The sequence below is a fragment of the Cryptomeria japonica genome, chromosome 4 (genome assembly GCF_030272615.1).
Source record: "Cryptomeria japonica chromosome 4, Sugi_1.0, whole genome shotgun sequence".
NCBI lineage: Eukaryota > Viridiplantae > Streptophyta > Pinopsida > Cupressales > Cupressaceae > Cryptomeria > Cryptomeria japonica.
The window spans coordinates 565,908,842-566,053,020 of NC_081408.1; the positions used below are offsets into that span (position 1 = coordinate 565,908,842).

Below are 144,179 nucleotides of genomic sequence, written 5' to 3' on the forward strand. Positions count from 1 at the left end.
AAATACAACTTCAAAATAACAAATAAAATGTTTTGTGCTTTAAATTAATAAATAATATAAAAAAACAAAACATTTCACCATTTCAATTTAAATTATAATAGGTAGACCTACTACATGATAACTCTATAAAGTAGGTCTTGTATAGAATGTGAGCATGGTTGGCGAGAAATTAGGTGTCCCCTTCATAATAAATTTAGGTCCTTTATGAGTATACATAATATTCCAATGACGAGGATATATAAGGTTCAAAAGATAGATCAATAGGAGCACTAAAGAAATATGACCCATCTTTAAAAATTACAGGGCAATAAAACTATGTTATATTATCACGTGTTAATGCCATAAAGAAATCGTAAATAAGCAAGATGAATAAAATGACCATAGTGGTCTATCTCTAAAAGTGAGTCCAAAATCAATTATCAACAATTGGTTGTGATTTAAATATTTGTAATTAGCAAGCAAGAATGACTTGACATGTAATGAAGCATCATTAGTGCCATTGAAGTCAGCTTGCAATAATTATTCACCTAGAGTAATTATATTATCATGCAATGGAGTGAGAGATAACACATCATCATTATGAATATCTATTTTACAAGGTGCATTAACCTCACCACTTGAAGCATGCAAAGAGAGTGTCTAGAAAGGTAACACATCACCATGCTCATTACCAACAATAATAATATGAAAGTCAAGATCAAAGTAAAGATCGTGAACAAGTGAAAAAAGGGTATCAAAAAGACAAGGACGAGTTATCACCAACTCTATGAAAGATGAAAACCCATTCATATGTTGAACTTTCATAGATAAAATATCTCATCCACAAAATATGAAGACACAAAACTATCAAAGGATGGAAGGATTATATGAGTGCGGTTAGAAACACATTAAATCAATGAGACATGCACAAAACGTAAGGAGTCCATAATGAGTAATTGAGCAAGAATGCATAATCCACGGGTATCTGTTGATAGAAATTGAAACCCCAATCAAAATATATAAATGGAGCACAAGAAAGGGTGAATACAAACCTTAATTAATTTTGAACTAAGTATTATGCAATCATAAACATTAGATTTTAAGCCCAGAGGACAAAAGCTTTGGGGTGTGTACGAATGTTGGGTTTGCAAAATATGTAAATAAATAACATCTTTATAAATGCCTTAGGATTAAGAGTTCAAAAAACAAATCATATAAAACAAATGTCTATAAATTAAATAATAAATAATGTACTCAACTTTTAGATGATGTTGACTTTTACTTTGTTTGATGTTTCTATTTGATTCACCCTTGAGCAAGAAAATTTAAAGATGTTAGACGAGTGCTAAAAAAATAATTAAGTTATTGTGTGATTGTGTGGGTCACTTCTACAATTGTGGATATTAGCTAATTAAGTTCTTGTTTGACAGCGTGGGTTACTTTTATAATTGTGGATGATGTTGAATTTTACTTTGTTTGATGTTTCTATTTGATTCACCCTTGCACAAGAAAATTTAACGATGTTAGGTGAATAGTTAAAAAATAATTAAGTTCTTGTCTAATGTGGGTTACTTCTATATTCGTGGTTCTATTTGATTCACCCTTGCACAAGAAAATTTAACGATGTTAGGTGAATACTTAAAAAATAATTAAGTTCTCGTCTAAATGTGTGGGTTACTTCTATATTCGTGGATATGAGTTATGCAATTATGAGACCAATCTTACAATTGTAGATATGTTCCTTATACACAAATTTGATTGACTACTATAGATATGAATTTTTTGAATCTTAAATATAAAAAATGTCTGTCTTGGTTTCCGAGCATACATAAAAAGATGTGTGAATAAAAGAGTTTATAAATGACTATGAATATTTCTCCCTTTTGTCAAACTCCAAGGATTATAATTCAATGACTTTGTACAAAGATTGAAAACAATAAAAAGTTATACAATATGTTTTAGAATGCTAATATACACGTAGATGTCACATGGCAATACTTTGGTGCTCCTTGTTGTATAAAAAAGATGTTTGTTAATGTGCTTTAGATTCTAAAGTCCAAATAAAAAATAACAAATAAAATATTTTGTGCTTCAAATTGATATACAACTAATACAAATAAATATGTTAACATTTAAATCTAAATTATAAAAAATTTAAAGACATTTTCACAAATTTCAATGGCACGAATTTAAAATTTAACTTGACATAAAATAAAAAATCAAAATTAATTACTCATACCAAGTTCAAATAGAAACATAAGGTTCACTTTGTCAAATTAGTAAAACAATGGATGAAGAAAGCTCAATTTTAGATTGGTAAAGATGATCTATATAAAAAGACATCATAGACTGGATTGCCTTGGAATATTCCTCCCTTGCCCATAACTATATAAAGTCCCGCTCCATTTTTCTGACCGTACGATAAAATTTAAATTCCAGGCGCATCTCCTCCTCCTGTATTCCCTGCCTGTAAGTGAAATGAAATAAGGAGATGAATACTCTGCCTCCCCTCACAGGCTTTGGTGGACATCAATACTCACTCCTCGGCTGTCATGGTCGCTCTGCCAATGCAAATTCGCACATCACAGCCGCTGTTAGACGACACAAAAGGCAACGCCATCGGCAAGGAGAATTCCCCGTTCCGGGTCGACCCCCATCCCAGTCAGATGACAGAATAGAAATTATTACATTTGACATGAAAAGAATGAGGGAGGGAGCAACAGAGGCAGTGAAAAAAGCGGAGAAAACTTCAGGAGCCGCTGTTTCAAGACTCAAGGGGTCAGTATCGGAATTCTGGAAAGATTTGCGAAAAACCGTAATCGTAAGTGATCAAGGTTTTGCAATTGTTGTGCGCTACTCCACTATCCAATTCTTTGCCGGTGCTCTGCTTTGTTCAGTGTTTGCTGCCGTGTTTTACAAATTTATTAGGGCACGGATTTGGGAATGGAGAGCCGACGGGTCTTGGGTATTGCGAAGAGATAGGAGCCTCGCTGGAAAGGAAGTTGTGGTGAGCAGACGCCGCTCGGGGCCTGGGGTAAGCTCTGCTTCTTATGGTAAAGGGTTGAGTCCTTTGGCGACCAGCGATTGGGAGTCACGCAGCGAAAAGGAGCTGCTGAGGCACAGAGAGAAGCGTGGGAGTGTGAGGAAGGAAGCCTCAGTGCCCCGTTTGCCAAGCTGGTGGCCACCTCCAGACATACGGCCAGCCACATCGTCCCAGGACTCTGCGTTTGGTCAACTCCGCGCTAATGCCCTTCGCAAAGGTTTGTTTCCATAGCCTTTATTGTTTTAGAGGGAAGATTCTCACACGAAAGCATGTCGCAAAGCTCTTTTGGGTGTCCTCTTAGGAAGCTGTTTTTAATTTTGCTGTGTTTTTTATTTAATTTTTATATTAGTATTTAATTTATATGTTCTTTGAGTTATTATTTATTTCTATTCGGAAATAAAACTGTTGAAATAAGTGTGTTGATTTTATGGACTATCCTGGCATGGATTCCTACAAGCAACTTTTTATTGTAAACTTTCATGTGTACTTTTATATTTTTTGGATCTATGTGATATAATAAAGCGTTTGCAGTAAAAAACGCTGGCGAAGTAGAATATCAACCAATGCAAGAAGAACACGTTTTCTTGTTGAAATATTAAAATAACATGAATATTATTTTGCATTAATATTGCAAATTAATGTCTATATTCCTTGCTTAACATTTAATTGGAGCTTGATGGAGTGGTTAGTCTAGTGTCTTGCTGCAACAAAACCCAGGCTGAAATCTGACGTGCTGCCCTCGGGTGTGTTTATGTTGTATTGACCAACTTCCGATCGGGCTGTTAGTGTGAGAGACTCTAGTTCCAATGCGTAAGTGTGAATGGTATCTCATCAAGGACACTCTCAAGCTTCAATGGCCGATCTCAATCTAACACCCTTAAGGGAATTCCAAAACAAGAAAAAGAATAAAGAAAACATAATCTCTCTGAATTAGAGATCTAATTTCATTGTTCTTGCTCTGATGATATGGATTAAGGCTAGGTGTGATTGTGTGGAAACACACATGTTTAGAAGTACATAAATACTATCACTTTTTTTTTCTTAATATTAAATGGGATAATTTAAACTGTAGATCATCAGTTAGAACTGTTGAAAAGATTGCAAAATTTGAGACATAAAAAAAGGATGTGAAAGATTATACTGAAGGATTTTGTAGAACTAGAGTTGGGCATAGTGAAGTTGAACAAGAAAATGTGGCAAGATGCATAAATGGACTGAGATGATCCATCCTCAAGAATTGAGCATGACAAGATTGCAGACAGCTAATGAGGTATTCCGATTTGCATTGAAAGCAGACAAAATGTCGAACAAAATATTTGAGATAAGACAAAATAGGCAGGGGAAGAGGTGGTTGACTTTAGAGAAGAAGCCATTAGGACGGTGGTAGAAGACCTAATATGAAGACATTGAGGCAAGAGGAAGTGACAGTTCATACTGCAATAAATGAATTGATGGATACCAGCAAGTAGAGGAAGATATAGCTGAGGTGTTGGAAGATCATTGAGAAGAACTTGTTTCAAATGTGGAACAGGCCATAGGTCATTAAGGTTCCCCAAGTTCAAGGAAATGATAGCAGAAGAGTAGAAGTTAGTGGAAGAGTTGCATGTACAGATGAAGAATCAAGTGGATCACAAAGCCACGTAGATGAACCAGAAAGTTCAAAATAGTATACAAGACTGAAGGAAAGTGTCAAATGAAATGGTTGATAAAAGTTGAAGTTTAAAATGATAGAGCATCCTAGTTTGTATAGAATTACATGGTTATAGAAAGAACACAAGGTGTTGGTGATTGAGCAATATCTAGTTAAGTTCAATCTAAGAGCATGTCAGAATAAAGTGTTGTGTGATGTCAGGCTGATGGATGTATACCATTTTTTGTTAGGAAGACCATGGTAATATGATAGAAAAGCTATACATAGCAGTATAGAGATACTTACATTATGATTAAAGATAGTGAAAAATATATTTTGATTCCATTGGAAGAGAGGGATAGACAAGTATGCAGTAATGCCAAGGTTTGTTCAGTGGTTTGGAAAAAGTTTTTAGATCACCTAAAGCATGAAAAGTTATGTTTTGCATCGATTCTTAGAATATTCAGTAACGTAGATGAGGGTAAGAAGCCACAAACAAAAATTATCAGAATTGTTGATAGAGTATAGTGACATGTTATCATACAATATGTTAGATGGATTGCCACTAAGGGTATTAGTCATCATATGGATTTGATTTAAGGAGCAAGTTTGCCAAATAAAGTTTTACTTAGAATGATGCCAACAAAAATGAAGAATTAGATAAACAAGTGTGATAGATGTTGAAGAAGGATTTGATTAGAGAAAGTTTGAGCCCATATGTGTTACCAACAATACTAGAACTAAAGAAGGGAGGTGAATGGAGAATATTTATGCATTCAAGAGCGATAAATAAAACCACAATTAAGTATAGATTCCTATTGTCAAAGCTGGATGGAATGATGGATTTTTTGAATGGGGAAGATACTTTAGCAAGATAGATTTGAAGAACAGTTATTTATAAATCAGGATAATATTAAGATATGAATGGAAGACAACATTCAAGAGAAAAGAAGGATTTATGCTGTTTGGGTTGCTAAGGCATTGAGCAAATTCATGAGTTTGATAAATGATAAATTGAAACCATTGGTTAGTTTGTGATTACTTGTTTTGATGACATTTTGATTTTCAATAAGAATAATGAGAAACACCTAGAACATATCATTTGAGTATTGTAGAGACTAAGAGTAGAGAAATTGTTGATCATGTTTGGAAGTTTTAGTTTCATGAAGATAGAATTAATATACTTGGGATTTTTTTCTTATTAGATGGTTGAAGATGGACCCAAAAAAGGTAAAAGCAATTGTTGAATGGCCTACATTGGAGAAGGTTGCATGGGTAAGAAATGTCCATGGATTGGCTTGCCTTTATGGAGAGTTCTTTAAAATTTTAGTGGCATTTGTGTGCCAATAACTGAGACCATAAGAGGAAACAAAAGTACATTACTCCATGAGGATTGCAAGGAGTCGCCTCACAAATTTGCCCATGGTAATGGTTGCATTAGAGCGGGGCAGTGGAAGACTTGGTATAAGTGGTAATGCTTCATGGATAATATCATACATTATCGGTTGTCAAATGAGACTCTCTCCAGGGTTTTGGTTTTGTTGTTTTGTCTTTAACAGACTTGGCACTCTTGGTTAGTGGACCTTTTGGAGGTAAGGAGTTGTTGGTACTTGTGGTTGAGAGGTGTGTGTCCTTGTTCCTACAGTTGCACAAGTAGAATCTATGGAAGGGAGCAAAATTTTGGAGTCTAGCAAATGGAGCCGAGTTGAGCTCGATTATGTATGGCTAGTTGTGCCTCTTTGCAGGCCAGCGAAGGTCACTACGCATATCATGCTCTTTGAGAGTTTGCAGTTACAGGTTGAGGAGTAGTGTGATCATAGAGTATTTGATTGGTTGGAGATACTTGCCATTGACAGTATTTTACAAGATACAGGGTGGCAATTGCTTGACGACAAGCAATTTTGGGGAGGGCGGACTATAATGGCCCCTTTTCCTACGTAGTTATCAAGTATAGAGGTTAGTCCTCACTTGGTCCTCGTGGAATAACATGGTGGCTAGGGGACTCTTTTGAAGGTGTTCTATGGGTCTTCAGTCAACCCATCTTGTGCTTAATTCAGTATTCCTTAGCTCAGTATTCCAAAGGGTTTTGCAATGGGCCTTCTAGAGCATTCTTGGACCACTTAATCACTTACTATTTTTAGTAAGTCACTTGGTTGTGTTGCTCATACTTACTATTTATAGTAAGTCATAGGGGATCATTCAGTTGGTGACTTCCATATCGAGAAATGTTGGCAGATTGTCATGATGGTCTATTCTTTGGCATTTATCATGGTATAAATAACAAAATATTTTGAAGTTAAACCAATGTTTTAACTTTATGTCATTTAATGTTATTTGTATTATTTTAAGTGACTTTATGAAATGGAGTTATAAGGGATTAAAAGTGTAACTTTTCATTAAAATTCATAAAGTGACTTTATTATTCCTCATGTGGCCGGCAACTATGAGAAAAGGAATAAATTAAAAGAAAACTTCATTTAAATGATTAAAAAGCCAACTTTGGTGTGGGGTTTTGGCTGGAGTATAAAAAGCATTTGATTTGCTTTTTTAATCATTGAATTGCTTTTGATAATTTGAAGAGAAGAACAAAGAAGGCTTTGTAGGTTGCTGAAGATTAGCTTTTTGGGGACGAAAAACTCTTTAGAAGAACAATATTTGTAGGTGTGGAAGATCACCCAAGAATACTTTGTTGAAGACTCTATTCAGGGTTTTTTTGGTGCATCAATTGATACATTCTGGTGTTGATTTGAGAGAGATTGGCTAAGCATTTCAAGGCAGGTTTTCAGAGTAGATTTATCAGCAGATTTGAGGAGTTTATTGCTGTTTCTTACTAGCTGTACCAGTCTTGCCTGCACGGTGATTGTTCCAAGGAGTGGCGTGCGTTCTTAGGGCAGGTTTAGATCAGATTCCCACAACAAAATCAGGGCGTACTATTCCATTAGCAATAACCCTATTCATCAGCAATTAATCATCCTCCAATGAGGCGTTTGGATTTGGGTTGCTTGGCAACCCTAGGCATTGGAAAAACCAGGGTTATTACTGTATTGCCAGAATTATGAAATATTGATTGCTGCTGTTAAATAATGAAATCAGAACTGCTGTTATCATATGCTGATGTATATTGCCTAGCATGAGGCATTAGAATTAGGGTATGTTCCAAATTTACATTTGTTGCAGTTAAAAACCTTGAGTTTGTTAAGTTGTTCATTAGTTAGCATTCAAAAGTTGTTTCTTGTTATTCTCTTGCATTTTATTTTCAATACATGAAAAAACCACAAAAGATTGGAAATTGCAAAAACTCAAAAATTCAGAAAAGACAAAACCTTCAAAAAAAAGCTAGAACATTGTGGGATATTTCACTAACCCACAATCGCATTCTCTTGCAACACAACACAAGGGAAGGATGAAGGAATCATCAACCTCAATCCACACCAAGACACTCTTACAAATTGAAACAACACCATGAAAACCCACATAGATGGTGGAATGACAAGGAACTAGCACACCTTGACTAGTTGACTCCACCATTTGTTTTCGAAACAACGAGTAGGACAAGGGCACCAACCACCTCTAATCCACTCAACAACCAACTTAACAATACCTAAACACAAGGACAAGCCCTCACAAGGGGTTACCTTACCAGGAGGTACAACCCCTCCTCCAACTGGAACATGAAGTTGCTCTAAGAAACGACACACTTCCCAATACAAATGGGTGCAATAAAGCTTAAGGTATGGCACTTGTCGATGAAGCGACAACATGGGAAGACTCACTAGGCCAAGGGGAACAACTTTCATATACACAACTTCTTCGAAAAACAATCAAAAGTCCTAATTGATTGCGAAACAACAAAAAACAGAGCACCAAAGAACTCTAGTACCCAAGTGGGACATTAGCACAAGGGCACAAGTGTTTAGGAATAGCGTCAATGTCCTATTTTGGCATCAGAGTCCTTGGGATGTGTTGGAGTCTTGATTTTTGCAACTTCAGAGGCCTTGTTCGGGCTCATATATACTCCTTTCCACGTGCAATTTTTTATGAAAATGCATAATTTTTTCTGTATTTCACACTGGTGCTATCAGTTTGTAGTCATTGTGATCAGAAATTTCACTTTCAACACATGGCCTTATTGGGCTTATTTTGGCAAATGTAATGCATAGATCATAGTTTGGTCTTTTGCATATTGATTTGAGTCTAGTATAGTTTGATTGTGGCTATTGTAAACATCAAAATCAGAAGTCCACTTTGCTTTGTTTTGCAGCTGGCCATGTAATCACACTAAGTATAAAGTGCCAAATCATTGCTTTTGGGGGGTTCTTTGATTGAGTGAATTTGCGGGTAACCTTAACCTTATAGTGGTTGATTACATTCTTTTGCATGTTTTTTGTGTTCTAATGATGGGGAAATCTCAAATTGAAATCCTAACATCACATAATTATGCATCATAGAAGAAATCAGTATGGAATTATCTCATGGGAAAGGGTTATCTTGGCTATCTAAAGGGAACAATTTCTCAAACAACTGATCCTAATGCATCAACAAAATGGGTGATTGAAATGGAGAAAACACTTGGATGTATATGCTCATTAGTCTCATTTGATTTGCTGTTTCGTATTGAATCATTTAAAACACCTAAGGAGGCATGGGAGACTCTTGAAAAATTGTATGGTAAAACTGATAAGATTAGGGGATGTTAGAGTGATAATGACTTGATGAATCTTGATCCAAGAAGTTTTGACCACATCCAAGACTATATCTTCAAAATCAAGCAATTATAAAAAAGAGGATTTACAAATTGGTTCTTAATGTGTTATCCAAGCTTGGTCCCAAGTATTCAGTGTTTGTTTTTGGCTTTCATACACATAGGCTTTCAATGGGAGCATCATATGTTGATCCTAAGTTTGATGATTTTGCTAATCTCTCAATCCAAGAGGAAGCAAAGTTAATTCACTTGGGTCTAATCAAGTCTTTTCAACACCAAGCACTGGTGGCAATGGAGCCTAAGGTAAAGAAAGAAACAAGGAATCCTGAGAAGAAGCAATAGAAGAAAAAGAACAATCTAAACAAAGAATCTGAATCCTCTCCCTCTCAAGGGGAATCATCTAAGAAGGAGAAGCCTAAATGTGCATATTGAAAGAAGATTGGACATGAAGAACATTATTGTTATAAAAAGGATATTGATGAATCGAAGCATCTTCTTGAGAATAATAGAATCAATTTGCCTTTAAGAATGTCTACTTCAGCTTCTTCCAAGCAAGTAGAATTTAATAAGGAAAAGAGTCACACTTTTGGGACAAGTAAGAACAAAGTACAAGCTCTTTGTGTTAACTATATATAATGATTCAGGGAGATGACTTATAGATTTAGGAGCTTCTAATCATATTGCATCTTTGCAGTCTATGTTCTCTACACTTGAGCCTTGCGTCATGCCACCAATTTTATATGAATGCAATTGTGAAGGGTTCTATTGATATTGGGGATGACACCTTCAATGATGTGTTTATATTCATATGTTTGGATTCTAGATGCCAAGCGCTCCAAGTTGTATTCCAAGAGTTAGAAACTTATGTTCACAGGGTATAGTGACAACCACAAGGCTTACCGACTGATTGATGTAGAAACTGATCGTCTCATCTTCAGTTGTGATGTTGTCTTTGACGAAGAACGAGGACCTTTTCAACTATCCTTGTCCATGCAGAGTTCTGAGGATCAACCTTTGAAGGCTATTGATTTGGGTGCCCGTCTTCCATTAGGTTCACTTGATGGGAGGGACGATGCAGAATCTGAATTTAATGATGCTCAACCTGAATTTCCTCCGGATGATGTCAATATTTTCACCAAGTCTCTGAGCCTGGATAAGTTTGTAAAATTTAGGGGGCAGCTTGGTGTAGTTGACAAATTGACCATTACGGGAGGGTATTAGAATAATAGCTTTATTATTTATTATTAATGGTCAATATTGTAACATAAAGTACATATTAGTTAGTTTCTATTTTTCTTTTGTTTACGATTGTTTCTTTATAGAAACATTGTCTTTGTAATTCTTTAAATGATCGTTTGAACATTTCATTTAATTCATTCAGTTTTTTACCAAAACATGCATTTCACTCTCCAACTCAGCTTAGTGAGACCTAAGGAACCCTACTCCAGCTATTGTTTGATGGCCAATTTAGAGGCATAAATGAGCAGAGAGGATGAGCAGCCAAAAATGAAGGGTTTCAGCCTGGCATTACATAAGACAATGCTCACACTAGAATTTCATTAACGATAGTATTGCACACAAATAGCAAAAAGGGGCGATTCAAGGTTCTTAGAGGTTGAAATTACAAACCCACACCATCCAACATTCATAATAAGGTGTTTAAATTGAAGTTAGCTGAATTTTTAACCCTTGAACGACGTTTCAAACTAAGTTACCAGTTCAGGTTCGAGATCGGGTTTGGGGACGCAAACTCGGTTGGTGGGTTCGGGAAAATTTGTTTTGCCTTTTGGGTTCGTGGGAGGGTTTGTCCGTACATGTATATATATATATACATATTATATGCAAAAATTTAAATAAATATACAAAATTACAAATCAAAATACATTTAATAGTACGCTACTTTATCATTGATCAATGCCGAATGCCATTTCAATTGATAGTTAAGAATTTCAACAATATCATATTATGTCATATACTCATATGCCATATAATATATATCAATGTATCATAGATTCATATATGTCCAGGTTCACGATTCAAATGAAAATCATTACAATTACAAAATTGACAATCAAAAATAATAATTGTCTTCTACCTTCAATGTTCATCAATCATCAAAAGGATCTAGATCAAGATCATCATCATCATCATTTGCTCCAAGTTCAAATTCAAAATCATTTGAACATTTGGGATTTAACTCCCGATTGTACCAACTTGGATGCAACTGTTGATGATCTGGTTAGAGTCACTTTAAATGATGATGATGAGATACCTACAGCTGATGGAGCTAGTGGGAGTGGCACTTGTTCCAAGTTCAAATTCAAAATCATTTGAACCCAAACAAGTGCCACTCCCACTAGCTCCATCAGCTGTAGGTATCTCATCATCATCATTTAAAGTGACTCTAACCAGATCATCAATAGTTGCATCCAAGTTGGTACAATCGGGAGTTAAATCCCAAAGCTTCATTGCCCCTTCCTTGTATTGTTTTCTCTTATGTCTTAGAAGGCGCAAATTGGAATGAATATAAATAAAGTCTTCAACTCTTTTTGAAGCCAACTGGTTACGCCTCACTGAGTGGATAAAGGAGTATGTACTCCAATTCCGTTTAGCAGCGGAAGAACTTGCAACCTGTTGAAATTAATATTTAAAAGTAAAAAATCTTATTTGTGATAGTATCTTGATTGCAAGAGGTTGGAGGAACATAAAATTTTGACCATGGAGGTACCACCATGTAACTCCATCCATTTTGGATTGGTCATTAATGGCACAAGGACTATGACTTCTTAAGATAAACAAACCAAACTCTTTCCTAACTCTATCCACCACTTCAAGATCACTGTAGAGTCTAGCAAATGCCCGCTTGTACCCACTAGCAACTTCAAAATCTCTATATGGTTTAGTTCTCCCTGGCAAAGAAAGTACTTCACTGCTATAGTACATGGGAGATAAAGCATGTGCAAGGAGATGTAATGGCGTGGTCATCTTGTTCCACCGATGATGAATGATTTGTTCCACCCTTTTGAAAAATGTTTCTTGGGGGTCTTTCTCTCTTTGTGCTATTATGACTTTGATTTTTTCAACCATGGTGTATGGCATCATAGATTTCCCCCAAACATGCTGCATCTGTATCAGTATACCTGAGCATATTCATGATAGGCTCGGTGAAGTTCAATACATATTCCACATTATCCCACCAATTGAGATTCAAGATCAAATCCCTAACCTTATTGGCCCTCTCTGAATTTGATTGCTTCCAAATACTCCATTGGTTACTAATAACCATGGCACTCAATTCCTCTTTCACCTTCAAAAGCGGTCTCAACATTATTGTATGTGATGCAAATTGGGTCTCAGCAACCTAGGTTCATGTAAAAAATATGTCAGTAACACATTTAAAAAAATATAAAATAAAATTAAACATGGCATAAATAAATTTAAATAGATAAATTAAATTTACCTTCAGCAATTCCAACCTCGAGAAGCCCCTGAAAATGGCTTGTGACATATGGTGGTTTGTCACAAACATTTGGATCTCCTCACCCTCTTGGTAGATATCCTTCACCCAGTCTATTTGAGTACCCATTGCTTGCTTCACCAAGTTGAGGGAGTGTACGGTGCATGATGTCCAAAAAATACGTGAATATCTTTGTTCAACCGAAGCACCTGCAACCCTACAAACCTTTGCATTGTCTGTGATGGCTTGGACAATATTTTCATGTCCTCCCATATCTATGCAATCAAAGAGGATCTAAAAATGTATTTTGCATCTTTGAGCTGCCCTTCACAATCAACTGCCCTCAAAAACATTGTCCCTTTGGGGGACACTGCAATAACATTTATCAATGGACAGTTTCTGGCATCCTTCCATCCATCAAAAACAATAGAAACACCCGATTCAATCCAAGAATCTTTAATCGGTTTCAATGATTGCTCTACAAAATTCTTCTCTCTTGCCAATAAGGTGGTGTGCACCTTTTCATACCTAGGACTTGTGAAACCAGTAGGTGCATTATTGATTGCTGTCACCATCTCTCGCCAATATGGTGATCTTACCAAGTTGAAAGGAAGATCATTGGCATAGAGTCAACGTGCAATTTTTTGCTCTGCAACATCTCTTGATTCCATTTTCAATGCTTTCTCCAATGTGCCTCTTTGCGGGAATCGGAATTATCTACTTCAACTTCATGTTGCATAGAGGGTATATTCAAGAAAAGGTGATTTGGGGCCTTTTCTGGTATTGTATGATCATCAAGTAAAGTCATTGGTGTTTTGCTTGCAGATGGATTAGCTCTTAGTTTTTCTCTTGCTATAGCTTGATCAACATCTTCTTGTTCTTTAATGAATGCCGCTATTTGTGTTGCAGACAACCCATTCCCATCTGTCCCTTCACACATTTTAATCCCTTTCCCAGCAGGGCCACAAAAGTGACGTTTCACTCGATAATACGAGCACCTATAATTGGTTTTACAAAAATACAATCCCATTCAAATCCACCACCTCCTGGAAGTTTTTGATGCATTGTAGTATAATTCCATAAAGGAAATCCTCTATTAGCTTTAAATTTTTGGTTTATTGTCTTGTAACCCCGACCCACTGAACTCGAACTTGTTGCCATTTTGTTTTTTTGCTATTATAAGAAATTAAACATTTTTAAATTAGAAAAAAAAATGCAATATTACACAATGTAAAAGCTAATGTAAGCATGAAAAAACATTATAAAAAAGAATAGAACTTGTTTATCTTTTTCTATAAAAAAAAATTTAAAAAAAAAACTTGAAAAAATTCATTAAAAGATTAAAGAATAGGGATAAATGCTTACCTTAAGTGCTTGAATCTCCTTTGTGCAAGCTCTCCACCTTCGTCAAGCACTCCATGAACAATCTCCTTCAAAAATAATCACTTGCCCTTCAAAATGACAAAATGAAACCAAGAGAGAATAGATGAGCAAATGAAGTTGTTTTTGGTCTCAAATGCATTTAGCAAGGGCGGATTAGGGTTTTTGGCTCCAAAAAGGCAAAAAAAAATTAGTTTTTTAATATGAAAAAGTCACGTTTTGGTGACTTGACTGACCCAACTCATGGGTTCGCCCGAGTGCGGCTAGGGTTGACCCTTTTGATTGTGGGTTCTCTCTAGGTTCGCCAAGGCGAATCCAGAGAGAACCCACAGTCAAAAGGGTGAACCTTGGTCGGACCCAGGGCAAACCCAACGTGGACCTGGACCTGTGTGGACCCGGTCTTTGTTTGGAGGCCAAAACCGGCGAACTCGGTAACTTAGGTTACAAACTATAAATTCAACTGGGAAAAGAAATGGAACCTGAATTAATGATGTTTGAGGGTTTCCAAAGCTTGGAACAACAACAACTTCACCTCCTTGCTCCCATGCCCTTTGACCCAACTTCTTGTTTTTTGCTATCTCTCTCCTAGTTGCCCTTATTCTCCACTCAAAATTTCTCCTCCTCTCCCCCCTCCCCCACCCCCCCCCCCCCCCCCCCCCTCTCCCAAAAAAATAAAAAAAATGAATCCCATTTGGTGATTTAAAGAGAATGGGGTTGGGTTTCAAAAAGTAGGTTGTTTTGCAAGTCTAATGCATAGGCTCGACAAGGGCATCGCATACTTGGACTTTTGAGTTCTTGGTGAGTCTCAACACTATGGTTGAGAGCATAATTGGCCTTCATTTTGGTTGCAAGAATGCTCTTAATTTTAGATGAGCAAAAGAAATTACTTGTTCAAATAAGGAATAGAAGCTTCTTCCTCTGGTTTTACAGTTTATTTATAAATAAACCTATTCAGCTCACTCTATTAACTCACTTGACCTAACCACAAATTAATTCAATGTCAAAACACAGTTGATGCATTTGTTCAAATCATAGTTGAACTACTTGCGACTCGGCTCGACTCGCCAAGCCCCTGAGAAAAAAAACTTAGCGAAAAACTTGACAACTTAAAAACATGCTTAAACTTAGTAAAAAATGCATTTTTTTTGCAAAATTTAATGAGAAGATGCATCTAATGAGTCAATAAAGGATAACACAAAAGAAACAAGCTGATTCTAGATATATTTAAATGCAAAGTGTCTACAAAATCGCATCCTCATGAGGAATGCTGATGGCTGCAAGCCTGGAAGCAAAATAGTAAATTACTAAATAGTTTTTGTAAAAACGAAAGTAAATACATCATTACAAATTACAATTACAACTTCCTCTTCCCAACTCTAGCAAAAACTTGGGGAGAGGTAGAACTAGAGGGTCTAGTCGTATAAGTCTGCCGTGGGCGTGACTGTGCCTCCTCGCTCGGTATGGTTGATTGAGACTCATCCTCCATCCTGGATGAAGCTATGTCTCCACCTGCTTCTGGCACTGGCAATGAATATCCTCCTCAATGTCATCCAGCCTGAAACCAAATCCACCCCCCTCCTCCATAGCCCGCCTCTCCAAATCAGTGATGTTAGTGTCGGAAAACAATGGAGGCTGCTCCTGTGATGTCCAATCACTGTAAGGATCTATATCATCCAAGTCAATTGGACCACCTTCTAGTTCCTCTACCTTCCTTACGCGCAATCGAAGATTATATTGCACGTAGACAAGGTCATTGAGCTGTTTTTGCGCTAACTTGCTCCCCTTCTTCGTGTGGATTGCTTCAAACAAGCTCCAATTGCACTCACAATTGGATGAACTAAGACTCTGAGGGCAAATTTTTTGAGATGTAGGGTGTTTCCACCCCAATTTTGCCACCAAGCATCTGCAAAATAAATAAAATGGAAAAGTTAGAAAGCAAAGAGAAAAGAGAAAACATAATTTATCAATCATTTTAGTCTTTAGATCCCAAAATCCAAATGGCAAATGTTATACCTGGGGTTTGAGTGGTTCTTCCTCTCTTAGCCAGCTCTGAAGAGAATAGCTTACCCCTTCCTCCCTCATAATTTTGGAGCTCACTCACAATGAGGTCTCTCTCCTCAACATCAGGTACCATCCTCTTAATGCATGTACTGAGGCCCTCCATGACTTCTCCATTCGAATCTGAGTAAGAATCCCTAAACCTAAAACGAGGGTTGAGGAAGTACCCTGCGCTATGAATGAGTTGGTGGAGTTGATTGTTCCACCTCCTATCAACAATTTCCCAAATGGGATCAAATTTGAGTCTATCCCCCTTGTATTAATTTTTGATAGACTCCTTGGCCCTATCCATGGCCTCATAAAGATATCCCATTGGGGTTTTATCCCCATCCACCAAGCGAAGAACTCGAACCAAGGGCTCTGACACCTACAATTGAAAAATACAAATTACAAAAAGATTAAAATTTAAATAATGAAGTTACAAATTAGTAATGAGAGACTTGAATCAAGAATAACTAAAATTTAAAAATTAAAGTTTTGAAGTAACAACCTTCACAATCTCTGCAGCCCTTTGTGCAAATTGGCTGTCGAAGACTATGCATGCGACAACCTCTCCTTCAGGTTTCTTTGAATAAGGTGAGTTAAGCCATTCTCCACTCACAAACATTTGTTTCAAAGAAGTCAATGCAGCAAGAAGGCTTTGCAACGTCAAGAAAATCGTTGCTAACCTTGTGACACCAACTCTCACCAAATCTTTCCCTTGGGTGTGCTGTCTCATCAAATTTAGGACCCAAGGGTGATTGTAAATATATTTGGTGATCCTCCTTGCATCTTCCACGACTGGAGTCACCCACTCAAGTTTTCCTATGTCCTCCAAAAGAAGGTCAAGGACATGTGCTGCACAAGGTGTCCAAAAAAAAGTGGGTGCCTCTCTTGGAGGATTCTTCCTGCAAAAGAAGAATTTATTCTTAAGAAATATGCAACCAAGTAAAACAAAGCCACAACAAATGAAGATATTGCTAATGCCTAAAGGTGATAATTTAAAAGGATTCTACCTGCTGACACATATGCTGCTGCATTATCTGTGATGATTTGCACCACATTCTCTACCCCCACCTCCATGACGACATGCTCCAACATTCCAGCTAATGTTTCTGCATTTTTCACCTTGCTGGAGGCATCAACAGATTTCAAGACCACTACATTCTCCTTGCAAGCAACCAAAAAATTGATGATGGTGCGGTTCTTGCCATCTGTCCACCCATCAAAAAGAAAGGTGCAGCCATAATTTGCCCATTCAATTTTTTGATCCTCCATCACTTCTCTTGCCCTAGCAACTGCATTTGTGAGCAACCTGTAAGTGCAAAGTGAAATTAGGTCTTAGTACACAATGTTGATTTAATAAACAAGAAATCTAAAAAATAATTAAAAATGAAATCAAGTGGACTATGTAGTAATTTACTAACCTCCCACTCAAATCCCTGCGAGAAGGGGCCTTGTACCCCTTTCCTGAAACTGTCATAGCAGTCACCAAATTCAGCCAATAAGCATTCTCTGCCACATTGAATGCAATGTTGTTGAAGTACCAAAAATCAGCGACTGCAATGTCAGTTTTCTCATGTACCTCCTTATTCCATCCAGTGGCCTCTAATGATGGTTGTGCTCCAGGTGTGTTCCTGGGCACAAAATAATCACCTATGGACCCTGATCGTGGTGATGGAAGTGGAACAGTGCCAAGTACTCTACTAGAGGAAGCAAAAGCAATGGGCGAGGTGATGGTGGGTTTGCGGATACGTGGGCCACGTCGAGAGCCCACTATGCCCTCAAGTGCTTCTTGTTCCTCTTCAAGGTCAACAGAAACACCTTGAGATTCAACTATGGTTGATCTCATGGCTAGCTTTGCCCTCTCCCTTTGCAATTTCTTCTCTTCCCCAGCTGCAAGTAGGGCATTCATTTGTCTTTTTATTTCTTCATTGGTCCCAGGGCATGCTCTAGCATCATGCCTATCTATTCTTGCAAGGTGGTATTTGAGGCGGTTGATGCCTCCATGAAGTATTTTCTCACACTTTATGCATATAACTGACCCAGGATCGGGTCCCTCATAGGCATACCTCCATGCCCCATCTCTAGCACCTCTAGGACGGGTGCCTATATATCCAGATGGGCATGGATCTAGTGGCCATTGCTCCCTTGCCATGATTAATGCTAACTTAACCTACACATACAAAGTGAAAAAAAAAATTAACATTTTAGTTAAACAATTTAGCAAACTATCTACATTAGTTTAAATAAATTTAGACATCATTCAAAGTTTTTTTTTTTTAAAAAGTAGGGTTTGATTTTTTTTTTTGAAAACTAGATTCTTCAAAAAAATTGTGAAAATTCAACAAAACTTGTCAAATCTAGTGTTAAATCTTGTGCAAATAACTTAGAAATGATTTAGAGTACCTAGGAATCAATTCTAATCAATCTAAATGCAACAAAAAATAAACAAATTGTTTTAAAAAAGCATAGAAAAAAAATAAAAAAACTTACCTGGGAATCTGATTTTCCCTTCAAATCCCCTTCAAATCCACTTGGAATCACTCGAAAATCCCTCCAAATCACCTTCCAAGTCACTCCAAGTCAACTTCCCCTAACTCAGCCCAAAACCCAATCAGAAAACAAAAAATGAATTAGTGTTTTGCCGTTTTCGTCTAAGGCAAACAGCGGGTGAGTTTTTTTCACGGATTCGCCGAGTTTTTGCCAAAAACTCGCCAAAAACTCGGCGAGTGTGCCATCTATGGTTCTAATAGTGCATGGCAAGCTTGGACTTGTGATGCCTACAAGTCTAATCCACAAACTTGACAAGGGCATCATGGATTTGGATTTGTGAGTTCTTGGTGAGCCTCATCACTATGGTCAAGAGCATAATAGGCCTTCTTTTTGGTTGCAAGAATGCTTATAATCTTAGATGAGTAAAGGGAATTACTTGTTGAAATGAGGAACAAAAGTTCATTCCTCTGGTTTTACAGTTTATTTATGAGTAAAATTATTCAAATTGTTGTTTGTAATTAGGGTTGGCGGATTCCAACATTGGAATCCGCCTCCATCATATAGGGCTAGGCCCAATACTCCTCGGCTCCCACCTAAAAAGGCTCCCCCACGCTACACTTAAACATATCACGCCTCCTTGATAGGGCCGACCCTATTCAATTCAACTAAAAGGAATTATTAATTAATATAATTAATAATGTTAATACATGAAGGCCGACATGTTAAAAGGAAAGAAGTCTCCTATAAATGTGACTCTTGCTTCTCATTATCATTATTCCAACCAAGGCAGATGAAAAGCGAACTTTATATTAAAGGCATCTGGCAAACAGCGAACTCCATTAGTTAGCAGCAGATCCTCAATAGGAGACAGCGAACTCCATCAGACATCTGCAGATCTCTAGTTAAAGGCAGTGAACTTCAGATCATCAATAGAAGACAGCGAACTCTATTAGACACCTGCAGATCCCAAATTAAGGGCAGCAAACTTCATAAGAAGCTGGAGACCATATAGCGAACTTCATAAGAGGCTGGAGATCATATGTAATGTTCAGTTGAATTCAAAATCATAATCAGATCTGAGGATCCTTTGGCTGGGTTTTTCCTCCTAGGAGGTTTTCCCAAGGTAACTGTGTTTTGTCTTTTGCATTTCATTTCCTTTATTATGCTTAAGTCTGGAAAACAATAAGTTAATTAACCTTATTCTAATTTTTTGAGTTTTTATTCAATCTGAAAGTACTAAAAATAACACAAATCACTCTATTAAGTCACTTGACCTAACCACAAATTGATTCAATTTTATTTCATAGTTGATGCATTTGTTCAAAATGAAAATATCCTGTAAAAATCGTCTATATCGCGATTTATCGGGAGTGAGAAGGGTAAAAGATTTAATTGCCGAAAAAATCGCACTCGATTTTTTTTAAAAATCGTGAACTTTGAAAGCGTTAAAATCCTGGTTGTGCAGAAAAAATCGCGTGTTTAAAAGCGATTTGGTTTTAACTTTAAAATACCCTAAAAAGTGACGTTACTTTCTTTTTGCATCATTCAGTTCATCTAACCTGATAACATTTTTCGTCCGGATTCGCAGCCAGGAGAAATAAAGGTCGATCAAGTTCATGGCTGTAGCAGCTTGTGGAAAATGGTGCACAATCTGTACACAGGGGTCGCAGAAGGGTCGAACCAGCTGCTCCCGTTTAACGATTAATATTTCGGTTTTCTTTTTATTTTATATTTTTCTTTTTTCAACTAAAGTTTACATTCGGTTTTGTATTTATTTTAACCTCTTCTTTATCAAATAAAATTTACACCTTTTATAATTTTAGGTTTTGGTTTTATTTCATTTTGTTTTTAGTTAACATATTAAAATGTAATATATTTATTATTTATATATTAATAATCTTTAAATTAAATATTTAAACATATTTTATTATAATATTTTCAAATTTGTTATAGTATATTCAAATTTATTATTATATTGTTTTATTTTTTTGGATTTATTAAAATATTATAAAAATATCAATACATATAAAACAAATTTTATGGCGATTATTTTTTCTGAATTTTTTCTCTTGTCGAACTTCATCCAAATTTCATTGTTGTCGAATTTGAACTTGACTTCAAACCTTGTGACATAGGTCCTATCCACTTAGCCATTACTTCTTTCCCATTGGGTTTCAATTCCCTAGTGAGCTACCCAATAGAATGTATCCTTGGTGTGCCCAATACATACAAAACTCTCCTAAGACATAGAAGCTATTGCATTTTGTGTATCCATCCACTGTGTTTGCAAGTTATTGTGCCAACCCACTCTTCTGATGTGATGAAGGATCCCAAACATCTAATATGTTATTATGTTCTATAAATTTAATGTATGTGTGTTTTTAGAATATTTTAAGAAATTATATATTTTCAAATGTTCGATAAATTTGCCGATTTATTGCCGATTCCCGATTTATTTTTTATTTTTGGCCAAAAGATTTATCGCCGATTAGGATTTTTTCATCTTTGGTTCAAATAGTATTTACTATATATCTATCCATGTATAGAATAGACGTTGCTGTTAGATTTATTTCAAAACCCTATGCGGGACATTGTTTTGTCAAACAGGGATATTTTCAGCCTGAATTTTGTGATGTGCAACCCAAATTTGCTATTAATTGTGCCGGTCAAATTACAGCTTGTTTTGACATGATATGAGTTATATGGCCAAAAAATTGCTAGCCACTCCTCTTGGCAGCTTTGTTGTTTGTCATCTTTTCTTGTCGTTTCTTGGTTGAAACTGAACCTCTACTGATCCTTTTTGGATTTCTTTCTGTTGCAGTCAAGGAGGAAAATGCATAGTGTTCTTAATAAGAGATTACTGTCTACATTAGTATGAGAAAGCATTAATGAGCCTGATGAATTTCGAATATTATTTTTTCTCTGAATAGTAAAGATGAATTTTGAATTCTAGTATCCATGATGTATGAGTCTATGGTACTAGTTTGTCTGTATTTTTAGGAGGTACATTTTTTGTAAAAATTATATAGAGTGGACCAACAAAAGACATTTTCAAACGTAGATCTTGTTGCTCTGTAATTTTTATTAATTACTACAGTTTTCACTGAATGCCCTTTGATAGTAGAGAACCAAGAAGCAAATGTAACAGTTGCTTTATGGATTTTGGCTCATATTTGACCTGCTCTTTTTATCCAACAATTGCTTTGAAAATTTTCAGTCTTTAATATTCTTTTTCTATATTGTGTGTTTGGTTCAGCGATTGAGAATGGCCGGATGAGTGGAAGAGATTTTTCAGAAGAGGAGTTTTTACAAGTCAGTTCATTTGCCTCTTTTAGCTTTTTGCATTGTTTTATCTATATATGTTATATGCAATTTTATTTTATTTTTAATAGTGGAAAAAGAATAAAAATATGGTTCATACAAGCAGTCTGTATAACAAAACAAACAAACTCAAGCTTCCAAGGAGCATGAGATCAACATCATCATCTATCAAAACCTGCTCACAAGGAGCATGTAAGATAACTTGAGTCTAGCTTGAATGCAGAATTGCAGAACCCAATATAGAAAGCCCAGAACAACCAGGAACAAAATAGTTTCTCTGCTATCTTTGGCAGCTTCTTTCTTGTCCAAAATGGTTAGCATATTCAAAGGAGCTCTTCAGCAATTTTCACCCTAAACTTTATGCACTCCTCAACCCACCGCTCAGAATACAAACATTTATGTGCAAATTTGATATTAGATATTGGAAACATTATTTACAGGAATTCTCTATAATAGGCAGTTGGAAAGGCTAGCTGGTTGTCAATATGTTAGATGCTGGCACACTTGTGATGCATTTAAAACAATTTAGCCTTTATATCGTCAAATCCAAAAATTTCTAGTTTAACCGTTATGTAGGCAGAGACTCAAAACAGTTTTGATTTAATATTTACAGAAAAATCATTTACATATACAATAGAGGCCCATCCCTCCAATGGTAGAGAGTTAATGTTCTGTAATTTTTTTGTTTAAATCAGATGAAGCGGCTTGATCACTAAATTTCTTGAATTCCTTTTATTAGTGAAAATTTCCATGTATGATTAATGTTTTAGACTTTGGTTTTGTTTATTATTGAATATTTATCTACATGAAATTTGTCCTTGCAAATATCGTATGAATTTTTTTAATTTTCTGTATATCATTCAGTTAAGATCATCAACTTCTAATTCCATATAATTGCAAGCAGCTTCGTCAAATATGCAAAACTTCAGGTGTGACAGTGTCCTTTCAAACTGTTAATGTGCGGGATTCCTTGTATCGAGCTGCTATTGACTTTGTTCTTACTACATGTAGCAGGTAAAATATGTCTGGCTCAAGTGCAGGTGACCAATTTCAAAACAATACCATTTGAATCGAAGAAATGAAATTTGAAGTTAATTTCTTTCATACTTTTTACTTTTTACTTAACAATTAGAACTTTGATTTTGTTATATTAGTGGGAACATAATTAATTTTATCTGGAATATGTATACTGGTAAAGTTCACCGCATGGTTCATCATCGCCTCAAATTGGTGGTGAGGAGGCAGCTCGATTTCTATCAGGCCTTGCAGAAAATATAGGCATCAAAGCAGATCGTGCTGCCATTATGGTTAATGCTGCTGTAGCATCACGGACGCGTTCCTCTTTTTTGCAGGCTTGGGTAAGTGGTTGTGCACATTATTTAATATTCCCATTCATAGATCAATAGCCCAGAGGAAAAATAAGTGTGATGTATAAAATGTTAGGAAGTGTTCTTAGTGCTGAAACAATGCACGTCCCTGTAGTTCATCAGTTTCTTTTATTTTAAAGAAGTAATGAACTGTATGGACTTGTTTGGAATTAATCTTTGAAGCTCATGCCCGAGGTATAGAAGCAGAAGATGGGAAAAATTGTGATTAAACGAGACTCAGACTTCCATGTGATTTTTTTGACAGAAAAAAATGTGTTTCATTGAATTTGGTTTTCAACTTTCTTTTGGTGTTGAAATTGTGAAAAGATGAAGAAAAAACTCTTGCCAACTCGGAAAACTTTAAGGAACCCACAAAAATGTTATTTAATCAGATTTTTGCCATAATTTTTAGCATAGAACTGGCAACGCGAGCTTGTCACCGAGACATGGTGAATAATCATCACTCATTGCATTGAATTTCGTCAGTGACTTGTAGGTAGGCGACACGATATTTTTCATTAGCTTTCAGTAGCATGTGAATTCAGCAATATAATGGCTTCTTTGTGGATTAAAAGGGATCAAGTTTTCATTATTATTCATTTAGCTTCTGCCTTTCTTTTTTACTATTCACAAGATGATTCGCAACTGTCCCAAGATTCAATTGATGAAAAGCAGTCCATTTATTTTATGGGCTTAGAGTCTTATAACTCCAGTTATTGTGAGCAAAACAAGGTCATAACTTATGAATTTGGTAATTGTGTGGGTGATTATTATAACATGGTGACTTAAGGAAGAGATAGACACCTTGGCAAGGAGAACTTGATGAAATTCAATCATAATTAGTGTTGATATTAGGTGCTCCTATTACGCAAGTAATTGGTAAAAAATTGAATGTTTATTAACAATGAGCAAACGCTCAATAAATAGGATTACAAAGAATTACAAGAGGGCAAGTCTTTAAAAAGAAACTGCCAATAAGATCGAGCAAGATCTTATTAAGATATTTACACTAAGTTTACAATATTGAGCATTAATAATAAAATAATAAAGTATTATTCTAATACACTCCCTTAATGCTCAATCTATCAACTACACCAATAGACCCCCTGAATTTTACAAACTTATCTGGACTGAGGGGTTTGGTGAAAATATCTACTGACTGCTCCGAGGTAGGAACATACAACAATTGAATGGATCCATCTTCAACCAACTGCCGAATGTAGTGACAATGAAGTTCTATATGTTTGGTTCTTTCATGGAAGACTGGATTCTTGGCAAGTTTGAGAACTCCCTGATTGTCTGAAAACAAGGGAGTTGGACTTGCTTGAGATATTTGCATATCTCCAAGCATCCGGCGAAGCCAAACTGCCTCACAAGCTGCCTTAACAGCTCCTCTATACTCTGTTTCTGTCGAAGAGAGAGCCACTGCCTGCTGCTTCTTACTAGTCCAGGTGACTGCACCATATCCCAAACTGAACACATATCCAGAGGTTGATTTCCTGTCATCAACTGACCCTACCCAATCTGAATTTGTGAACCCACTGAGTCTAGGATCATCACTCCTAGTGTAAAGAAGTCCATAATCCGAGGTGCCTTTCACATAGTGCGGGACATGCTTCGCTGCTACCCAATGATCAGCCCTGGGGGCCGTCATGAAGCGTGAGATGTAGCTCACTGCAAAATTGAGGTCAGGTCTAGTGGTAGTGAGATAGATGAGTCTGCCCACTAGTTGCCTGAATTGTGTTTCATCTACAAGAGGAGAATCAGACTTGGTTGACAATTTCAGACCAGTCTCCATAGGTGTGGAAGCAGGTTTGCAATCCTGCATTCGAAACCTGTCAAGCAAGCTTCTGGCATACTTAGATTGAGAAAGGAAGATGCTGCTATCAGTCTGCCAAACCTCAACACCCAAACAATAATGAAGAAGTCCTAAATCTGTCATATCAAAAGTGTTGCACAAATCCTGTTTGATTTCTAAAATCAAATGTGCTGAATTCCCAGTAATGATCAAGTCATCCACATAGACAACAAGAAAGAGAATATCATTACCAGAGTGTTTGATATACAGATTACTGTCTGAAGGACTACGCTGAAAGCCATGAGCAACCGAGTACTGATCAATTTTTATGTATTATGCTCGAGGAGCCTGTTTAAATCCATAGAGTGCTTTCCGGAGTCTACACACTTGCAGTTCTGAACCGGCAACCTTGAAACCAGGAGGTTGCGTCATGTAGACTTCTTCCTGCAATTCACCATTGAGGAAGGCACTCTTCACGTCCATCTGATGGACTTTCCAACCAAACTGAGCTGCAATGGCGAGAAGAAGACGAATAGTACTCATCTTGGCAGTAGGAGCAAAAGTCTCCTCATAGTCAATGCCTTCTCGCTATGTGAATCCTCGAGCAACTAATCTGGCCTTATATTTATCTAAGGTACCATCTGCATGATACTTGACCTTATATACCCATTTACAGCTAATGGGTTTCTTCCCTGGAGGAAGATCTGAAAGAACCCAGGTGTGATTCTTCTGAAGACTTTGGAACTCAACATCCATTGCCTGTTCCCACTCTGGAATCCCTTTGGCCTCTGCGTATGTTTGAGGCTCATAGATACTGTGGATGTTAGCCATAAGAGCAAAATTAACTGTGTTTTGCTGTTAGCCCTTATTCCTGGAAGTTCTACCCTCAATGAGCTCATCAGGACAAAGAGCACTGATGGTCTTAGGCTCTTAGCCCACCATTTAGGCTGACGAGTAGATGTGCCAACATCAGGAGCAGGAGGAATAACTGGAAGAGGAAGCGGATCAGGATCAGGAGTAGGAGGAAGATTAGCATCTTCCGGAGGAAACTTAGGTAGTGCATTATCAAATACAGAATCTGTATCATCCCTCCCATTAGGTGAACCGAATGGAAGATAGATACCTAAGTCAGAAGCCTTCAAAGGCTAATCCTCAGAATGCTGCTGAGACAAGGAAAGCTGAAATGGTCCTCGTTCTTCATCAAAGACAACATCACGACTGAAGATAAGACGATCAGAGTCTACATCAATCAGTCGGTAAGCCTTATGGTTGTCATTGTACCTTGTAAACAAGAGCTTCTGACTCTTGGAATCCAACTTAGTGCACTTGGCATCAGGAATCCACACATAAGCTAAAGAGCCAAAAACTTTCAAATAGCTGATCCTAGGTTTGTGACTAGACCATGCTTCCTCAGGAGTCTTATTTTTAACAGCATGAGTGGGTGACCTATTAAGAAGATAGACTGCTGTGAATACTGCTTCTGCCCAATATTTCTTAGGAACGTTTTTTATGTTCCATCATAGACCTAGCCATTTCTGTAATGGTGCGGTTACGACGTTCTACAACGCCGTTTTGCTGAGGGGTGTATGGTGTGGTTAACTAACGTTTTATGCCATGTGTATCACAGAAAGTAGAGAAAGCAGAAGAACAAAACTCCCCCCCATTATCAAACCTAAGAGTAATAATAGAAGAACTAGACTCTTTTTCAACTAAGGCCTTAAATTTCTGAAATACAGTAAACACATCTGATTTGTGCTTAAGGAAATACACCCACATTTTACGACTGAAATCATCAACAAAAAGCAAGAAATACCTGCACCCAGTAACAGAAGTAGTATTCATAGGACCACATACATCAGCGTGGACCAATTGCAGTATCTTAGAGGCCCGCCATGAGTCACCATCCTTGAACGGTGTCCGGTGCTGCTTCTCAGCTTGGCAAGCTTCACAAACGCGATGATTTTGAGTCTGAATATCAGGTAGACCATGTACTAAGTCTTCTCGAACAAGTTGTGCAAGATAATGAATGTTCAGGTGACCATATCACTGATGCCAGAGACTGTTGATAGATGAAGATTTAGCTGCGAAGGCATGCTCAAGAGAATCGCCTATATCCACAAGTCTATATAGACAATGATCCTCAATGCCAACAGCTAGAGTAGTGCTAGAAGCACGATCAACAATCGAGCACTTATGTGTATTGAAAACGACATCCAGTTGAGGAGAATGCCGCATAATCTGACTGACAGAAAGGAGGTTAAGTTCCTGTTGTGACCATTTCACACATCGCCCCATCGCAAATGGGGACCCCCTCTTTTTTGCTTGTTTTTGTTCGTTTTCGCTTTCGTTTTTAGGGTTTTGTTAGTCCGTTAGTTGTCTGGATTTAGGGCTAAGCCTTAGGGTTTTAAATTTTGCCTTTTCAAGCCAAAATCCAGTCGCTTTTGAGAGCTTTTTGAGCTTCTTTCCTAGAAGCAAATTTTTGAATGCAATGAATTCGCCAAAATGGTCTAATTTTCAATTGGAATGTTCATGCAGAGCTTAAACTTGTCTAAAGGATGACCGTCAATGTGAATTTTTGTCTGATTGAATATTTTGACCAAATTTTGACTTTTTGAAGTTTGATCCTGGGCATTGGAATTGATTTGTTTTCGCCTCGTGAAGTGTTAAAATGTGAAAAATCTTGTTATTTTGGCCTGTAGGAGCAAAATCGCTCCTGTCCCTCAGTGAAGGACGGGAGCTCAATTTCAAATATCTCATTGTCCTTGCAGAGCCCAGACAAATTTTACGTTTGAAGTGATGAAGAACGACGAGATCTTTTCATTGAATATAAATTGAAGATTTTCATGAGCACAGAAAGGTCTCCAGAAGGAAAATCGCTCCTGTCCCTCAGTGAAGGACCGGAGCTACAATTCAAATTTCGCCATGCCCATGCAAGATTTTGATAGCTCAGCAACTGGAGGACGTCCGAAGGAAGATACTTTGCCAAATGAATATAATTTGAGATGCAAAAAATGAAGGAAAATGACCTATATTGACCAAATCGCTCCTGTCCCTCTCCAAGGGACCAGGGCGAGGTACCTTGTAGCTCTCGTCCCTCTCCCAGGGACCAGAGCGATTCCCTCCATTTTGCAAAAACCAGACAAGGGTCAAGACAAGTTTACGTTCAAAAACGAAGGAGAACATGGGATGAACGCATTGAATATAAATTGAAGATTTTTGAACGTCCATAACAGTGCTAAATGCCTAGTTCGCTCCTGTCCCTCAGGAAGGGACCAGAGCGATTTTTGATATAATTGCTCTTCTTGCAAAGTTACAAATGATGTCAAGGCATGAACGAATGGAGGGAAGAAGGACGAGTCCGTTGAATATAAACTTAGAGCATGGCAAAGTAAGATGAAAGCCACAGGGGAAAAATCGCTCCTGTCCCTCTCCAAGGGACCAGGGCGATACAAGGGTGAAGATACGTCCCTCTCAAGTTCAAGGTCGTCCCTCCAAGGTTCAAGACCGATCCAAGCCAGGACAAAAGGTGGCGAGGACATTTCAAGGCATTTCCACCAGGCGCAAACGTTACAAAGGTCATCACATGGAAGGATTTGTACTCTAAAGACCTAGATCGCTCCTGTCCTTTGGTAAGGGACCAGAGCGATATCTACATAATGGCGTAGATTTCAAAAGGCGAACAAAGTTTCGAGCAACCAAGAAGGTCGAAAGGACGTCATTTCACGCAATGAAGTTGATTGCAAGTTGGTACAAACAAGAACAAGCATATAATGATGAACTTCGCTCCTGTCCCTCAGGAAGGGACCAGGGCGATGTTAGATGCATTGCCCATTTTATGCAAAATTTACGTAAGGACAAAACATTGCAATGTTCTGGAGGGTCCATGGTATGACAACAAGGTGATAAACAAGAGAGTTGAACGTCCAAACATCGCCAAATGGTGTAAAGGCCCCACATCGCTCCTGTCCTTTGGACAAGGACCAGGGCGATCCTATCAAAAGCGCTCATATTCCTCCAAAATCGAAACAAGGCGAGGTTAAGCAAGACAAAGGAAGGCGTTTGGAAAACATCACAATGAAGGATCGAAGGTCAAAATGCATGTTGAACGTGAAAAAATCAAGATCGCTCCTGTCCTTTGGACAAGGACCAAGGCGATGCTATTAAAACATTCCCGTCCCTTCAAAGATCAAAGCGAAGCAAGGTTAGGTAAGGTGAAGGACGACGTTTGAAGGACATTACCATGAAGATCGAAGTACAAAGTTGACAAGGCCAAGGAAAACATGTGGATCGCTCCTGTCCCTCTTCAAGGGACAAGGGCGATGATCCTTATAACATCGAAAGTACCTTGCAAAAGCAAGTGGAAATAAGCGCAAAGGACACAAGCAATGATATTTCGAAGGTCAAAGAACGCAAGGTGAATGCGAGATGGACATGAAAACAAGAAGATCGCTCCAGTCCTTTGGACAAGGACCAGGGCGATATGCACTTAAAGGACACCCATATGCGCACACAAGGCGATCAAATTCGAAGGACCATCAAGGTGATCGATTTTTAACGTGGAGATGAAGGAGTTGGACGTAAGAAATGCAAGAATCATGCCAAAGATAGTGAATCGCTCCTGTCCCTCTCCAAGGGACCAGAGCGATGAGGTACGTCCCTTTGTTTTCCAATTTTGGCGCCAAACAAACAAATTTAAATTTCCTTAAATGCTAAATCGATTAAAAAATTGAAAATCCATTTTTATTTAGCATTTAATATGGCGTTATCTTTTATTAATTATATTTTGCCTTTATTAAAAATCGAAATTCTCATTTAAAAAAAAACGCAAGGCATTTATAATTAATTATTTAATTAATATAAAAATCGGTTTGAAGCGCCCAATTAGGCAAGTCGGCCTTGTTATTTTATTGCAAATCATTTAAAAATGGTTTTATTTGTCAAAGTCGGCCTAAGAGGTGAAAGGGTATGAGCGCTATTTATAAGGGGAGTGAAACGTTCATTTTTACATAATCATTTTTACCTTCCTTCATGCGAATCAAGAAGAGGCGAATATAGTGCAAAGTGTGTTCAAAGGTGGTGCGATTTCAAACCAAAGGTGGCGCTAGTATCATCTTGTGTAGAGTGCGAATTGCGTTGAAGGCCAAAGGTGGTGCGAATTTCATTCATCCAAGGGTGGCGCGCTTAGCTATCAAAGGTGGTGCGATTCCAAACCAAAGGTGGTGCGAATTTGAAGATCACGCCTAAGGCGAATTTGCTAAAGACTTGGAGATTTATTTGTGCGAATTTGAAGATCCATTTGAGACCACGTCCAAGGCGATAAGTGAAGATCACATTCTATCCAGAGGTGGCGAAGTATATTTTGAGGGAACCATATTGAAGATTATCTTATACCTCAAATTTTGCCTAGGCGAATTTTGTTTTTGCATTCTAGAGTTAGCTCTCTATCGAGGTATGGCGATTTAATTATTATTGTTTTATTCATTCATCGTCATATTTCAATTTTTGAAATTTTGATTCTTGAATTTCTCTCAGCTCAATCGTTGTATTTTAGGAAATGATAACTCTAGGGACTTATCATGAGGTTTCCTAAAATCTATCTCTCTTATCTACGTTATTTGTTTCAAAAATCTATTTCTTATAGTGAAATGTTGTGTAGGTATGGCGACCCCAAAGGCGGGAGCATCCACCAGTCGCTCGGCCCTCATGAAAGAAGATCAGAAGACCGAAGAAGTGGAGACTAAGATCGTGTCCAAGTGGAGCAACATTGGAGATACAAGCTTGGGGAACTTTAGCACGAAGAAGTTCCGAGAGGTCCCTTACATCGGCAAGCCATCACCTGTCGCCCGGAGAATAATAGAAAGTGGCATCATTAAGGCGGCCGGTTTTCCTCCAGCTATTCAGTGCCACGAGTTGATGATCGAGTGTGCCCGTCATTACAATCCACAGTCCAGGACAATTGTGTCCAATGAGGGAAACATTTTGGCGTACCTTTCAGAGGAGGCCATAAGTGAAGCCTTTCATCTTCCAGAGCACAGGGACATGATATACAAGAGCATTGAAGGAGCCAGATCAGTGTACGATGATGATCCAGATGCTTGCCTAAGCATAATCAACAAGAACTGGCTACTTAAGAGTCGTCCCCGTCTGAGCAAAGTACCGAACACACCACACAGGATTGATTTCCAAGAGGAGTACAGAGATTTGATCACCATGCTCAACAGAGTTACAGGAGCACCTCATGCCTTCTATTTTGAGAAATGGATGTTTTACTTCATCCAGGTGATTGTTCAAGGAAAGGGTACAATACATTGGGCTAGGATAATTAGCCATTGCTTAGACGTACAGTTGAGAAGACTCAGGGCCACTAAGTCCTTCCACATGAGTTCATATGTCATCTATGCCTTAATCAGGAGCGTTGAGTACGCAGGACTACCTCACAGAGGAGTGATTGGAAGAGGACCCGGCGAGGTCAGAGTTTGTGAATCCTATACCTACTTGCATCATCCACCAGGGAAGAACTACAAGTTAATCAATGATACTTTCACGATGAACATCACCAGGACGTTGCAAGGAGGGATTCACAACAGATTATCTCAGGATGCCCAGGGGTTAATCAAGAGGTACGGTGCTTGGTTCATTCAGTTTCCTAAGTTCACTTACATTAGAGTGTATGGATGTCCTTTACCTCCATACATGTTGCCAAGATACCCGACAGACAGGATTGTGTTACTTGAAGTAACAAGGCAGTTGGCAGCATATGTGAAGGCATTCAGACACAGACATCAGAATGGAGTTCAGGTACCTATTATTTTGGGTAATTCGGTTGAGGTATGTCCCAGTGTCTCAGCCATGGATGATGCAGAGAGGGAGTTAGCCTTGTATCCTTTTTCATCTTTTGCTTGGAGGAATAGTTTTGATCCTCATGGACATTTAGAGGAGACAGTCGGTAGAAGATTTAGACATGAGTACCAGATTGAAGATTTTATGATGAATCTCCTAGATGATCTCGAAGTGAAACGTAAGATACATTCTAGATTGCCTCTGGATTTCATCAGGAAATGTAAGATTTACAGAGTAGCCGACCAAGCTCAGGACAACGGCAGGCACATCCAATCTTCATATGATAGAGAAAGCAAGACAATAAGTTTGAATTGGAATGAGCCCGAGGCCGTGGATTTAGATGGATTGATGGCACCAGTCTTGTCTTGTACTCGCAGATGGGTAGATGTTCAGCACCAGAAGTTGAGAGAACAAGGCATAGCCATGTCTTTTACTTTGGAAGAGAAACCAGCCGAAGGTGGAGCCAGCGTTAGTGAAGGCAATCCTAATCCTAGGAATTCAGGTGAAGGTAACCTTCGATGTGCCAGTGAGGGCAATCTCCATTCGAGAGGTTCAAAGAGAAAGGAAAGATCAGAAAAGAAAGAACCTTCCAAGAAAAAGCAAGGTGCCAACAAAGATCAGACACCAGGTATTTCTTCCAGGCCAGAAGATAAAACAGTTCGAGTGGAAGAATCCATGGAATCGATGGTACAGAATGACAGGCAGGAGGGAGAACAGGCACAGCATGTTTCATCCGATGGATCTCTCCAAGACTATGATTTAGAAGAAGATAATGAAGTAACATCTCCTCCCAGACAAGAAGAAGTAGTGCACAAAGAAATTCAAGTTCAAGAGACAAGATCAAATATCCCAGATTGGTTGAAGGAAAGATTGACTAAGGTGATCGTAATTGAGGACGAAGACAGTGCAATCGATCTAGAGAGCCTTGTTGGACGTTCACATATGACAACAGAGAAGAAGAAGGCTACAAAGATGTCCAAGATGATTCGAGATGAGACTGGATCTAGAAAACTGCAGGTAGCTACACCGGCAGCAGACAAATATGAGGGTGAGATCCTAGCGGAGGACTATGATATACAGACTATTGAGTTAGGACCATCCACAGCAGAGCAGACTTTAGATGATGCCACCGACACATTTGAGGCATTGAAGGACAAGTTCAGAGAAGAAGTAGAAAAGAATAGAAAGCTTGAGAAAGAGGTCGGTGCATGGAGAACATATTTCAGTCTCATCAATGAACCTTTGGGACGTCAGGATCCAGTTAGATCACCATTGCAGGCATTGCCCCTTCAATCAATCAATGAAGCGGAAAGATTCAGGAATATGGTCCAGCGTACATGTAATTGGATGGATAGATCTCACACGGTGGCCATTGAGTTTATTACAAGGATGTCGAAGATCACCCACCAGGCTATCCAAGTCCTTGAGATAATCCACAGACTGATGGCAACAGTAGCTGCATTTGCCCACACCAAGGACGTTGTCATTCCTGTCTTGAAAGTTATAAGACATACATCCAGAAGAATTTTAGCACAAGAGAAGATCTTGGAAGGCGATTCTCACAGTTTGTTTCAGTGGTCAACCTTACTCCATATAAAGAGTGTTCTCTTTGAGGACATCAGTGTTAGATGTGGTCAAGTTGAGGAGGTGATCAATCCGATCCAGGACAGAGTATTTGAGGTACTTCGTACCATTCTTGGCAGAAGGATCGAGGTCGAGACAGATGTGGATTTACAAGAATTTGAAGATAGAATCAAGATCATCTTTCGCAAGGACGCAGATGTTACAGATGAGCAGTATGATCAGATGTATGCCACCATGCTCCTAATTGATAGAACTAAGGAACTTGAACCTACCTGGGACACAGCTCTTCTAGATGCATTTGATCAGGTTATCCACTTAGAAGAGAGTATCAAGAATCTTCCCGAGATTCCAAGCACAGAAATCGAAGGAATTGTGACAAAATTCATTGCATATGCTAAAAAAGAAAATTGGAAGGGGAATAAGATTCTAGATGAAAGGTTGTTACAGATGACATGACATCTTAATTCTCATTGGCTGATACCTCCTAGATTTTTGTGCCAAATTTAATATTTGGCTATGTATTTAATATTGTTCAGTAAAAAGGAGGTCATTTGTAACAAACCCTAATTAGGGTTTAGGTGTCATGATCTTGTCCATTGATTTACTTTCAATCTGGACCTTTCATTGTAACTGGGGATGCTATTTATACCCCCATTTTTCATTTCATTTATATCAGAATAGTCAATAGAGAAATAGAGAATAGAGTTGTAAGCAATTTTTATGTTGTAGCAAGATTGAGTCTTGAAGAGAGAAGTTCAAGCAATTGTTGTATATGATGACTTGGAAATCAATAAAATATTGAAGTTATGGTGTTTTGTTGCAAGTTCCTTGAGTTATCTTCATGGTTGTTGGATGTACTTGAATCACGCTCAATCAAAGTAGTTTGTTAATTAGAAAGACTAAGTGTGAGATTTGATATTTGGTAGGATTCGCAATCCAAACCACTAGCTTCTTGCTGATTGTAAGAACGCCTTGCGTGGTCGACTAGAAAACACCTTGAGTCCTTAACCTTCAAGCATTTTCGTATCTAGGATATGTACCTTCGTAGTAGTGTCCTTGATCTTTGATGCATTGAACATCATTATTACCTTAGAAGATCGCACTAATTTCAGTTGAGTTGTTATCTTATGGCAAAATTGAAATTGGTTGAGTCTTGCCAAATCTCATTCATGCTAAGTCGTTCATAGGGTTAGACTAGATTAGACCTCTCAAACCCTGTCCTTTTTCCTTTTTTTTGAAAGTTCCTTTTAGATTAGTAAAACCTTCGAACTATTGAATCCGTAAGACGCCTTGAAGGAAACAGCAAATCACATCATACCACTAAAAAAGCTTGTCCACACGTGGAGACCCCACTAAAAGAACCTTGGAGTCCACCTAACTGATCCTTTTTGCAGATCTTCAGCAGTTAGAGACTATTTTCTCAAGAGAGGATAAGATGCCTAATGGTATTTTATTCTGTGTATGATTGTGTACAAAATACACGTCAACAGAATTGGCGCTAGAAGGAGGGCTTCTTTAGTTTCAAAGTTCGAAGTCCGAAGATTTTGAAAAGATATTGCAAACATGATCATGAAGTGCGATGGTGTTGCCAGATGAAGGACGGAATCAAGTGGTGCAACCCAATTTGCAAGTAGGCAATACCCAAGAAGACATCATTTCCCAATTGAATCAAGTAGCTTGGAACGCAAGGAGAAGCCAGGTCGAATATAACAGAGTCAGAATCATCTTAGAGCAAGAGGAAGATATAGCCGAAGAACATCAAAGGGTCATAGCTAGGAATCTTCGCAATCAGAGGAATCCACAATAATCCTTGCAAGACTTCACGCTGGATCGCATTGGTTCTTTCTCGCCCGAGAAACATCAAAGATTGTTGAGGTCCACACCAGGCATCAAGGATCTAAGTGAACTTCAGTTTACTTCCAAAGCAAAGCGAGTTAAAAGAGAGGACACTCCCAAAGAGTTCGAACTAAGATTGGAAGGATCTCCTGAGTCATCACGAGTTCTCCAAGAACAAGTCCAAGCGGCGATCCAATTTAGTATCCAAGCAATTTCACAAACAAAGAGCCAAGCTAGTTCATCAAGTTCAGTTTCAAGAAATACAATGGCTCATCGTGCTCCACCACCACCTCCTCCTCCTCATGTACTCAATGGTGCGACATGGCTAGTCAACAATCCATCACCGTTGGAATTTGCAGTTTATCATGATATGCCGAAGAATCCAGAACACTTTTGTTCCAAGTTCAATGTTAGTGATTTCCATCGCACAGCAGAAGATCACATCAAGATGTTCGAGGACCTTCTTCGTAACAGACAAATTGAATATGGAGATGTGGCATGTAGGCTTTTTCCCTACTCATTGGGAGAAGAGGCATACTTTTGGTTTATTCATTTGCCTACAGGGTCCATCAGGACTTGGGACGCGATGAAAGACGCATTCATTGCAAAGTTTGGCATCCCAACTACACCAGCAGAGTTATACAGACAGTTTGTTGAGGTTCGAAGGAGAGAACATGAACCTATTACCTCCTTCAATGACAGATTTCACCGAGCATACACAATGCTACGTCCTCCTTATCTTATTGCAGATCCAAGGGAAATTTACTATGGAGCCTTAGATCATCTCACAGCCATGTTCGTAAGGACACATCCAACTCCGAATGATCTAAATGCGGCATATACAAGAGCCATTGAAGTAAGTAAGCACATGGGACAAAACATCACTGGACCACTACTACACATGGGATCCGTCGCAGCACCTAACCAGATGCAGGCAGTTGGCACGGCTTTGGCCAACCAAACTCCAGTCATGAATCCAATTCCGCAAGCGACATATCCCAACGTACAGCCGGCGAATCAGTTGGTCCTCCACCCAGGAGCTCCAATTTCTCAAGCCCCACCCGCTCAACCTGTGTACCTGCAAAATGCTACAAATTCGTCAAGGACACAAGAAGAGAAAGATGAAATGAAAGAGCTGATTGAGCAAGTCAAGAAGTTATCAACTGAGGTCACCCATTTGAGGAACCAGAATAATCAACTCCAGAGCATGCAGAGGGCCAACCACGGCCAACACGCGAACAACCAGAATTTCCAAGGCAATAATAATCAAGGATTCAGAAACAATTATCAAGGAAATAACAATCAAGGTTTCCAAAGAAGACCATGGAATACAGCTCCAAACAATGGAAATGTGGTGACGCCTTTGGACAATCCACCAAATGCGCAAAGTCAAGAGAACCCCTCTTCGGGCAAAGTGTTTTTAGCCGAAGCAGCCTTGTCTAGTTGGTGCAGACTCCACAACACGAACCAACATTCCGAGTTGCAGTGTCCTGAGTTCAAGATTGCGGCCGACATTTTCCAACAAGAGATGCGTACTACCAATCCGCCTGAAAATCCTCCCACCACAGGGTACGAAATTGTTCCAACCACGCAGTATGGTCAAGCTATGATCGTTGAAACCTGCAGATATTCACAAGAAGAAATTAGTCAAGAACAAAATGGGAGATTTCCTCCAGAATCGGCCAATGGACCGATGTTACCACCAGGATCTCAGTTTCCGCCAGCATCTGCAAATGGACCTGTAGAAGATTCAGAATACTATTTCCCACCATTGAACGACAGTGTTTTAGTAGAAGGAATCAAGGAAGTATTCCACCAAGCGTCAGGAGGTGCAAACCAAAGAGTTTATCACAGGAATCAGAGAAATCCCGAACCATTAACAACATCGATTCCTCCAAACAATTTTTCAACTCCGCCAGATCCTCAAGCCAGCAACGTCCCTGAATATCCACAAAACACTCAAGAATACAGACAAAGAAGAAATATTTCACCTCCTGCGGGAAATGAAATGAAAAGATTGGCCGCCTTGGTGTTAGATGAACTCAAGAAAGTCAAAGTAAGTTTACCACTCTACGAGTTGCTCAAAGTGTCTGAAATTAAAGAGACAGTGATCAGTAGTTTGAATGAACCTAGTGCAACGAGGTCAAATGTTCAAGCCACTATCAATGTGACTCAAGAGGAAGCCGATTCTCAAGAACAACCCGGGCAAAATGAGTGCATGGTTCAAACTATAACCTTCCCAGCTAAAAAGGAAGATATGTTAGAAGGAAAAGTATTACTCAAAAGAGGCGAAACCAAGAAAACTCAGCCTATAGTCAAAGAGAACCTCACTACTAACTTGGTTCTTCCCGAAAAGGAGGTTGCAATCAAGAAAGATGTGGTTAAAAAAGGAAAATCTGCAAACCAAGCCAGTCACTCGAAAGAGGAGAGCCTAGCGAAGGAAGATTACTCGAAGATTAATCAAGTTAAACATCAAGAACCAAGTGAAGAAAATTCAGTGCCTTCTCAAGGAAAGGACGAACCGGCCCCGTTCCTACTATCAGTCAGAATATTTGGAAAATTATTACACAATTGCCTTTATGATTCCGGAGCCTCAAGCAATGTCATGCCCTTAGCCGTTTGTCAAAGACTGGGAATAACTCCCGCACCTACCAAGAGAAAAGTCACTCAGCTTGACAAGACAGAAGTTCCAGTCATGGGAGAATTGAACAACATTCACATGCAATTGGCCGCAGATCCAAGGATCCAGAATTTTATAGATATATCAGTAGTGGATATTCCAGATTCATATGGAATGCTCCTGAGTCGAGATTGGTCCCGAAAATTGAATGGATATGTATCGACCGATTTCGCACACATGTGGCTACCATGGAGAGGAGTCCCGAACCAGATTAAAATTGATAGCACCCCAAGGTTGAGATTGATGATAACTGAATATGGAGAAGACAACGAAGTTCTATTTTTAGAATCCGACCTAGGAACATATAAACCAAAAGTAGAGGAGATCTTGATGATACAAGATATACAAGATGAAAATACCCAACAAGAGGTCATAGAGTCAACTGAGATCGTCATTGAAAGCGATCAAGGATCCGACCAAGAAGACGAAGGGATGTTTGAAAACTTCAGAAGGTTTGTACAAAGAAACATCCAGCAAAGTGTACAACTTGGCAATAGAGCATCTGTTCGAGAGTTGCTCCTTCCGAATTGGTGTAGAATTCACAATGCCGTCCACTCGGAATTATCTTGTGCTTTATGCCAGACCGCACTGGAACAAGTATACAAAAGGGTCCCACAGACACCAACTATAGAAGAAATTCAGGATTCAGAGAATGAGAGCTCTACAGACACCGAGAGTTTGGTGGAAGATGAAGTTTCATCCGATACAACAAATGAAAGTCATGAAAGTCCAGAAGCAAACAATCAAGAAAGTCAAATATGGACATTAAGATTCGACGGATCTAAGTCCAAACAAGGATCCGGAGCCGGATATGAATTAATTGGTCCTAAGGGAGAAACATACTTTGCCGCTCACAGATTGCAGTTCCCTTGCACCAACAACGTAGCGGAATATGAATCTTTGGTTCATGGATTACTGCTAGCCATCCAAAAGGGGGCAAAGATACTGCAAGTATATGGAGACTCAGAAATCGCAGTAAGGCAAATCAGGAAGCAATATGTTTGCCATGACAAAAGGCTAACTAAGTATAGGAATCGAGTCTGGGATTTAACTGAAAGTTTCGAAGCTTTCAATATCAATTCAATTTATAGACATCAGAATCAAGTGGCCAATTCACTTGCACAGGCTGCGAGCTCATTGATTCCATTAGCGATGGAAGGGTTAAAGAAGTTTACCATCGAGTTAATATCAGTTCCTTCAGTCCCAGATAACATCACCAATTTCCAGGTTTTCGAAGACGACAAGCACATTCTAGACTTCCTAACCAGCACAGACGTCTTCTTAACACAGATCATAGATGAAGATGAAGTGGGTGAAGCCGAGTTCGATGCCGAAGGAGTCCTGAACTTAAAAACAAACACTATTCCGAAAGGAATGGTCGAATTAGAAAGGATTTTTGATCCTGACAAGTTGAAAGAAAAGAAGAATCACAGTGTAGAAGGCAATATGTGTGACGTGATCAATCTAGGTGACGAGACACAAGTTAAAAATGTTTTCATTGGAAAGTCCTGCACAGCGACTGAAAAGGATGGAATCCTGAAGAACATGAAGGACTTCCCAGATGTCATCGCATGGAGCTATGAAGATCTCAAGACCTACGACACTGCGGTTATCACTCACACAATCCCGTTGAAACCAGGAAGCAAGCCATTCAGGCAAAGACAAAGACCCGTCAATCCTTTGTTAGAACCGCTGATATACCAAGAAGTGAAAAAGTTACTCACAGCTAAAATCATCTTCCCAGTAAGACATTCGACGTGGGTCGCCAACCTGGTGCCGGTTAGAAAGAAAAATGGAGAGATCAGATTGTGTGTTGATTTCAGAAATCTCAACAGAGCATCAGAGAAAGATAACTATCCGCTTCCATCATTAGATGAAGTACTGCAGATCGTCAATGGATCACAAATGATGTCCTTCCTAGACGGATATTCAGGATACAATCAAGTCCTAGTCGAACCTGAAGATCGAATAAAGACTGCTTTCACCACCAAATGGGGAACATTTGCCTATAAGAGAATGCCTTTTGGACTCATAAACGCCGGGGCCACATTCCAGAGAGCTATGGATATCGCTTTCAGAGATTTAATTGGTAAAAGCATTATTATATATATGGATGATATCACAGTTTTCTCTAGGCAGAGAGGAGATCATGTGGAAGATTTGAGAAGAGTTTTCCAAAGATGTAGAAGATACGGTGTCTCCCTTAATCCGAAGAAATGCATATTTGGAGTCACAGAAGGAAAGCTTTTAGGACATGTCATTTCAGAGAAAGGAATATCTATTGATCCTGAAAGGGTGAAGGCCATATCTACTATCAATTTGCCAGCAAGCAAGAAAGAGCTCAAATCATTTTTCGGCAAAATCAACTTCGTCCGAAAATTCATTACCGGATTTGCCGAGATTGTCAGGCCATTGAATGAAATGTTAAAGAAAGATGCAAAGGTCGAGTGGACTCCACAAGCCAGAAGAGCATTTGAAGAAATAAAGACCGCAATTATGGAGGCGCCAGTCTTGATTAGTCCTGATTATCTCAAACCATTTTATTTATATTCCTTCGCCTCCGAATACACTTGTGCCGCCATTCTCACCCAAAGAAGTGAAGAGAGGGATGAAAATCCCATTGCTTTCATGAGCACCCCGTTGAAAGACGCAGAATTAAGATATCCAAATGTTGAAAAGCAAGCATACGCATTAGTAAAGGCAGTTAAAAAATTCAGACATTACCTCCTGAGAGCCAAGATTTATGCAATAGTGCCTGATGCGGCAGTCAAGACTCTTCTCATGCAAAATGAATTAGGAGAGAGAAGAGGAAAGTGGGTCGCCATTATCCAAGAATTTGATATTGAGATACAACCCATGAAACTTGTCCGAGGACAAGCTTTGGCACAGACATTAGCGATAGATGGGCCAGGATTAGTCCAACAAATTTATGAATTAGAAGATGTCACACCTGATGAATGGTACAAAGACATTGTGACATATTTGCTTAATCACAGATGTCCTGCTCAGATGACACCTACACAAAAGAGAGCATTAAGGTTAAAGTGTCAACATTACGTGCTTCAAGGATCTGTTCTATACCGGAAAAATTATGAAGGAGTATACCTGAGGTGTGTTGGCAAAGACGAAGCAAAGCAGATAATTGAACATTTCCATTCCAAGTTTGGAACCGGACATGGAGCCAACCTCGCCACAGCTCACCAGATCCTAAGAGCAGGATATTACTGGCCTACGCTTTTTAAAGATACGTTCAATCACATTAAGACTTGCCACACATGCCAAGTCGCAGCTATAAGAGAGAGAAATCCTGCCATGCCACTGAATCCCGTGATCGAAGCCAGACCATTTGCGAAATGGGGAATGGACTTTATTGGTGTCATCAACCCCGCATCCTCAGCACAACACAAGTACATCATTACAGCTACTGATTATTGTACCAGATGGTCAGAGGCACAGGCACTTAAGGTTTGTTCTACTGAAGTTGTAATCAAGTTTCTAGAGGAGAACATAATCACAAGGTTTGGATGCCCTTATGCGTTGGTTTGCGACAATGGATCGGCATTCACATCATTGAGATTCTCAAATTGGGCTTTTGAGTACGGGATAACCCTCAAGTTTTCATCAAATTATTATCCTCAGGGTAATGGATTAGCAGAATCTACAAACAAAAATTTGCTCAGCGTAATCAAGAAATTATTAGAGAGAAGTCCAAGAGAATGGCACACCCAGCTGAGATTTGCTTTATGGGCAGACAGAATCAGAACAAAGAACGCATTAGGCATTTCGCCTTATTTCCTAGTCTATGGCCAAGACCCAGTCTTCCCCATGCAACTCAGGATTCCAACCTTGAGATTCATTCAGGAGTACATGGAAGACACTGATGCAGTGCAGGCCAGGTTGACACAGTTGATGAATTTAGAAGAGAAACGAGATCAAGCACTAGAGACCTTTGCTAAACATCAAGGAGTGGTGAAGAGATGGTTTGATCGACAAGCAAGAGTCAAGGCGTTCCGAATTTCGGATCTCGTCCTGTATTGGGACAAAGCTCATGAGAAAAGAGGAGAACATGATAAGTTTGATAAGCTTTGGAAAGGTCCTTATCAAATTTCAGAGATATTGGGAGAAAATGCATTTAGGTTGCAGACTTTAACTGGAGAGGACATTCCGTTGCCTGTCAATGGGAGATATCTCAAACACTATTTCCAATCCTAAAATGCCAAGGCCTTCCCTTGTACATAGCTAGTTTAGTTTGCTTTCGTCGTTTTCCGTTTGTTTGTTTTTCTCGCGTTGGTTTGCCTTTTGTTTTTTTCTTAGTTTAGGTGCTTTTGCTTTTAGGTTAGTTGTTTTGTCCTGAGGGGTATCCATTTGGCATTGGGTGATTTTGTTATATTACGCTCTGACTTCCTGCTAGATTGTTGGATGCATTTGGAAAATCATGAGGTCTTTTGGAATTACTAAGGGAGTTTCTTTTAATGAAGCTTTGAGTCAGGACATATTTGCATTGAAGTAGATTAGCTTATTGAACTCACGTATTTTTGTCCTTCAGTTATTATATTTTCACACACTTATAATCTCCGAGTCATTATGGTTTACAGGCGAAGCTGTGATCAGTGAAAAATCTAAAGTCTAGCTTCAGCGCCACCGCAACCCTCAAACCCTAGTGAGTTTCGTTACTCACAAGCCAAAGAATTGACAGAACTGAAAAGCAGTATCAAAAGAAAAGTTGAAAAGATGAGAAAAAATCAAAATGAGCTAAAAGGAAATATCAAATTGGCTAAAGGGAATATGCGAGTAACTCCATCGGGGCTATAGACGCCTGACTGGCAATGGAGCAATGTTCGTGAGCTTGCGGCGATAACCTCGTCGGGACTATGGACGTCTGACTGGCAGCGAGGCTCTATCCAGGATGCTTTTGGAGTTTAGACGAACCATGTAGCTTATCACAGGGGAACCTGAAGATCATGATTGTCTTGTTGAGGGGAATTAACGCATTTGCACACACATGGGTAACTGTGGATTTGATACTTTGTCTCAATATGATGGTCTCTTCTTGTAAGTGTTTCTTAACTCCTGGTTTTGTTGAGGGAGGTTTTCTGAGTCTTCCTTTAGAAGGATTGATTCCCAAATGTTTTGCAACATTTCTCAGTGGTGTCGCCAGATGTTGTGACCATTTCACACATCGCCCCATCGCAAATGGGGACCCCCTCTTTTTTGCTTGTTTTTGTTCGTTTTCGCTTTCGTTTTTAGGGTTTTGTTAGTCCGTTAGTTGTCTGGATTTAGGGCTAAGCCTTAGGGTTTTAAATTTTGCCTTTTCAAGCCAAAATCCAGTCGCTTTTGAGAGCTTTTTGAGCTTCTTTCCTAGAAGCAAATTTTTGAATGCAATGAATTCGCCAAAATGGTCTAATTTTCAATTGGAATGTTCATGCAGAGCTTAAACTTGTCTAAAGGATGACCGTCAATGTGAATTTTTGTCTGATTGAATATTTTGACCAAATTTTGACTTTTTGAAGTTTGATCCTGGGCATTGGAATTGATTTGTTTTCGCCTCGTGAAGTGTTAAAATGTGAAAAATCTTGTTATTTTGGCCTGTAGGAGCAAAATCGCTCCTGTCCCTCAGTGAAGGACGGGAGCTCAATTTCAAATATCTCATTGTCCTTGCAGAGCCCAGACAAATTTTACGTTTGAAGTGATGAAGAACGACGAGATCTTTTCATTGAATATAAATTGAAGATTTTCATGAGCACAGAAAGGTCTCCAGAAGGAAAATCGCTCCTGTCCCTCAGTGAAGGACCGGAGCTACAATTCAAATTTCGCCATGCCCATGCAAGATTTTGATAGCTCAGCAACTGGAGGACGTCCGAAGGAAGATACTTTGCCAAATGAATATAATTTGAGATGCAAAAAATGAAGGAAAATGACCTATATTGACCAAATCGCTCCTGTCCCTCTCCAAGGGACCAGGGCGAGGTACCTTGTAGCTCTCGTCCCTCTCCCAGGGACCAGAGCGATTCCCTCCATTTTGCAAAAACCAGACAAGGGTCAAGACAAGTTTACGTTCAAAAACGAAGGAGAACATGGGATGAACGCATTGAATATAAATTGAAGATTTTTGAACGTCCATAACAGTGCTAAATGCCTAGTTCGCTCCTGTCCCTCAGGAAGGGACCAGAGCGATTTTTGATATAATTGCTCTTCTTGCAAAGTTACAAATGATGTCAAGGCATGAACGAATGGAGGGAAGAAGGACGAGTCCGTTGAATATAAACTTAGAGCATGGCAAAGTAAGATGAAAGCCACAGGGGAAAAATCGCTCCTGTCCCTCTCCAAGGGACCAGGGCGATACAAGGGTGAAGATACGTCCCTCTCAAGTTCAAGGTCGTCCCTCCAAGGTTCAAGACCGATCCAAGCCAGGACAAAAGGTGGCGAGGACATTTCAAGGCATTTCCACCAGGCGCAAACGTTACAAAGGTCATCACATGGAAGGATTTGTACTCTAAAGACCTAGATCGCTCCTGTCCTTTGGTAAGGGACCAGAGCGATATCTACATAATGGCGTAGATTTCAAAAGGCGAACAAAGTTTCGAGCAACCAAGAAGGTCGAAAGGACGTCATTTCACGCAATGAAGTTGATTGCAAGTTGGTACAAACAAGAACAAGCATATAATGATGAACTTCGCTCCTGTCCCTCAGGAAGGGACCAGGGCGATGTTAGATGCATTGCCCATTTTATGCAAAATTTACGTAAGGACAAAACATTGCAATGTTCTGGAGGGTCCATGGTATGACAACAAGGTGATAAACAAGAGAGTTGAACGTCCAAACATCGCCAAATGGTGTAAAGGCCCCACATCGCTCCTGTCCTTTGGACAAGGACCAGGGCGATCCTATCAAAAGCGCTCATATTCCTCCAAAATCGAAACAAGGCGAGGTTAAGCAAGACAAAGGAAGGCGTTTGGAAAACATCACAATGAAGGATCGAAGGTCAAAATGCATGTTGAACGTGAAAAAATCAAGATCGCTCCTGTCCTTTGGACAAGGACCAAGGCGATGCTATTAAAACATTCCCGTCCCTTCAAAGATCAAAGCGAAGCAAGGTTAGGTAAGGTGAAGGACGACGTTTGAAGGACATTACCATGAAGATCGAAGTACAAAGTTGACAAGGCCAAGGAAAACATGTGGATCGCTCCTGTCCCTCTTCAAGGGACAAGGGCGATGATCCTTATAACATCGAAAGTACCTTGCAAAAGCAAGTGGAAATAAGCGCAAAGGACACAAGCAATGATATTTCGAAGGTCAAAGAACGCAAGGTGAATGCGAGATGGACATGAAAACAAGAAGATCGCTCCAGTCCTTTGGACAAGGACCAGGGCGATATGCACTTAAAGGACACCCATATGCGCACACAAGGCGATCAAATTCGAAGGACCATCAAGGTGATCGATTTTTAACGTGGAGATGAAGGAGTTGGACGTAAGAAATGCAAGAATCATGCCAAAGATAGTGAATCGCTCCTGTCCCTCTCCAAGGGACCAGAGCGATGAGGTACGTCCCTTTGTTTTCCAATTTTGGCGCCAAACAAACAAATTTAAATTTCCTTAAATGCTAAATCGATTAAAAAATTGAAAATCCATTTTTATTTAGCATTTAATATGGCGTTATCTTTTATTAATTATATTTTGCCTTTATTAAAAATCGAAATTCTCATTTAAAAAAAAACGCAAGGCATTTATAATTAATTATTTAATTAATATAAAAATCGGTTTGAAGCGCCCAATTAGGCAAGTCGGCCTTGTTATTTTATTGCAAATCATTTAAAAATGGTTTTATTTGTCAAAGTCGGCCTAAGAGGTGAAAGGGTATGAGCGCTATTTATAAGGGGAGTGAAACGTTCATTTTTACATAATCATTTTTACCTTCCTTCATGCGAATCAAGAAGAGGCGAATATAGTGCAAAGTGTGTTCAAAGGTGGTGCGATTTCAAACCAAAGGTGGCGCTAGTATCATCTTGTGTAGAGTGCGAATTGCGTTGAAGGCCAAAGGTGGTGCGAATTTCATTCATCCAAGGGTGGCGCGCTTAGCTATCAAAGGTGGTGCGATTCCAAACCAAAGGTGGTGCGAATTTGAAGATCACGCCTAAGGCGAATTTGCTAAAGACTTGGAGATTTATTTGTGCGAATTTGAAGATCCATTTGAGACCACGTCCAAGGCGATAAGTGAAGATCACATTCTATCCAGAGGTGGCGAAGTATATTTTGAGGGAACCATATTGAAGATTATCTTATACCTCAAATTTTGCCTAGGCGAATTTTGTTTTTGCATTCTAGAGTTAGCTCTCTATCGAGGTATGGCGATTTAATTATTATTGTTTTATTCATTCATCGTCATATTTCAATTTTTGAAATTTTGATTCTTGAATTTCTCTCAGCTCAATCGTTGTATTTTAGGAAATGATAACTCTAGGGACTTATCATGAGGTTTCCTAAAATCTATCTCTCTTATCTACGTTATTTGTTTCAAAAATCTATTTCTTATAGTGAAATGTTGTGTAGGTATGGCGACCCCAAAGGCGGGAGCATCCACCAGTCGCTCGGCCCTCATGAAAGAAGATCAGAAGACCGAAGAAGTGGAGACTAAGATCGTGTCCAAGTGGAGCAACATTGGAGATACAAGCTTGGGGAACTTTAGCACGAAGAAGTTCCGAGAGGTCCCTTACATCGGCAAGCCATCACCTGTCGCCCGGAGAATAATAGAAAGTGGCATCATTAAGGCGGCCGGTTTTCCTCCAGCTATTCAGTGCCACGAGTTGATGATCGAGTGTGCCCGTCATTACAATCCACAGTCCAGGACAATTGTGTCCAATGAGGGAAACATTTTGGCGTACCTTTCAGAGGAGGCCATAAGTGAAGCCTTTCATCTTCCAGAGCACAGGGACATGATATACAAGAGCATTGAAGGAGCCAGATCAGTGTACGATGATGATCCAGATGCTTGCCTAAGCATAATCAACAAGAACTGGCTACTTAAGAGTCGTCCCCGTCTGAGCAAAGTACCGAACACACCACACAGGATTGATTTCCAAGAGGAGTACAGAGATTTGATCACCATGCTCAACAGAGTTACAGGAGCACCTCATGCCTTCTATTTTGAGAAATGGATGTTTTACTTCATCCAGGTGATTGTTCAAGGAAAGGGTACAATACATTGGGCTAGGATAATTAGCCATTGCTTAGACGTACAGTTGAGAAGACTCAGGGCCACTAAGTCCTTCCACATGAGTTCATATGTCATCTATGCCTTAATCAGGAGCGTTGAGTACGCAGGACTACCTCACAGAGGAGTGATTGGAAGAGGACCCGGCGAGGTCAGAGTTTGTGAATCCTATACCTACTTGCATCATCCACCAGGGAAGAACTACAAGTTAATCAATGATACTTTCACGATGAACATCACCAGGACGTTGCAAGGAGGGATTCACAACAGATTATCTCAGGATGCCCAGGGGTTAATCAAGAGGTACGGTGCTTGGTTCATTCAGTTTCCTAAGTTCACTTACATTAGAGTGTATGGATGTCCTTTACCTCCATACATGTTGCCAAGATACCCGACAGACAGGATTGTGTTACTTGAAGTAACAAGGCAGTTGGCAGCATATGTGAAGGCATTCAGACACAGACATCAGAATGGAGTTCAGGTACCTATTATTTTGGGTAATTCGGTTGAGGTATGTCCCAGTGTCTCAGCCATGGATGATGCAGAGAGGGAGTTAGCCTTGTATCCTTTTTCATCTTTTGCTTGGAGGAATAGTTTTGATCCTCATGGACATTTAGAGGAGACAGTCGGTAGAAGATTTAGACATGAGTACCAGATTGAAGATTTTATGATGAATCTCCTAGATGATCTCGAAGTGAAACGTAAGATACATTCTAGATTGCCTCTGGATTTCATCAGGAAATGTAAGATTTACAGAGTAGCCGACCAAGCTCAGGACAACGGCAGGCACATCCAATCTTCATATGATAGAGAAAGCAAGACAATAAGTTTGAATTGGAATGAGCCCGAGGCCGTGGATTTAGATGGATTGATGGCACCAGTCTTGTCTTGTACTCGCAGATGGGTAGATGTTCAGCACCAGAAGTTGAGAGAACAAGGCATAGCCATGTCTTTTACTTTGGAAGAGAAACCAGCCGAAGGTGGAGCCAGCGTTAGTGAAGGCAATCCTAATCCTAGGAATTCAGGTGAAGGTAACCTTCGATGTGCCAGTGAGGGCAATCTCCATTCGAGAGGTTCAAAGAGAAAGGAAAGATCAGAAAAGAAAGAACCTTCCAAGAAAAAGCAAGGTGCCAACAAAGATCAGACACCAGGTATTTCTTCCAGGCCAGAAGATAAAACAGTTCGAGTGGAAGAATCCATGGAATCGATGGTACAGAATGACAGGCAGGAGGGAGAACAGGCACAGCATGTTTCATCCGATGGATCTCTCCAAGACTATGATTTAGAAGAAGATAATGAAGTAACATCTCCTCCCAGACAAGAAGAAGTAGTGCACAAAGAAATTCAAGTTCAAGAGACAAGATCAAATATCCCAGATTGGTTGAAGGAAAGATTGACTAAGGTGATCGTAATTGAGGACGAAGACAGTGCAATCGATCTAGAGAGCCTTGTTGGACGTTCACATATGACAACAGAGAAGAAGAAGGCTACAAAGATGTCCAAGATGATTCGAGATGAGACTGGATCTAGAAAACTGCAGGTAGCTACACCGGCAGCAGACAAATATGAGGGTGAGATCCTAGCGGAGGACTATGATATACAGACTATTGAGTTAGGACCATCCACAGCAGAGCAGACTTTAGATGATGCCACCGACACATTTGAGGCATTGAAGGACAAGTTCAGAGAAGAAGTAGAAAAGAATAGAAAGCTTGAGAAAGAGGTCGGTGCATGGAGAACATATTTCAGTCTCATCAATGAACCTTTGGGACGTCAGGATCCAGTTAGATCACCATTGCAGGCATTGCCCCTTCAATCAATCAATGAAGCGGAAAGATTCAGGAATATGGTCCAGCGTACATGTAATTGGATGGATAGATCTCACACGGTGGCCATTGAGTTTATTACAAGGATGTCGAAGATCACCCACCAGGCTATCCAAGTCCTTGAGATAATCCACAGACTGATGGCAACAGTAGCTGCATTTGCCCACACCAAGGACGTTGTCATTCCTGTCTTGAAAGTTATAAGACATACATCCAGAAGAATTTTAGCACAAGAGAAGATCTTGGAAGGCGATTCTCACAGTTTGTTTCAGTGGTCAACCTTACTCCATATAAAGAGTGTTCTCTTTGAGGACATCAGTGTTAGATGTGGTCAAGTTGAGGAGGTGATCAATCCGATCCAGGACAGAGTATTTGAGGTACTTCGTACCATTCTTGGCAGAAGGATCGAGGTCGAGACAGATGTGGATTTACAAGAATTTGAAGATAGAATCAAGATCATCTTTCGCAAGGACGCAGATGTTACAGATGAGCAGTATGATCAGATGTATGCCACCATGCTCCTAATTGATAGAACTAAGGAACTTGAACCTACCTGGGACACAGCTCTTCTAGATGCATTTGATCAGGTTATCCACTTAGAAGAGAGTATCAAGAATCTTCCCGAGATTCCAAGCACAGAAATCGAAGGAATTGTGACAAAATTCATTGCATATGCTAAAAAAGAAAATTGGAAGGGGAATAAGATTCTAGATGAAAGGTTGTTACAGATGACATGACATCTTAATTCTCATTGGCTGATACCTCCTAGATTTTTGTGCCAAATTTAATATTTGGCTATGTATTTAATATTGTTCAGTAAAAAGGAGGTCATTTGTAACAAACCCTAATTAGGGTTTAGGTGTCATGATCTTGTCCATTGATTTACTTTCAATCTGGACCTTTCATTGTAACTGGGGATGCTATTTATACCCCCATTTTTCATTTCATTTATATCAGAATAGTCAATAGAGAAATAGAGAATAGAGTTGTAAGCAATTTTTATGTTGTAGCAAGATTGAGTCTTGAAGAGAGAAGTTCAAGCAATTGTTGTATATGATGACTTGGAAATCAATAAAATATTGAAGTTATGGTGTTTTGTTGCAAGTTCCTTGAGTTATCTTCATGGTTGTTGGATGTACTTGAATCACGCTCAATCAAAGTAGTTTGTTAATTAGAAAGACTAAGTGTGAGATTTGATATTTGGTAGGATTCGCAATCCAAACCACTAGCTTCTTGCTGATTGTAAGAACGCCTTGCGTGGTCGACTAGAAAACACCTTGAGTCCTTAACCTTCAAGCATTTTCGTATCTAGGATATGTACCTTCGTAGTAGTGTCCTTGATCTTTGATGCATTGAACATCATTATTACCTTAGAAGATCGCACTAATTTCAGTTGAGTTGTTATCTTATGGCAAAATTGAAATTGGTTGAGTCTTGCCAAATCTCATTCATGCTAAGTCGTTCATAGGGTTAGACTAGATTAGACCTCTCAAACCCTGTCCTTTTTCCTTTTTTTTGAAAGTTCCTTTTAGATTAGTAAAACCTTCGAACTATTGAATCCGTAAGACGCCTTGAAGGAAACAGCAAATCACATCATACCACTAAAAAAGCTTGTCCACACGTGGAGACCCCACTAAAAGAACCTTGGAGTCCACCTAACTGATCCTTTTTGCAGATCTTCAGCAGTTAGAGACTATTTTCTCAAGAGAGGATAAGATGCCTAATGGTATTTTATTCTGTGTATGATTGTGTACAAAATACACGTCAACAGTTCCATACTAGGAACATAGTACACATTGAGGAATATGAGATTCCTCCCTCCAGACTGTATCTGAACGTTGCCCTTGCCGACAACAGTGTACTCTTCACCACCTCCAAAAATAACTGAATCAGTGTAGGGAGAGAATTCAACAAACCAGTCACGCCTGTGAGTGAAATGACGAGAAGCACCAAAATCAATTTACCAGGCAGAAGACTTCACATGATCTGCAGGTCTTTTAGCCATGAAGACATAAAAGGCAGACTCTTTTGACTTTGTGTGCTCAGCAACATTGGCTTTAGGCTGAGACCCTCCCTACTTCCGCTGCTCGGAAGCCAATCTGGTACGGCAATCTTTGATCATATGACCAAATTTGTGACAGTAATTGCATTGCACCTTCTTTTTCTTGGAACCATCCTGAGACTGAGAAGAGCCCTTCTGCTGAAAGGACTGGGATGACTGGGATTTGCCTTTATCCTTGTGAAAGGTTTTGGCAACAAAGGCATGTTCTGAGGAGGCTGAAGTAGCACCGCTACCAAATTGTTGTTTCCAACGATCCTGCTGCAGAAGTTTGGTGAATAACTCTGGAAATTTTAGATCAACATTAGTGGAAGTAATGTTGAGAGTCTCTATAAAGTGCTCATACGGTTTTGGTAGACTTTTCAGAGTGATGACTACCATATCCTCTTCCTCCATTTTCCGACCAATAGCTTCGAGCTGATCTCGAATATCCTTAATCTTTGTAAGATGCTCCTGTAAGGACATGTGTTCATCTATCATAATGGAGAACAACCGATTCTTCAGAAAAAAGGCTCGACTCTTGTCGGATGTCTCATGCAACTCCTCTAGATGCTTCCAGATTTTTGCAGTTGACTTGCCGAAAGGAATCTGAGGTAGCTGGTCATCTGTAACAGAGAGCTTGAGAAGCATGACAACTTTCCTATTGCGGTCATCAAATTTGTCTTGATTGGCTCCGGCTACAGAAGTACGAGATTCTTTTCCCAAGACAAGATCATCTAGGCGGTGATATTCAAAGATTGTCAACATGCGTTGCTTCCAGGTGTTATAATTTTTGCCATTAAATCGCTGACTGCCTTCCAACATCAAGTTGGTCAATGACGCTATCTTGCACGTTTCCCAATGCATGGAAAACGAAAAAAATTGAGAAGAGGTGCTGGCACGAAATTCAAAAAATTCGAATCCCAATGCAGAAACAGAGGCAGATGCAGGTACATACTTAAAAAAAAAATGAAGTATGGATGGCACGGATTTCGAAATTTTTTTCGGCTGACCCAGAAAAATCCAAAGACAACCTAGAAATCCTTGCGAAAAATGCAGAAAGAATCTGTTGTTGGAATTTGGATCCGCTAGCTCGAAAAATCGAGACACGAAAATCGAGGCACCCAAAAAATTCTGACGACCTAGTTGAGATCTCGAAAAACCCACCACGAATCTGTGCACAAATTTTTTTTTCGACTGAATCTGGAGGGTCAAAACCCTAGCCGAAAGTCTAGAAAACGCGGGTTTGACCAAGTTGCAGGTTGCAAAAAAAAAATGGCAGGTCTGTACTGTGCCGAAAAATGCCGAAAACCCTTGCCAGACAGACGCAAACAGGAAGAATCTCGTTACACGGGATGAACACAGTCCTTAACAACCTCAAAAAATAGAAGATTTAAAAAAAACGGACTTTTGAAAACAAATTTTTTTTTTCGAAAATCTGCAGCAAAACCAAGAAGCCCGAAAAATCTCAGAAAAGAATTCACAAATTCTTTATTCAGGCTCTGATACCATATTACACAAGTAATTGGTAAAAAATTGAATGTTTATTAACAATGAGCAAACGCTCAATAAATAGGATGACAAAGAATTACAAGAGGGCAAAGTTTCTAAAAAGAAACTGCCAATAAGATCGAGCAAGATCTTATTAAAATATTTACACTAAGTTTACAATATTGAGCATTAATAATAAAATAATAAAGTATTATTCTAATAGCTCCGCACAAGAATCAATGTTTTATGAATGTTCATTTCTACTGTAAGCGATTTTAAGCTAACTGATGTTTGAGAAAATGATTGAATCCAGCTACTGGAATATTGATCACTGCCATCTTTGAACTTGATATAGATATCTACAACTACTCTGTTAAAGCATCGGTTTGAGCAGCAGATTAGCAGATCTTTGATTTCAGTAGCATCAGTTAAAACGATGCTAATATTACAGAAAGTTCACTTTGTTCTGCTACTGAAACCAAAGGTCTGCTAATCTGCTGCTCAATCTGATGCATCTCTATTAATATCAAATCTACTTTAGCTTTTTGAAAGGTTGTAACTTCTCTATGTAAGCGAAGACAACTACTGAAATAACTGTTGATCTTTGATGTTGGCATTCTGTTGTACTAAAGGAATTTGCTACTGATGAAGTCTGATTTGCTCTTTGGAATTCTGTTGTGTAAATGAAGTTGCGACAGATGATGTCTGATTTTCTCTTTAGAATTCTGTTGTTTGGTGTCCTTTGATACGAATAAAGAATCTTTTGAAGTTACTTCAACAAAACTCACTCCTGAATCAGGTGGCCTTGATTGCTAAATGGATCTTGCTCTTTTTCTTGCTGATTTTGCTATGTTATAACTTGATATAAATTTTGACATTGTATGTAATTTCTAGCAGATTTACTTGAGTTTTAAAGCATGACTAGCTGGTGGGAACATAGCCCCTCTTTAAATAATAAATATCAAACTTAACCTCTTATGATGTAATATACACCCCTAATGGTTTTTCTGAAAATTACTTCAACTGAAATGAGATACGATGCAAAGTCTTCAACATTTCTGATAACCTAGATCCCATAGTGGGCAAGGTGAGAGCATATGGTGCTCCAAACCACACAACTATGTAAAAGGATGCAATTGCATAATACTGGTGGCAAGCTGATCAAAGCATGCAAGCAGCATAGCCGGCCTAATTAACATCTTTTTGGTGAGCTGCGTGAATCATAGCAAGCCACTAGCATAATGTCTAAGCTCGATTCAGATCAAAATTGTTGATATGATAGCATGTTCAATGTCAAAATGGGTTGTATGGACACCAAAATGGTTGATCATGAAATACAATATGAACTGGCATTAAACTATCCAGTTTTAGAATATGACTGTATACCCTTTCTATTAGAAAATTAATTCTTTTAGTCAGTTGCCTTTTTAGTGGTTCTATTAATTGTCATTTAGCTTTTTGCTTTTTAGTTTGTTAAGTGAAACGATTGCTTCTTTTATAAGAATGCATGGTTTGCTTTTTAGATTTTTGCTTCTAGCTTTATTTAGCACTTTAAGTGTTTTAGCTTCATGTTGAAGCTTTGGATTAACAGTTCGTTCTTTTTAGAACACCCTCTTGCAATTCCTTTATATCCGCTTGTATATTCGTTATTAATTAATTCAATATCATTTAATTATTGATTCAATTATTTTTCATGGGGTCGATGGGCTTTTTCAAAGTTTGGCAAATTTTTTAATAAAAATTCGTAGCCTCTTTACCTAGATATTATTTCCAGAAATTTTTTTTAAGAGAATTTTTTCATGAAAAAATCTAAATAGGAGAGAATTGTGAGCTAGGGTTTTGGTTAAATTTTGTAATTTCGTGAAGTTTTTTTACGTGGGATTTCTTCTCTAGTTTTCACACTCCCATTTGTGGGGTTTTTGAAATATTTTTGCAAGTGTTCTTTCTTTGAAAATTTTCAAGGGTTTTCTCTTTCAAAAATCGTAGGTTCAGGTTATTGTTTTTTCCATAGGCGGTGCGACATTCATCAAGGTTCTCTGAGATTTCTTGGTGCCCTTTTCTCATCTTTTCAACCCGCGATTTTCGTTGGGGTTTTCTACGATTTCATGGCGCCATTTTTGGCTTTTCACGGGTTTGTAGCATCGGCATTTTTTGGTGTTTTCTTGAGTTTCTGTCACAATTTTTTTTTGCATTTTTGGTGGCTGCACAATTTTGTGGGTCACGTTTTTTTTGGCGCTGTAAACTATGCGATTTTTGTGACTTTTCTTCAGCATTTTTTGTTGGGTTTTGTGTGGTGACCTGCAGATTTTCTTACGCCTAGGGTCTTCTGCAATTTTTTCACGATTTTTTGGGCTTTCAAACAGTTTCATCTGCACGATTCTATTTTAGGTTTTTTAATTATTTTTTTCTTAAAAAAAATTCTGTCAGTTTTTTGATAATTTTTTTTCTCTCAAAAAAAATATTTTTCATGGAAAAAAAATTCTGTTGGGTTTTAATAATTTTACCTCAAAAATTATTTTGAGTTTTTATGATTTTTTTTCCTAAAAAAAAAATTATCTCTAGGTTTTCTGATTTTTCTCCACAAAAATAATAGGACGGTTTTGCTTGATTTTTTCCTGAGAAATCAGGTTTTCACTGCATGATGTCAGGTGTTTTGCGATGCGAAGTTTTGTGGGTTTTCACGATTTTTTCCTCAAAAATTATCATCTATAATTCACACAGTTTGCGTGGGATTTTGTTATTCTAGGGTTTTACTGTTTTTTTCCACAAAAACGATGATTTGTAACCTTAGATTTATGGGTTTGTCGATTTTGTTGTAAAAAATCGTCAATTCTCTTTTGGAGGGTTTTTGTTTTCAGGGTTTGACGGGTTTTTCCACAAGAATCGTGCTTTGTTGCAATCAGTTTTTGGTCGCACTTGGAGTTGCTAGGGCGAACATTTGCAACTGTGGTATCTTGCAGTCTGTTTTGGACTTACTGGAGCAAACAATGCTCAATACTTTTCTGCAAAAGTTTTTGCAGTTTTTATCAAAATCGTGTTTGCTGCTCTTTGGAGGGTTTGCCGATTTTTCCTTAAAATCATGGTTTCAGGCTCATTATTTCGCGTGTGACAATTCTATAATTTATGTGTGAGGGTTACATCAATTGGACGGTATCAACTATTCATGGTCATTAACACTTTGCAGATCCTAGGAGGACACTTTGCAGATCTTGGGAGGGTCTTTGCAGCAGCAGAGTGTTCTTGCGTTTGTGATCAAAAGACCTGCAATGTCTTCTGTTGGGTACTTAGTTGATACAATGACCATTAAGGGAGGGTATTAGAATAATTAATTCTTTTAGTTAGTTACCTTTTTAGTGGTTCTATTAATGGTCATTTAGCTTTTAGCTTTTTAGTTCATTAAGAGAAACTATTGCTTCTTTTATAAGAATGCATAGTTTGCTTTTTAGATTTTAGGTTTGCTTTTTAGATTTTAGCTTTTAGCTTTATTTAGCGCTTTAAGTGTTTAGCTTCATGTTGAAGCTTTAGATTAACGGTTCGTTCTTTTTAGAACACCATCTTGTAATTCCTTTATATATGGTTGTATATTCGTTATTAATTAATTCAATATCATTCGATTATTGATTCAATTATTTTACACTTTCAAAGTATCAAAAAGTTAGTTCATATGCACAAAATACCATATAAGAAGAATAACTACTGATTTAAAGTGCTGATAATAGATTTGATAGCTGAAAAAACAAATGACAAAATATATCAGTTATTCAAAACCCATCATAAAATATTCCTTTGATGATGAAATAAGGCAGATTTGCAGGTCTGAAATAAACTATAACGTGCTGCAACAACTTTGAACAGCAAAGAAATCATCCAAAAAACTCCAGCTCACAACCAATACACCAATCATGAAAATAAATTGATACTTAACCATAGCACACTAGAAGAAGATTACATCAGATTGTTAATAATTTCAGTCATGTCTAAGTCTGTAAATGGCATTGGCACAACAGGTACAACACCATTAAATGAAGGAAGTGGGAGGAAGAGCAGGAGCGATGGTTTTGGGGGGAAGCAAAGGAGGAGATGGAGATTTAGGCGAAGATGCAGAAGACAGTGATGGGGATGCAGAAGATGGTGATTTGGAGGAAGAGGCTTCCTCTTGCTTGTGCCTGGTGGTGGTTGTGGCCTCTGGTCTGCAGCTTCCTCTTCCTGCTCCCTCTTTATGGTTTGCTTGTTTGAAGATGTCTGCAGTTGATTGGGATTGGAGATCCGATATGGGTCTCACTGTTTCTAGAAAAGTGTTTGGTGGGAGCAGCGTGTGGACTTGTTTGGGGGTGAGAGATGTCTACAACGGGAATGATGGAGTAGTTTGATTGTAGAGGACAGTTTCCTTCATGTTTGCCACAATCTGGTTTTCTTTTTTGGTGGCTTCGTGGGGTCGGTGATTTCTGTCACTAACTAGCATTAACATGTAATTTTCGCTCTTTGTTGATCCATTGCTTTGCTTATGGATAGTGGTGCACCCTTGAACCTACTAGACACATGCTCTATGCACCCATTTGTGTTGTTCAATGTTCTAAAATGGTATCACCATGTATCTCTTGCTTTTCTCTAACACTATGTTTTCAAGCGACCCCTAGCTTTGACACATTAGCACTTTGATTGCTCACACACACTCGTAACCTATTGTGCTTGCAATGCTTGCCTCTTAAGTATGTTGGAAATTTATCATCACATTATAAGATTCCCCACCTTACTTTGACTGAATTGAGTCATCCACATGGGTATTGGACCATTAGATGTTATTTGAGTCTTCCTTGATATCTGGCTGTGTTACAACACTCAGACATGCCTTGGGCTTGAAAGTTGATTTTTCACTCCTCGAACTTGGCACCTAGAATTAACAATTTGAAAAAATCATAAAATAAAGAGATTTTTAAAGATTTAAAACTTGTTTCTTGCATCCTTTAATACATGAAGATTGAAAACACAATCAACCAATGAACCACATGGACATGCCTCCCCCCCAAAAAAATCTCCATGTTTTTGAGATGGGGACATCCTTGAGATAGAGGAACTGTAATGTCTCCTTGTTGAAATAAGATTTATTAATAAATAATAATAAATTAAAATATAAAAGAATAAAAATAAAATTTAATATAATTAAAATTTAGTTAAGTTTTAATGAATGGTCAAAAGGCATGAAATGAAAAGTTGCGACTCCCTCAAACATGAGATATAAAAGGGAGAAAAGGGAACTTCATTTGGGGAGAAAAGGGATGAAGGAAGGAAGAAGGGAGCAAAGGAGTTAAGGAAGCATTTATGGGAAGAAGATAAGGAAGTGACTCTTTCAAAGGGGCAGCAATGATGAAGGGTTGTGACTCTTTCGAAGGATGGTAACTGTGAAAGGTTGTGACTATTATGGAGAGGTGTGACTTTCCCTCACATTGGAGGATATAAAGGGAGAAGTTTTCATTTGAGAAGAAAGGAATCATGGAATAGAACAAAATATCTGAAGCATTAAAAGCAGATTTAGGAGCAAACTAAATCAGAATTATAAGAAAATTTTGGAGGAATGATATGAACATTATCAAAGAGATCAGAACACAAATACAAATCTGCAATCAATAATCAAGTAGGTATCGAAGGAAAAGAAGAGGAAACTTTAAATCAATAACCAGAGAATCAGACCTGATGAAATAGAAAGGATTCTCATACACACATATATCTGAGTATAGGCAGTAGATCAGATTGATATAAACAGCAGACCTGTGCATTTACAAGGTTCTTCGACAAAAATATAGGAATATCCCATTAGGGGACATTACAAGTGGTATGAGAGCATGATCATGCTAGTCTACAGGGTAAGGATAAATTTTTTATGCATTCTAATCAATGAGAGGGGATATATTAACTCAGTCCAAAAATATGGCAATAACTAAATGACAATGGCAAGACAATATGAGAGATTGTTGAACATATGTGTGTGTGTGAAGAAGACAATCGAGTATATAATATATACACTGGATTAAGAGAGAATATTATATGAAGATCTAAGGTGAAGTATATGAAGAGTTTGTAACAAACTTTTGAGAAAAGATTGTGAATACTTTATGGTAGTCTTATGATCAAATTATAGAAGACTCTACAACAGATTTGTGGAAGAGATTTACTATGAATTGTGGAATAATGATTACCCCAAGGGATGGAATTGGTCATAGTTGGACGTTCTTGCCTCTTGTGGGCTAAGTGATGAATTGGTTGCCCCCCGTGGTTGCCCCAATGGATGGAACTGGTCATATTTAGACGATCCTGCCTCTTCTGGGCCAAGTGATGAATTGGTTACCCCAAGGGATGGAACTGTTCATAGTTGGGTGTTCTTGCCTCTTGTGGGCCAAGTGATGAATTGGTTACCCCAAGGGATGGAACTGGTCATAGTTGGACGTTCCTGCCTCTTGTGGGCCAAGTGATGAATTGATTATAGAACTGGACATAGTTGGATATTCCTATTGCTTGTGGGATGTGAGGCAAATGGCCATGATTTGGATGTGACGCGCTCTTGGGCTTAGTTGGGTTGGGAATTTTATTGGTGCCCTTTCGAGTTCCTACTGAACTAAGTAGTGATTGGTTATAGGTTGATTAGCTAGTCATAATGTTTATCGTAATCTGCCTATTCACTATGTCTACATATATTCATGTGTATGCTCCATGCTCAGTTCAGGATTGATGTTCCCAACATGTCTATTCCATGAATGTCTATGATTATTGCCTTGGTTGATCTAGAATATGAGAATGACAAGAGTAAACCAAAAAGATATGAATTTATTTAGGGTAATAGATATGTGCCATGCTTCTAATCCTCATCTTAATATATGCTAAGATCACCTATGCTTTAATGCAAAGAGCTATCCATAGTATGGTGCAATTGTTGGGTCAACCAAATTAAAGAAGAAATACCTATCTCCAAGGGTTGATTTATTCAATTCTTAGAAATCTACATTGTTTGAGGACCAGCAATTTTGGGAAGGGTGGACTGTAATGTCCCCTTGTTGAAATAGGATTTATTAACAAATGATAATAATAAATTAAAATATAAAAGAATAAAAATAAAATTTAATATACTTAAAATTTAGTTAAGTTCAATGAATGGTCAAAAGGCATGAAATTAAAAGTTGTGACTATCTCAATCATGAGATATAAAAGGAAGAGAAGGGAACTTCGTTTGGGGAGAAAAGGGATGAAGGAAGAAAGAAGGGAGCAAAGGAATTAAGGAAGCATTTATGGGAAGAAAATAAGGAAGTGACTCATTCAAAGGGTGGTAACTGTGAAAGTTTGTAACCATTATGAAGATGTGTGACTCTCCCTCACATTGGAGGATATAAAGGGGAGAAGTTTTCATTTGAGAGAACAAATATCTGAAGCATTAAAAACAGCTTTAGGAGCAGACCTAAATCATAACAATAAGAAAATATGGAAGAATGATATGAACATTATCAAAGAGATCAAAACACATATAAATCTACAATCAATAATCAAGTAGGAAACAGTACATCAATAACCGGAGAATCAGACCTGATGGAATAGAAAGGATTCTCATACACACATATATCTGAGTATATGCAGAAGATCAGATTGATATAAACAACAAACCTATGCATTTACAAGGTGCTTGGGCAAAAATATAGGAATATCCCATTAGGGGACATTACAGGAACTTGGGGGAAATGTCCCCCTAACTCCACTAAGATTTCAAGGACGCCGCTAGGATGAGGAGGATGCTTGGACATCCTTGAAACGACCAAGGTATTAGAATATTTCATTATATTTTAGTCACCTATATTTAGTTCCTTGTTTAATGGTCATTTAGCTTTTTAGTTAATTAGCTTTTAAGCTTTATTTAGCATTAAGCTTTTTCTTTTTAGTTAATTATCTTTTAAGCTTTATTTAGCGTTTAGCTTTTTAGTAGTTCACTTTAAATGACTTGTTTTTAATTTAGAATGTCGTCCTTGTAATCTCTTTATATACACTTGTACATTGTTGAATAGATTATCTGATTATTGAATCATTCATTCAATTTATTTTTCAAGGTATCAGAGTGAGTCGATGGGATTCTTTAAAGTTTGGCGAATTTTTTAATAAAAATTCATGGCCTTCTTTCTGGAATATTTTCCAAATTTTTTTTATTGTTTTTTTAATAAAAAAAACGATTTTGCTTTTTTGAAGGCTTTTTGAGGGTTTTGAGGGTTTTTGGTTTGTGGGCGAATTTCTTTGTGCTGGGCAGCAGTTCATGTTTTTTTTAGGGTTTTGGAGATTTTCGAGCCTGCAACCTAGAGGTTTTTTTTTTGCAGATTGAAAATTTTAAACATTGCATAAAAATCCTCGATGCAATTGGATTTTTATGGGTGCATCGTTTTCCGTGCCTCAATTTTTGAGCCATCAGATCTGCATTCTGATTTTAGATTCTTGGTGGGTTTTTCGAGAGATTTTCTAGGTTGGTCTCAAATTTTCCTGGGTGCCTCATTTTCTGTGCCTTGAATTTTGTGTCATCAAATTTGCCTTGGAATTTAAAAACAGTTAGCGATTTCTGCTAATTCTGTGGACGTTGGGAATTTTGGTGTCTTCTGGGCGCCGTTTATGTTGTACATCCGACCTAGGGTTTCTGCCCCTATTTTTTTTGCCTTTTTTTGGAAAAAAAAATCATCAATATTTTTCTGGTTTTTTTACAAAAAAAAATCAGAGGTATTTTTTTGTTTTCTGCAAATTATTATTTTTTTCTGATTATTTTTAGGAAAATTTTGAGGTTTTAAGTTTGCAGAAAATTTTAATTTCTGGGTTTCTTCCAAACCTCGAAATTTGCACGTTGGAATTTGTGCTAGAATTCTCCTCCAAAGGTTTTAGTTTTTTCAGCAGCTGTTTCTATTCTGATTTGTTTTAAAAAAAAATCAGATTCTTTTGTCTCTTGCTTTCACTCAGTTGACCTCGATCAACCTCGGTTTCTATGATGGCATCTTTGATCAACATCACGTTGAAACACAGACAAAAGTTCAACAGCTGCCACAACACCTGGAAACAATGCATGTTCATGATATCTGAATATCGTTGCTTTGATTAGATTGATTTAGGCCAGACCTCGTCTTACAGGTCCCAGGATTTTCACATTTGTTTTTCTCAAAAATTGTTCGCAGGGTTTAGAATTTTTTCCTTAAAACTTATTATTTGTCATCTGCAAAGCTTGTGTGGGTTTTCTGATTTTTCGCCATAAAAAATCATGGGAGGGTTTTGCTTGATTTTTTTTTCAAAAATTAAGGTTTTACCACGTGATGTTGTTTGGTGTTTTCCCGCATGATGTCTGATGTTTTACCGCGTGATGTTTGGTGTCCTACAACGTGGTGTTTTGGGTCTTGCCATGCAAAGTTTTAGGGTTTTGTTCGATTTTTTCCACAAAAATGATGTTTTGTATCTTCAGTTTTGGAGGGTTTGCCGATTTTCCTCAAAATCATGGTTTCAGGTTTTAGTTTGGTTACCCAACGTCAGGTTGGATGGATTCTGGTATTCTTGGTCATTAACACTTTTCAAATCCAGGGAGGGTCTCCACCGCAACACCGCAACAGAGTGTTATTTTCATTTGTGATCAAAAGACCTGCAGTGTCTTCTGTAGGTTAGTTAGTAGATAGAATGACCATTAAGGGAAGGTATTAGAATATTTAATTATATTATAGTCACCTATATTTAGTTCCTTGTTTAATGGTCACTTAGCTTTTAAGCTTTATTTAGCATTTAGCTTTTTCTTTTTAGTTAATTAGCTTTTAAGCTTTATTTAGCGTTTAGCTTTTTAGTAGTTCACTTTAAACGACTTATTCTTAATTTAGAACGTCGTCCTTGTAATCTCTTCATATACGCTTGTATATTGTTGAATAGATTATCCGATTATTGAATCATTCATTCAATTTATTTTTCACAAGGGACACCTAGGAGTCCCTCTACCATCTCGGAGATGCCCAGACGTCTCCCACGGTCGGCAAGACCAAAAAATGAAAAAAAGAAACAAATTTTTTCTTAGAACTAGTGCTTGAGGTCGAGCCATAATGCTCAATGGACCCAACAAATGTCTCCCAAATCCTATAAAACATCCAATAATCTTCTTTTTTACGCACAAATTCATTTCAATTCCAAAAGAGTGAAGGAGTAGAGGCAAAGGAGCTAACATAGATTAAGGAGAATGCTACAATTACACAAACATGGCTGCTTGGTCTTATTATAGTGGAGACTAACCATGTGGAGTCCACTTGTAGCCGTTCTTGTCATTAGGAACTTGGGGATGCTTAGAGGCCTTACTTCACTCCATTTTGTTATTTTGACATCATTGTACTTGAAACTTCAAAGTTTTGTAGTATTTAAGTTTTTCATTCTTACACTTGTACATCTTTCTATTACTATATCTATATCAGTGCTGCCCCCCACCATCTCCCCATTATCCTCAAATCTAGGCCTTTGGTCCCCTTGTACTTGAACTTTGTTCTCACATCCCCTTCTCTGGGAACTCCATGGAACTACACAATAAACTATCAAATATAAGCTACTTTTACCATATACACAAGTATATGTCCATCTCAGGAGTCAAAAACTAATTTTAATTTTTAGCTGAAGGAGACAATATTGTCAAATATATAAATTTATAAATATTTTGAAATTTATACAAATCTCATGGATTATTAAATCCATGGTGTTATGACCTGCATTCTCACCCCTACATTTTTCTCGGCAAAATAAGGTCTCCCTTCTTTTCTTCTTTGTCTTTGGTGTTTGTTTTTCCGCTTTTCTTTATTTCTTTCCCTTTTCTTTTCCTTTGTCTTGTTTGGTTTTGGTGTCTTCGAGACTTTGGGCCCTTTAGGGATTTTAAGAATTTGTGCTAAATTACCATTGGGTTCTGCTTTCCCAGTTTCCCCTTTGCTTCACGGTCCTTTTCGGGTTTTGGTGTGTCTTTGGGACATTGGGTCTCAAAGGAATCTTAGGACTTAGTTCTACGTTCCTCCTCCTTTCCAAAGTCCCCGTTCTCGTTGTTGGTTCTTTCTATGTGTTTCTCTTTGGGACTTCGGGTGCAGTAGGAACTTTGGAATTTTGTCCCTAGATTCTCGTTTGACTCGGTTTCCCACTCCCGATCTCTTTGGCCTATGTTCAAGAACTTCAAGTTTCAAGGAACCAGGAGCACTGGTTTCATCTACCACATTAATGATGGTTTGCTTTTCCTCAAAGATGCTATTTAAGCCCAAATTTGGGTTCATTTCAAATCATTGTGCATTCTAAGAGCTCTCAAATGAACCCTAAGTTGACTAAGCAAACTCAACGACCAAGAGCTCTGGCATTCCATGACGATTCAAAGCGAGATCTCCAATGCCTGCATTCCTGTGTTCTCCTATGCTACCAGTGTGTATTCTTTCTTGTTCTTGTTCTTTGTTTCCCTCTTTGGATTTTCGGAGTTTTGGTTAGTTTTGTTTAGGTTTTTGCTCTATTGCCCTTAGTGTAGGAATAAACTGAACCCATGCGGGTTTCGAAACCCCAACTTGACTTCTTGGAACATTCCCTAATACCTGGTCCAAAAATCTACCAATTCGCAAGCTACCCCACAAGGATCTTCAAGGTTTTCATTTCTTAGTTCTAGTTCGTGCCTTAAATCATTAGCCTATTGGTGCCTTAGCAAAAAGTCATTCTGGAATCAACTTTTGTGATTATAGAACTGATTAAAGAAGTCATAGAATTAGCAAGCTGTAGCAATTCGCTTGAAATGTTCAAATTAGAGTTCCCAAACTCGCTACGAGTCAGGCGAGTTTTCTGAGTTGGCGAGTCGAGCCAAGCTCGGCGAGTTTTGACAACTCGTGACTCGGGCTCAATGACTTTTGCTCATAACTCGCCTTACTAGGGCGGGTCAGGCGAGTTATGGTAAAACTTGCCGAGTCCGAGCTCCAGGTCTCGCACCGCGGCATGTCAGACATGGCAGACAGAGAGGCTGAGGCTGTGGCTATGGTAGAGGAGGATGATAGAGCACGATCCGACACAGGCACAACTGATGTTGATCATTGTGGCAACTCACAGGCAGAGACTATGGCTACTCAGTCATCCATGACCTACCTTAGACGCCTTTGTAGGAGGCAGATAGACTACTTTGAGGCTGAGGCTGAGGATGAGCTAGAGCTTCTATTTGATGATGTTATAGTGTCTTTAAGCTTTATTCAATAATGGGTGCATGAAACATGTTTCAAATCATTAAAAACCTCTAAATTTCAAGGGTTTTTTTATTTTGCTGAGTCATTGCCGAGTCACGAGTCGAGTCGGCCTTGCAGAGTTCGAGCCGAGTCCGAGTCTGGGAACTTTGGTTCAAATTGTACCCCAAATCGACAACATTGAAAACCTTTATAAATGACTTTGAGACAACGAGTCCCAGAGAATAGTTGGATCCCTTGTCCTAGAAACCAAAAATCCCTTGGGATCCTAGACCCCTGAACGCCTCTATGTAATCCTTCACAGTTAGAAAATTTCAAAGTATTGCTCACTTCGTGACTTTGGACCTTGAAGGGATTGAGAGATACTAATGACACGACCTCCAGGTTTAAAGGCTCTCGAAGACTTGTAACCCACAACTCTTACATTTGAAAGCATCTACTTCGAGACTTTGGGTCCCAATGGAATCAATAGACTAAATCATCCTGAATTTGGAGCCACGAAAAGCCAAGTTCTGCAATCCTCAAGAGGGGCTAAGGGTCCACTTCAGGACTTTGGTTCTCAAAGGAACTTTTAGCAGCATCTTCCGAACCTAGGAACTTTCAAGTAATTGTTCGCCAAGCTTATACTTAGCTAGTTTCACAACATTCCTTTAGGACTTTGGAACCTGAAGCCACTTTCAAACTTAATCTTTAAGACAAATGGCAAAACACCATGCTTCAGAGTGCAAAAGATCTGGATGGTAGGAAGAAATAAATGAATGCTACAAGAGGTTATAATAATTTTGTTGTATTAATCAATTTGCAAGGTGTGCATTGTGTGGCAAGTTGAGTGGGTGGTTCGGGCAAGAGAAAGAAATACAACAAAACTATTATAATTTACTTCTCTTGCCCGAACCACCCACACAACTTGCCACACAATGCAAACCTTGCAAACTGATTAATACAACAAAACTATTATAGCCTCTTGTAGCATTCACTTATTTCTTCCTACCATCTAGATCTTTTGGGCTCTGAACCATGCAAACAGGTTAGGGCAAATGGCAAAACACCACGCTTCAATGCTTTACTCATTTGTTCTAACTACTATTACAACAATTTTTGTCGAGCAATTCCTACTCTATTTTAATTATACTTCTAACTACTGCTACTTCTAACCTGCTAACTATATAAAATTCTAAAATTCTCCCCCTTACAATGAGAGAGGCATTGGCCTTTTATAGATTTGACATTTTGAATGAATGGCCAAGATTCAATCCATCCAATGGCTTTGATCTGCCTTCTAGAAACCTTGACAACTTTTGGTTAATGGCCTCAATAACCTCCAACCACCCTTTTCAACAACCTTCAATTGTTTTCAATTAATCCCACTAGAAGGCAAAAATGCACGAGGCTCAATGCACAAGATGACAAGATTGGTAGCTGAGAGAACAACTAACTTTTACCCCCCTCTTGAATTCTATTAAATAGGGCCAAAAGTAGTCATTTTACAATAAAATAATTGTTATTACAATAAATCCAAATTTTCATCATCTCTAGCTGGTTCATTCTTTGTTTTTGCATGCTCCTGTAGCATTTTTTTGTGTCTTGTCAATGTCTTCCAAAATTCTAGAAACAAGCCCAATTGGCCTTGCAACACACTGCTCTGTGATCCTTCCTTCAATCTTATGCCCTAGCTTTCATCTTGTTGCCTTGCTGGTGGTGGTAGTGGTGTTCGCTCATCCAACCCCTCTTACTTTGTCTTTGGCTCTATTCATTGACATCTTCAGGGTGTTGATATAGAATTCTTCCTCTTTTATTATGGGGATACTTTTGGCATTTTCAGGAAATGCCATTTGAGTTGCATGGACCCTTTGTTTCTCTGGAATCTGTATGGTCCCTTCCTCTGTTGATGCTATAGATTTTAGTCTTCTTTCATCTCTCTGGCTTCCCTTTGAGTGTCATCCATCCTACATGGACACATAAGTCAGAGATCAATCCTTATTTCATTTAGTTGTTCATTTATTACTCCTATCTTGACTACATTCATGGGAGACTTGCTCCCTGCAGCATTTAGTCCCATTGAACATCATCATGTCCTATGAACTAGGGTTTAGAAGGTCATTTTTGCCTAGGCATTAGGAAGAACTTTGGGGCTAAGAGAAAAGTTTGCTGTCAAGAAGGGTTTCAAGACTTGATCCCTGATCTAATTTTGATTGCAAAGCATACCTTGTTTTAGTCACCTCATCAGCTAGGGCTAAGAAAACCTTTTGGAGATAGGCCTAATCATTTTTGTAGCACTATCATTGAGTTTTGTGAGGTCTTAGGGTGAAGTGATTAGTTAACTTCGGCACAAGGAAGCCTATTTGGAACAAGCCATAATCTGATTTTCAAGTAAAAATGCTGAACTTTGCTTGTTAGGGATGAACTTCGGTGAAAACTTAGGTACTTGGAAGCCTAAAAGGATTAAGGACTGCTCCAATGTTCACTGAAAATGTTGAGATTGGGAGCCTTACCACTCAAGCTAACCTTTCAAGCCCCTTCTTGAATTGAACTAGCAAAGCTCTGTCCTAATAAGGCTTGCAAAAATAAGCCCTAATCCAATTTTATGCCTCAACACTGAATTTGGAAAGCTAGTGGCAAAGTCTAGCTTGAAACTCGGTGAAAGGAAGCCCTTTAGGAACAAGAGCTAATCTGATTTTTAGTAAAATGTCGAATTTTGGAGTGAAGGATGGAACTTCGGTGTAAACTTAGGCCTTTGGAAGGCCAAAAGGAAGAAACCATAATCCGATTTTCAATGTGCACTTTGAACTTTTGCAAGGAAAGTATAAACTTCGGCCTTTGGAAATCCATTACGAATAAGGTTTATTCCTTATTTCATTGCTAACACTAAAGTTTGTAGGGCATTGATGAAATTCGGCCTTTTCTTCAACCTTTGGAAGAGTCTTTGGAATAGCAATAAATCTGATTTTTTGATGTTTCAACCAAACTTTGTAAGGTGAAGATGGAATTCAATGTCATTCTCGGTGATAGGATAGATTTAAGGAACAATGCTTAATCTGCCTTCAATTGCCATCACCAAGTTTTCGGAGAAAAGCCTTAAAACCAAATTTTCTGCCATCATTTTGGGGCCCTTACAACCGAAGTCACAAGGTTCGAGTTCGAGTTCGAGTTCGGCAGCTATGGAGTTCGGATGAAGTTCGGCAAGGGCACAAAGTTCGGAAAAAAAATTCGGCATCAAATTCGCCTTATATAATTTTTTTTTTAAATTAGTAATATATCCAACAAATTATCAATATACTTAAAGTTAAGATTGCAGAATAGATTCAAAATCATTATAGAAAGATGCAACATTCTTAATATAAACCATAGGAAACATGTGATATCATGATTGTCAAGTTTTTTTTAATCAAAAAGATACAATCAAACGTCGAGACTTTAGAACTTCAAAAAAGCTACAAGCCTACAAGTCATCAAGACTGCGAAGATGTTTTTAGTCAAAAAGGTATAATCAAAATTCAAGACTATAGAGCTTCAAAAAAGCTCCAGGTCGTCAAGAGCACATGGCTGAGTTGCTGTTGTAGCATCATCATCATCAGTATCACTGCCCAATTCATCATCCACAAAGTCATCCTCAGGCTCATCTGCAACTCCAGTTACCATGCCTTCTGAAATTTGTTGTTGTGAAGAAGATGTGGAGTCATTTGCTGATCTATTCATGAACAATTTTAAATTGCTTCGAATGTAGACAAGATCTCCCAACTTTCCGGACAGCAACTTGTTCCTCTTTTTGGAATGGATGTGGTCAAAGCAACTCCAGTTCCTCTCACAAGCTGATGAACTGGCTCCCTGACTCAATATTCGAATGGCAAAGCGTTGTAGTTCAGGATTTTGTGCTCCATAGCTCATCCACCATCTATAGCCAGGTACCTCATCTTGTGTCATATCATCTCGGGCTGCTTCTATTCCAAACAACCCTTCTGCTCTCCTGTATTTCCAACTTTGGTCTCTAATTAGACCTACAATTGTTCTATCTTGTTCAAACCTGCTAATGGCTTCATAAAACCTTGGCATGATTTCAGGATCAGCTTGTCTATCAATATGAAATAACTTAGGCTCCAAATAGCATGCTGCTGCATGCAAAGGTGTGTGCATCATCTTCCATCTGGAATCAACTGTCTCCCAAATCTCCATGTACTCTGCTTCTACATTATTTAGTGCTCGCTGAATAGATTCCTTACAACGGTCCATGCTTTCATAAAGCATGCCAAGGCAAGGAGTGTCACCATCCACCATACGAAGAACATCAACAATTGGTCCACATATATTCAAAACTTTTGCTCCACTCTCCCAAAAGTTGCTGCTCAAAATGATTTGCTCTATGTTCTTCCCCTTAGCACTTTTAGAAAGTGCTGAACTTTCCCACTCGTTGGAACAAACAACCAATCTCAAAGCTGCTTTCTCTTCAATCACTCTTTTCAAAGTGATATAAAATGAAGCAAACCTTGTGTCACAAGGCCTCAACAACTCCCTAGATGCATGTTGCTTGTATAGACTCAATGTGAGACGGTGGTTTCTAATGAAATTTGCCACTGCTCTTCCTCTATGGATTGCTTCATGTATCCATGGGAATTTTGCCAAGTCATGAAGTAGCAAATCTAGACAATGGGCTGCACATGGGCTCCAATATATCTGTGGGTACTTCTCTACAATCAGCTTCCCAGCACCCACACAATTCGCTGCACTATCAGTAACCACCTGAACCACATTTTCCACCCCTACTTCAAGAATGGCTTCATCTAGTATCTGAAAAATATATTCTAAAGTTTTCTTCTGGTTCATGGTGTCAATCACTTTCAAGAAGACAACACCTTCAGGGCAAGCTACTAAAACATTAATCAATGGCCTTTGACATATATCTGACCATCCATCACTCAATATGGTGCAACCTGTTACTTTCCAAGAAGCTTTGACCTCAGCTAACTTTTCTGTCACTCTATCTTTTGACCTCTCTAAAAGAGTTGTTCTGAAAGCCTCTGAAGTTGGAGGTGTGTACCCTTTGCCAAACTCTGCAACTTTCTGAATTGCATTACGGAAATGAGGATTTCTTGCCACGTTGAATGGAATGGCACTTGTATAAAACAAATCAGCCAATGCATCATCCACTTGTTGTTTCTCTACTGGTTTCCAAAAGCTTTTCAGTGTTCCACTTTCTCCTGATGCACCTTTGGCCTTAGGTAAACTGGAAGAGGCATTGGGTAAACTGGAAGAGGAAGAGATAGATGTGAACTTGGACACATCCTCTTGAATTCTTTGTTTTTTTTGTGTCGTCTTGAGCATTCCTACAATCGAAGAGGACTGTTCTCTTTCTAAACCAGCTCTCATTTCTGCAATCACTTTTGGACATGCACTAACACCTCCTCCTTTACCCCCACTGATTCCAAGTAAGTGGTCTCTTGCCCTTGTTAAACTTCCTTTGAAAGGTTTCTTACATTCCTTACAAAAGAGCTCATTACCATCACGTGTCACATATTTCCATACTAGAGAATCTGATTTTTTAGGAGGCATTTTGTTACAATCTGTAATGTTTCAAAAGAAAAACAATATTTAGTATTTAAATTATTTACATTCTATTTAAAAAACATCAAAACTAAATATATGAAATTTTTACTTTTGACTCTAAAAAGGAAAAGTAATATTAAATTATATATCAATAAGCATAAAACAAAAATATATCTTCTAAAACATGTTTTATCTTTTTATGTAAAACATAAAACATAAAATATAAAACATATAAAATATAAAAACATCTATTTAAAATATAAATTAGAAAACATAAAATTTATCTAAAATACAAATATTATTATAAAATATAAAATTTATCTTAATATCTAATAAATATAAAATATAAAAACATTTAAATATAAATATAAAATATCTTAATATAAATATAAAACATCTTAATATCTTAATATAAATATAAAATATAAAAACATTTAAATATAAATAAATAATATTCTATATAAATATAAAATATTAATAATATCTAATAAATTATTATAAAATATAAAAAAAAAGGTGGGAAGAAATAATGGCGTACTTGAAGGCTGAACACGCAGGCCCGAATGGAGATCACGCAGGGTGATGGAGATCACGATGCGAACACACAGGCGCCCGAATGGAGATCACGACACAAACACACAGGTGCCCGAATGGAGATCACGGTGCGAACACACGCAGGGTGCGAATTGCGAACACACAGGCACCAACAGCAGGCGCGAACACGACACGCACATGCACAAACACGCAGGGTCAGGCACGAACACGACACACACAGGCACGAACACGCGACGCACAGGCACGACGCGAGCGGAAAAACAAACAGAAAACCCTATTCCGCGCGGCGCAATAATATTTATTAAAAAAAAATGACATAAACCCTAAAAAGCGCCCACAAAAAAATGCTTCGAAAACCGAGACGAACTTTAGGCGTATTTTTACGATTTTTTGGCAGCGTTTATGGGTTTGCCGAATTTCGAACTCCAAGCCAGAAGTTCGGCGAACTCTGTGACTTAGCTTACAACCTAGTTCTTTCCTATTTTAGGATCAAATTTGGCCTTTGGAAGACCTTCCTTCTCCTTTCTTCATTTGCTTAGCTTCTCACATTGCTCAAACTTCACCTTGTGCTCCATCCTCCAAGCTTCCTTATTTCTAAGGTGCACTATAAGTTTAGGCCTATGGGTTTGTATTCACACTATCTTCCTCATGCTTGGACCTGAGCCTCTCATGGATTTGCATATATCTCTCATGCTAGCAAGGCAAAAAAACAAGAAAAGTGAGGGGGGTCCCTGTCGAAGACGGGGAGTGTGTGCACAACACAACACATGCGTAGGCTTATGGTAATGCCTTTCCCATCTCCATCAACCTTTACATGCAAAGCAGCTTCCAACGCCTATATTTGCTTTTTGTAATTTTGGTGCTTAATAGCAATAAATAGGCCATCAACACACTATTTGTATGCTGCTTCACCTTCACATTGAACAATTACTTTGCAGGGAGATTCCAAAAGCTCATGCAATACTGTTTAATTGTCTACGAGGCCATGTGCCAAGTGTGCTTAAGCATAGTAATTGATTGTTGTGTCATTTCTTGTTATTTGAATTCATCTAGGAACACAACGTTAATCATGATATAATCAATGCAAGTTTCATTGGGTTGAACTTGCAATATAATGAATAAGCGTGTTCTAAAATGTCACCACCACCATGATCTCTTGGCTTTCCATATGATCTCACACTAATTTAGGCATGTTTATGTATGGCTCGTATCCCTTATACTCTTGCTCAAACATTATGATTGCTTGCACTACTTGTACCTATTGCTTTCTCTAAGGGTTCCTTTTCGAATCTTATGTAAACATCCTCTTCCTTGGGTGCCAATGGTGCACTCTCCTTAAATTTGCTTCTGCATCAAATTCCATTTTGAAAAATCACATGCAAAGTAGTTCTACTAACAAGGGTTTTAAGTTCTAATATTGCTTTTAGTTGGGCTTCTATCTCTTTAGGCATTTTATCCTCCTTTAGTAGTGCCTCAAGGGCACCTCAGTTATGTTGACTGTTAAACTTACAATTCTCCACTTCTTGGCATTTAGGTGAAATTTTCATCCCTTGCGTCTCTGATCTTTCATTAGCTCTCTTGGGGACGTCTCGTCTCTAACGACCTAAGATGTGAGGTTCCAATGCTTTCTTTGGCACCTCCATACATCACTCAAGTCTTTTATTACACTCTAAAATATGATCCTTTTCGAGAAGAACATGAAGGACTTAACATGCCAAACAATCTCTTGGTCACAAACCGTGGATCACTTGAATTGGTTGAGGCCCAAAAGGGGTCCTTCAATAGTTTATTAATAATTTAATATCAACATTTTCACCTAGGAGAAGGGCAAGTTGAGGAATAGGATGAGCATGAGGAAAGGAATTGAACAACACAAGTTTCTTGTTCCTATCCTTAATTTTGTGACAACTATTGAAATTTCAAAAAAAGAATTAATGAACCTTCAAGATTTTAAATTACGTCCATGGGTACAAACCCTAGCAAGGAGATTGTGCTATCCAAATCAACCCCATTACCCTCCACATTAATAGATAATTTCCCAATCATAGTTGTATATCCAACTACTTGAGAATGAGCAACCTCACAAGTGGCCACAAGGGTGCTCTCCTTTCTCTTCATCCATTTTCACAAAATGTGATATTCAATATGCACAAAGCGGAATTGCCAAGAAAAAGTCCCCCCCTAGATAAAATTGTCCTTTAAGGTTTGGTAGCTTAGTTCCCCTCATCCAAAATCACCCATGTGAGCTCCATTTAATAGTTTTCTAACATAGTAAAAATCATATGCATCCTCTTTCCAAAGAAGGGTTCTTTAAATTGAGTCTCTCTTTGGCTCTTTTCCTAATGCAAGCTGCTGCCATTTTGCCTTATATGCCATCCGTATACTATTATTTTCTATTAGACTATTTCCACTACGTAGACAATGAAGAGTGGACCCTAAATTTAACCCTTTCAATTCACATGAGACCACACAAACTTAAGGGTGACAAGTTACAACAATATTAAATTATAGTAAAAGAATACAAATTTTTTTGAGGCCATTGGGATCATCAATCACCCCTAAGGAAGGAGAGAAAAGGTTAAAGTGGGGTGGTTCCTTAAAAAGTTGCCTTTTGTAGTCCATTCCAATCATTGCTCAAGGTACTAGAGACTCTTGTAAACAAATTATAATTTGACCGTTTCATTCACTTAAGTGTCAGCTGGTTTAGTTGCTTATCTGAAGTAATGCTGGAAATGAACAGTTTAGAATCTTAAAGTTAAATTTCTGGCTTTGTTAGAAATTTGGTTGAGCTTCCAGTTGGGGGTTGCCCCCTTAATTACAGTTTTGAGAGGTCACCTATGTGCAGAGTTGGCTTCATACAGGACTCATGTTTAAGGGGCAAATGTCAGATATAATAATCAATGCTACATTATTCTTGTTATGGTCAGTCAATGTGTCATTTTACTCAGTAAAATGAATAAGGCTCATTCAGTGTTTTCTTAGAGGAAATGTTATATATTGACACAAATTACAAAATGTTTGGATGTATGACAACATTTGTTAAATCCTTTTGTATTGAAAAGCTTTTTGCTTATCAATAAACAATTACACGAGATGCAAATTATGCTCCCTTTCAAATAGGAATTTTCTTACATTATGTTTGTTGTGGGGCTGACTGCATAATTTTTGGTTGAATCTATTTAAACTGATTCAATTTTTGCTTGTTACCAGAAAAGTGTATGTCCCAAATAAAATACAGATCTCCACTTTGTCTTGATGCATCTGCACTTTTTAACACAGTTATAAAATTAAGTTACTACTAGTTACACTAACTGCAGCTTTTTTTCTATCTTATATGTAGAAGATGATCAATCATAATGCTTAATTTTCCATCCTGTAAAACTCTATCATATGGCAGTGATTTTGTTGTGTGCAGGCTTTGATAATGCAAGGAAATTATTTTGAGGCTCATGTGGTCCTCCGAAAGATCTCCCAAATACATTCGACATTTCCTCCTGAAACAAACTCTGTATGTATTTTTTTGGACTGCTTTTCCTTTTGTTCATAGCCTATTTTTGAGACAGTGGAAAGCTATGTTGGCCTACCTAAATGGAAACAATACTGCATAAAACATGGTAATTTCAGTTTCAAAAATGAAAAATTCTAATATTTGTATTTTGTGATTGTATTTTAACATTTTAGGTCCAACTTTACATCAATTACTGAGTTAAATTGATGGTCGAGCTTGTTAGTTGTATCTAAAAACAATATGTGCTACCTGGCATGGGTACTGTTTAATAAAGCTTAAAACTGTGAATACTAAAACGTTTAGCTAGCATGGTTATGCTAGTCACTCCTAAATTGCTATGTGAATTGTTTGCTTCTAGAATTTGTTCTAAATTATTTTACTTGATCATGGACATAGCCATCTTCATTATCATATGGTTGTCTCGTTGAACTTTTGTGATCTTAGCTTTTAATGATGCATGTAGGGCATAATAAACTATAACTTTCTTTCACAACTCAATATAATCTTAAAGTTGCTTAGATGTAAATTTGCCACCATCATCGGATCTGAAAGATTTCAGTTCCTTTTTTACTACTACTTGAAATGTAGTGAAAATAGAAAAACAGATTTTTAATAGAACAAATGTACTAAACTTTAGAATTAAGATTTTTGGAGGAAGATATTTTGTTTCCTGATGGTGATAGAGGTAGCTCACTTGAAATGTTGGACAAAAACTCCAAAACAGCATTGGCAAATTCAAGTTTTTCTAGTGGGGTTTACCAAGCTCTTGCAGTGTAAATGTTTTTTTTTTACATGTTGGTGGGCTTTTACACACTTTTTCTATAATATCTTTCTTTTAGTGGACAAATATATATCTAAATAGTAATGATTAAAATAAAGAAGGCACATCTCTAAACATTTTCCATTGATTTGATTTTTATAATTTCTAAATTCCACTTTGCACAAGTGAGGGTATCTCTTTGATCTGAATCATGCATGCTTTTTACACTACCTCATCTGTTGGGGCATGCCACACATAGAGCTGGATGAGTATTTTACCTGATTACAACATGTCTACAATTATTTGAACTTGGGGCTCCAATAAGTAAGCCTTGACAATCTAACACTTAAAATCATGTGATTTGACACATCCCTTTGCTTTTTAAATACAAATACAATGGGAGATTGAAGTTTGATGTCTAATTTGGAAAGGAATTAGCAGTCTATAATCGTGATACACATTTATGAAAATATATTTTGGTAATGTGAGATTGGAGATTTAATTGAATAAAGAGCAAATAGAAATGCCAAATAATTATGCAATTTCTAGAATAAACTTATGACAATACATTTTATTGATGCAGCCTGAGATAGAAATGGTGGCTGAAGGCCTTAAGAATCATATAAATCTGGAGGAAAGGAAGCAGTTACTGAACATGTTCACTGAAGTTTGTGGTTCTTCCAATCAGAGGGTTGCAGTTGAAGCCCTTGGTTTGGTTTCAACATGGGAAGGAACTAACAACAAATTCTCAAGATGATTGTGTAGAGTCATTGATGGAGAAAGATTGTATTTCCTTCTTATCAAGATTGTATTCATAGAGAAAGGTTGTATGAGGCCAACCTCATCATCATCTTGGCCAGGTATGTATAAGAGTGGAATCCTATACACACAATTAAGGTTTGTTTATGATGAAATTTCTTTGTAATTTAATTGGCATTTTTGTGTTAGCGCTGCAATTTTCAATTTTCTTGTTATCTTCATGATGTTACAGTAATATTTGCTTTTCTACATCAAAACATTAGTTGCAAGAGCACAAAATTTAGTAATTGGCAACTTAAACATAAAACTTTGGATTTTTGTGAAGTATGGTAGATGCTTGACTATCTAAAGATAAAAAAAAAAAATTAGTATGTTAAGTGCAATTTGTCCAAACTATGCTTTCTTCCACTCAAGAAATGTGTCCACATGTGTGCATCACATTAGTATCTGTAATATCCCTTGGCTAATCTGACCTTGTTTGGCTTATTTGAACCCCAAGGAATATTGTCAAACACTTGGCATACAATGTTTGAAGCCGCTGTAGTGAATTCTTTATTTGTCTTCTTTGGGTTTGTAGGCTGCAAATGAAGTTATGGAAAGCTTCTAACAATGCAAAGTTGTTATAGAAATGATATACTAGCTGTTTTAGACCTTTACACACACATGTAATGACTGAAATTAACTAGTACAGCTAGTTGACATTAAGACAAACACTTGTCATGCATCCCAATGTATACCTACAACCATTAGGCATTTAAGCAAACAATTGGCATGAAAGCTAAGTGGCTGATCAATGTTGAATGTTACCATGAATGTGGAATATGCAACTTATATCTCCATTAAACATATGCAACCTCCAAGTATTTCATGATATAATCATAATAGAAAATGATGCAATGAAGTAATGATTTTCTAATACAATGACCATAGATAGAAAACCTGGAATTTCAATGGCTGCCTTGATATATTGGTTTGATTCTCCTCATATGCAAATCCTTTGTCAAATATATATAGCTGTTCAACCTTTCTAAATCCCCTTCTATAGAACTCAAACTACTGTAGCGCACTGTTCACGGCACTGTAGCGCACTATTCATGCGCACTGTTCACGGCACTGTAGCGCACTGTAGTCTCTTTCAATCTGCAAACAAACTCTGAAATAAACCCTCCAATCAGCTCAATATTGACTTCTGAATGAAGCCAACTCTCACAAGCATAATCAGATGATATTGCACACCCTCTATATGTTGTTACAATGAAGAAGCCATGCTCTCTAATGCCGACAAGCCTTGAATCCTGCAGAAACCCTTGGTATTCTACACTTCAATGCTCCAGAGAAACTTCAATCAAAAACTCCAATCACATAATCAATCCCCCTTCTCTTCTTTTCAAAAGCCTTATATATATTTCCCATGAAGGTTCGATTTTCTCCAATAAGGCATTAAATCAATTAATGATATTAAATGACATTTAATGATATAATATTTTCACTTTGTCATTTAATATTTCACCTTGGTAAAAGAGCCACAATTAATTAATTAAATGTTCCCCTTTAATGATACTTGGACCCTTCCTTAAGTTATAATATAAAATTATATTATAACTTAATAATATAAGCTCAAAACATTAATGTTTATTTAAACTAAATAAACATTAATATCTCCATTAATATTCAACATTTTTGAACGCCGTCTGAACTGGGAGCTGACATGATGAAGCTGCATATGACCATACCCCCTTTACTAAAAATAGCAGGGGTCCATCTCTAACATCCCAAGACTTACTAAAAATAGGAAGTAGAGCAAATGATGTCCGAATGATGCCAAACGAAGACCAAACTGAAGCACTCTGAACACTGGAGATGATACCAATCCTCAAAAGACCCTCTATCCAACACATTAGCCTACGAGGGTCAGGATAATAGGCTAATCTCACAAAATCCAAGTTTGCTAAAATGGGGACATTACAGTATCTCTTGTTAATTACCATCTACATGGATATCATACAAGAAAATATATTTAATGAAAACTAAACTTTCAGCTGTTATTAACAATAGACTTTAGTGTGGCAGAGCTGCATTGCCCCATAATACAACACTTTGAACTCTGGTGCCATTGGTTTCATGTGATCTGCAGCTACCTCTTTGTAAAAGTTGCAACTGATATAAAATTTGTTTGGCTGTCAGCAGAAGAAAACAAAAGAATTATAGTATCATTTGTGGAGAGTTCCATCTCCTGGAATCAAACAGACTGCAGTCCAGTGCTATAAGTTACATAGAAAGATTAGCCTCCCCTTTTTAAAATGATAAATGACAGAAATTTTGTGCAGCTGTCAGCAGAATCAATGCAGAAAGTTTAGTGCCCTTTCTTGATGTTAAGTGATGGAAACAATACACAGCTGTCAGCAGCATAAATAAAGTTTAGTGTTGTCTCTTGATAGTTTTATTGCCGAGGATTCAAGAAACTAATCTCTGGTTACATTGCTGGGTACGGGCCCTTGTGTCCCAGTCCTGTACCAAACTAGTCCAGGTACAAGTCTTGTGATGGGAGCAGCATGGGTTTGGTGGAGGGGACCCTAGGAGCCACCCAGAGAAAAAACAAAAAAATCATTTAAGAAATATTTTTATAAACAAAAAAGGTGCCAAATACTTAATTTTACCCTCAAGTGATAACACTGTGAAAATGGCGATTGCCACAAAGGTTTGTGTGGTTTGTTTTTCCCCTAGACCCCCATGAGGGGTGTTGACCATCAAACCTACTAGGGGTGTTACCCCCACACCCCCACAATGGGCTCTCCAATGGGGTCTCCACTGTCAAACCCCCACTAATTATTGGGATGTCTTGTTGCAAAAGAAACTTGTTTACAATGAAGGGGTGACAAGGAAGTGAGAACTTAACTTGTGAGTGTGCTAACTTAGACATTATTGTTGCATATTGTCTGTAATGTCTTCTTCTCAGGCCCAATCAGCTTAGTGACAGTAAGTCTTTTTCTTGAGTTCTCATAGGCTAATTGGTAAGGAATAGGGGACACCAAAGATCTTGGAGGGCTCAAGTTTGGTATTCCTTGTTTCTATTTGTTGCATTGAGACTTGTTTGCAATAAGGATTGTAATGACAGTTTCAAATGTGTTTTTAGACTCTTGGGGTGTTCTCCAAGCTTCTTGGAGAGCACGTCTATTTTAGTACTGTGTTTTCTAATGATACTTTTTATGTTGTCGTATTGAACCTGCAAATTCTTCCATGACATTTAGGAATCACCATTGGACTTCAAGCATAATTTTCAGTTTTGTATTTTATGATGGAGATATTTGATGTTTTCTAATAGCAAATTTTTTGGAAGTTTTTGTCCAACATCTTGCAGAGTTTTTAAAGGTGATTTGAAGAGTTTTCCTTGGTGTGTCATACCCTTGCTCCTAGTTGGGTCATAGTTGTACCTATGCCTTGCACATGCGATATTTTCTATGCCTTAAAAGGAAGTTGTACCTATGCCTTGCACGTGTGAAGGACTATCATGATTATGATGGGCGCTTTTCCATGGTGTATAAGACTAGTCCTTAAGCGCATATTTGAGATGAGGAAGGACTAATCTAGGCGGATTTCAATGGCGAGGAAGGATAAAATGCTAGGCGCTAATCCATTGTAGGCAAGGACAAAAGTAAAAGTTGTGGGGGGGGGGTGGCATTTCCTTGGGTTGCATGGACGAGTGGGCACTAGGAGAGGGTAGTTTTGGACTATAGCTCCCATGATTAAAGGGTGCCACCAAGATGTGAACAAGAATTTCCTTGAGCGCACCTTACAACCTATCCAAGGAATAATTAGAGAAAACTTGCAAGAGGAAATTCAAGAGACCCAGGCGCACTCTATTATAGTATTTTTTATTTTTTTAATTTAAAACTATGCTTAGTAAACTTTTTAACGTGACTGGTGATGCTGGCATGACACGCCCTCCGGCTCCACGTGAACGATTTTTGACCCGGAGCTATGAACCGGTGAGGTCACAAACAGGGGACCTCATCCCCACACTTCACTTGTTGAAATTCGCGAGCACAATAGCCCAACAGGGATTTGAACCTTGGTGGCCGCTTCACCAACGAAGTGTTTAAACTGCGACACTACATGTCCGAAGACACACTCTATTATAGTATTATTATTATATTTAATGGTCATTTTTTTAGACTGTAGGAATCAGGCATAGCACCCCTTGTAAACTGCACTGCACCAGGTAAACTTTTTAACATGATCGGTGACATTGGCGCGACACATCCTTGGGTACCACATGGGCTGGGGGGAGACTAGACCTCGTGACCTCGTGCTTCACCATTGGAAGCTTTCGCCAATCGAGCTAGGCCCCCAACCCTATTTAATGGTCATTTAAATTTAGTTAGTAACTTTCTATTTTATGTTAGTTTGTCTTTTTGGTAACTTCTGTTTAGGCTTCTTTCGTGTTTCTATTCTCATTGCCTTGTATCCTCTATTTAAGGAGCTTTTTGTCTCCTCTTATAATTATTCAATTTTATCAATAATATTTACATGGTATTTGAGCCAAGTTTTATTTTTGGTGAATTTTAATTTTGAGAATTAATTATCGGGAATATATTTCTAGAATTGTTTAAAATGATTTTTTATGAAAAATCATGCTTCTCAAACTGAGGGTGTTTGAAAGTGTTTTTGGTGGTTTTTTGTAATACAAGTTTGTGGTTTTCTCAGGGGCTTTGTTTGTGGGTCAGGATTTTTTGAATTTTGTGGAGGTTTTTTGGGTTTTTTACGAATCGTGTGAAGATTGTGTTTGTTGTCAGAAAGAAATCACATTAGCAGATTTTTGAAGGTTTTTTTCTGATCAAGGGTGTCTTTTCTCCTCTGCGACTGGTATCTCTGGTTTTTTCCACATCGGCTTTGCAAGTTTCCGCGATGACCCTTAAACTTTGCTTAGCTTGTGCGATAGAGAGGTTTTAGTCTGTCCCGTTTCAAGGTTCTAAGTTCGTGTGTCACAATTTGTTTTGCAAGCCAATTGTGGGTATTTTCACATGAAGTCTACTGTTTTTTTACCTTGCACAATGACATTTTTTTGCAAATCTCCAATCTGATGAAAGGTTTTTCTTTTTCACACCTATTTTTTGCTTAGTTTTGTGGATTTTTTGGGGCTTTGTTTATGATGGTAGGCGTTTCTTTAGATTGCAAGCAAGGGTTTTTGTTTTTTACAATTTTTCTTTCAAAAATCGTTGTTTTTTTCCGTTTGTTTTGCGCATGACGTTTTCTTCTTAGTCTGCATATTGCAATGGGATTTCCTTTTTGTTTTTTGGGTTTCCAAGCCTACAAGTTCTGTGTCTTTGGTTGTAGATGACGTGAGGGCTTTGTAACCCATGTTTTTCGTCGAACATCTTTTCCATTTTTTGCTCTTTGAACTTGCGCAACGAGTCTGCATTCGAAGGTGTTTTTGCTGCATCGAGACATGTGGTCCTGTTCCTCTTCGGCTAAGATTTCAAAGTTTTACCAGTGTTTGGATGAAGTTGAGGTGCTCAAAATTCATGGTTTTATTTTTTTACCTGATTTTTAATATAACTAGAGGTTCTATTGTCTGCAATCAATGCCTCAATATATGTGTGCCAGGAGGTATTTTCTGTCTCGGGTTTTGTGCCAACTTCACATTGAAGAGTTGACCAATTTTGACCAAAAAAATCAGATTTTTTCCGAATTTCGTTTCTTGCCTTTAAATTTTGTGCCATTTGTTCGATGAAGATTTTTGCGTGGTTTTTGACCGAAAAATCAGACCACCAAGTTTTTTTTGTGATGCTGACCTCGTTGGAAAGTGAGAGGGATGGTGTCATTGGCCATTATTATGTTGGAATGCAATCAACGCTTCAACGACAAGAACTACAATACTTGGAAGTATAGGATGCTTTCAATTTTTGAGTACGAGTGCCTAGACGAGATTGTTCTGGGTACACATACTCGTCCTGTAGTGGCAGGCAAAGACCAAGACAAGTTTGATGAGCGTAACCGAGAAGCGGTTATGTTGCTGAAGCTATCAATCACCTACCAAATGCTTCTAGAAGTGTCGTCTGGCAAGATAGGTGCGGAGATTTGGACACATCTGAAGGATCTCCATGAAACGTTAGAGAAGAGCTGAGTATTCTTTTTGAAGAATATGCTATTTTTGATCATGATAGACGACAAAATGTCCTTATAGGAGCATCTTATGAAGATCAAGGACATTCACGATCAACTGGAAGCCATTGGTCGCAATATGGAGGAAGAGGATATGGTGTTGATCACGCTCAGAAGTTTACCACGATCCTATGAACATTTAATAAAAACGCTCAACATTACATCCATGAATGTTGACCTGAAGTTTTTTGACCTATGCAACAAGCTGTTGTAGCAGGATAGGTGGAGACGTTAGTTTGGTAGCAATTGTAGTGACATAGTGTGGAATAGGTGTTTACTGCCATTGACAAAGGCATATGCAAGTCCACTCAACAGAAAGGACAAAGCGAGTTTGAGGAGGGTTTCAAAAAGACTCACATGTCACTATTGTGGTAAGATTGGTCATATCCAGAGGTTTTGCAAAAAGCAGTCGGTTGATCAGAAGTCTAACTAGGGAGAGTCTCAACAACAAGCTCATGTTGTAGATTGTTCTGACGACAAGGAGTCAACCTTCTATGCATTCGTGGCCAAATGACCTACAGATTTTGTCTAGTCTTTTGTAGGGTAGTTTGTGGAATGACCATTAAGGGAGGCTATTAGATATTATTATTATATTTAATGGTCATTTAAGTTTAGTTAGTAACTTTCTATTTTATGTCAATTTGTCTTTTTAGTAACTTTTGTTTAGGCTTCTTTCGTGTTTCTATTCTCATTGTCTTTTATTCTCTATTTAAGGAGCCTTTCATCTCCTCTTGTAATTATTTAGTTTTATCAATAATATTTACACACTCTCATGCTGGACAAGGACTTTTCCCACTTTTCCAAGCGATATAAAGGCATTGATAATGATTTTGATTGAATTCCAAGCGGATTGATGCCTTGAACAAGGATTTTCAAGTTTTCCATGCTAGTAGGAGTCATGAACAAGGATTTTGCAATTATTCCAAGTGAATCCAATGCATAGACAAGGATTTTCATAAAATTTTCTTAATTTCCTATCCTATCAAGGTTGACAAGAAATTTTCCTTGTCAAAACATTGAATTCTCATTATCTTTCACACTTATCATCTCCTAAATCTCAATTCCTTAACAAATAGTCTTGACGATATTGACAACTTTTCCTTAACACTTTGACAACATTTTGCAACATTTTTCACACTTTTGATAACATTGACAACTTTTTGGTAACTTTACAACTTCACTCTTAATTCTCACTTTTGACACTTCAATTAGAGATTTCAGACTCGAAAGTTGAATTCTTGACTTGATCACACACTAAGGACAATATGCTACACTCTAACTCATTTCAAGGACGTATCAACACACTTCTAGACTTGACAAGACAAATCCCATCTCACAAACAAAGGCTAGAAACCTTTCAAGATACGAGTAGAAAATGGATTCTTTGCATACTCCACAAGAATTTGCCTTTTCCAATCAGCAGCTATCTCAATCATGGAATTCAAATGTGTCCTTCCAGACATCGCATCAGCCACAACATTCTTCTTCCCTTTGACATATTCAATGTCAAAATCGTAAGCTTGTAGTTTACTAATCCATTTTTGTTGTCTTCATTGAGATCTTTTTGATTCAAGAAATACTTGAGACTATTATGGTTTGTTTTGACAATGAACTTCCCACTAACCAAATATTGCTTGAACTTTGCCAAGCCATGCATAATAGCAAGCAGCTCCTTGTCATAGATGGAATAACTCTTTTCTCCTCTCAAATTTAAGCTCTCAGTTGCAATTGGATGCTTGTTTTACACCAATGGGTTTGCCATATGCATCACACTCAAGCTTAAAGGACTTGGAAAAATCAAGTAAGGCCAAAATAAGACAAGTACTCAATAGTTGCGTTGTTATAGACCATACAAATGCCCCCTTTTTGATGAGATCTGTAAGTGGGGCAGCCAATCGTGCAAATACTTTCATGAATCCGAAACTCGTCAATTGAATGAGTTTTTGGTGGGGCCAATAAAAAACAACCTAAATCTTCTCTTGGTCAATGGTAACACCTTTTAAATTTATCGCATTGTGATTAGCATTCCATATAAAACTTGTTCTTATTTTATCATTTTTTTTTTGTTTATTGAATTCAAAATTTAAATATAATTTTTATCCTTTTCCATTCCAATCTTTCCTCATTTTCTAGTTTTCTTTTGTTTTTGTAAATTATTTGGGAAGTTGATTTAACTTGATCAATATCTGTACACTCTAGGTTATAACTTCTTCTATATCCATTCTTCTTTAGAATTTGAATATGACGAATAAGTGGAAGTTGCTTCCTCACTATGGCTTGATTCTTTAAATCAATTACATACTTTCAAATCTTGTCTTCAATGGAGATTGTATTCTTTTCCCAATTGTGATCAGCTTTTGCTGCTATCAACCAACCTCAATCGAACAACGCATTGTATGCTTTCTGCTTTAATTAAATGATCACAAAGTTCAACAAAAATGCTTGGGTTTCGATAATTACCTTTGTCCCATTAAAAATCCAAGTACCTTAATACGCTGTTCATAAGCACCCACTAGTTGAAAAGTTGGGGGCCAAATGATTGGCTTGTCTAAACTTCTCAATGTCTTTTGGAAGTACGTTCATACTAGACCTACCATCAACAATTGTATTGGTGAGATTCCTTCCAAGGATTTCCATGTTCACCACCATTGGTTTTTCTATCATATTACCCATTAGTAACATTGGATAGCTCACTTGGTTGCCTAACAACAAAGGTTTGGTTATTGGATGTTCATTCTCACCAGAGTCCAATTGGATTGTAGCATGAACCATCTCATTCTCTCTCGATACAGTATTAGTCATAACATTTCAGATTTCAAGAATACTTTGGAATAAATCTAGTTCTTTAATTGGCACAATAGCTTGAAGTACTTACCGTGCAATATTTTTTTGGATTGTAATTGATTGGTTGTCATACAATAGCTTGAAGTACTTATCGTGCAATTTTGTGATCACTCAACTTCTTACTCAGTGGGAGGATAGAGCAACAAAACTGAATTACATAACAAGTAGGCGGCTAGGCCAGCCTCTTCTACTTATGCAGTGGGCAAGCAACACTCCAGAAATGGTTAGTAGTAGTACTACTTAACCTTACAATATAGAAAGGGAAGATTAAAGACGGTATCCAATGCAGATTACAGCAATAAACAACTATCAAGTTAACTCAAATAAAGCCACTACTGCTGAACCAAAAATCTGAAGTTAACACACACATGACTATTCTCAACCAGCAACACCAAAATGATCATAACTCACTCAAATGAAGTTGGAAATACACCAAATCAAATGTGAATGAAAGATATAATCTGTACGATGATACAAGAACACAAAACCTGCAATCCAGTCGCCTCAAAACAGCAGCATGCATCACAATGCACCTCTGGAATGGTACGACCCAGCTAGATGGTACGATTTGCAACTAAAAATCCAATTCTCCAAATCAGCAGCTATAAAATTGCGAATGATATCGCCTCAATGCCACGATTTGATAGAGCAAATACCCAGAATGAAAGATTCACTTGGCCAAGAGGTATGAGCAAAATATGGTTTCAGCAACTCCGCAACCAGCAGCAAGAAAACACTCCAAACCCACACAAAAACACACCACAATTTGCAAAACACTCTCTAACAGCATTGGAAATACAAGAACACAACTAGGTACTATCTCCCAAGTATGAAACTGAGACTTAGCTAGGAAGCCACACTTCGAAGCTCAGATTTCAATCGCCAAAACGCTAGCATAACGGTGTAAAATTCTCAAGCCCCAAAATGAGAGCCCAAGGCTCTTATTTATAACACTTTCCCTCTCCAAATTCAAATTCAAATGGCACCCACAATCCATTGAAATTCAATTTCATTTCATGTCATATCCTCCACTAGACATGGTGTCCACTTTCCCAAACTACGTAGGCAAAGTTCAAACTTTTCCTAGGTGACAACTTGCAACATAAAAATAATATAAACATGAAATGTTTTATCATCCTCAATGCCACCTTTTAATGCCACTGACTTAGGAAAATAACAATATTGATGGCAGATAAATATTTTTCCCTAAGTCGCCCACAATACAATTAATCAGTAATAAAAATAATTAAATATTAAACCTTAGGATAAGGAAATAATATTTAATTAAATAACTTATAACTCCAATACTGATTATCATCAGAATCAGGTATGAAGCTATGTGATGAAGACCACTAAACAATGTTAGATCAGGACCCTGTCCAAAACTGCCAAAAATAGAAATGCTCAATACTGCCACTTCCTAAAAATAGTAAGTCATGAAATACTGCTTCGAAAAACATGATCTTCGTACCCAGAGAAAGAGCTTGGAAAGCTCAGTAGAAATGCACCATCCAAACAGCTAAACCCTAACTCACTAAAAATAGTAAGTTCTCCCTTCACCAAAGAATCAAATGCATGTTATACCACCCTGGAGTTCATGGAAAACCCAGAAGGAAACCATAAGCAGAACTGAAGCATTCCCTCTTGACAAACCCTAAAAAGCTCATGCAGAACTCCACAGAAGTTGGAAACTCTAATTCTTCTTTTCAAATAGCCTACGGGTCTCCGGAATAGGTGAATGAACCATTGGATGCGCATAACTGAGAAGGGGACATTACAGTCCGCCCTTCCCAAAATTGCTTGTCCTCAAGCAATCGCAAACCGAGGTGCTGTAATATCTCCTCATTCTCCCACGTAGCATCCTCCACCGGTAAGTCTTTCCACTTAACCAAATACTCTCTGATGGTCCTCCTCCTGAAAAACCGTTCCCTGACATGAAGGATTGCTTGAGGAACTAGCACCCACTCTCCCTCTTCATCCAAAGGAGGCAAATCAAAAGAAACTATCACATTGTGCCCAAGCGCCTTTTTGAGGTGTGACACATGGAAGACATTATGTACTTGGCTACTCCCACTCTCTTGATGACCCTAAATGGTCCATAAAAACGTGGCTTAAGCTTTTCCACTCCACTCTTCTTAAGAGTAGACTATCTGAAGGGCTGGAGTCTCAAATAGACCATATCACCAACCTCAAATGAACGCTCAATTTGCTGCTGATCAGCGTACAACTTCTGCTGATTCTGTGCAATTTGGAGGTTGTCCTTCAATGCCTTCAGAATATCCTGAAACTGTTGAACCATATCCCTAGCTTGAGGTGCTCTGCTGTCACCAAACACCAAATTAGCGAAGCTAGGGGCCTCGTAACCGTAGAGTGCCATGAAAGGAGACATCCGGATGGACATGTGATAAGTGGAATTATAGCAGTATTCACCAAGGTGTAGCCATCTTACCCACGCCTTTTGCTATTCTGAAACATAGTTTCTCAAGTAACCTTCCAACAACTTATTTACTATCTCCATTTGTCCATCTGTTCGAAGATGGTAACTCGTGCTTGGGGTGAGCACAGTACCACACAATCTGAAAATCTCTTGCCAGAAAGAGCTTAGGAACTTCTTGTCCCTATCACTCACAATGTTTTTGGGCAGCCCATGTAGCCTAAACACCTCACGGAAAAACAATTCAGCAACCTGAGCTGCTATAAATGAGCTGGTGATAGCGAAAAAATGAGCAAATTTTGTTAATCTATCTACCACCACATAGATACAATCCTTCCCACTAGCACTTGGCAACCCAATGATGAAATCCATAGAGATACTTTCCCATTTTTGACTAGGAATCGACAATGGTTGCAACAATCCGACGAGTGCAGTGTGCTCATCCTTGTTCTTCTGACAAACATGGCATTCCCTGATATACTTCAGAACATCTTTTTTCAACCCTTTCCAAGAGAATCTCTCTTGGATCTGCCTATAAGTTTTGAAAAAACCCTGATGGCCAGCAAGAGGAATGTCATGAAAAGTCTGTAATACCTTCTCCTTCAACTTAGATTCAAGTAGAAGAAGGATCCTACCCTCGTACATAATCAATCCATCAACCAATCTGTACTTTTCATCACCCTCAATGATGCTGGTTGCAAACTAATTTTGGCATAATCAGCAAGCAACAAGTCCCTCTAATCAACTGTAAGCTCATTCATAGAGCTCAAATGGGGTCTCCGGGAAAGAGCATCTGCCACAACATTATTGTTGCCTTTGACATACTCAATGTCAGAATCGTAAGCTTGAAGCTTACTCACCCATTTCTGTTGTCTCTCATTCAAGTCCTTTTGATGCATGAAATGTTTGAGGCTGTTGTGGTCGGTTTTTACCACAAACTTGCTCCCTACCAAGTACTGCCTGAACTTGGCCAAACCGTGCATGATTGCAAGCATCTCCTTATCATAGATGGAATAAACTTTCTTTGCTCCTCTTAGCTTCTTGCTCTCAAATGCAATGGGATGCTTATCCTGCATCAACACAACTCCCACCCCTTCTCCTGATGCATCACATTGAAGCTCAAAGGGCTTCGTAAAGTCGGGTAGAGCCAAAACAAGACATGTGCTCATGAGTTCCTTGAACATGTCAACGATTTCTTGGGCCCTATCGGACCAAGCAAAAGCTCCCTTTTTTCGTGAGATCTGTAAGGGGAGCAGCCATCTGGGAATATCCTTTTACAAATCTCCGATAGAAACCACAAAAACCCAAGAACCCCTTCAAATGTGTTATATTCTCCGGCGGGGGCCAATCAATGATTGCCTTGATTTTTGCAGGATCAACCTTCACCCCTTCGGCACTGATGATATGACCAAGGTACAACAACTCTTTCATACCAAATTCACATTTTGATTCTTTAGCAAACAGAGACTCAGATTCCAAGATACTGAGTACCTCATCCAAATGTTGTAAGTGTTCGGCCCATGACTTGCTGAAGATGAGAATGTCATCAAAAGATATGAGCACGAACTTCCTTAGGTGCTTCTGAAATATCTTGTTCATACAAGATTGGAATGTAGTAGGGGCATTTGTCAAACCGAAAGGCATGACTAGGAATTCAAAATGCCCATAATGGCATTTGAAAGTTGTTTTCTCCACATCTGATGCTCTTATCCTAATCTGATGATACCCCGATCTGAGATCGATATTTGAGAAGAACACTGCACCATGTAGCTCATCGATGAGCTCATCAATTCTCGGGATAGGATACTGATTCTTTATAGTTTTCTGATTCAGGGCCCGGTAGTCCACACACATGCACATGGTCCCGTCCTTTTTCACCAAGAACACAACCGAAGCAAAAGGGCTCTTGCTTGGCCGTATGTAACCCATATCAACCAGCTCCTGGATTGCTTTCTCGATCTCATCCTTTTGCTTCTTGGGGTAGCGGTAAGGAGTAGGCATTATCGGTTTTGCTCCTTCCAACTCAATGATGTGCTCAGCCCCTCTTTCAGGAGGTCTTCCAAGAGGAGGATTTTCAAACACCTTACTCTTGGTAATCAAAGCTTGATTGTCTTCGGGATAGCTCCGTTTCTCTTCTGGTGATTTGGAAGGCATGAACATGATCTCAGGAGGTCTACCAAGAGATGGTTTCCCAAGGACCTTACTTTTGTCTGTGATCAATGCTTGAATGTTTGCAGAGTAGCTGCCCTTGTCTTCCAATGGGTTTGATGGCATTATCAAGCACTCTACTACCCACTTCACTTGGTTATGGCGGATCATCCTCTCCATCCTCTTCAATGAAACAACTCTAAGTCCACCATTTGACATTCCTCTCAATACCACCACCTTCCCATCAGCCATGAATTTCAGCTCCATGGTTTGCAAATTTAATGTGATCTCACCAAGAGTTTTCAGCCACGGAATCCTGAGGACTGCATCATCAGTCCCACCAATGCTAACCACAAAGAAGTCATCTCTAATTTCATGATTTCCCAACTTTAGAGACATGTTGGAAATCATTTGGCTGCAGAATATAGTGGAACCATCAGCTACCATGACTTTGAAGCCTTCTACTTCCTCTGCCACTAACCCCCTCTTTGTAACAATTCTCTCATCAATGAAATTACGAGTCTCTCCAGTGTCAATGAGAGCAATGACACGATGTTCTCCTATCACTCCCCGAACTCTAAAAGACTCATTCTTGTGGATGCTTGAGAGTTGAGCAACCACTCTATCTTCTAGTTCACTTTCAGGCCCTTCAGGAGCCTCTTCATATTCGTTGTTCTCAATTTCAGTCTGCTGTTCTGAAATTTCAGAATTTGATCCATCAGCAGAATAGCACTCCATTTGATGTAAATTGCCCTTCCCACGACATTTATGTCCTGGGGCCCATGGTTCTCTGCAAGAGTAGCAAAGATTCTTCCTCCAAAGCTCTTGACGGAGCTCATCATCCATCCGAGAAGGGAACTTCTTGGTCTAATTTGAAAACTTCTTCTTATCCTTCCGGAAAGGAAAAGGCTTGGACTGAAATTTACTCCTTGGGGCAGCCAACTCCATACTTCTAGATTTTTTGATGGCTTCCACCAAAGTAGGCGGATCGAAAGCTTTAACCCACCCCTTTAAAGGCTCTTCAAGACCTTCTGTGAAAAGAACAACTAGCCTCTTCTTTGAGAAGTTGCTGACCATAACTGAGAAGTTTTGGAATCTAGTTATGTAGTTGTCCAAGGAGCCTTGCTGTTTGAGTTGAGCAAGCTCTCTAAACTTCACCTCCAGGTCCTTAGAATCAAACCTATCAATCAACTTGTTGGTGAACTCGACATAGGTGTTTATCAAGCTATGACCAAGGGTGACCAACCCATGGTACCACCATTCGTGCACAACTCCATTCAAGTGCAAGGTGGCGAACTTGATGGCTTCTTCTTCAGGCATAGGCCTCAAGGACAAATAGTTGTCCAACTTCTGCACCCACGCTCTAGTTGTACTTTTACTACTTCCTTCAAAATGCGCTAGAGTGACCTTCCCAAGAGCTTGTTGATAATCTCTTGGAGTGGAGTAACGATTATCATATCTTCCTTCCCTCTTCTTCTTCTGGTTCGTGTATTGGTCAAGAGACATGGCATTTCGAATCTCTTGGGGAAATGCTGCATACTCCACGAAACTAGCCCGAATCTCCTCAGCTACAACGACTTCAACTTTAGGAGGCAGTGTTTCCCTTGGAAGGAAAACTGGTTGCAATGGCCTTGTCACCGATCCAACATGCATTCCACTACTATTGCTGCCATTTCCATTACCACCGGAGTTGTTGGAAGTGCTGACATTATTTCCACTCATAGTCTGATTCGGATCTTGGCTTTGCCCTCCTCCAACACTTTGTCTAAAAGTGGTTATCATCTGGGACATCATGTCCGTCGTAGTGTCAAACTTCTTTTCCATTTTTTCCAAAGCCACTGTGCCTCATTTTGACCAAACAACCTTTCTCCCATTGAATTTGCTGAATCAATCTCTTTCTCTCTGTTTCTCAAGACCTTTGAAAAGGTCTCTTCCTCTGGCACTGACGGTATTTGATATTGCCTTCTTTGTTCCCGGTTGTAGGATCTGATATCTTTGTCACTCATGGAACCCCTTTGTCACATAGGCTGGCAAGATGTGTGGCTCTGATACCACTGTAATATTCCCACAATTTTTTTTTAAATTTTTAAAGCAAGATCACAATCACACCAATCACCCATTAGGGTTAGAACAATGTAATCCAAACAACTGAAAGGAACCCTACACCTTTTGATCACCGAGAGCCCAAACTGGGAGGGTGAGAGCATACGGTAGCAGGGGATCGTTAGCCACAAACTGCTGAAAGTAATGATTACAATAATGGGCGGCAAGCTAGCCCCTTCCGCTTATCCAGCAGGTAAACAAGATACTTGGCGGTAAACCAGCCAATGCAACAAGAGCACACTCAACACGAATCACTCTATCGCAATGTTTCAGCGGGAGGACCGAACACATCAATTAAGCTCAACTCGATTGTTTATGCAGCGGGAGGATCATTACAAACATAAGATCACTCAACCAGTTACTCAGTGGGAGGACAGAGCAACAAAACTGAATTACATAACAAGTAGGCGGCTAGGCCAGCCTCTTCCACTTATGCAGTGGGCAAGCAACACTCCAGAAATGGTTAGTAGTACTACTACTTAACCTTACAATATAGAAAGGGAAGATTAGAGACGATATCCAATGCAGATTACAACAATAAACAACTATCAAGTTAACTCAAATAAAGCCACTACTGTTGAACCAAAAATTTGAAGTTAACACACGCATGACTATTCTCAACCAACAACACCAAAATGATCATAACTCACTCAAATGAAGTCGGAAACACACCAAATCAAATGCGAATGAAAGATATAATCTGGACGATGATACAAGAACACAAAACCTGCAATCCAGTCGCCTCAAAACAACAGCATGCATCCCAATGCACCTCTTGTAATGCCCCGCCAGGAAACCCTGAAGGGATAAAACTAAAACACAAGAATAGAGTGCAAATTTTTATTTATGAAAAAGTTAAAACAGAATAATGATAGATTGAGTTAACATTAAGTTCAGATTACACAATGGAAGAAATAACTAACACCTAAAGGGTTTCCCAACGTGATTACTTGGTTCAACACTAACTCAACTCACGCTAATTAATCCAATTAAGTTGATTAACTTAATGACATGATTATACTTAAATAAAGGATAAATTTATTCGATAGGTTAAAAATATAGATAACTTGATTAAGTTCATCCATTGCAATTTAACCATACATTACATCCAATCTTACATTAAAACATATGTCATGCATCTAATTTCCATACATACTTTAATTGCATTAAAAGATGATGAATACTTTCAATTATGCTAACCTACATACTTCATGATCCATATTACAACATTCAATAACTTCATGCATACATTTAAGATTAATATCATCTAATCCACGTTATACATTTTAACCATAATGCCATCCATACATGCAAAATAAAAAGGAACCAGATGAACACAAACACCACATAACACCAAATTGATATAAGAGTTCACCCCTAATGGGCTACATCTCCGGGTCTGCTCAACTGCAAGACCCCTCTAATAAATAATAGGGTGAAGAATACATAAGGTTCACATCAATTGCATCCGGCCAATAAGGCGTACATAAACAAATAATACATATGACCACACCGGTCAAAAGATACATGAATGATCCCAGAAGAAGAAAAATGATCCATCTGAAACATGATAAGAAGCAAATAAAAAAGAATAACTGGAGCACCCGTGAAACTAAGTCCTCGCAACCCATCATAAGCAACCCATGGTCTAACATGAATAATAGGTACTCTCAAAGGCATAAACAACCAGATATGACTCAACAACAATGCTCCTAGCAAAGACAACGCAAACTGCACACTAGAGAACATAAGGGACAAGTGTTATCACATAACTTGGTATGGTTACCCTGGCAGGTCTCCATAGGTCCTGACCCCATCCACTGGGTTACTCTGGCAACCTTTCTCGAACCTCCGGCTCATCCAAGTCTCATGTGGACCCAACACATCCTTTCGTGAAGACAAGGTTGTTGGTTTGCCCTTTCAGGCCTTCTCACTACATTCCGAGTCTATACTAGCACTCATCCCTTGCGTGAGGCACAATTATCTTACTTAGTGTTTACATCTACTAAACTCCCTAATAAACTATTAAGTTATCATTTATTTAGACACACTTTCGATGGGTTACCCTGCTACCACTTTGGGCGCGGCCCCCACTCGAAAGCCACTCTCCCGTATGACACAAGACCACAATCAAACAAACTCTTAAACCCAAGGTATACACAAAGACTAGTTTACGGAGTTCAACAAGTCCCCATACGAGGTGCACTGATTGACGATTCTTTGACTAGAGACATGACCAGCTACAGTCAACCACATAACAACATCCAACACTCGCATATAAGGACATGATCATATACAAAACAATCACATGAAAACAGCAATACTTGAGATCAAGGACATATTCAGTTACAAAATAACCATATGACAATATCCAACATTCACAATCAAGGAATTGCCATTTCTTAATCAAATGCGAATATAGAAAATTAAACACGCATTGACATAAATCTGTAAAGACAGTCATTTTTCCATATTGCTTAAAAATTACAAATCGATCTTTTTGTAATTGATCTAAATTTCCAAATACAATATTTGGACAAAATCACCATTACATAATAATTTCAATACTAAAATTGCAATTATATGATCGTGCCTCTATTCCAATACATAAAAACAAAACATTAATAAATGTATTTTCTCATCTAAGATCCATATTTCATTAAAAGAAAATGTCATGAAATTCCTAACTATCTCTATCTGCCTTCAAATTCCCCAATTAACATATTATTTAATTTCAGAAATTTCCAACTAATATATTGTTTTAATTTCCAAGAATTAACAAATAATATAATATTTATTTTTCCAATATTCAAATACTATATTATTTCCTTTATAAAAATTTCCAGATAACAAATATTATTTAATTTCTTAAGATTTTCCAAATAATATATATATATATTATTTCATTTCTCTAAAATTTACTAAATAACATATATATTAATTTCACTTTCTAGGATTCGCCAAAAACATATGTTATTTTACTTTTAACGAGCTATATTTAAAAATATACAAATTTAAACTCAATTTAAATATATTTTAAAATAAAATTAAAATATAATTATTAAAATAATCTTATAACCACGCTGTCTTGGACAGCGAACCAATCCATACAGTGGTCCCAAATTATACCACCAAAAAATAAGGGTTATGGCGGTGGTTGCTACCAAATGGTAGCAGTCCCTACCCTTGGGCAGCGCTGCTACCATATGGTAGCAATCGCTACCCGTCGCTGCCAAATGGTAGCACTGCTACCATATGGTAGCAAACGCTACCAAGCGGTAGTGCTGCTATCCTATGGTAGCAGAAGCTACCCTGCCATGTGGGGGTTAAAATATATATATATATATTTTATATTTTTATTTTATTTTATTTAAAAATAGAAAACCCCCAATTTACTGCACAGCCTCAGACTGAGACAAAAAAAGAAATAAATTTTCAGAAATAACAAGGATTTTCATATATTAATTTTTTTTGAATAACCAGTCCCAAAAAGCTAAAACTGGGAAAATTTCTCCAACACAATTCCATATTTGGGCAAATGGAATCAATTTACACACATTCATCCAACCAATTTTGCCAAACACAAACTAATTCCACAATTTATGAATTAAAATAAGAGATTCAAATTGAAATTTCTTAACAAAACCTACTAAGAACAGCCACACCCATTTTCAATATAAAAATCAATTTGAACAAACAAGAATTGATCTGGAGGTTGGAAATGAAAGCAAGAAGGATTCAAATTCGAGATTTAACTACTACTCTTCCTTATTCCACAAATCTGAAAGATTTTTCCACAAATAAACACAGATTTCTTAAAAAGAAACAAATCAGTAATTTCTTTACAACAAAGGAGGTTAACAATAATCCTACCTCCATATGCAATCTTGGAAGTGATTTGATGAAGAGCCCAACTTGCAAGCTCAAGAATTCCTTCTCCCACAAATGCCCAAAATTTTCCATTCCAAAAACAACTCTCCCAAAATATTTTTCAAAACCGAGGTTAAAAGGGAAATGTTTGACCAAAAATCCATTTTTTTGGTTGAAAATTATTTTTCCCCAAATAAAATCATTTCCAAACAATTTAATATCAAAAAATTGATTTTTTTTTTCAATTGAATTAAAACTAACATATATATTTCAAAATGCCAAAGAGGGTAAGATATTTCTATTTTCCAATACTATTTAACCTTTCCTTTCAAAATGCATATACTTAATTAATTCATCTTTTAAAAATAACTATTTAACCAAACTTGCTACAAACATGAATTTAGCAATCTGATTATTGATTAATCACACTAAGGGGTCCTATTTAATTTAATCCCTTTAATTTACGAATGCGTAAAAACACAATTAATCTAATTAAATACTTAGAATTTAATAATCAATTTTTACAACACACAACCTAAGAAAGCCAAACAAATACACGACCCGCATACCCAACCAAAGGGGAAACTGATGGACAACTGACGATGTTCACTTGAGCACGACTAGGGTAAAACGTAGAGTCTTATGACTACCTAATCCAATACCATTGGACCAATAAGGTACACTCAAACCGGCGAAGCCCGGTGGAGACGAAACCTCGTACCTACGCGGTACTGTACCTGCAATCTCCTGCAACAATGAACCACACATGCATACATATATATATTCAATGAGAGTGTTAGCTCGGGGTTAATAACACGAATCAGAAGAACAACTAATCTTACATAAGAATCGATGCAAAATCAACATTTACAGTTACACACATTAAGCATGATACCCGACTATAACATTACAACATAGTAAATCAACCATCCAAGAAAGGCACTTCAAAGTCAACCAAGGTCAAACTGGTTTTAAAAATCTGATTAGGGCAGGGGTACTACATCCTCCCCCCCAAGGTTCCGACTTACTCCTAGAAGTCGCAAGGCTAGAAGGAAACATGCAACACACATTAGCCCTGAAACTTATTTAACAAATATCAAATTGCACATATGAATCTTTTCACAATAAATGAAACATTATTGCTAAATCCTTTACGAATGCCATTATCCATTGGTAAGATACACCCAAATTCATACATTTTATAACATTCTAGGAACTATCTATAATCATAGCAGTGAAACAAGAATTTTCTTCTTTTCATCACACCAAATTAATGCATTAATTGAGGTAAACAACAATTACAACACTCATCTACCAAATATGACAAGAAAACATGCTGTCGCGATCAATTTATTTTACCATTCCATCCACTTCCTAAACTTATCGCATAGAAATAGCTTCAAATTCCAACTTCTATAACCAAGTTAACTTTCATGAAATAAGAGCAACATATATAACACAATTGCTTACACTTGCCAGGCATATAAAAACCTTTTTAATGACTATGTCCCATAACACAGTGACAAAACAACACATTTTACTCCCTGTTTACACATAATATCCATCCACAAAACTGGAATGTACAACTCATAAGGCCACATGTGAGCATGTCTAATGCTTGGTCATAGATAAATGCACGATCAACATCTCTATGCCTGATCTCAGAACAAAATAACATGATCATAAATATCCAACATCTCACTCAAGGGCTTGATGGTGCTAGGGCACACACATAACGGTGATACCTTCCATACAAGACCCTCGTGACCATCCCTTGTTGAGTAAGGTGGTTAGCTTCCAAGAGATAGTCACCACACATAGGTAGATAGTGGATCCTAGCTGCATCACAACCTCACATACCCCCATCCTCAAGGTTCCCTACATCTACTTCCTCGTATACACTCAACCAAGACCGTCTCATACGTCCTTGGAGAGGAATTCACATTTCAACACAAGACCAGCATATGGAAACAATAAGGATAAACCAGTTTAGCAACCAAACAACCAAACCCTAACCTACTAAAAATAGTAAGTTCTCCCTTCACCAAAGAATCAAATGCATGTTATGCCACCTAGAAGTTCATGGAAAACTCAGAATGAAACCATAAGCAAAACTGAAGAATTCCCTTCTGAAAAACTCTAAAAAGCTCGTGCAAAACTCTACAGAAGTTGGAAACCCTAATTCTCCTTTCCAAATAGCCTACGGGTCTTCGGAATAGGCCAAAGGACCATTGAATGCACATCACTGAGAAAGGGATCTTACACATTAACATGAACCCATAAGTCTGATGCAAGTTTCCAGCCCATAGAAATATAGAAATCAGCTCCAATTAATGTCATAACCCTAAATACACTCTAGGGTTTGAAACACTTCTTCCCAAAATGGAGCGGCTAGCTGAAATAGAGCTGAAAAAAGATGGAAATGACCTCAAAAAGGTCAGTCCTGCAATTGATTGAAGAAAACTACCCTCCAACTGATAGATATGCTCAAAAATTTCCAAAAGAGGCTGCCATATGCACACTGAAGCTGAATTTTGATGGAAACTAACATCCAGAGAGATGGGTTTTCGTCCAAATCCTCCAATTCCACCAAAACTTGGTGTTCCTGAAAGCCCAAGCTGTTGAAACCTTCATACAAGCTGTTGATCTGAAAAATGGAGATGTAAGAATGAGAGCAAGTGTTATGAAAGTTGTTTTTTATAACTCTCCAAGAAGTTCGATCTATGATAGAGTCACTTTTTGGCCTTTAAAAACTTAAAATGAGTTTGAGGGTCTATTTTCTCATTGACAATTTGGCCCCCTTTTAAAAACAACTTGAATTTACTAGGTAGGGGGTTAGTTTTCACTATTCATCCTTATGTTTTTCAGTTACTATTCACTTTTCACTATTCACATAAGGCTAACGTTAGAATTTGAATTTTAACCATAGATATAACTCCGAAAAACCAACTGGAAGACCTGTGAAGCTCCCAAACTGGATCCCACAACGCCGGGTTGGGTCTCAAACTACCCAGCTGACCTACGAAACCCCAATAGTAGGTCAACCTCCACCAAAAATTGTGAGGGCTAAGGAAGGGACATTACAGTCCTCCCTTCTCGGAATTGCTTGCCCTCAAGCAATTGCAAAGCTGGATGTTGAAGTATGCTCTCACTTTCCCAAGTGGCATCTTCCAACGGCAAGTCCTTCCATCGTACTAGATACTCCCTGATGATTTTGTTCCTTAGCCGCCTCTCCCTCATGTCAAGAATCTTTGCAGATATTAGTATCAACCGGCCCTCTTCATCCAAGTGAGGTAAATCTGGTGACGAAGTAACATGTTGTCCCAGGGCCTTCTTCAAACAAGACACATGGAAAACACTATGTATCTCGCTCTTTGAAGGTAGTGTTGGTTGAAAATTTTGTACAGTTGCGGAAATATACAAAATTGTGGTTTCAACCACAGCGTGTGAGTAAAACTCTCCTAATGAAGGGAAGACTCCCCCTATCTAACTACAACTTTAAAAATAAAATAGGATGGGACAACAATTTTTCTTCTTCTTTCAAGAAAGACTATATCCTTTTCTCTTCACAGAAAAATGATAGCGATTTGATATAAAACAACAGTAACAACTTTTGAAATGAAATGAGAGAAAGGAAATGAAGTTTTCTGAAAGCTCAAAGACTTCCGTCACTTCCTTCGAGACAGGACAGCAATATCAAGCTCAAAGACTTGATTATATGAAGTCCTATCTAACCTTTTCTATACTAATTCTATCAAGAACAAATTATAACAGCTCAAAGACTGGAATATTTTATTCTTTTCTACTTAAAACAATGGGAAGTAGTATAAGCTCAAAGACTCACAGCTATTTCTCACAAAATATGCTTCTAAACTCTCTTAAGAATAAGTGCAAGCACAAAGACTTACAACTCCTCTCAAAACAATATTTATTCTAATTTATATTAACCTCAAATACTTGCAGCACAAAGACTGCAAATCAAATTCGATTAAGTTCTTTGAAGAAAAACTTGCAAGAAAAATAATATAGAACACAAACTCAAGTATGTAGCACAAAGACTCAAAGCTTGAGCAATTTCCTTCTATTCCTTTCAATTCTTGAATTCACACATGAAAGCTCAAAGACTTTTTTGCTGTAAATTTGGCAGAGTTTTTACTTGCTTTCCCAAAAGATAAAAATTACAATAGACCCCCTCAAGTATTTATAGAGGAGGAGCTTTGAGAAAAAGGTGGGAGGATCCTAACTAACTCGAAAGATCCTCTCAACCACCAAGACTTATTCAATAACTAACTAAGACTTATTCCAACTACAGTCCTAATTGAACACAACTTGTAGTTGCTTTACATGTAATTACAAAAGTGCAAGTAATGAGTTAACTTGCATTTTACAAAGTTACTTTTACATGTAACTTGTCAAAAGAAAAACTACAACTAAAGATTACAAATGTGGAAAAATACAACTAAGTGTTGAAAAACACTTAAGCTGTAGTACGTGAAGACATGAATCCTTCAAACTTCTGGATGATCATTCGTAGTTCATCAGGATCCGGTTCATGGGTGTTCTTGGCAACAACCATGGTTTTCACAATGGTATCATGGCATCGGAGGAGCGCAGAGCTGTTTTTCTCCAGGATGGACTGGATTTCATGCAAAACGATTTGGTGTTTCATCAACATTTGAATTGAAGCAGTTGAGAATTGTTCGCTCCTTCATTCATTATGAATCCTCTTCTGTAAATCAACAAGAACTTCTTCTTTTGGAATTAACTCTTCACTTGACTTATTATGTTGCAAGAGGCCTTTTTGCAATGAGAGACAATATCTTGGAAAAATTCACCTCGTAATCTCATTGCATCACCAATCTCCTCAATGAGGGATTTAAGAACCAGAGCCTTATTTTCCAGAAGTTCTTCAAATTCCAAGTACATGACCCTGGAAGAGATGATGGCATGCTCCTGTTGAACACTCAACTGTTGTTGGGGCATGGTACGCCAGATTGTCAAAATATCTTCAACACTTTCTAGATTCTTTTTGAAAGTATCAGAAATCTAATCCAGTTTCTCTTCAACGGTTTCCAACTTAGACATCATCTGAAAAATGTCTTTCATCACTTGTGCACATAGATCATGAAGCTGATCAACCCAAGAATCCAATGCTTGTACCTTCTGAGCGACCCTTTCCACTCCACGAATTGATTCTTGGGAACCGAAAGAACCTGTGGGATTACTCCCTTCAGCAGCAGGTTTTGTGATTTTATGAACAACTGCCATAAGTTGTTAGTTTTCCTCTTCTAGCTTGTCTTTCTTTGCTAGAAGTTCATCACACCGCTGTACCAGTGAAGCTACAAAAAACTAAGCATTACGTTTAATCACCTCATGCGTTTGCTTACCCAATTCTATCCTTGTAACTTTGTAATCAGCAACTGACATTTCTTCAAGTGGCTTATCTGTAATGGGTTCAACAATTTCAGCTACCTTCATCTTGTTGCTGTCAACAGTTACTCTGGAGATAGTCTTGGCCTTTTTAGCAACCTTGGATCTAGACTGTTTAAGTTGCTGATAATCAAAGGCATCAGGTGAGATTTCTTGCTTCTTCCTTTTTGGAGTAAAAGAACTAAGCCATGGAGGTAAAGCTATCAACTCTCCTTCAGTAGTAGCTGTAGGCAAAGGAGAAGCAGTTTTTGTTTGAATAACCGTGGTCATCCTGGAAGGAATATTCATTTGGATGGCGACCATGGTTTGCTCAGTAACCAATGGGCATGAAGATTGCCTCATAAATGCTTCAAAACTAGAAGTGGAGGTGTCAATCTCTGACAACTGGATACATGCAGGAGTATCTTCAGGATCTTCCAGCACACTCTCTTGTTGATGATCAGGAGGCGGTTCGTATGCTGAAATAGGAACAACATTCTGAGGAGATTCATCCACAATCAAGTTAGGAGGAGAAAGGGGCGTCTCAATGGAAACTGGGGGAATGATCTCACGAGGTGAGTCCGATGTTGGGGACTTAGGAGCATCATCAGATTGCTGCCCTTCTTCTGGATTGTCCAGATCGATCACCTGAACATGAAATCGTGACTTTTCCTTCCCACAAACTGTCGCTTCCTTAAGAGGAAGCACTACTGCCCGACTAACTCGCAATTTGATCCTTTTGCTCGAAGATGATGCGCCTTCTTTGTTGTCAACCCGAATCTCAGACTTACATCCAAGAGGCCCTGTAGAATCATCTTCTTTTCCAATCTTGATTTTTATGGGTCTAATAGCATTACTTTTCAGCCAAGTGTTGGTGTTAGCCAAGATAGGCTGAAATCTCTCAAGAATGGATATGCACTCCTTGTGTGACCACTGAATTAAAGGAAGTGGAGCTTCTTCAACCCTTCGTGAAATATATTCATGATCAAGTACGTGGCCATTGTCAATCATCCCTTGTGGAATATCCACCAAGTTCAAATCAACAACTTGCTCAATAGTGAGCCTGCAGTAATCCATCTTCAGAACCTCGACCTCTGTACGGAGATCTACCCAGATATGCTCAATGCGATGCACGTGCACGAAGGATTTTTTGATCTTCTCCTTCATATCTCGGTAATCAAAATCAGGTCTAGATCTAAACCTTTTGAGCTTAATTTCCTACATTTCGGTTTCCATGGCCTTGGCTTTAACGGATGTGACAAGAGATTACCGGCCAATTTTTAATGGGTTTGTTGTAGAGATCCCCATTCCAACCTTATGTCTGACGGACTGATGAGCGTGGACAGCCATGATCTGTCTTCCCAACTCCATAAGAATGATCTTATCAGTTGGGTATCTAGGGAGCATATATGGTTGCCCACTATAGCATCCGATTCTCATATAGGTGAAGGTCGGGAACTGTAGAAATAAGCATCCATACTTACTCACCCTTTCCCATGCCTCATTTGATACCCTTTTGTTCTTCAGAGTTCTGTCAAATTGACACATGAAGTAACCGAAGAATGCATCTTGAACTCTTTTGAAATGCAATTTGTTTGGTCTCAAAGGCAACTGATCATAATATTCCCATACCGGTATAAGCGAGCGATCACCCTTGGTAGAAAGACTTGGAAATGTCTAAGTGATGCTGCCAAGTACACCAAATATGAGTTCATGTAGAAAGTCATGGTGGAAGAGACTGCTGAAAGTTGTTCACATAAGGCATCACTGATGACTTCTCCCCATGATATATGATGGGATTGCCTTATGAACATGATGAACTGGTACATCCAGGGCTCAAAAACATTAGAATGTTCAAGGCCCATTATCCTGCTGAGGAGGGTTATGATGTCTTCTATTTCCCATTTGAAGTCACAGCGGTACAACTTAGCCCACCTTGAGAAGGCGTCTCGTGGCTCATGGATCCACTTGTTGATATGACGCTTGCAGTATTTCTCCCTTTTCACATAATACTCAGCTGGACTCTCTTTGGTGATTTCCATGTAAACAGGTGCGGGAGGTATTCTGAAGATTTTCTCAATTGTGTCTGCATCAAGGCGGATTATTGCTTTGCTATCATCATTTTTAATGATTCTTGTCTCCTTGTCAAAGTGATGGGCGCAAGCAAGAACAAATTCAAGTTCTAGGGCAGCCATTGGGAAAGAAGATGCGTGATAGATATGGCTGTCCAACAGCCGCTGCATATTGCTATCTTGTGGATCTTCAACCCTCTTGACAAATTCTGACATGTTCGCATGCCATATCTTTGTATCTCTTATACGATCCAAAGGAGAGGAAACTTGGGAAGGTGCAACTTCATTCTGGTACTTGTCATATTTATATTTCATCTTTTTTGGAATTGGAGCTGATGACAAATCTGGTATTGAAGGACAACCTGGAATACTGTGATGAAGACTTAAAAGTGTTAAGGCATCATCATAATCAGCTGCAATTAACATTTTTCCTTCTTCAAATGGGAAGAACTTCGACTCTTGCACTTCACGATTTTTGTGAGAGAAAGATAGGAAATAAATGGAAATGGTGGAATCTTGACTTTGACCAATTTCGGATCTTGGGGAAATTTTCGCAAGTATACAAGTTGGAAAGAGTATACATGCAATTGGATTTTTAAAACCCGAATGCAAGTACATTTGTAAATTTGCAAATGGAGAAATGAGTGGAAAAGGAGAATTAGACTTGCGGAAAATGATGAAAATTGAAAGTACGGATATGGGTGACATGAATGGATAAAAATGGAAAGATCCGGGAATGTCATTTTCATGAAAATGGGAAGAACTTTTCAACATGTAATTCGGTTCTTAAAACCCAATTTTGAAAGGAAGGGTATTTCACATCTTTGCAACTTGGAATTTTAACCAAAAATGGTTAAATTCTTTAATCGTAAGAGAAGAACAAAGATTTCCAGCCAACTTGTAATCAGGATTTAAAATCCCGAATACAAGTAAAGCGGGAAAATGGGGAAGATCAATGCAATTCAAAAATTGCTTAAGAAGGGAGAAAATCTCTCTCACAAAACCGATTTTAGGGGCAAGAACAACACATTTACAAATTTACAACTAGAAAGGAAAATAAGAAAACAAGAAAATGAAACAAGAAAAGGAAAGAAAACATACCTTGTTTCAATCTGAAAAAGCTTCTCGAAAAGATGATCAATCTTTAGAAGAAAGAATAATAACTCTTAAATAGAGACAATTTGCAATGCCAAACCCTAGCCACGTTTTTACAAAAACGCTATTTGCATAAAAACGTGGTGACCAATGCAAATAAAATGGCAGGAAAAGTGGCCAAATCTCCCTCTATCTCCAACGCATAAGCAAGAGATGCAAAAATGACTTGGGAGATTGCTGCTTCGTGGAGTAAAAAACCCTCAATAAGTGGATTCAAGGAATCACGTGGTAGGTTTTGAAGAAAAAAAAACAGCAAACAAAAACCCCCAAATGGCGTGAAAGATGTCTACAATTGCATGAGAATAGGAAGGAATCCTAAACGCCTTGCATCTCCAACAAATCTCCACAAAAATCGCTTTGAAATCTTCAACAAATTCGTTTTTCTTGCTGGTCGGATTTTTTGGAAGGAATAGCAAGTTCGATTTTGCATGTATTGGAGAAAATCGGGTTTTTGGGATGAAATAACAAGTTTAAAATGCACTTTATCTCATTCCTAGACAAAATCGGGTTTTTTGGGCAACATGACAAGTTTAAAATGTCACTTTTCCCTCAACAAGGCAAAATCGGGTTTTTAAAATGGAATTACATGTTTAAAATCCTTAAAAAATGCACTTTATAAAGAAAATCGGGTTTTGGAGAGAGATGTGCAAGTTTAAAATTACTTGTAAAGGGAAAATAAAATCCCTACAAGTAGTTTTAATTCACTTGCACATATGTAATAGGGGTTTAAAATCCCTATTACAAGCAAAAACCATTAAAGTAGGGGTGCTAGAAAAGAATTACAAGTTTACTTGTAACTTAACCTAAAAATCCTTGTTTTAACTGAAAAAGCCAAGAAACATCAAGGGGGAAATAAAAAGCAAATTACAAGTTTTTATTTTTCATTAAAGTGCACTTGTAATTAGCCAAAAATTTCCCTACAAAGGCCAAAACAATGGAAATCATTAAAACTTGCAATTCAAGAGAACTTTCCCACCTGCAGTTAGGGAGAAAAAACTCAAAATTGAAGGAAAGACATAGCAAACGATTCCAGAATGCGACGAAATTCGATACGTGGTTCGAGGATGGACTGAGGATTAAGCCAGTCCAAGGATTAGTCGAAATTATGCCTCGAGAAGCGTGCCATAGAGTAAAATTTTCATTTTTTCACAAAATTTTTATGTAATGGTCCATTTTTTAAAACAAAAATGAGGACAACAACTGCCTCTGACTGGGGAATTCTTTCATTTATCCTTCAAGATTGTGAAATAATAGAACCCAGATCTCTAAGTGCCTTCCTCTTATCCATTGGGTCACAGAGTCCATCAATGCAAAAACAATAAAACAAAAGACAAAAAAAACAAACAAACAAGAAAAAGACATTATTTACAAGAAGTTACCTTGAACCTTCATTCAAAGTAATGCTTCAAATGCTGACCATTATAGGGCAGCACAAATGGTGTACCATCATTATAAGCCAAGATAAAACTATCTTCTCCAGCAATACGGTGAATAGTGAAGGGTCCTCGCCAAAGAGAATCAAATTTTCCTTGTAAACTTTTCGGTTCCCTTCGCTTATCCCAAAGCAAAACACGATCACCAACTTGGAATCCTCTTTGCTTTGCTTTTTTATCAAAAAGGACTTTAACTTGTTGCTGATGCTGAGCAATCCGGTCCACTACTTGTGTTCTTTGCTCTTCCAGCTGAGAAAGATACATGATCCTCTTGTCTAAAGCGTCCTCAAAAGTTTGATCTTCAATTGCTTTAGCCAACTTAAGAGCAGGAAGTTCCAAAGTGATGGGTATTTCTGCATTGATCCCATAAAGAAGCTGAAATGGTGACATACCAACTGGGGGTCAACTGGGGGTGAACTAGTACTGGGGGTCAACTCGGTACCTGTAAGTCGGAGTAGTTCCTGCCAGAAAATACTCATAAATCTACTATCCCGATCACTGACAATGGTCCTAGGAAGTCCATGGAGACAAAATATCTCACGAAAGAATAACTCTGCCACCTGTGAGGCTATGAAGTCGGCTGCAATAGGAAAGAAGTGTGCATATTTTGTCAATCTATCAACAACCACATGTATGTAGTCCTTCCCCTGATCTCTCGGAAGACCTATAATGAAGTCCATCGTTATACCTTCCCACTTTTGTTTTGGAATGGGCAATGGTTGCAGAAGTCCAGCTGGGAAAGTATGCTCTGACTTGTTCTGCTGACAAGTCACACACTCGCGAACATAGCGTAGGACATCATCCTTGAGTCCTTAAAATGAAAATCTCTCGTGAACCTGCCTGTAAGTTTTGAACTACCCAGGATGTCCTGCTAGTGGAGTATCATGAATGGCACGTTGAATCTTTTCCTTCAACTTCGATCCAGGAACTAAGTAGATTCTATTCTTGTAGTACATCACATCATCAATCACTGCATACTTGTCATCTTGTACTTGCCCATCAATAATCTCACATGCAAACTGATTTTTGGAATATTCAATTGAAAGTTTAGACTTCCAATCAGCTGAAATCTCACTTATGGAACAAAGGGCAGCGACAGAAGGCCTCCTGGAAAGTGCATCAGCGACAACATTTTTCTTCCCCTTGACAAACTCAATGTTGAAATCATATACCTCAATCTTGCTGACCCATTTCTGTCGGCTCTCATTGAGTTCTCTCTGTTCCAGGAAGTATTTTAAACTGTTGTGGTCAGTTCTCACCACAAACTTCCCACCCACTAAATACTGTCGAAACTTCGCCAAAGCATGCATGATGGCGAGCATCTCCTTATCGTAGGTGGAGTACAATCTCTCATTGCCCCTCAATTTCTTGCTCTCGTATGCAATGGGATGGTGGTTCTGCATAAGTACCGCCCCTATACCACCTCCTGACGCATCATACTCTGGAACAAAGGGCTGAAAGAAATCTGGAAGGGCTAGGACAAGACATGTGCTCATAACCTGCTTAAGCTTGTCAAATACATTGAGCCTCATCTGTCCAACAAAAGGCACCCTTCCGTGTAAAATCTGTCAAAGGGGCCGCTAACTGTGAATACCCCTTCACAAACCTCCAGTAATAAGCACATAATCCCAACAAACCCCGCAACTTTGAAACATTCCTAGGTGGCGGCCAATCCAGCATTGCCTGTATCTTTTCCTAGTGAACCTTCACTCCATCTGCACCAATCGCGTGACCCAAGTATAATCTCTCTGTAAGTTTAAATTCACATTTGGACATCTTGGCAAACAAAGGCTGAGCCTCCATAATACCAAGGACCTCATCCAAATGTCTCATGTGCTCCTCCCAGGTTCTACATATATCAGGATGTCATCAAAGAATACAAGCACGTACTTATGCAACTACATATTGAATACATGATTCATGCATGACTGAAATGTAGCAGGTGCGTTAGTGAGACCGAATGGCATCACTAAGAACTCATAATGTCTGTAGTGACATCTGAATGTGGTCTTATGGATGTCCTCACGAATACGGATCTGATGGTATCCTGATCTCAAATCAATCTTCGAAAAATACACTGCCCCATGGAGCTCATCTAGTAACTCATCTATGCGTGGAATCAGATACCTATTCTTAATTGTTTTCTTGTTGAGTGCACGGTAGTCAATGCACATGCGCATGGTGTCATCCTTCTTCTTCACCAACACCACAGAAGAAGTGAAGGGGCTAGAACTAGGCCTAATGAATCCCATGTCCAATAACTCCCGCATGGTCTTCTCTATCTCATCCTTAAATACCTTAGGATGACGGTAAGGAACTGTAATCACGGGTTTGGCCCCCTCTAGCTCTATCACATGCTCAAACCCAAGATTAGGAGGTCTACTGACAGGATGGTCTCCAAACACTATGTTGTGTCTGTCCAATATCATTTGGATATCTCCATGCGTTGCTGGTCTATCATTTGAAGAAGGTGACTTGGACGAGACGAAACACTGTGTCGCCTAAGTAACATCCCCATGCTTGAAAATAGACTCCATTCGGTGTGCTGAAACTACAATAGGTCCACTGTCAGAGACAGCCTTTAACACAACCTTCCTACCATTTGCTACGAATTCCAACTCCATCCACCTAAAATCTTGAACATATCTGCCAAGCGACTAAAGCCTTTGGATACCAAGCACCGTGTCAATCTTACCAAGACCCACAACATAGAAGTCATCAGTCAAAGAGTAATCACCCATCTGAATAGTGAGTTGTGGGACCCTCCTAGTGCAACGCATAGCAAATCCATCTGAACACTAAAACCCCAAAAATCCTCTACCTGTAGCCCACGCTTAACAACCAAGCCCTTGTCAACAAAGTTATGCATGGCACCACTGTCCACCATGCAAATCACACATTGTCCCTTAATCACTCCCTTTAGCCGAAAGGGATGGATCCAAGGGACTCCTGAAAGTGTGGCAATAGTGACCTTGGACGTATCCAAAGTCTCATCCCCTCCAAGCTCTTCTTGTGGAACCTCCTGCACATCCTCGCTATGGCTGCCTCAGATGTTGTATCTTGTGCATGCTCATCCTCTACATCTGAATAGACCTCTATGAGATGTGCTTTGTCTTTCCCAAGGTATTTGTGACCCGGTTCCCAAGGTTCCTTACATGAGAAGCAAAGCTTCTTCCTCCTCAACTCATTTCGTGTCTCCTGATCCATCCTAGGAGGAGGTGGTGTACTCCTGTGCTAAGTAGAAGACTGCTGATTAGGCTTAGAGCCTCTAGGAAACTTCTTATCCGAGTGATAAGAAGTGGGTGGTGGTGTGGTGTCTAGGTCCAAAGTAATCTGTATAGCCTCCTGAAGGGTACTAGGCTTAGGCTTAAGAGCCTTGACTAGTCCCCATAGCCTATCATGTAATCCTCCACAAATAACATCACCACACGTCTAACTGGTATCTCCGGAACCATCACTGCAATGTGTTGAAACTCATTGATGTAAGTTTCAACATGGCCTGTCTGCCTCAATAGTGCTAGATCCCTGTAATATAACTCCACATCCTTGCGGTCAAATCTAGCAATCAGTCGCTTGGTAAACTCAGTATAGGAGTGTATAAGTCCATGGTTTTGTGTGACCAAACCATGGTGCCACTGCCACCAATCGTAGGCCACACCCTCTAGATGCAACACTGCGAACTGTCTGGCCTCGTCCTCAGGTATAGGCTTGAGTGACAAGTATATATCCAACTTGTGCACCCAAGCTCGTGCACTCATTGTCCCAATGCCATCAAAAGTAGACAAAGAGAGCTTGTTGGTAGCCCTCTGTAGGTCACTGTTACCCTACTGACGGGGAACGCCTATCATCCCTCATGCTGTCTCCGCGTTGTGAACAATACTAGGGAAGATGGAATACCTCTCTCACATGAAAAGGTAGGCAGGTCCACTCATCACTGGCCGCCATCACCACATCCTGAAATGCAATGCCCTCTTGTGGGTCATCTGGAAGTGGCTCATCTCTAGGAGGGAATTGAGGCTGTAGGGGTCTATCTACTATCCGAGTGTGAGCCCTCTCATGTCTATGTGAACCACATGCACCATCAAACGATGATGGGGCTCTACTACTGCCACGGCTACCAGCTGCAGATACCGATATGTCATGCCTATCACGCCTATCCCTATGGCGCCCCAAGTCCAATCTGTCCAATATATCCTGTAACTTGTCAAGTGCCTACACAATCCTAGGTTGAGACTCCACAAGAGTTCTAAGTAGCTCATCAGGGTCTAGACGATTTTGTCTGTGATTGGGGCTCCTACTACCCTCCTAATGATCACCATGTCTGCACCTGTTGGGACACCGAAATTAATGGCCAAATGACGGGGTCCTCTTTTGCAGGTGTAGTATCTGTAAGACCCAAATTGTCTGCGATGCATGTAAGAAGCCACAAGACCCTTAGGCTGGTAGGGTCATGGCTCTGATACCACTGAAAGATCCCCACTCCAATTTTCACCCAATCTGATCCGAATTAGGAGGTTATGTGCAGTGTTTATTTGCTGATAAGTCTTTGGCCAGCGTATATTTGGATGGGGTTTGACTGGTTTTTGTTATCGTTTTGATTGGTTTTGAAGTTTTATGCAAGATTCTTGAATATGACATAAAGAGATTGCTCATTTAATCTAACACAATGCATAACACACAAGGAAGGTAATTAGGTAACTGTCATTTGCTTAAAAGAGCAGTGTACATACCATTAACATGAACTCATAAGTCTGATGCAAGTTTCCAACCCATAGAAATATAGAAATCAGCTCCAATTAATGTAATAACCCTAAATACACTCTAGGGTTTGAAACCCTTCTTCCCAAAATGGAGCGGCTAGCTGAAATAGAGCTGGAAAAAGATGGAAATGACCTTTAAAAGGTCAGTCCTGCAATTGATTGAAGAAAATCTGCCCTCTAACTGATAGATCTGCTCAAAAATCCCCAAAAGAGGCTGCCATATGCACACTGAAGCTGAATTTTGATGGAAACTGACACCCAGAGAGATGGGTTTTCGTCCAAATCCCCCAATTCTTCCAGAAATTGGCGTTCGTGGAAGCCTAAGTTGCTGAAACCCTCATGCAAGTTGTTGATGTAATATCCCTGTTTTTTTTTTGTTTTTTTTTTTAGGCCAATAGTAATCATCCACAAACAGATAACCCGTTAAGGTTAGAAAGCATAAATTGAAAACTTGCTGGAAAATGTAACCCTTCCACTTTCTGATCACCAAGTGCCCAATGTGGGAAGGTGAGAGCATACGGTGTTGAGGGGATCGTTAGCTTCAAAAAACTGGAAACAATACAATGCTTGGGCGGCAAGCCAGCCCCTTTCACTTATCCAGCAGGAATGCAAGAAACTTGGCGGTGAACCAGCCAAGAGAAACATACAAAGGCACAAATCACTCAACCGCGATATTTCAGCGGGAGGACTGAAATTACAAAACAATCTCAACTCAACTGCGTATGCAGCGGGAGGACCATTACACTTAGACATCACTCGACCACTTATGCAGTGGGAGGATTGAATTACAATTTACTTGAAAATAGGCGGCAAGCCAGCCTCTTCCACTTTTCAGTGGGGTGAGAGTTACAAACCAGAATTGGTTAGTAGTACTACTACTTAATCTTACAATAATCAAGATAATGTGAGAAGAGAGTAATGCTGAATATCCAAATAAGAACATGAAATTTCTGCTAACATCAAATCTGCAGGCTGGAATTGCAAAACCAGCAGCCTATGGATTTACTAAAATGCTCACAACTCTCTCAATACTTATCCAAAACACCCAAAATCAATTCTAAACAATTGCTATGCCCGCCACAATGAAAACAAACCTAAGGAAAGCCATCGAAACACCCATATTTATTTTGCACGCTTCCCAATGCATTCACTAAACCCCACGCCTAACCTGGGAAGTTCGATTTTCAATATAAAAATCCACACTCAGAATAAGATGCTAAAAACTTACAATATGCATCGCCAGTGGTAGGAAGAAAGGATGAGCCGATACCCAGAATGATGGAATCACCTGGTCAAGAGGTGTGAGCAAAATACACTTTCAGCAGTCTCGCGACCAGCAACCAGAAAACACTCCAATCTCCATCAAAACACTCCACAATCTGCAACTCACTCACCAACATCACTGGGAATACATGAACACGGCTAGTTACTATCTTGCAAGTACAAAACTAAGACTTAGCTAGGAAGCCACACTTCGAAGCTCAGATTTTTCAATCGCCAATTCGGCAGCATAACGATGCAAATTCATTTGATACCAAATGAGAAGCCCAACACTCTCATTTATAGATTTTGAGGGCTCAAATTCAAATTCACAATCCCTCCAAATGAACGCCAAATCCAAATGCACATTCACTTCACATTATTTTGAAATTACATTTCATTTCTCCTTTCTCCAAATCGACCTTCTCATAGGAGCAAATATTCTTTATAAAAATGACAATAAAATCATAATGTGGCATCCAAGGTAGATAAGTGAAATATATTATAAAATTAACTTATTTCTCCATAAGGCGTCCATCTTGCCGTATTAATATTTCACTCTATAAAGTATTTTTCCTCAACAATAAATCACCCAATATATAATTAAGGAAATGACTTATATATCAATATAACTTAAGTAACCCCTTTTAAATAAATCGTCCAACTTTTGCCTTAAGTTATAATTTAATTTAAAATACCATTTTTCATCAAATACTGAACCTGCCAAAACAAGCTCCAAGGATATGGGGAAACAAGCTGAGAGAATTGCCCTGCCAGAAATAGTCACTGAACTGAGCTGAGGAACCCTTGCCAAGAATAGCACCAAAAAATGAGGGAAGACCAACTGCTCAAACTGACTTGTCGGAAATAGCCATCTGAACAAGCCTGCTGACATCCTGCTAAAAATAGTAAGTGTTTCCAAAGTGATTTTAACCACATTTTGAGCAATCGTCGTACTTACTAAAAATAGTAAGTCTGGAAAAAGTCACCTGATGCAGATGCATGTCGAACCATCCTGAAGCTCTCTGAAAACCCAGAAGGAATCTAGAATCCAAACTGTCAAACTCCCACATATAGCCCCTGAAAACACCAAAGAATCCTCCTAGAAAATAGGAAACCCTAATTTCTACCCCCGACTAGCCTATGGGTTTCCAAACTAGGCTAACGGCCAATAGAACTAATCATTGCGGAGAAGGGGACATTACAGCTGATCTGAAAAATGGAGATGTAAGAATGAGAGCAAGTGTTATGAAAGTTACTTTTTATAACTCTCCAAGAAGTTAGATCCATGAGGGAGTCACTTTTTGGCCTTTAAAAACTTAAAATGAGCTTGAGGGTCTATTTTCTCATTGACAATTTGGCCCCCTTTTAAAATCAACTTGACTTGCTAGGTAGGGGGTCACTTTTCACTATTCATCCTCATGTTTTTCAGTTACTATTCACTTTTCACTATTCACATAAGGCTAACATTAGAATTTCAATTTTAACCATAGATATAACTCCCAAAAACCAACTGGAAGAGCTGTGAAGCTTCCAAACTGGATCTCACAACCCCGGGTTGGGTCCCAAACTACCCAGTTGACCTACCGGATCCCAATAGTAGGTCAACCTCCACCAAAAACTGTGAGGGCTAAGGAAGGGACATTACATCTTTCTAGGACAGTTACCTTATGTGTTCCCCACAATTTTGCTTTTAGTATAACATAGTTCATTTGTTTCTCTCTTTACCTTCAATTCTTTCATTATTCGGACCATGCCTCTTCAAAGCACTTGTACCATTCCCAATTCATTATCACTATCATCATTCAAATTTCCATCTTCCTCCGTTTTTCGTTTAGTATGTAGGGACATTTTATCTTCACTTTTTATGTCCATTGCCCAATTGTAGGCTTTTAGAATAGGATGAGGGTGGTACTACCTTCATCTTTTCTCTTAATGTTGAAAGCAGAGCTTCAATGAACCATCACTTTTTATACCGTCAAACCATTTTATCTCCAATTTTACCAAGAGTTTTGAGCCTACGATTGTAAGCTTTCACGTTTTCATAATTCCCTTGCTTCGTGTTGTAGATTTTTGCTACAATCATATAGTCATCTCTGATAAGTTTGAATTCTTTTTCAAATGCTTTCCTTATAAGTCCCATGTAGCTTTTTTAGAACATAGTCCTACTACTGAGGGGTGAGAGAGGGTGTAGTGTGAATCAGTAGTAGATGCAATACTTTTAACTTTGGTGACTTTTTAACTCGAGTGCAATTAAAGCTTTTTTATCTTCAAACTGATATCTGAAAGAGAATGTAACTGAAACATAAAAGCAAAGCAACCACACAAGAAACAAAGCACAATATTTTACATAGAAACCTAGGATGGGAAAACCACAGTGAGAAATGCTGCTAGGATCTACCATCCTAGGCCAGCCTCACAATGAATCTTGATTACAATATTTTCAAGGGCACCAACCCATCAAACTCCCTGCTTAAGAGCACCAACCCTTACAAGCAAAACTTTACCAATCTGAGCACCAACTCAGAATTCTTTTGGCAACAACCAAATGTGTATTTCAAATGTTTGTTATAATTGACTTTATACTTCTACAATTCAAAACATTTCATGTCTGAAAAGAATGATAAAAGCCAATTACAAAACAACTATCATCACCTTGCAAGTGTATTGTTCTGTCCCAAATGCTTCAAAACAGTAACCTGCAAATACACCTTATGAACTGTGTACCATCAACCTGAAAACTCCAATAATTCAATTTTATCAATGGTTTGAAGAACTTTATTAAAACAGAACAATAGATTTTCTGCACTCTGAATGGATTAATCAACAATAGTTACAGCACTTTTCCGATTTGTTTTTCATGTCAAATGTACTCAGACTTGTCTTTGAAATCCAACCAACTTTACTACACAATCTTCTTTACCGCAACTGCACATTGTAACATAAATGCACAGAAACAGTTATACTAATTGAAAATGATTCTGCCTTTTACATATCAGAGACTTATCTTCACCACTCAATTCGATATCCTCAGTTTCATCACATTATTCACGCTCATGTCTCTGCATTATATAAAGTGCGAATGCTGAAGAAGAGTTTAGAACTTCACATAAGTGCCTCTCAGTTAGAATGGCCTTCAACCAACCTTAACCGGTTTGAACAAATAATAAAGCTTGTAATCATAATAAGAACTACGATGACAAGACTTAGCCAAGGAACGTTGGTTAGTCTATAAAGCAGTTACAACCGGTTAATAACAAATAGTTATATGAACCGTTGAACCATCAAATATAATCACAAAACAAACTTATAACAAATGCTGAATGTTTGTCTTGAAAACTCGTGCATTTTCTTGAGGGAACTTTTGAACAAACAATGCAGTGCTTTTACAATCCATCATGTGCAAACAAATACACTGGCAAGTAAGTGATGGTTCTGAGACCCTGTTCTGAGATGCAATTTTAACCTATATCTATGTTTAATGACAATGATTGCCAACATCTTTGGAGGGAACTTCAAGCTCTGTGTACCAATCTATCGCTATACCCCTCAAGGTTGTTGGAAATGATCTTAATCAGTAAGATATATCGTCTTGGACATTAGCTATCCAAGTTGTTTTGCAAGTTTTACAATGTTCTACATGATCCTTCGATTCATTACCCATGAATTTCAGGAGTTTTTGGTTGTCCACATTTGGGCTTGTCGAGGGAGTCATCTTTTTTCCATGATGCAATGTTCGTGACTCAAACTTGGTTGGGGAGTTTTGGCTCATAAATTTTCTCTTAGCCACATAGGAATCCTCTACTTGTACTGTCTCAATGTTCTAAACACTTGGGTTGCCTTCAAAATCTTTCCTATGATCTGTTTGTCCCAGAGTTTTTGTTAATTTTGTGACCTAGATCAGTAATCAGATTTCTAACATTTAATTATTTGCTAGCATTAAGTAAACCATAATCAAGTAGATGCAAGAATGAAAACAAGAGAGCAAGAGAACAACACAAATACCCTGGGAAAATCTCCAAGGAGGAAAAACCCAGCACTAAAGACCCACAGATCAAATTATGTATTCAATCTTAATTGCATCAATACAATACTTAGCTTGACTCTTCAGATCTGATTCCTTTTATCATATCAGATTTGCCCTTCTAAATACACCAAGTCTTCATCAAGGAATACCAAATGACTTCCATCTCTTTGAACAAGTTCACGCAATCCTCTCCTTTATTTCGCACCTTCAATTGCAGAGCTATTTCGCTGATTGTATGAGAGATGAAGTGAATGATTGTATTTGCAAGTTGACTTTATTTATATGTGTCTTAACCTTTATTAAATCCAAGTCGGCCTTCCTCCTTTTGGCGCCAATTTATTTATTGAGGCGTGGTGTATTCTAGGGTGGTGTGAAGGTTAAAGGGCCTGACCTTAACTTGGGGGCACGTTACCCCTTTTAGGACCCAGTCCTATATGGGTTCGGATGTTGCCTTAAGGCAATCCGAACCCATCTTACCTAGTTACAAACAACAGTTTTAGGCTCAAATCCTCCCACTATTGGCTATTCCATTGGTAGTAGTTTTTGAATGTGTTGGATGTTTTTCATATGTTTTTGAGAATTAATTTGTGGACTCTCTTTCCACTCTTCTTCCTCAGGTGGTGATTGTGCTAGTGATTTCTTGGCTTAATCGTCAAGGTTCAAGTATACTTTGTCAGGTTGTGGTAAGTGCCTTGCTATTTCTTCCCACTCTGCCTTTGTGTATTTTCTTGTTGTGGTAGTCTTTTTCTCTTCTCGACTTTTACTCCGACTTATGCTTCAGCTTATACTTCATTCTTGAGAAGGGCCTTGACTTGGGAATTGTGCGGTTGTATTTTCCTCAAGTGTTTCGCGTAATCTTCTTTGTTCTCTTTGCTCTACGATACTTGAAGATTGGTTGATCTCTTGGTCTTGACCACCTTGGGGTCTCTTCCTGTCTTTATTGGGGTCTAAGGGCATGAATCTCTTATATATTGAACCCAATTTCTTTGAAGGAAACAATGCCAAATGTTTACTGCTTTATTCGATAAAATAAATACATGAATTAATAGTAGAGATGACAATGCATACCAATATAGTAGTAAAATTTATCTTTATTTGCACATGAAATTATTATAAAGGAAGACCAAAGATGGTCAGCCAAGGATCAGAGTTGATCTGACTAGATCACACCCCTTTCCTTGATGATACACAATCTATTTAAAAACCCCAACGGTTTCCAAGAGGAACACAACCATCAACCAACTAATGCTTATAACTACTTAAAGCTAACAAACAATTAATACATAGTTGGATAACCAATAGCGTTGAAATATAATAATAGGCATTGTACATTGACTACACATGGCAATAAGAATGCTTGTTATTCAACCTTTGTCTAAGAAGGATTTTACATTTTTCTTTTTAACTTCAGATCACACAAAACACAAAAGTAGAGGATGCACCAAGGACAAAATACAAATTCGACTAGTATAAAAAATTTAAATTTTAATCAGCTATTCAATAATTTATGCAATTTGTAAATAAACATGTCAAAATTAAATAATACAAAATTATTAGAAAACCTAAAATACTGCTATTATAAACGTAAAGTTAATACATCAACCCCTAAATGTTGTTTTTAGGGTCATCTAATTGTATTAAAAACAGCAGTTGTACAAACCCAAAAACAACATTTTATAACCATACATTACATCAACAATTTATTGTATATCTGGATTGAAAACAAAACTAAACAACTACCACAATATCACTGATTTCAGATTTAGCCATTTAGGAATGAACAATTAAAATAAAAAATCCAAATCTGAACAAATGAAGGGCCCTGGCTTAGCTTGAAAGATTGATAGCTTGTAGCTTGGGTTCAACTACTTGCCAAAAACAAAAACTCGCCAAGGTCTGAGGAAAAAACTCTGCAACTTTAAAATTTGCTTAAATTTAATTAGAAATGCATTTTTTTTTCGCAACTTTTAGTGAGGAGATGCATCCAATGAGTCAATAAATGAAAACGCAAAAGACACAAGCCAAGTCTAGATATATTTGATTGATTTAAATGCAAATTGGGTACAAAATGGCATCCTCTTGTGGAATGCTAATGGCTGATAGACTGAAACAAAATGAAATAGTAAATTATCTTTGTAAAACTAAAAGTAAATACTACATCACAACATTTTACATCTTCCTCTTCTCAGCTCTAGTAAAAACTAAGGGAGAGATAGAACTAGAGGGTATAGTCTTAGGAGTCCAATGTGGCTTCTCCACCTCACCAAAATGAGGTTGAGGGTAGCATCCCTCGCGGGGGTCTAAGGGTGAGAGAGAGACAGGTAGAGAGATAGGTCTAGATATTGGGGGAGAAAGGAGAGAGTGAGATAGAGAGTCGTAGAGAGAGGGGATAGAGGAAGAGTGATAGGGAGATAGATAGGTCTAGAATAAGGGGCAGATAAAGTATAAGTCACATTTCAATATGAAATATAATTCATATTTAAATGTTATATTTCAAGTACATATTCTGATGAAGAGAATGAGATTAACTTGAAAAAAAAAATTAGATAATTTTTTGAAATGTTTGGGCCTTTTTTTTTTATGCAGCCAAGTTTTGCCAGAGACTTGCTGAGTTTTTGTGAAAAGTCATCGAGTTTTTCCTAAAAACTCTGCAAGTTTTTTGTGCAAGTTAATGGCGTAAGTACTCGCCGAGCAAAACAACTTGCGAGTTTTTCAAAACTCGCCGATTACTCTGCAAGTATTCCATCTATGGCTTGATCAATGTATTGGACATTTGGCACTCGCTCCTCTTCCTATTGCTCACCCTCATTTTGATAGTGGTTTGGAGGGAGAGTCGAGTCTGAGATGCATTTATAGTTTTTTTTGGAGTGTCTAGGATGTGTGTGGGGCCCATAAACTTTTAGTGTTCAGGTTGCGTGCAGAAACATCAAGTAAAGCGTTTGATTTCTTTTTTAAATTGTTTTTTGGAGTTGCTTGGTGTAGGGGGGTGGTCAGCAGTCTTGGAAAATTATGAGACATTGGGGGTTTTCTTTAAAGTGTTAGGGACATCTAGACTTTCCCCTAGTGTAGATACACATTCAACTACATCCAAAGTAGAAAGGCTCTTAAACCCAGCTTTCATTTTCTTCTATTCTGTCTGCAAGTCTAGCAAAATCGGGATAGCCTGAAATTGGAAGAGATGTTATCTATTCTTGAGTGACCAGGCAAGATTACATTTTACCTATGAGATGACTTTCTGCAGGGTCAAAAACTACTCTGTACAGTTCCAAGTTTCAAACGTGTGTAATCCTTGGATATGAAATAAGTAAGAATGATCTCACATTAGCTATCCTCAAAAACACATCATTTCTGATAGATGTCTGCAAGATGTAAATTTAAACCCTGTACTGAATTCTATATTTTCCACAACATTTTGATGAGTTTAGAATTTGCCAACACTTTTACTGGTTGTGTTTGATGCAGGAGACATGCTTGCCAAGATCTGTAACTTATACAATGATGGTTTACATGTTTCTTGATGGATTTTAAGTACAAGGCTTAGGAGATTGTTCATTGGAGAATCTATATTTAAAGGCAAACAACAAGGGAGTTTTAAATCTTCTGAGTTTCCTGCTCTTGTTTAGACACATTTATTAAATTAGTCGCTATGGCTTCTTTGGCAGCATGGCTCAGTCATCCTGATCCTTAAGGCAGTCCGATATCATTTCAATATCAGACTGTATATTTTTTGGGTATGTAAACAGATATTGGACATCATGTGTTTTAATGAATAAATCTAATGAAAATTAATCACCGTTTCATTTGATTTCTTCTACAGTACACTGAAGTTCAGTTTTTAAGTATTTATTGGGTGATCATATATAAACAATGTTTAGCATATCAATAACGTCTTATATAGATCTATTTAAGACCTTGTTGAATTTTCCAAAATTATCGATCATGTTAATAATTTTTTAGTGGTTACAACGCTAAAACTATTAGAAATTTCTCATAATTGTATTAGGGCAGGTAATCATTGCAGTGGTAGGTAGCTGTTCCTTATGCATACCGATTGGTTTTTTATGCTGGTTTTGGAAAGAAGAAAGATTGATGCAATTTGTTATAACTAGTATACTTATATTTAAAAAATATATGTAAAATATGCTGAGAGATATCTTATAATAGAAGAGAATCATCTGTAAAATAAATGTTCTTCTAAAATATTACACACCAGGAATACAAATCCATTAAGTCCTGCATGCAAAAAGTTGTGAATCTAGCTGGAGACAAATGGCAAGGGTTCTATTTTATTTGGAGTAATAAAATAACACCTCCACAAAAGCTGAAACATGACATATTTCATGCATTTACCTGTCATTTGCATGTCAAATTGTTTCAAAAATGGATTTTTGTTTATGGACATTTTGATGTCATTGTAGATGCCTCTCGGCATAACTATTGACAAAAAAATCCTTACAATTTTTTTTCGTTGTTGTTGCTTTACAAGGGCAACTAAGATTTTTTTGCTCGTATAAAGTTGAACCATATCCAGAACGTTCTGCTTATAGTCTGATCAGAAAATTTGTTTTCTTCCTCTCTTCTTTGGTAGGTTTTGTACCTTAAAGATTCTTCCTCTCTTCTTTGGTAGGTTTTGTACCTTAAAGATTCTTCCTCTCTTATTTGGTAGGGTTTCGTTAGTTTTGTTTTGTTCACATGAGATGATCCTATGAACTTTGACGAGTAAGATTAGAACATGTGCAGAACTCTATAGGGCTTTTGAGATTCATTTTAATCCCCCATTGTTTTTATGCATTTCCTGTCTTTTTAAAGTGGTGTTTCGAAAAGGTCGTGTCTTTTATTTTAAGCGTCGACCAACAAGATTATTGACATGGGCAAGATATCAGAGGCATTGCAATGAGTAGCAAAGCAGAATATGGGCTTGAATGGGGGCAAAATGATAGATAACATGTGGCAGGATTCTGGGAGAGTAGACTATGAATCAATTTAAACTGCACTCTACACCATCAATTGGGTTCGTCAAGCTGGATATAATAAAAATTATGTAACACTCCTTAACCTGTTACAAATGAGAGCACTAAGCAAGCACCCACCAAAGTGTCAGCATAATAAAATGTGCACTATCTAAATAACAGTAGACCATGATACATGATAAACAATTTCAGTACTTAATGGATTTTTGTCCTTAAAAACATAGACCCCCAAATTCAAAGAGCTGACTGTTTATTTTTATTTTTATTAATGACTAAATAACTCTAGTTTAAACATGCATTCGTGTTATTGCATAATTACCTTGCTCCATGGATTACCCAAATTACAGGAATTGATAGTTTATTTTTCTTAATTAATAGTTAACTTGAGTGTTAACATGAAAAATAATTGAATGGTAATTGGATCAATAATCAATTAATTTTTTTACGAATATACAATGTATATAAAAGAATTACAAGACGACGTTCTAAAAAGAATGAATTGTTAAACTGAAGCTAGCTAAAACGTTAAATAAAGCTAAAAAGCTAAACACTAAAAAACAAACTATGCGCTCTTATAAAAGAAGCAATAGTTGCACTTAAAAGACTAAACAAACTAAAAAGCTAAATAAGTCGACAACGAAGATGACGAACTAAAAAACTAAATGATTAACTAAATGACCATTAATAGAACCACTAAAAAGGTAACTAACTAAAAAAATTAACTATTCTAATACCCTCCCTTAATGGTCATTGTATCAACTAAGTACTTGATAGAAGACACTGCAGGGCTTTTGATCACAAATGTGAGAACATTTTGTTACTGTAGAAGCCCTCCTAGGATCTGCAAGTGTTAATAACCAAGAATAGGTGATTTCATTTGATTGATGTAACTCTCACAAGCGATCTATAGAACTATCACAAGCAAATTATTGAACTTGAAATCATGATTTTGAGGAAAAATCGGTAAACCTTCTAAAGAGCAACAAACACGATTTTAACAAAAACTGCAAATTATTTTGCAATAGAGTACTAAGCACTGTTTCCTCTAGGAACTTGAAAACAAATTGCAAGACACTCGAAAAAAAAATCACTCAAGTTTTTAGGAGCCAAGTTAAAGAAAATGTGAAACCCTTCTGATCCCAAGCCTGTGAACTTGCAATTTTTAAAAGACAATCCTCGAACAAGACCACGAATTTTTCGTCAAATCATAAAGAAGCCCATCGACCCGTTTTGATACCATGAAAAATAATTGATTGGTAATTGGATCAATAATCAAGTTTTTTTTTACGAATATATGTATATAAGAGACTTACAAGACAGTGTTCTAAAAAGAACAAACCGTTAAACTAAAGCTTCAACATGAAGCTAAAACACTTAAAACGCTAAATAAAGATAAAAAGCTAAACACTAAAAAACAAACTATGTTTTATAAAAGAAGCAATAGTTGCATTTAAAAGACTAAATGAACTAAAAAGCTAAATAAATTGATAACTAAGATGATGAACTAAAAAGTTAAGTGACTAACTAAATGATCATTAATAGAACCACTAAAAAGGTAACTAAAAAACTAAATGATTAACTAAATGATCATTAATAGAACCACTAAAAAGATAACTAACTAAAAGAATCAATTATTCTAATAAAACAACAATTCATATTCATATTAGTATTCTAATTGATATAGTAAACTCATTGAATACAATAGACATTAAGCACAATTTAAAAAAGTATTCTATATTGCAATAGATTTCAGGGGTGCACTTTTCCAAACAAAATGACAGCACTAATGAATTTGGAATAGGAGTTAAGTCCTTAACTATGAGGAGCTCAATATCCACCTCGTTTTAAGCAATCCTTTGTACAAGAATGCCACTTCCAAGAGTGTTCAAGGCTAAAACATCATCACCCCAAAACATGCAGCAAATGATGAGAATGGCACTTAATTTGTAATAACTATAGTATTATGTGTATGTCTCCACAAACAAAGCATTTTTTTTATGGTAGTCTACTTTCATCCCTGTCCAAGTAGAATATTCACTCTAATGGCTACAATAATATAAATGAGGCTATTTATAAGTCTTCATAACGAGTTTACCCAATTAAACCAAATTGTGTGATCCTCTAGTTGAGTTCTCTTAGCAAATGATGAGAATGGCACTTAATTTGTAATAACTATAGTATCATGTGTATGTCTCCACAAACAAAACTATAGAATTTTTTTATGGTAGTCTATTGTCATCCCTGTCCAAGTGGAGTATTCACTCTAATGGCTACAATAATACAAATGAGGCTATTTATAAGTCTTCATAACAAGTTTACCCAATTAAACCAAATTGTGTGATCCTCTATTTGAGTTCTGTTTGCATATGTAACAATGACAATAGTAATATTGGTAGTTACATAAAAAGAAAAAAAACAAACAATATAATTCATCTGAAGAACTCAACTATATTTAATTGTCACTTTAATGTGACACTTTTATCATTCAGGCATTCTCACCATCTCTTGGATGCATCATGTACCAATGCAAGAGAGATGGGTGCATAGCCCATAAAAACATGATTGCTTGATTTTTGCTTTATAGGCTAGTTTGATCTCTCCTTGAATTACTTGTAAAATAGCATCCCAAGTTCATGACTTCTTTGGCTCAAACACACTGTTTAAATCTAGGAGGTGGTAGATTGCTCAAATCATTCACTACATGATTATCTTTAGTTTAAAAATATACGGATTTTTGCATCATATATCATATACTTGTTTATATATATGTCTAACTTGAGGATTTTTTTATTTATTTTTCTCAAAATATTGAGTAAAACTAATAATTGGCATGTGTTGACTATGAATTGTACATCCAAAATAATTGTTGGTTCTTTAGTAGGGGTTTTACCATTTTTAACCATGAATTTGTACATAAGTATTAATTGTTGGTTGTTAATTAGAGTTTGTCAGGTGTGTACAATATGAGATGTGAGTGTTGGTTGTCCAACTACATATATTTTAGTAAGATTTCTTATGCATGTTTGGGCACGTATTTTTGAAGTTGGCTTGTTTCTTCCCTCAAATATTTTCTTTCTCAATTTGGAAAATTTCTATGGTATATGATTATCATATTAATAAAGTACGAAGTTTGTATATAAAAGAGAATTTTTTATGTAGTTTCCTAAAATTCAAATTTGATGGAACATTGTAAAATAATATTGGATTCATAGGCATTGCAGTCATTAGGAATGATCAAGAGTCTTTTGTAAAAGGGGTTCATTATATTTGGGTTTTTCTCCTCACCATGAGGTGGAATGGTTGGTCATACCTTGTTCATGAAATAGCGTCTAAGAAAAAAATGATTGAATAAGAGGACTCTTCAATAGTTATTTTGGTTTTGATTAGTACAAATTATCTTAATTGGAAAGATAAATTTTGCTGGCTAAAATTCTTGTCATATTTGGTGGTTTTGAAGCTATTATCTTCACTAAATGATTTTGGGAATGCAACAAGGTGATGAATTTGCTTGCTAAAATAGATGGATTTTGTTCATTTTGCATGTTTGGTTGTTGATTGTTAGAAGCATGGTTGTTAGTCTCAACCAAAAACCAAATATGCATAATTAATAATCTTAATTTAAATAAATTTATGAAATTTATTTAATTAAAATAGTAGAATAAGGTTGAAATGAATTAATTAAATGTAAATTTAATTAATGGAAGAACATTAGTGCAGTAAACAAATACTAAATATTTAATTTAGTGGACATATTTATTTGTCTACAAAAAATATATAAAATAAATACTCAAATTGAGTTGATATGATTGAGAGATTAATAAGTATTAGAATTGAACCAAACAACTAATGAACCACTAAATTGTACCAAGCCTTAATGTAAATTGTGATTATTATTTTTGTTCATCTCGCTTCATATTCTAGTTTTGATTTTTTATTGGAGGCACCACCAATGATTCCCTTATTCTCAATCAATATTCTAGTTTGCATTAAGATATTAGTATCATAAATCAATGATTTGAAACCAATGAAATTGTAATTGAATATTTTATTTTTGCACTTACAAGTAAATCAACAATTAATAATGAATAATTCTCTACTGTTGATTGCATTGCAGACTACTCCTTAAACACTTCATAAATTGCTTATTTATTTGATGCTCTTTGTATACCACAATATATCCATATATTATTTATAACTTGCAAACAAATCAACGTAAATTATCATTGTGAATAACTTGATTTCTAGAAATCGTTGGCTTCAATCATAATGGATTGTCCTTTCTATCATTTGCAGACATCACAACGTTATGTTGAGGATATGATATAGTGTTACATGATAGACTTATCATAGACTTGCAAATAACAAGTCCTTAATGCTATCAACTTCCTTTTGTAGGTTGGTTGGCCTTATGAGTGTTAAACTTTCATTAATTCATTTGTCGGTATCAAGGGAATATAATTTTATTTTTGGAATAGATACTTCATATTAGGTGAAAAGAGACTAACAATGATTTGTGTGTTAGAATATGTTCCCTACAAAGTTGTAAACAACAATATAGCCTCTACTTATTCCCAAAGCTAAGATAAGATAAAAAGTTGGGACACCCTTGATAATTCATATTTTAAAATTTTCTTCACAACATCGATCCTTTCCACCCAACATGTGGAGCAAGGGAATTCAGTCATGTACAATTTGTCTTTGCAAAATGTGTTTCGTTCACATGCAGTACTTCCCAAACATGCCATCCTACCATCACCTCACAAACAATCAATTAAACTAGTCATGGTATGGTGCCAAACAAAATATAATACATCAATATCTTAGAATGGCTTCCACACGTAATCTCTTCATAACAACAATGGGAAAATATATTGTTTAATCTAAAAACCAAAGTATTTTAAATGAACTTAACACAACTATGTAGTAAACCTCAATTCAAACTATTTATTTTATAATGAAAAAGTGAAGTGTTAAAACCAATAGCTATGTTTTCCTTATATTACTTTTTCAAGTTAGTTGTGTATAGTTTTTTATATATTGATGTATTTTGTAAGAAAAATGAAATTTTAAAGAAACCTTTAGGATATCTTCATGCTCATTTTTGGGGCATTTTGAGATCTAGAAGACCTCAAAACCTCTATTTTTCATATAAAATTTGTCACTTTTGGTGCAATTGTTTTTTAGACTGTTTTTTATTTGAAGAGGTTTTATAGCCCCTCTATAGGCGTGTGGGTTTTAAAAAAAGTAGGCACTAATTGTCAACAACAAATGTTGTTATTGCAAACTATAGACACATGTGACCCAAACCATGCTCATTGTCACCTTCACCACAATATCATCTTGAAACCATCCTAGTGTCACTTAAGTGACCCATCACTAATTCATTGTTGGAGTGCCACCCTCCCACCACCAAACATTGTCACCACTAGCACTGCTAATAGTTTATCACTAGAGTGGCATTCACCATCCATTAGATCCTTTGCCCCTCTCTAGTCCAACTTTGCAAGGCCCATTTTCAACCATATAGAGGCCTTTTTAGTGCAATTTTTTTAATTTATAGTAGAATTTCATTCTCTTTGCCGTGGCATTTTTAGAGTGCATATTTTTTGCATACTTTAGACCAGTACTCTTTATTTTATCTCATATTTTACTTGAGCTATAGTTCATTATTTTGGTCTATTTTAGGTACACACAAATCAAAGAGTGTCGAACACTTTACTTGTTTGGGGCTAATTTCAACAACTAGTAATGCTTTTAAGAACAAGCTCATTAGTTTGAGCCTAGGGAATTTTGACACCATTCAAGACTTTTTCATTGAATTAAAATGACTAAGATTTTAATTGAAACAATGAGGAATTGAAAAATAATATTAACAATTGTTCCTTAGAATTATATCTAAGCTTGGTTCTAACTATTCAATCTTTGTTTGTACTTTTATGAGACCACAAGTGTCATCAATACTTAGTTCACCATGCCATCTCTCTCACTAGAGAACAAAATAAGCTTAATTAGATGAGCACTCTCAAATCCTTCAAGTCACATGAAGTTGTCAACTGAGACACATAACACAATAAGGATAATAAATAGAAAAATGGTGATTAAAAACAAAAGATAAAAAAATAGCTACCTCAATAGCCAATGAAACCTATTCTTCAAAAGGCAACAAGCCTAAGAAGGAGAAGATCAAATGTGCCTATTGCAAAAGATCTAGCCACGATGAACATTAATGCTTGAAGAAATAGATAGATCAATTGACATATTTTGTAAAACAATAATATCAATGTTCTAGAGTCAATAAAGTAAAGTTCACATGAGAGATCTAATAAGGAAAAATATAAGAATAATGAGAAAGAAAAGAGCAAGGCCCTTGTAGTAGTTGTTTCTACACCATCCACTTGAATTTTGATTTGGATGCTTCACATCACATGGCTTCATCTCAAGATGAATTCGCGACTTTGGAACCTTGTTTTATGTCAACTATTTTGATGGGTAACAACATCCTTATTGAGGCATTTGGAAGAGGATTTGTTGATGTTAGGGATGGCATATTTCAAGATGTTCTACATGTTTTTGCATTGGGGAGATTAGATCATCATTCTCAACTTTATCTATTTTCTCACTTCATTTTTATCCTCTAACTATTTTTCTCTCATTCTAAGGAGGTAAGTTACAACATTAGCAATCTAGCCATCTTAACTACTACTACTTGCAACTACTCATCAAATAAAGCATGGTTATAAGGGTGCTTTATGTTCACATTTGTAAATGTTTGACAAGAATACATCCTTGGTAAGCATCCTGAAGAGAAGCTTGACAAAGGTAAGGCATCAAGAGATTCACAAATACTACAATTATTTCATTATGATTTGATTGGTCCATTTCCACATCCTTCCTTTAGCATGCCCAAATATGTTTTGACATTTTGATGACTTTTCCAATTGTAGTCAAGTGTACCTTTTCAAGAAGTCTAAGGACATCGAACACTTTCAAGAATTCCAGTCTTTTGCATAGAAACAATCAAGGAAAACCATGAAGGTTTTATGTAGTATAAATAATGTTGAGTATGTCAACTATTATTTTGAGTAGCTTTGTACTACATAGGAGATTGATTTGTTCCACATAGTTTCATGCAATTCTTTATAGAAAGGTGTGATATAATGAAATAACAAGTCTTTAAAGGAAATGGGAAACTAAATGGTACACTCTAGATATCTTACACCTTAGTATTAGGTAAAGGCCATAATTTATGCTGGTTATATCCAAGACTACATTCTTGTTATATACAAGACAACAATAAATCGCACACAATAATTCAAATTGTTGTAAATCATCTAGTGATATAAACAAGGGAAGAATACTTAATTTTAAAATCCATTGAATTGAAATTGATTGGACAAATAAATGTAAACATTATATGCAATACTCAGTAATCCAATTTTATTAAAGATTCACTAGCCCATTTTAAAATTACGGTGTTAGTATTTTTAAATTTTTAAACAAGGGTTTAAGGTTTATCTCTTCTAAATTTCTCGAATGTTAACATTTAGTAGTTCAATTGTTCATTCATTAAACTGGTCCACTTGCTTTTATGTTACATATTTCTAGAAGTAACCTTTCTTCACAAGTAATTTTATAGCATTCATGATATACAAATCTAGACTAATAAACATTCAATTATTATCTCAACTATTAAAATATACAATATTTATATTCAATATTTTTTAAAGATACAATCTTACTTGTATTTGCTTTCTGAATTTATGTTGAATTCTTGTATTGTTTTTTATTAGTAAAGCACCGTTAACTAGGGTGTTGACCCTTAACATAGTAAAAAAACTATCAACAGACAACAAGCAACATCAAGAGAGATGATGTTGGCAAAAGAACAACAACCCAAAGGCAGTTAGAAACAAACACAATCAGACAAGCAAGGAATCCTATCCAATCGGAGAAAAAGAAAGATCCCACTCAGGGTGGGGGAGCCACCCAAACCCCAACGAGGGGGGGTTTGGGGGCAGGGCAGAAGAATTCCCCTTTCGCCTGCGAGCAACCATAGTCCATGCGATGCTGTCAATAGGTCCATCAAAAGAGAGATCAACCGGAAGGGACCCCGTGAATTTACAAACAATGGTGTCAACAGAGTGCTGCAACAGAACAACAGCAGCAGAAGCAAATCCAACAACAGGCTATGACGAAACAACAGCAGCAAAAGCAGATCCAACAACCGGGGATCGTGGCTGCAGAACAAGTGAAGCAAAAGTGGGGACCCTAGGAGATGAGGCCATAAAATGAGCAACAAGAGAATCAATAGCCGTGAGGAGCACGACATCGACATCATCCTCATGAGAGGAGCTAGCAGACGCAGAGTCAAGAACATTGATTGTTAAGTGATCAACGGTAGCATTCTTCCACTAGGTAGAAACACGTTTGTGGCGTGAAATAGAGCAGTCTGAAGCAAGATTACTCGTAGAGAAGCATCTCCTGCAGCAGAAGGGGAGGCCTTCAAAATCCAACAGTTGTGATAAGGCCTATCCCCCTCCATAAGAACCACATCTCCCAGGAGAGGAGAGGAGATGTCAATGCCCACAAGAATGCGGGCAAAGGTAGTGTGGTTCATTGAGGACGTAGCTTCATCGACCTTCAGGAAACAACCAATAGAGTTACTGATAGCCTCATAACAAGAGTGCTCCCAAAAATGAAGAGGGAGATTGATGAGCCGAACCCAAACTGGATGCACATTAAGTGGTTTACTGAGAGGGTTAAAAGAAGTTGTCCAAGGCTTAACAGAGAGGGAGTGCACTCCCCAAGCCCACAACATGCCCAAAACCAAATCTCGATCAGGGAAAGATGTGAAGGAAGCGACAAAAAAACCTTTAGCACATGGGAAAAGCTCAATATTGTGAGCAACCAAAGGCCGCCAAGAGTCACTTATTAAAGGTTTTGTATTGTTGAACAATATCTATAGGAAAGAAAAAAAAATCTTATTAAGTATAAAAAGCTAATCATTTTATCTAATATATGAATGCAAAATATAATAAATCTAATATATGATTTAAATATCCACCTCACCCTTCTTAATTTGAGTTGAATTTTATTCTCATAGCATTCCATTTTATTATTTTTCTCTAAAAATAAATAGATTTTTATTTTACTTTCTTAAAATGCTCAAATAAAAAAATAGAGCAAACCAAATCATTCCTTATTTTTTACAGATATATTTTCTATCATCTTTTATTCAATATTTTCATTAAATTTTTTTATATATTATTTTTTAAATGAGATTTATTTAAATTTTGATTAATATTTAAAATTATTTTTTAATTTATGTTTTCCTTTTTCTATTTTCTTATCTTATTTAAATTTTATATATAGAATATTCAAATATACATATTTTATAATTTAATTTATTTAATATAGAAAGAATAATTTCATGTAGTGTGATTAAATGATTCACAATGCAAGCTCGATTCCAACCAAACCCTACATAACTTGTATCTATAGAACATGAAAAAAATTCACATTATTAATTTTTCAATAATCTAATTAAATATTCCATTACATATCAAACACATATACAGTGTAAAAAAAAAAATGAATCCACATAATATCCATAACATAAAGAACATAGGGCAGTGAGGATGCTTGCGTTGAGGGCTACTGCTTGCAGTGTGTGCTAGGGTTCTGCCCTAGCCACGTCTTCTCTTTCTTCTGCACCGATGTTGGGGGTGAGTAGGGTTGTCTTCGGAGTGTTGCGTGGGTGGTGTGTAGCGTTTGGAGAATCTTAGTTGGGTGGTTTTTGTGCGGCTTGTGTCTTTTTGGGGTGTGATTGGTGTTGCATATTATGGAAGGGCGACAAAAGTCTTATAGGTTGGTGATTGTTGATATTGGGGGGTGTAATGGATCCTCTTTGGGCATGCATGTCAGACCTTAGGACTCGTTTTATGTTGGTGAGGGGTCCAAGCTTAAGAAAGTGAATGGTTGTCTGTCGCGTAGTTAGGATCGACCGGTGCTGGTTATCCCTCCTGAATTTGTGGTGGAGGATCTTACATACTGGCATAATCATGCTTTGATATGCAAATTCCTTGGGATTCAGATTTTTCTATCAGCATTGGAATCATGGATTTGCCGCACTTGCTAGGTTGAAGGAGATATGAAGGTCATGTTGGCTACCAAAAATTTCTTCATGGTTGTTTTTGCCAGAATGGCGAATAGGAATAAGGTTTTCGAAGGAGGACCATATTTTTGTGATCGGGTTCGTTTGTTTATTAAACCATGGCATATGGGTTTTAATTCAGCTGAAGATTTGCCCTCGCGAGTTCTTGTTTGGCTTCACCTGTCACGTTTGCTGTTAGAATTTTGGCATGAGGATATCTTGCATTGGATTGTTGAGTTATTTGGCAAGCCAGTTGCCATCTCTCAACAAACAATGGACAACAAGGTAAATTCATTTTTTCTTATTTATGTTGAGGTGGATTTGAATAACCCTTTACCAGATTCACTTGCGATTTGTTTAGGATCATCGTCTTAGGTTCAACAGCTTGATTATGAGTCCCTTCCTTTTAGATGTAGACTTTGTCATGAATATGGACATCTTCAACGTCAGTGCCCTTGGATTACTAGACTTGTTGTTGGTAATAAGTCCTCTATTACCTTGCATGGGGTGGATGATAAAGGTGCCAAAGGTAAAACTCTAGTTTAGGATGGGGGTTCTATAGGAGATGATTTTCAGCCAATTAAACCTCACCCTAAGGGAGGAGGGCAAAAGAGGTCCTTTAAGGATAGGCAAACTAAGGAGGATTTTAATCGTTTTGAGGTTTTGGCATTGAAGGAAGGAATTCCAATTGAGGTGTCTTCTAGAGCAATGGATATGGGTCGGCCTGTGGGGATTGGTGGTGATGTTCCAAGTTCTTAGGCCCCTCAGATCCCCCAAGAAAATTTTACAAGTCAGAATGAGCAGATTTCAATTGATTTGGATATCATGCAGGATGATGTTGTTTTGGCATATTTGGCCAAACAGGTTTCAAGATCTGGGAAAGGAAAGGGCTCTTCTCAAGTTTTGGGTTTATTCCCCTAGCCTCATACAAAAAGTTCATTGGACATTTCAAAAGGAGGTCGTAAAAAGGATCAGGAAAAGCTACAATTAGCTGGGGATTTGTTGATGGAGTCGAGGTTGGTGAAACCCATTAATTCTCACTTTTCACAATCCCTTAAATGATCATTCGTTCATGGAATGTGCGGGGGTTGAATATCCCCTCCAGACAAAAAGCTATTCGAGATTTGGTGGGTACTCATTCTCCTAATTTTTTTTGTATCCAGGAGACTATGTTTTTGGTTAGAAGTTATTATGCAACATGGACAGCTTTGGGCGATGAGCTTTTGAGGTCCCATTGAGTTCTCATTGACCACGGTATCTCGGTGTTAGGAATTTTTGTTGATCTCAGTATCAGTTATGTGTCTCGGTGTTAACGGTATTGGCAATTATTAGAAGTATCTCTTCGAGTTTTGTGATTGTGGTTTCCTTGGTATGTGTGGAATTTACATTTTGGAGATATTGAGCTTAATCTTGTGACGATAGGTTCGTTCTCTTAGGTTCGGATGACCCTTGCCCTTTTTCCGATAATCACAATATATGCATTAGTAATCGAAAGTATGTAAAGGAATTGTGTAGAAGTATTGCAGAGGCTGACATGAGTTTATTGATAATGTGTTGGGTTTGACTGACACACTATTCTATAATTTTATCCTTCGGTATATATATACATATGTATATGTATGTATATATATATATATATGTATATGTATATATATACATAAATGTATACATGTATATATATATATACATATATACATACATATATATATGTATATATATATATATATTTATACATATACATATATATATATATATATGTATATATACATATATACATATATACATATACATGTATACATACATACATATATATGTGTGTGTGTGTGTGTGTGTGTGTGTGTGTGGGTGTGTGTGTGTGTGCATATATATATATATATATATATATATATATATATATATATATATATATATATATATATATATATATATATATATGAGTGGTGAAGTGCAACATCGATCGAGAAATGTGTGATGTGCAGAAGATAGTTGGTCGTGAAATAGGTAGTGTATGTGAGAGTTGCAGACAACAAAGGTAATCAGTGTCACAACAGTGCAGTAGTCCTTTACCGGACCTACTGTAGAACAATAGTGCAAAGATCTCTAACTAGATCTTTTGTAAAGTCTGAGATTTGTAATTTGAGCTTAAACTTGGAATTGATCTCATGAATTTGGAAATGCAAACCTTCTCAGTTCAACCTTTTAAATTCCAGTGAACATTCTGACAGTTAGCCATTTCTTTTTGTATCTGCAGTGAGTAGTCTGACAACGAGCCGTTTTTCTAATCTGGCAGTGAGCCACCTGTTTGTAAACACAACTATAACTAGTTATATTTTCCTGAGAGTTAACACTCTTCGTGGTTTTTCCCATTTGGGTTTTCCACATACAAAATCTAGTGTTTATCTTGTGGTTATGTTCGTCTTGTTTATCCTACATTAATTGTTTTACTTCAGTCAAGTCTGTTTGATAGTTTTGAGGACAAATTCAATTGGTAAAAAGTTTATTGTTTTAATTAAGTGGGAGTATTGATTCACCACCTCCCCCCCCGCCCCCACCTCTCAGTATTTTGATGCTTTCAACCCGATCGACAATTGGTATTAGAGCTTTGGTCCCTTACTTGGAAAGCTTAGCCGCTTGAAAGAGATCCGTGTTGGTTGAGCCATGACACCTATATACTTGGATGAAGAATTTCAGATGGATGAAGAATTTCAGACAACCCTTGAAGATTTGGAAAGCATTGAATCAGAGAATGGAGAATTGAAGGAGAATGTGAAGATAGGAAATGAATGTGTACAAAAGTTGAGAGAGCAAATCTGGAAATTCAAGTTGTGACATAAGGAGGTTAACAATCAGTTGAATCAAGCAAATGAGACCATCAAAGACCTGTTGTGGAAGATCGAGGAAAATGATAAGATAGAGCAGTTCCAGAAAGAGACTTTAAAAATGAAATCTGAAGAATGTGAAAAGCTTGAGCAAGAAGTGAAGAATCTGAAGGCAGAGAACAAGATCCTTGATAGTTGCAAGCTCCTGGAAGATTTGATCAACATGCAGCAAGTTAAGTCAGACAAAATTGGACTTGGTTTCCAAACCGGTGTGTGCCCAAATCAGAATGTTAAAGAAGAAAATAAGGAAATCAAAGCAGATACAAAGAAGTCAAAATATGAGAAGAAATCTCGGAATCAAAAATCAAATGCAAGAAGACCACCGATCCAAAAGCCCAACGCACAAAGGTACCCATCTTTTAATGGCTATTGTTTTAAATGCAATAAATTTGGACACAAGGTAGTGAACTGTAGAAGCATTCAATGTTATGGTTGCAAGATGTTTGGACATAAAGCAAGCCTTTGTAGGAATCATGTTGTGAATCAAAATTATAACCCGGTTGTTGCAAACAACAAGAGCTATAACTTTCAAGGACATTGTTACCATTGCAATAACTATGGACACAAGGCCAATCAATGCAGATACAGGTTTCATCCGGTAAGATTTTAGAAGAAATTTGCTAGTTGTTTGAGGTGCAATCAGCTCGGACATTATGCTAACCAATACAGGAAAGGAAATGAAGAAAAAATTGTTGAGAAGAGTACAGTGAAGAATGATGAATCAAAGAAGAAAGAAAACTTGGTCTAGAGGAAGAAGAATGAGAACAAAGGAAGTGAGCATGATGTACCAAAATCTAGTGCAGGCACTGCTTCCTCCGAAAATTAAGTTTAGAGTATCGGGTCAGGGGGAGTTTTGATCTGAAAGAAAACTCTTCTAGCCTCCCCGTCTAAATGGATCATGTCACTAATTTGGCATGACAGTGCTTGAGTGGTATACGGTAATAAGAGGAATCATGATGACATCAGCAAAAAGACAGTTCTTGGTAGCAAAACCCTAATGAAGCATCTTTAGTGAGATAAGTATCAGTTTTTCAGTTCATTTCTTTCATATCAGTTATATTTGCTTGAGATAATTGTGAATAGTAGAGCAACAACAAAGTGAGCAGTGAAGAGCAATCATGGAAGGAAAAATGATCGTTGGAGAATCTAGCAACGAAGAATTTTAGATTATGGACAAAGTGCTCCTAGATGAGTTTAGCCCGGAGAAAATGAGAGTCATTGAAGGAGGTTTGGAGGATGATGAATTGTTGAGGATCAAAGAATTAGAAGACAAAGGTCTGAATCTGTGGACCGAATTCCCTTGATTACAATGCAGAGGTAATTAGAGTAATTCTTAGCCGTGTGCGAGATAGCTGCATTGTGTTGGATAAACCCTATCCAATTACAAAGGAAATTATTTATATGGTCATCAGCTTGTGCAACTATGGAGAATTTCCGACAAAGAAATCGATTTTGAACAGGGAAGTGGAAGCCCTAACCAGTGTAAAGGGTGATAAACGCGCTCTAATCATCAATATGATCATCAACCCTGTAGTGAGGTATGTTGCCTATGGCATCTCTTACAAAGTCTACTTTAGAAATAGGGAAGTAGCCACCTCGACAATTGTAGTGTATATGGCATATATGTTTGTGATGAAGAACAAATCATTTGACTTGTATGAATTACTGAAAGAATTGTTGTTGGAAAATATCAAGATGACAAAAGAGAAGAATTATGCTTTTCGGTATGGGTCATTACTTGCGAGTTTAGTCATGTACTGTTTAGAATCCCTTCCGACAATCATTTGGGAATCTAGTGTGTTGATTGCAAGACAAATATTCAGATTTCTAAATAGTTTGGATAATATAGATGAAATGTGCAACAATTATTTTAAGTCATTTGTGGATATGTGGAGATTTAGTCTGGTTTATGTTTCTTTCTCTTCCAATTCTGGAGATTCATCTTCTAGAAAGAAGAAAAGAAGACAATCTATTCATGTTGGTCTTTTAGAACCTACGAAAGGCAAGGTAGAAAATGTTGTGATAATTGAGGATCCAAAATCCCCTGCAACTAGAGGAGTTTCAGAAGTGAATGAGCAAGAAGCAGGAGACTTAGATGATCAATCTAATCTGTTAAAGTTGATTGTCAACGCAGATGGAATTCAGAAGATTGGTGTGAAATGGCTAACCTTGGTCAAGTCAAAATGAATTGAGAACATTTTGACGAAGCATCTGATCCAGAATAACATTAGTCCAATAGATGTCAATAATCTGCTTCCGGAATCATTGACTGAGATCCTAAAAGAAAGAATGTATGAGCAGTCAATTGAAGAAAAAGGCCTGGATATGCAAAGTATGTTGGATGAATGTACTATTGCTAAAAAGAACTTGCCAAAATGCATAGAGCAATTGAAATATTGTATTCGCAGTGCTACCAGAATCTACAGATATTGTATCTCTTGACCGACAGCAAGTGTCAAGCACAAAGGTGAAATTGATTCTATTGGAACCGAACTGACAAATCTAGGTAAATCTTTTGATTTTTCCGAATGATAAGGATGGTGAGCAAAGGAAAAGAGTTAATTCTCTTCAGGCTAAGCTTCCTATGTTGCAAAGGAAGAAAAAAGACTTTGTGAGCATGTTTTGGAAAGTTAAGGAAATTGTTGAAGCCAAGCTAGAACACTTTTCAGTTTTGCTTGAGAATGGAGTAGAGTATGAGCAGAATCCAACTGCTCCAGATAACTTTTCCAAATTTGGTTGATTTGTTGGTTGAGTGCAGAAGCCTTTTAGTAAGTATCAAATTGGCTATACATTCTTGCAAAGTTCTTCTACTAGAACTAAAGGAAAAGTACAAGCTTATATTTCCAAAGAAGAGCAGTTGAAAGTTTTTGTGTAAGATTTTTTTTTCATCAGAGACATCCTTTGTCCTTGATGTCAAAAGGAGGAAAAAGGAATATGAGTTCAAGCAATGTGGTTTTGAGTATTGCATGAGTAAGGGGGAGTTGGCCCACTCATGTTTTGAATATGTTTTGCCATTAATAACAAAGGGGGAGATTGTTAGACTTGTGTGAATAATGTGGTCATTGATGTCAAACCAGTCATCTGATTCTTTACCGAACAGTGTATGCAGACTCGTATATCAGTCAGGACATCATGCATGTTATGAATGTTGTATGGATATAGTTATGCAAGGATTGTATGCGATCAATATGTCTGTGTAGTTCAGGTGTTGCAGTTTTTGGTTAGAAGTTATTATGCAACATGGACAACTTTCGGTGATGACCTTTTGAGGTCCCATTGAGTTCTCATTGACCCTGGTATCCCAGTGTTAGGAATTCTTGTTGATCTCAGTATCAATTATGTGTCTCGGTGTTAGCGGTTTTGGTAATTATCAGAAGTATCTCTTCGAGTTTTGTGATTGTGGTTTCCTTGGTAACTGTGGAGTCTACATTTTGGAGATATTGACCTTAATCTTGTGACGATAGGTCCGTTCTCTTGGGTCCAGATGACCCATGCCCTATTTTCGATAATCACGGTATATGCATTGGTAATCAGAAGTATGTAAAGGAATTGTTTAAAAGTATTGTGGAGGCCGAGATGAGCTTATTGATAACGTGTTGGGTTTGGCCGACACACTATTCTATAATTTTATCCTCTAGTGTATATATATATATATATATATATATATATATATATATATATATATATATATATATATATATTCGATAATCACGGTATATGCATTGGTAATCAGAAGTATGTAAAGGAATTGTTTAAAAGTATTGTGGAGGCCGAGATGAGCTTATTGATAACGTGTTGGGTTTGGCCGACACACTATTCTATAATTTTATCCTCTAGTATATATATATATATATATATATATATATATATATATATATATATATATATATATATGAGTGGTGAAGTGCATCATCGATCAAGAGAGAGTGTGTGTGTGATGTGTGGAAGATAGTTGGCAGTGAAAGAGGCAGTGTATGTGAGAGTTGCAGAAATGAAGGTGATCAGTGTAACAATAGTGCAATAATCCTTTACCGCACCTGCTACGAAATAGTAGTGCAGAGATGTCTAACCAGCTCTTCTGTAAAGTCTGAGATTTGTAATTTGAGCTTAAACTTGGAACTAATCTTATGCATTTGGAGATGCAAACCTTCTTAGTTCAACCCTTTCAATTGCAGTGAGCATTCCGACAATTAGTTGTTTCTTTTTGTATCTGCAATGAGCAGTCCGACAGTAAGTCGTTTTTGTAATCTGACAGTGAGCCACCTGATTGTAAACAGAACAATAACTAGTTATATTTTCCTGAGAGTTAACACTCTTTGTGGTTTTTCCCATTTGGGTTTTCCACATACAAAATTTGGTGTTTATCTTGTGGTTGTGTTCTTCTTGTTTATCCTACATTAACTGTTTTACTTTAGTCAAGTTTGTTTAATAGTTTTGAGGACACCTTCAATTGGTAAAAAGTTTATTGTTATAATTAAGTGGGAATACTAATCCAACACCCCCCCCCCCCCCCCCACCTCAGTATTATGATGCCTTCAAACTAATCAACATATGCTCCTACTGACATTTGGGGTAAAGCCTAGCTTTGGGCACATCTATGACATGTTCGGTTATGTGCTCCTTACCTTCCTTGGGTTTTAGCTGGTGATTTTAACTCTGTCCCGAGCCTAGCTAAGAAGAGGGGTGGGCTAGCTAGATTGGACCCTTCTTCAATTCTCTTTCAAGATAATGTGGATTTTCTTGGTCTTGTTGATGTAAAGTCGTCTAATGGGTTCTTCACTTGGAATAATAGGTGGTGTGGTGAGGATGCTATCTCAGAGAGATTGGACAGATTTCTGGTCTCATGCTATTAGGTAGGGGATAGGGTGTTTTCTAGTTCAGAGATCCTGGACTAGAGAGGTTCTGATCATTGGCCAATCAAATTTCCGATTGGGTTTGTTAATGGTCCTAATAATCCTCCCTTTAAGTTTCGGCTTATATTCTTCATGATCTCATGGCTTAGTGGTGGAGTGATGGGGCCCATGTGTATGGCACGACTATGTATACTTTTGTTAAGAAGCTACAGTTTGTGTAATTCCAACTTAAAAAATGGAACAGGTTGTGCTTTGGTAACCTTTTTCGGCAAAAAAGAAGAGATCAAGAGTGCCTAGATGTTATTACTCACCAAATTAGGGACTTTGGCTTCACTAACTTGTTGGGCAATGCTGATTTTTGAGCCTTGAAGAATTTGGAGTGGGAGCTTCGTGAACAAATCTTCTGGAAGCAGAAAGCTTAGATTGATTGGCTTTAGGCAGGTAACTGTAATACAACTTTTTTCCACATGTTTGTTCAAGCTCGTCGACAAAGGGGTCTTATTTCTTCTTTGGTTAATTATGAGGGTGTTCAGTGGACCTCTCTCTAGGCTATGCCTCGTGAGGCAACTCAGTATTATATTGCTCTTTCTTTTTGAGGATGTCCCTTGCTCTAGATGAGGAGAACCAGATTCTAGCTTACACCCCTTCTTTGGTTACTAATATGATGAATGAGTCTCTTAATCGTCCGGTGACTTTGTGTGAACTAGAAGAAGAGGGTTTTTTGGGGATGGCTAAAGGCAAAGCTCTTGGCCCTGATGGTTTTCCCATTGAATTTTTTCAGGAGTTTTGGGATATTATCAAGTTGGACTTGTTAGCAGTTGTTCAAGAATCTCATAGTAGCGAGTAGATGCTTCGAGCCTTGAATTCAACCTTCCTGGTTCTTATCCCCAAAAAGGAGGGTGTTACTCAGTTGGATTTCTTTTTAGACCCATTTCTCCGTGCAATGTTGTGTATAAAATTATCACTAAATTGATTGCGGAAAGACTTAAAACTTGGCTTCCTTCATTAATCTCTGATGAGCAAGGGGGTTTTGTGGCTGACAGACAAATTTTGGATGGGGGTGGTCATTGCTTCTGAAGCAATTCATTCCATGGTTGTATCTAAGGAGAAGTCTATGTTTATTAAGTTGGGTATGGTTGAAGCTTATGATAGGGTTAAGTGGAGTTTCTTGTGTAAGATACTCCTAGCCTTTGGTTTCAACCAGGAGTAGACCAGTTGGATAATGAGTTGTGTGACCTCTGCTTCTTTTTTCACTTCTTGTCAATGGCCACCTGTCACAGTTATTTAGAGCTTCCAGGGGTCTACGGCAAGGAGATCCTCTTTCTCCTTGTTTATCATTATGGTTGAGGGCCTCAGGTGATTTATTAAGTCCTGGGTTTCCCAGGGTTTGATCCGGGGATGGAGTTGGGGTACTGGATTACCTAAGCTTTCACATCTTCAGTTTGTTGATGATACTGTTCTTATTGGGGTAGCTCGCCTTCAAGAGGCTGAGTCTTTCAGGAAATCACTAGATGTTTATTTAGCTACATTGAGACAACGGGTGAACGACCACAAGTCTTCTATCTATTTTTTCAATACCCCTGAACCTATTCAGAGGAGAATTGTCGGTATTCTGAGGTTCCAAATTGTTTCTCTCCCTTTCATATATCTAGGTATTTATCTTGTTGTTGGTCAACAACTTAGACCTTTTTGGCAAGACCTGTTGGATAAGCTGTGTTGGACTCATAGGTGGCTTTCTATTGTTGCTCGAGTTACTCTCCTTCAATCTGTGATTCAAGCACTTCCTATTTACAGGGGTTTTGTTTAGGATGCTCCAATGTATTTCCTTAAGGAATTTGATGCTTTGTCTCGTCAATTCCTATGGAGTGGTAACTTGCACTCCTCTAAGTTGAGTTTGGTTAAGTGGGATTCTGTTTGTTCTTGCAGATAAGCTATATTGGCGGCGGTGTACTAATCAACATCATGTGTGGGATTGTATACTCACTCATAAGTATTTGGGTCCCTTTAACAGTTCAATTGTTCTTCATTGTCAGTTGGAGGGTAGGGGCTCAATGATTTGGCATACTTTGAAGATTGGGGCACAACTTATTAAAAATGGGCTCTATTGGATTTGTAACAAGGGCTCAAAGGCTCTTCTCTGGCAGGATTCTTGGGATGGTAAACCCCCCATTCTTTCTATGTATCCTTATTTGTAGCCTCTTTTTGACAACTTCATGGCTGCTGGTTGGACTACGGTTAGACATTATAAGACAATTAATAATTTTGGGTTGGCTATTGGTTATAGATGGAAGGATCCTAGTGAATGGTCACTTGGGGGATCAAAGGACTCTCGACAAAAGTTGTCTCCTATTCTTGCTTCCCGGGAATGTAATTCCCTAGAGGGACTAGATATTTTAGCTTGGGGTAGTGACTCTTCTGGGCAATTTTTTGTTGTTGGGGCTACATGAAGCTTGTTCATCAACTTTATGGTGGTGAAGAGGTGCCTTGGTGGAAACATGTGTGGAATAGATTTTCTTGGCCAAAGTGTAATTTTTTTTTGTGATTGTTGGTTCAGAACCGGTGTCTTACTTGGGACAACTTGTGTAGGCAAGGTTTGTGTGCGCCTTCTATGTGTTTTCTTTGTTGTAATAGTGAGGAGACAGCCTCCCATCTTTTCTTTCAGTGCTCTTTCTCTAGGAGGATTTGGCACTCCTGGTGGGATTGTTGAGTTTTGGACTCGTTGGGGTCAAGCTCATGTTCACACTCCCTTTCTTCAGGTTACCTTGTCTTTAGGACCAACTTTTATTCTTTGGCACATCTAGTTGGAAAGGAATCGTCGGATTTTCAAGGATGCCAGATTAGCTATTCAACACGTGTGGTGGAAAATTTTGCATTCTCTTTGGGAGACTATTTCGGCTAAATGTGACATTGTTGGTGGTGTGGCTCCTATGGAGATTGATATTTGTAACTGGTTTAATTTTTCTCTTCAAGGGTTTGTGCTTGTTCCTAGTATGCAGAAGGGTCGCCAACTTATGAGGAATAGGTGTCCCCATCCTTTACGGAGGATTACTAGGGCGGGTCATTGGAACCCTCCTCTTGGAGTTTTGAGAATCAATACGGATGGGTCTTCTAGGGGTAATTTTGGGCATGCTAGAATTGGCAGAGTGGGGCATGATAGTTCTGGGCAAGTCTAGTTTCTTTTTTCTATCTATAAAGGTTTTCACATGAATAATTATATGGTGCAAAGGCACCTAGTCAACTTTTGTAAATATGGTCACATGTTAAGTGTTTAGAAGTCTCGTTTGGTGTAATAAGGTCTATTTATAACATTTGCAATGTAATAAGTCTCATGGGGTCAGTTTGAGTAAATTTTGTCATGTTTTGTAATTTATTGTAAAAGTTGCTTTGCAACTTTGCAATTTTGTCATATTTGGAAGTTGAAGGGTCAAGTCATTCAAAACTTAGTTGTAATTGATGATTGTTGGTTGGGAAAGGCATAAATATGGCCTCCAACACGAATTCCATGGTTGGAAGTGGTTGGAGGTGGTTGGATGTGGTGATTATTGAAAATCTTTAAGTGGTGATAATGAAATATCTCTATTTTATGAAAAAATGAACATTTCCTTCTTGTTGCTTTGCATTGTATGTGTTTGTATGAATCGATATTAATCTAGAAATGATTGGGGATAAAATACCATCGAATCTACTTTCTTTTCCTTTTTGTTTCATTCAATTTCATTGAGTTTTGAGGAAGTTATGAATGTTTCAATGGCTGCAATTCCCAGATTTTCCCTGTAACAGTCTTGTTGCAAAGTGTTGTACGTCCTTCTACAGACTTGTATTGGATTGAAACCAATGGGAAAAGAAGGATAAATGAATCTAGTTTCATTTGCTTTTGGTTTGGTCCAATTTCATGAAGATTTGCAAGAAGTTATGATCATTTTTGTAAGTGCGGGTTTGAAACCCTTGTAGACCTAATTTAAGTGAGAATGGTCCATTTCAAGGGATGTCATAGAATGGCCAAATGAGTATCTAAAAGTGGTTTTAGTTTTCAGATATGGAGCCTATATTGAAAGTTATACCCAAAAACCCTCATTTGCTGCTATAAGTTTGTTCATGTAATTAGACCTAGTTGTAGCATTACCAGTCAATTGTTGAGGGTGTTGGTCCAAAATAACCCAATCTACAGATTGGATATGTTAAATGAGGTCGAAACGGGTACTCAAAAATGCTTTTACATTCTGCATATGAGGTCTGCACAGAAAGTTATGATGGAAAAACCAATTAGGGAGTACTACTAAGAGATGGAGGCCTAATGAATGAACCCACCATTTGAATGTTTAGTGATTGAAAGTTTGCTTGTTTGAGGGTTGTTCGAAGTTGTCCACCCCTGCTCTGCATCATTATATGGAGGCTCTTGCTATTTTGGTAGTAGTGGAGCGTTGTTGTTCTCTTCACTGGCAATGGATTGTTGTGGAATCTGACTCCCAAGTAGTGGTGTCTTTGTTGAATCAGCAACACTTTGATGATGTTAGTTGGCAGTTACAGGTGGTTATTCGTAAGATTCTTTTGTTTTGTGACTCTTTTGAGTCAGTCAGTTACAGTTATATTCCCAGAGAATGGAATAGTGTGGTCGATTGTCTTGCCAAATGGGCTTCTGACTTTATCAAGGGTTGGTCTACTTAGGATAGGGGGCAACTTTCTCTGAAGTTGTCTCACATGTTGGATCAACTTCTTGTTCTGGATAATTATTTATAGTCTTCTCTTTGTTGGGTGATTGGCCTTCTTTTGATGCATTCTTTTTTCTGTTTTGAATATATTTTTACCCCTCTTTATTGTCATAACATAAAGAACATATGAATCTACATAATATCCATCTAACAAGTAATATCTCCACATCCAAATCAGAACTAAATGGGGAAAAAAATAAGTTCATCACTTAGCTTTTACTTTGTACCCATCACAATAGACTTATTCCAATACTTATCTAATGCCTTATTTAATTTTATCTTATTTTTTCTAATATAGAATCGTTTCAATAGTAAGAAAAGGTTTCACCAAGATCACAATTTGGATTGAATCCTGTGGAGGTAAACAAATCTTCTACTAGACTCGTTTTAATCAAATTGTGCAATAATATATTCAAATATGTATTAAACTTAACATATAACCCCCTCACTTTCGATAATGGGTTAATAGGCAATAGTGTGGGACACTTGATTGTGTGGGACAAAGGCATTTATGATGTGGTCATGTAGTTTTTTGTGAGGTGGTGGCATGCAGGGAGGTAGTCTTTACTACCCTTTGCCTTGTGTTCTCAATTTTCTTGGCAATAAATGTCTTCTTCTAAGGGCTTGCAAGCTATGGCTAGTAAGATGGGTGGAAAAAATAAAGGAAAGAAGATGGTGAGTGGGGAAGGAAGAGGAGGTGGTGAAGGTTCTCTGAGGATGAAATGACCTCTAATTTTATGGTATTTATGGAAAAAGAAATTGACAACTTAGATCTTCACTTATGGGTTAGTTTATTTTGACAATTGTTTAGGGCACCTACTTGCCTCCAAGTGACAAGTAGTGTGTTTACAAAAGGTGGTGGAGATGGCGAAGGGGATGAAGGTGGTA

General features: G+C 37.8%; 1 protein-coding gene across 1 annotated transcript; it reads left to right on the plus strand.

Moving 5' to 3' along the window:
* Positions 1 to 2,359: 2,359 nt before the first annotated feature.
* LOC131036109 (uncharacterized) lies at positions 2,360 to 119,532 on the plus strand. Its single transcript, XM_057967923.2, has 7 exons — positions 2,360 to 3,239; positions 21,981 to 22,036; positions 22,950 to 23,059; positions 23,244 to 23,403; positions 74,439 to 74,531; positions 75,875 to 76,151; positions 119,190 to 119,532. Exons 1-6 carry the CDS (start codon positions 2,471 to 2,473, stop codon positions 76,046 to 76,048), a joined length of 1,362 nt encoding a protein of 453 aa, XP_057823906.2. The 5' UTR covers positions 2,360 to 2,470; the 3' UTR covers positions 76,049 to 76,151; positions 119,190 to 119,532.
* Positions 119,533 to 144,179: the final 24,647 nt, after the last annotated feature.

Coding starts and splice junctions, on each gene's coding strand:
- LOC131036109 (XM_057967923.2), top strand. CDS start 2,471: ATGAATACTCTGCCTCCCCTCACAGGCTTTGGTGGACATCAATACTCA. Junction 23,404..74,438: donor CCTCTTTTTTGCAGGCTTGG/GTAAGTGGTTGT, acceptor TGTTGTGTGCAG/GCTTTGATAATGCAAGGAAA. Junction 74,532..75,874: donor TTCCTCCTGAAACAAACTCT/GTATGTATTTTT, acceptor TTATTGATGCAG/CCTGAGATAGAAATGGTGGC.